This window comes from Anomaloglossus baeobatrachus, chromosome 1 (assembly GCF_048569485.1).
Source record: "Anomaloglossus baeobatrachus isolate aAnoBae1 chromosome 1, aAnoBae1.hap1, whole genome shotgun sequence".
NCBI lineage: Eukaryota > Metazoa > Chordata > Amphibia > Anura > Aromobatidae > Anomaloglossus > Anomaloglossus baeobatrachus.
In genome coordinates, this window is record NC_134353.1 from 710,441,089 (window position 1) to 710,585,267 (window position 144,179).

The 144,179-nt window shown below is 47.1% G+C and overlaps 2 protein-coding genes across 3 annotated transcripts; one reads left to right on the plus strand and one right to left on the minus strand.

The window, feature by feature from the left end:
• The first annotated feature begins 2,146 nt into the window (after positions 1-2,146).
• On the plus strand, positions 2,147-42,452 carry SMARCB1 (SWI/SNF related BAF chromatin remodeling complex subunit B1). Of its 2 annotated transcripts, XM_075321512.1 has the most exons (9): positions 2,147-2,296; positions 3,762-3,882; positions 5,912-6,041; positions 7,958-8,095; positions 14,622-14,749; positions 22,774-22,940; positions 23,329-23,519; positions 39,570-39,701; positions 41,969-42,452. In XM_075321512.1, the coding sequence occupies exons 1-9, from the start codon at positions 2,207-2,209 to the stop codon at positions 42,006-42,008; spliced, it is 1,137 nt and encodes a 378-aa protein (XP_075177627.1). In that variant the 5' UTR covers positions 2,147-2,206; the 3' UTR covers positions 42,009-42,452. The 2 variants fall into 2 exon arrangements, with proteins under 2 accessions (XP_075177627.1, XP_075177618.1); XM_075321503.1 differs by having other exon boundaries at positions 39,570-42,452.
• On the minus strand, positions 42,253-110,161 carry DERL3 (derlin 3). Its single transcript, XM_075321523.1, has 7 exons — positions 110,011-110,161; positions 109,822-109,887; positions 45,766-45,839; positions 45,535-45,628; positions 43,903-44,098; positions 43,729-43,819; positions 42,253-42,870 (listed from the first exon to the last, which is right to left on the minus strand). The coding sequence occupies exons 1-7, from the start codon at positions 110,104-110,106 to the stop codon at positions 42,768-42,770; spliced, it is 720 nt and encodes a 239-aa protein (XP_075177638.1). The 5' UTR covers positions 110,107-110,161; the 3' UTR covers positions 42,253-42,767.
• Between the last annotated feature and the right edge of the window lie 34,018 nt (positions 110,162-144,179).

The window sequence follows — 144,179 nt, forward strand, 5'->3', positions numbered from 1 at the left end:
TTGCGAGACTATGGACTAAAAATATGAAACAGGACAACCCAATAAAGCTCTAGGTACCGGCCAAATGTTCATTCCTGACTAATGTTAGCACATTGCACCAATGGTGGAATTGGCCAGGTTAATTTCTGAATGCTTGAGACAGTCCCAGAGAATTCAGACACCGCCTAACTGTCCCTCACCATATCGCCGTACTTACCTATCCACATCGATTCTTACTGTATCTCCCTATTTGCCTATCCACATTGAACGTTCAATTTTCTTGGTATGTTTTCCTTCTCTTGATTGTCTTACTTAATTAAGTGGTATTCATGTGGTGTCATAAGCACCATTCACTATTACTGGAGATAACATAGCTTCATTTATGCTATAGCACATACTTACGGGTTAACCCTGTTTTTTTTATATCACATATGTGACAACACAAACTTATGGCATTATGTTATTATATATCTTACCTCTGGGACAATATTGTAAATCCGTTTCTCTTTTGTTATACTTAGTATCTATGTCCCCGATGAAGGCTCTTGTCTGAGCCGAAACATTGGACAATCTCTTGTGAACACTGTTTGCGTTCACTGTTTCCTGAATAAAGATACAAGCATTTCAAAAGTCTACTACTCGTCTTTTTCACTTTAGTGTGCTGAAGTTTTACATTTTTTTGCTATTTAATTTTTTTTACTTCTGAGCACCTATCCAGCGGCTTAGCTGAGCCTAACCTTTCTCTGCTTCACTGTCACTGTGGCCAGGCTATTCCGCTTTCCTCCGGTCCATTTCGTCCTGCACGGCCAGGTCAGTCCGCTTTCCTCCGCCCTGCAAGGCTGAACCGGTCCGCTTGCCTCCTCCTTGTGTGGCAAAGGCTGGTCCGCTTGCTTACGTCCGATATGACCAGGCCGGTCCACTTGCCTACGGCCAGTCTAGACCACTTACCTCCGCCCTGTGTGGCAATGGCTGGTTCGCTTACCTCCGTCTTATGTGGCCGGGCAGGGCCGCTCGCCTCTGCCTCGCGAGTTCAGTTACCTTACCTCCACCCCGTGTGGAAAAGGCTGGTCTGCTTACCTCCGCCCCATGCGGCCGGGCCGGTCCACTTGCCTCCGCCCCGTGTGGCAATGGCTGGTCCGCTTACCTCCGTCCCATGTGGCCGGGTCGGTCCGCTTACCTCCACCCAGTATAACTATGAAGTAAGGTGATTCCCTGCAGGGTATATAATAAAAAACAAACACGCGGCGCCAATCTCAGCGCGTTATCAAAGCGGCTCTCTGGTGCCCTTTTTTTTACTGACGTTTTATGCACTCACATTTTGCCACAAAACTTCAGGCATATATGACTTTTCCAAAGTCTCCTTATCCGGGTCTGCTGCTTGCCTTGAATTGATCCTGTGTATGGTCCTGGCTCGGATTACCACAGGTGAAAAAGTTAAAAATGAAGTAAACCAATTCTGTAGTGGCCGCGCTCACCGTAGTAATGATTTTAAAAACTCTTGTCCTCAAATGGAATTTATTACTCAAACATACGGAAATAAAAAACGGATACAACGCGTTTCGGCGGGAACAACCGCCTTCCTCAGGTATCTGAGGAAGGCGGTTGTTCCTGCCGAAACGCGTTGTATCCGTTTTTTATTTCCGTATGTTTGAGTAATAAATTCCATTTGAGGACAAGAGTTTTTAAAATCATTACTACGGGGAGCGCGGCCACTACAGAATTGGTTTACTTCATTTTTAACTCCACCCAGTATAGCCAGGCCAACCCTGCACATGGGTAATATTATGACTTTAGTATTGGGAAACAGCCCATACAACTAACAACTTTCCAATGCTGCAAAACACAAACTGAACTGCACAAAGCTATAAAGTTTCACATATAAACGTAGTCGTTTGTATACAGGTATTAAAAACGGACTAAGGAAAACTAAATAAATTATTAAATGAATTAAAGAAATGAACCTTCGTTACAGCAAGCCTCACAACTATCTGTGTGCGCATGCGCGAGCAACAGACTATCGGATACCGAATCGAAGTGCTCCTGTGTGTAGAGCGAGGCCGCTCTACCACGCATGCGCCTTGTCAGCTTCTACGCAAACGGCGTCAACTTGTTTTACGTACAGCTAGCTTTGCGCATGTCCAATGACAGTTATTGCTGCGCATGGTCACTGTGAAGTTGATGTACTGCGCATGCTCGGAGAGCCGGGCCCGGCGCAGGAGACGGCAAGATGATCATGGCGCTGAGTAAAACGTTCGGCCAAAAGCCGGTGAAATTTCAGCTAGAAGAAGACGGGGAATTTTACATGATCGGCTCCGAGGTAGCGCACTGAAAAGCACGGGGTCAGAGCCTTAACATACAGCGGAACTAAGCGGCTCAGACCCGGGTCTCAGACAAAGGAGGAGGAGGGAGGGGAGCGCAGACAATGGGAACATGTGGATTATTCCGGGGTTACCTGACCCCAACTGACCTCCGCTGGTCATGTGCATCCGGGAGATGGCTGGGATGTGGGGGAGGGGGATTACCTCCCCAATACTGCTGTGTGGAGGGGATCACCTCCCCAATACTGCTGTGTGGAGGGGATTACCTCCCCAATACTGCTGTGTGGAGGGGATTACCTCCCCAATACTGCTGTGTGGAGGGGATTACCTCCCCAATACTGCTGTGTGGAGGGGATCACCTCCCCAATACTGCTGTGTGGAGGGGGATCACCTCCCCAATACTGCTGTGTGGAGGGGGGGGATTACCTCCCCAATACTGCTGTGTGTAGGGGGGGGGATTACCTCCCCAATACTGCTGTGTGTAGGGGGGGGGATTACCTCCCCAATACTGCTGTGTGTAGGGGGGGGGATTACCTCCCCAATACTGCTGTGTGGAGGGGGATCACCTCCCCAATACTGCTGTGTGGAGGGGGATCACCTCCCCAATACTGCTGTGTGGAGGGGGGGGATTACCTCCCCAATACTGCTGTGTGTAGGGGGGGGGATTACCTCCCCAATACTGCTGTGTGTAGGGGGGGGGATTACCTCCCCAATACTGCTGTGTGTAGGGGGGGGGATTACCTCCCCAATACTGCTGTGTGTAGGGGGGGGGATTACCTCCCCAATACTGCTGTGTGTAGGGGGGGGGATTACCTCCCCAATACTGCTGTGTGTAGGGGGGGGGATTACCTCCCCAATACTGCTGTGTGTAGGGGGGGGGATTACCTCCCCAATACTGCTGTGTGTAGGGGGGGGGATTACCTCCCCAATACTGCTGTGTGTAGGGGGGGGGATTACCTCCCCAATACTGCTGTGTGGAGGGGGGGATTACCTCCCCAATACTGCTGTGTGTAGGGGGGGGGATTACCTCCCCAATACTGCTGTGTGGAGGGGGGGGATTACCTCCCCAATACTGCTGTGTGTAGGGGGGGGGGATTACCTCCCCAATACTGCTGTGTGTAGGGGGGGGGGGGGATTACCTCCCCAATACTGCTGTGTGTAGGGGGGGGGGAATTACCTCCCCAATACTGCTGTGTGTAGGGGGGGGGGGGGGATTACCTCCCCAATACTGCTGTGTGTAGGGGGGGGGGGGGGATTACCTCCCCAATACTGCTGTGTGGAGGGGGGGGATTACCTCCCCAATACTGCTGTGGAGGGGGGGAGGATTTCCTCCCCAATACTGCTGTGTAGGGGGGGGGATTACCTCCCCAATACTGCTTTGGGGGGTGATATTAGCTCTCCGTTACTTTTTTTTATGGTCTCCGGTGCTGAATATCTGGTTTTCATGGTTGTCTTTGTTTGCAGGTGGGGAACTACCTGCGCATGTTTAGGGGTTCACTGTACAAGAGGTACCCCTCCCTCTGGAGACGCCTGGCCACAGTGGAAGAAAGGAAGAAGATTGTCGCCTCATCACACGGGAAGAAGTGTAAGTGTTGCCTTCATGATGTGCCTCTTGCGTTACCTGAGTGTCACAATCTAGCGTGATGAGGTATAAAATATAACTTCTAATGGATACCTAAAATATTCAAAAGTGCACAGTAACAATAAAGTGCAAGTGCCAAATAAACCGTGTTACATGACGGGTATAAAAGGTTAGATCTCACCCAGTCATGGAGTGGTAACCAAATTCACAGCAGATGAGCGGGCCAGAAGCAAAGGAAAATGTTTTGGGGGATTAAGAAAGGAACCCTCTCTTGCCCCATTTATTGCGTGTACCCCTAACAAGGGCAGCACCCAAGTATGGTATGATGCCCTCAAACCAAATAGGCTCTCCTGACACTTTTCCTCCTTAGGCCATCGGGCGTAATACTGGTACGCTGACCACATTGTTCCCTTGTCCCTGCTAATGGATCTTCACAGTGTGTAATGCAGGAGTCCTGATCATATACTAAAGTATCTACCGTCTTTTCTGGATTGTAAGATGCACTTTTTCCACCCCAAAACTGGGGGTAAAATGGGGGTGCGTCTTACAAAACTGATATGGCTTACCAGGGTGGTGGTGGTGGAGCAGAGTCATAGGAGACAGGGTCACAGGACATGCTCAGGGGTGTCGTGGCGGGCACCCTTGATCGGCAGGGGGGATGCGAGTGTGTCACAGGACAGGTCATCTCGGCGGCAGGTGCATTGAGCTGACCGTGTGCTCCATTGAATCACCCGCATTTGACAGGATGAACTTCAAGAAAATGGCCGTGGAGGTGGTGCGTGCGCAGATTGACACGATGGACTTTAATAAAATAGGCATGGAGTCATATCTGCACACACGACACTTCCATGCCCATATTCTTGAAATCCATCTCGTCAACCGCGGGCGATTTAATGGAGCCTGCAGTCAGCACAAGGCACCTGCCGCAGAGTCACCCCGTCCTGTGACATCCCCGCAGCCTGACCGCAGATCATTGGCACCTGCTGTGACACCCCCAAGCACGTCCTGTTACCCTGCCTCCTATGACCTCGCTCCACAACCATTGCTCCAGTAAGCCATATCCGGGGGATTCAATGGCACCCGCCGCTACACCCCCAAGCCAACATTATCTCCGACCCTACTTAGCTACAACACCACCACCTCTGACCCCACAGCATCACCTACCCCTCCTCCTGTGACCTTCCTGAGTCGCTCCACCACCACCGCTCTCCATGTGGGGGCATTAGGATTAAGACGCACTAGGATTATAAGGTGGAATCTCATTTTGGGGTGCGTCTTATAATTCGGTGCGTTTTTTAAAACGAAAAAATACTGTAATTTATATTTTTTTAAATATTTTCTGGAGAAATATTGGTGGTGGTCTTATGCTCTGGACTTTTTCTCCCATCCCACCTCCCATTCTTAGCATGTTAGCATGCACAGCTGCTCCATAGGATAGTGTTTGCAATTAAAGGGGTTGTCCGATTGGTCTAAGAATAAAGTCTACACTCAATATATGTGACTACAGACTGCCAAGTCGTGAGTATGTGACGTACACACTGTCATGATTCCCCTGTATTCCCTGTTTGGTGGGCAAGGGTCTCAACCCATTTATGTAAATTGAATACTTGGTCATGTGCCAACTAGTCTTTCTTGACTTCTCTGAGCTTAAGTCTAGTCGGCACGTGACTGCAAGTATGCCAGTTACTCACAAATATTGTGAAAGTGCCCACACACAGGGAACACAGTGGAGTAATGACTGGCATCGCACACCATCACTGCTTGGCAGGCTGCAGTCATATAGATTGACTGCAGACTTTTCTTCTGAGGCCAGATCTCCCCATTAAGGAGTGTGGCCTCTAGTATGGCACCATTATTGCCTGTCATCCAGTTCTACAAGCTGTAAAATAAATGTTGTGTGTCAATGAATTCACAGAAAACGACACTAAGTTCCAGTCAGCAGTGTTGGGGAGTCGAGTCCGCCGGCTGATATATATAGTGAGTTTGGTATAACCTGTTCTGTATTTTTTTTTTTTTCCCCTTTTTCCTGAAGATCACGGGTACACAACATTAGCCACCAGTGTCACTCTATTGAAGGCTTCAGAAGTTGAAGAGATCCTTGATGGGAATGATGAAAAATACAAAGCTGTTTCCATTAGCACAGAGCCTCCGACGTATCTCAGGTAAGCCTGATTCTAGCTTTGGTGTATTTAATGGTTCTTGTGTTGCGTCCGACCTGGATTCAGTGATGATTACAAAATGGCAAATTTCAGACAAAACCTTTAACAAGCTTTGATGAATATTAAGGGTCCATAATGGAGCAGGTATTCCTGGGCTCAAATGTTCTAAGGATCTGAACCTGGGTCACTATCGAATTCTGTGCTGTTCTGAAATACCAGTTACCAGAGATGGCCAGGTGTAGACCAGAAGTACCGTCATGCTTGGTGCTGGTTGGCATTCAAAGCATATTTTGGTCATGAAGAGGAGACTTGTCCACTTCTGATCATGTCCCTTTCTGTTCTCTTGGCATTAATGGTACTAATTGTTCTCGTCTGGACATCCACTGTATACCTTGAGGCCGGCCCATAAATAAAGCCTGCTTTACACCTTACAATTAAGCATACGATATTGTATGCGATGTGACACATCCCCCCCCATCGTATGTGGGACACGTTCAATTTGTTGACTGTGTCGCACAAACGATTTTTTTCCCGTCACACGTACTTATGGAAATACGCCCTCAATGTGGGCGGCGAACATCCACTTCCTGGAGTGGGAGGGACGTTCGGCGTCACAGCGACGTCATGCGGCAGCTGGCCAATTGAAGCGGAGGGGCGGAGATGAGCGGGACGTAAACATCCCGCCCAACTCCTTCCTTCCGCATAGCCGGTGGGAGCCGCGGGACGCAGGTAAGATCTGTTCATCGTTCTTGGGGTGTCACACACTGCGATGTGTGCTGCACAAATTTAGCAAATGAACGACGTGCATGCGATGAACAGTTTTACGTTCAATCGCACGTAGCTGTCACACACTACAACAACACTAACGATGCCGGATGTGCGTCACTTACGACGTGACCCCGCCGACACATCGTTAGATATGTTGTAGCGTGTAAAGCCCGCTTAAATGTAGTATTATGGCGTCTTTAGTGCTTGCATGAGCTGGTAGTTTTTGAGCAATGTTTCTTAGACATGGTTTGTACGTACCGTATTTTTTGGATTATAAGACTCACTTTTCCTCCCACAAGTTTGGGAGGAAAATGAGCGGCGCGTCTTATAAATCAATTGCATCTACTGGGAGGTGATGGTGAAGGGTAGCAGGAGTGTTGGAGCTTGTGGGGCACTGTGCTGGGAGCGGTGAGGCAGGGGCATCCTGAAGATGTCAGTGGTGCGGGTTTCAAATAATGGCTCCCGGAGTTGGCGCGTGTGCAGTTGGAGCTCTCGGTTCAAGATCTCATCAGCGCTCACGCCTCCTCCAATCAATTGATCTCCCAGCAGCGGACTTAAGGAAAATGGCACCCGGATGTGGTGTGTGCACATATGAGATCTGTTTGTCATTGAGCCGATAGCGCAATCTGTGTACGTGCCGATTCCGGGCTCCATTTCTTTGAAGTCTGTCCCGCCGACAGTTTCTGGAAGTTGCCTACCTCTTATCTGGGACATCCGCCGGCCACACCGCCCGCAGCATCACCCTGCTCCACCACTGCCTCTATCTCCTGGGACCCAGCTCCACCACCGCTGCCACCAACTCTTTCTTTCTTAATTTGGCGTGCATCTTATATTCCGGTGCATCTTGTAAACCGAAAGATACGGTATATCAGGGCTGTGTAGACTCTGTTCAGACTCTCCATTTGTAGCTTCCCTGGTATATTCTGTCACATTTGCCAGAAGGAAATCACTTGCTGTTCTTCATATTGCAGCACACCCCCAACAGACCCCAGTGTATATGAATGGGGTTGGTTGGACACCATTCGTAATAGCAGAGACTTGATCAGATCCTGCGCTGTTATTATTAAATATGGACACAGCGTTATTTGCTTTTCTTCTGGTGTTCCCATTAGTTTTGGGAGTAACTAAGAACTTTTATATTGTTATTTTAGGGAACAAAAGGCAAAAAGAAACAGCCAGTGGGTGCCAACACTGCCAAACAGCTCCCACCACCTGGACGCTGTGCCCTGTTCTACTACTATCAATAGAAACCGCTTAGGCCGTGACAAGAAGAGGACCTTCCCGCTGTGGTGAGATGTGCCTGCATGTTGTATGGCTATGTATCCATCATGTGAATCTTGTATCTTGCTTCTCCATTTATTAGTAAGGTAAGCTGGATCGTAGCTTTGGTGGAATTATAGAACTGTAGTCACACTGCCCTTCATTAGTAACGTTCTCTGACACTAAAGTCATGTCAGTGCCACTCAGCAATGCATGTGCCCATTAGCTTTATATGACCATAGTCTTTTTATGTTGATTGGCCATATTACATAGTCAGATATTTCATGTTTTGGTCTTTCTTTTTCGCTCCTAATTGGGAGACCCAGACAGTGGGTGTATAGCTACTGCCTCTGGAGGCCGCACAAAGAACTACACTTAAAAGTGTAAGGCCCCTCCCCTTCTGGCTATACACCCTCCCGTAGGAGTACGGATTCCTCAGTTTTAGCTTTGTGCGCAGGAGGTCAGACACGCACGCATAGCTCCATTGTTTTTAGTCAGCAGCAGCTGCTGACTATGTCGGATGGAAGAAAAGAGGGCCCATACAGGGCTCCCAGCATGCTCTCTTCTCACCCCACTGTATGTCGGAGGTGTTTGTAAGGTTGAGGTACCCATTGCGGGTACGGCGGCAGGAGCCCACATGCTGATTCCTTCCCCATCCCTTTTTACAGGGCTCTGGGTGAAGTGGGATTTACTGGTCTCCAGGCACTGAGACCGTGCTCCATCTACAGCCCCTGGAGAAGATGCTGGATGGAGCGGAGTACATCAGGGACATGGCCCTGCTTCCTCAAGGTACTCTGTGTCCCCGTGCATTTGGCGCTCACACCGCAGCATGCTGGGTGTTGTAGTGCGCCGGGGGACATCAGCGCTACGGCGCTTGTGCCATGGCCTCATTCAGCTTCGCTGAAGCAGGCACACTTCTGGGAATCGGTCGCGCCGGCCGCTGGGACTGCGGCGCGGCTGGCACTTGTGGTGCGCCGGGGACTTCAGCGCGGCCCGCGCTTTTACGGCGGCCGCGCTGATAACTCGAGTCCCCGGCTTTTGCGGCCTGCTTCCGTTCGTTCCCGCCCCCAGACCTGCCAGTCAGGAGAGGGGCGGGACGCTGGCCACTTCTGGGAATCGGTCACGCCGGCCGCTGGGACTGCGGCGCGGCTGGCACTTGTGGTGCGCCGGGGACTTCAGCGCGGCCCGCGCTTTTACGGCGGCCGCGCTGATAACTCGAGTCCCCGGCTTTTGCGGCCTGCTTCCGTTCGTTCCCGCCCCCAGACCTGCCAGTCAGGAGAGGGGCGGGACGCTGGCCAGTGCATCAGCGCCGAGGGCTGGAGTCGTTTTTACATACTCCAGCCCTCACAATCGGCACAGAGGGGACACTGTTTCCCGCACTTTTGTTTGGGAACTCCCACGGACCGCCCCTCTCCACAGACGCCGGCAGCCATTCCTGCTGACACGCTGAGCTGCAGAGGGGAGCCGGGGAGACCCAGACAAGGAATTCTGCGCCTCTTACCCGCTATTCAGCGGGCGGTAAGCAGCCCTCAGGGCTCACCCCCTCTTGTGCCAGTAGTATTCTTAGTATTTTGTTTATACAAATACTTGGTATTACATAGCGCTGGTCGCCCTTTGGCTATAGACTCTCTCACATTGCAGAGAGCCAGCAGCATGTCGTCCGTAAAACGCAAGGGTGCCAAGGCACAGACATTATATGCTTCCTGCACCGCATGTGGGACTTTTCTACCGGCAGGCTCCACGGACCCCCATTGTGTGCAGTGCTCGGCCCCTGCGGCGCTTGCACAGTCGGGACCTCTGCTGGAAGTGACCCAGGGTGTACCACCTGTGAATGCTGTCCAGGTGACAGGAACTGAGTTTGCAGCTTTTGCTGACAGAATGTCTCTCACTATGTCACAAATTCTTGACACATTGCGAGCTAGGCCTGTACTTCAGGCCACGGACACTGTGCAATCATTGCCCCCTGGTCCCCCTCAGCTCCAAGCTCCGGGACGGGCATATACACCTCAGGGTGAAGACTCTGACTCGGACGATGGCCCCGGGCAGCCTAAGCGGGCTCGCTATGACGGGCCTTCACATTCATCTCAATGGTCAGGATCCCAGCGAGATGAATCTATGGGTGATGAGGCGGACGTAACTGATCAGGATTCTGATCCTGGGACCGCTCTCAATCTAGATACACCAGATGGTGACGCCATAGTTAATGATCTTATATTTAACATCAATAAGATGTTAAATATTTCCCCACCAGCTCCTCTTGTAGAGGAGTCAGCTTCGCAGCACGAGAGAATCCATTTCAGATACCCTAAGCGTACATTAAGCACTTTTCTGGACCACGCTGACTTTAGAGACGCAATCCAGAAACCCCACGCTTATCCTGAAAGGCGTTTTCCTAAACGGCTTAAAGATACACGCTACCCTTTTCCCCCTGAGGTGGTCAAGGGTTGGACCCAGTGTCCAAAAGTGGATCCTCCAATTTCCAGGCTTGCAGCTAGATCCTTGGTTGCAGTTGAAGATGGAGCGGCACTTAAAGATGCCACTGACAGGCAGATGGAGCTCTGGCTGAAATCCATCTATGAAGCGATTGGAGCGTCATTAGCGCCTTCTTTTGCGGCCGTATGGGCACTCCAAGCTATCTCAGCCGGGCTTGCGCGAGTCGACTCAGTCACACGTGCATTTGCCCCGCAGGTAGCACCATTGACCTCGCAAATGGCGGCATTCGCGTCGTACGCGATTAATGCTGTTCTTGACGCTACAAGCCGCACGGCAGTGGCGTCAGCCAACTCCGTTGTTTTGCGTAGGGCCCTGTGGTTGAGACATTGGAAAGCAGATTCTCATTCCAAGAAGTGCTTAACCAATTTGCCTTTTTCTCGTGACCGATTGTTTGGAGAGCGTTTGGATGAAATCATCAAACACTCCAAGGGTAAGGACTCATCCTTACCGCAACACAGACAAAACAAACCCCAACAGAGGAAGGGTCAGTCTGGTTATCGGTCCTTTCGAGGACCGGGCAGGTCCCAATTCGCCTCGTCAAAAAAGACTCAAAAAGACCAGAGACGCTCAGATTCTTGGAGGTCTCAGTCACGCCCAAAAAGGACAGCCGGAGGAACCGTTGCCAAGACGGCGTCCTCCTGACTTGCGGTCTCCGATTCCCACACCCGCGGTCGGTGGGAGGCTTTCCCACTTTGGCGACATTTGGCTGTCACGCGTCAAAGACCGTTGGGTGAGGGATATTCTGTCTCACGGGTACAGGATAGAGTTCAGTTCTCGTCCGCCAACTCGTTTCTTCAGAACTTCTCCACCACCAGACCGAGCCGATGCTCTGTTGCAGGCGGTGGCCGCTCTAAAGGCGGAAGGAGTGGTGACCTCCGTCCCTCTTCAGGAACAAGGTCACGGTTTTTACTCCAATCTGTTTGTGGTCCCAAAAAAGGACGGATCGTATCGACCCGTCCTGGATCTAAAGTTGCTCAACAGACACGTAAAAGTCAGGAGGTTCCGGATGGAATCCCTACGCTCCGTCATAGCCTCAATGTCTCAAGGAGATTTTCTAGCATCAATAGATATCAAAGATGCGTATCTCCACGTGCCGATTGCACCAGAGCATCAGCGTTTCCTACGCTTCGTCATACACGACGAACACCTACAGTTCGTAGCGTTACCTTTCGGTCTGGCAACAGCCCCCCGGGTCTTCACCAAAGTCATGGCAGCAGTAGTAGCTGTTCTGCACTCGCAGGGTCACTCGGTCATCCCGTATCTAGACGACCTGCTTATAAAGGCACCCTCTCAAGAGGCATGCCAACACAGTCTGAAGGTGGCACTAGACACTCTCCAGAGTTTCGGGTGGATTATCAACTTTCCAAAGTCTCATCTAACCCCGACCCAATCTCTGACTTATCTTGGCATGGAGTTTCATACTCTCTCAGCGATAGTGAGGCTTCCACTGGACAAGCAGTGCTCGCTACGGACTGGAGTGCAATCTCTCCTTCAGAGCCAGTCGCACTCACTGAGGCGCCTCATGCATTTCCTAGGAAAGATGGTAGCAGCAATGGAGGCAGTCCCGTTCGCGCAGTTTCATCTGCGCCCTCTACAATGGGACATTCTACGCCAATGGGATGGGAAATCGACGTCCCTCGACAGGACTGTCTCCCTCTCTCAGACTGCCAAGGACTCTCTGCGTTGGTGGCTTCTCCCCACCTCATTGTCACAGGGAAAGTCGTTCCTTCCCCCGTCCTGGGCAGTGGTCACGACGGATGCGAGCCTATCAGGGTGGGGAGCGGTGTTTCTCCACCACAGGGCTCAGGGGACGTGGACTCAGGAAGAGTCCACCCTGCAGATCAATGTTCTGGAAATCAGAGCAATCTATCTTGCCCTGCGAGCCTTCCAACAATGGCTGGAAGGCAAGCAGATTCGGATTCAGTCGGACAATTCCACGGCGGTGGCGTACATCAACCACCAAGGGGGAACACGCAGTCGCCAAGCTTTTCAAGAAGTCCAGCGGATTTTGACGTGGGTGGAAAGCAGAGCGTCCACCATATCCGCAGTTCACATCCCAGGCGTGGAAAACTGGGAAGCAGACTTTCTCAGTCGCCAGGGCATGGACGCAGGAGAATGGTCCCTTCACCCGGACGTGTTTCAGCAGATCTGTTGCCGCTGGGGGACGCCGGACGTCGATCTGATGGCGTCACGGCACAACAACAAGGTCCCAGTTTTCATGGCACGGTCTCACGATCACCGAGCGCTGGCGGCAGACGCCTTGGTTCAGGATTGGTCGCAATTCCGACTCCCCTATGTGTTCCCACCTCTAGCATTGTTACCCAGAGTTCTCCGGAAAATCAAGTCCGACTGCCATCGAGCCATACTCGTCGCTCCAGATTGGCCAAGAAGGTCGTGGTACCCGGATCTGTGGCATCTCACGGTAGGCCAACCGTGGACACTACCAAACCGTCCAGATTTGCTGTCTCAAGGGCCGTTTTTCCATCTGAATTCTGCGGCCCTGAACCTGACTGTGTGGCCATTGAGTCCTGGATCCTAGCGGCCTCAGGTTTATCTCACGAAGTTGTTGCCACAATGAGACAGGCTAGAAAACCATCCTCAGCTAAGATCTATCACAGGACGTGGAAGATATTCTTAGCGTGGTGCTTGGCTCAAGGGTTTTCTCCCTGGCCATTTGCATTGCCAATTTTTCTTTCCTTCCTGCAGTCTGGGTTGGAAAAAGGTTTGTCGCTTAGCTCGCTTAAGGGTCAAGTCTCCGCGCTATCCGTATTCTTTCAGAAGCGCTTGGCACGGCTTTCTAAAGTACGCACGTTTCTCCAAGGAGTTTGTCATATCGTTCCTCCTTACAGACGGCCATTGGAACCCTGGGATCTGAACAAGGTTCTCATTGCTCTCCAGAAGCCGCCTTTCGAGCCTTTGAAAGAGGTTCCCCTTTCTCGGCTTTCACAAAAGGTAGTTTTTCTTGTGGCGGTCACGTCTCTTCGAAGAGTGTCCGAGCTAGCGGCGTTATCTTGCAAATCTCCCTTCCTGGTGTTTCACCAAGACAAGGTAGTACTGCGTCCAATTCCAGAGTTTTCTCCCAAGGTGGTTTCTTCCTTTCATCTCAATCAGGATATCACTTTGCCATCTTTGTGTCCGCATCCAGTTCACCAATTTGAAAAGGGTTTACATCTGTTGGACCTGGTGAGAGCACTCAGGATTTACATTTCTCGCACGGCGTCTCTACGCCGTTCTGATGCGCTCTTTGTCCTAGTCGCTGGTCAGCATAAGGGATCGCAAGCTTCCAAATCCACCCTGGCGCGGTGGATCAAGGAACCAATTCTTCACACATACCGTTCTGCTGGGCTTCCGATTCCATCTGGACTGAAGGCCCATTCTACCAGAGCCGTGGGTGCGTCCTGGGCATTGCGGCATCAGGCTACGGCTCAGCAAGTGTGCCAGGCGGCTACCTGGTCGAGTCTGCACACGTTTACCAAACACTATCAAGTGCATACCTACGCTTCGGCAGATGCCAGCCTAGGTAGACAGGTCCTTCAGGCGGCGGTGGCCCACCTGTAGGAAGAGGCTGTCTGACAGCCCGTTCATGTGGTATCTTTTTACCCACCCAGGGACTGCTTTTGGACGTCCCACTGTCTGGGTCTCCCAATTAGGAGCGAAAAAGAAGAAGGGAATTTTGTTTACTTACCGTAAATTCCTTTTCTTCTAGCTCCAATTGGGAGACCCAGCACCCGCCCTATTTGTTCTTAGGGTTTCGTTTTTCGGGTGCACATGTTGTTCATGTTGTTTCTTAAGTTCTCCGATCTTGTTATCGGATTGAATTTGTTTTTGAAACTGTTATTGGCTTTCCTCCTTCTTGCTTTGGTACTAAAACTGAGGAATCCGTACTCCTACGGGAGGGTGTATAGCCAGAAGGGGAGGGGCCTTACACTTTTAAGTGTAGTTCTTTGTGCGGCCTCCAGAGGCAGTAGCTATACACCCACTGTCTGGGTCTCCCAATTGGAGCTAGAAGAAAAGGAATTTACGGTAAGTAAACAAAATTCCCTTCTTTCCCTCCATTCGTAGTTTTGATGACCATGATCCAGCAGTGATTCACGAGAACGCGTCTCAGCCAGAGGTGCTGGTCCCTATCCGGCTGGACATGGAGATCGATGGGCAGAAGTTGCGCGATGCTTTTACATGGAACATGAATGGTACTTTTGACTTCAGATTGAGGTTTTTTGTCATTTGTGATCATTGGTTTGTAAAGTGACTTTACTAGTAGCTATGTTGGTAATCCACCAATCCACCACAGGAAGACATCTCATGGTTTTGTCATTTCTGTAAGATAATTTCAGAATTTCACCACCTACATGCAATAAAATAAATGTGCATAATCTATCATTAAGCTAGTGGTATTGGTGGTGGTCAGATTGATTAATATATGTGCCAGTCCCTAGAACTATGGGCTTTGGAGAGTTTCAGAACATAATGCCTATTGGACTCTCATTACTAAGGTTTGATTGGGACAGAAGTGCACAATACCGACAGAATTAAGAGAGGGTGGGAGTGATAGTAGTGCGTTTTTCAGGAAAAAAAAAAAGCCAGTCTGGCACCTAAATATGTTGGTGTGAATAAAAACCTTGATGTTATACCATAGAGGATTCTTCATTCCCCCAAGCGCAACCCAGGTACCATGATATCTATTAAAGTGTATTGGGCTTCTATTAGCAATACTTTCATTTAGGAGTAATACTTTTAGGCAATGAACTCCCTCTCTACCACTCACCAGGTTTTTGCCATCTAATCTGAGAGCCGCATCATTTATAGACAGAGATCCTGATTCCAGTGATGTATCACTTTTTTTGGCTGCTTACTATAGTTTTGATACAATCACTGTTTTATCAGAAGGTGATTATCAGTAGAGGACTAGTTTTGTGCCATGTAGTCCCGAGGCTCTGTGTAACATTGCCCCATCACTTAATTGGCAGATTTCTTGACTATTAACAGTGTACACAGAAACTGTCAGTGTTGTGTGAGGGGCTATACAGAGTTCAGCATCCAGAAAACTGTTGGATCTGCAGCAAATAAATCAGTAATATTACCAAAACTGCAGCAAGTAGCTCAGTAAGTGACATATCTCTGGAATCTGGGTCTCTGACCCTTCATCATTCAGCTCTCAGGATGCCAAGTGACGGATTCCCTTTAAAGACGTTTTCTAGGTCTATTCTTAACTAGGCAAAATTCTGTACTTCTAGTTGTGGTTGTGCTTGGTATTGTGGCTCACACCGCTCTGCCCAATTCAAGAGAAAGGGAATGAATGATAATACCTGGCACTGCCGCTTCCAAAAGTGGTTGCCCGCAATCAACACAACCCCTTTTAGTCATCTGATTGCTGGCCGCACCAGTCTTTACATATCCGTAAATCTGTTATTCATAGCCTATATGGACAGGCAATCAATATTCCTAGATAAGGACTACAAAGGTAAAGAGAACCTGTCACCGGACTTGGCAACTATAAGCTGCGACCACCACCAGTAAGCCCTTATATACAGTATTTCAGAATACTGTATACAAGTGCCCAGGCCGCTGTGTAGAACGTAAAAGACACTTTTATAATACTCGTCTAAGGGGTGGTCTGGTCTGATGGGCGCCTCCTCTCTGCTGTGATCTCCGTACTCCTTCTACCCAGCCCAGTGAGGATGATGTCTGTCATCCACACAAGCCAACATTGAGATCCTACACAGGCGCACTTTGATCTGGGGGCAGATCAAAGTACTGTAATGCCAGGCACGAGGAAAGGTTAAAAACCGTCCGTCCACACATGCGTAATAAAATACTTGGATCTGCGCTCAGCAGAGCAGGTCAAAGTGTAATGCCGGCTAGTGTGGATGACGTAGGACGTGTCATGCACACAGGCCTCAAAAGAAGGACGGTGATCGCCGCAGAGAAGAGCCGCCGGGCTGGAGAGCAGCGACACCCATCGGACCGGACCGCCCCTTAGGTATTATAAGTGTTATTTTCTTTTTCGCTCTATTGGGAGACCCAGACAATTGGGTGTATAGGCTATGCCTCCGGAGGCCGCACAAAGTACTACACTTAAAAGTGTTAGGCCCCTCCCCTTCTGCCAATACACCCCCCGTGCTCCCACGGGCTGCTCAGTTTTTTGCTTTGTGCGAAGGAGGTCAGACACGCACAGCACAGCTCCACAGATTAGTCAGCAGCAGCTGCTGACTAGGTCGGATGGAAGAAAAGTGGGCCCATATAGGGCCCCTAGCATGCTCCCTTCTCACCCCACTTTTGTCGCCGGTGTTGTTAAGGTTGAGGTATCCATTGCGGGTACGGCGGCTGGAGCCCACATGCTGCTTTCCTTCCCCATCCCCCTTAGGGCTCTGGGTGAAGTGGGATCTTATCGGTCTCCAGGCACTGAGACCGGGCTTCATCCACAACTCCTGTGGAGCCTGATGGATAGGAGCCGATACCGTTCAGGGACATGGCCCTGCATCTTAAAGGTACTCTGTATCCCTATTGGGAACGCGCACGGCATCACCTCAGCTTTGCTGGGTGTGCTAGTGCATCGGGGACCGCGGCGCTGACCGGGTCTATATGTGCCATTACACACTCAGCGTCGCTGAGTGTGTTTATATGTAAGGGCTACCGCACTGACCGCCGTTGCCACGGGACACTGCGGCGCGGCTGGGACTTGTAGTTCGCCGGGGACTTTCACGCGACCGCGCTTTTACGGCGGCCGCGTTTATTACTACAGTCCCCGGCTTCATTGCGGCCTAGTTTCCCTTTTTTTCTCCCGCCCTCAGCCCTGACAGGCAGGGGAAGGGCGGGACGCTGCACGGAGCGAGCAGCAATGAGGGCTGGAGTATGATTTACATGCTCCACTCCCCTCACTGTGCACAGTATGAGCGCCCGTTTCGCGCTCTTTCTAGGCCATGCCCACAGCTTCCTCAGCTCGTCAGGACGCCGCAGCCATTCCTGTCAGCTCCACCGACGCTGCAGAGAGGGACATATTCATGGGAGACCCAGACACGGTCTCTGGTGGCCTCACAACCGCTTAGGCGGCTGGTAAACAGCACATGTGGTGCTAGCCCCATGGTGCTGTATTGTTTGTGTACTGTATATAATTTACACTGTATGAGCACAGTTCTTTCTGGCTATATACCCTATTGTGTTACTCAGGGAAAACTATAGCATGGCGCCCATAAAAGGCAGGGGTGCCAAAACACAGGCTTATGTTGCCTGCGCCGCATGTAAGACCCAGCTACAGGCAGGTTCCACTGACCCTCATTGTGTACAGTGTTCGACCCCTGTGACACTTCCTCAGCCGGATCCTCTGCTAAGAGGGGCCCAGGGGGAGCCACCTGTTGACACTGTCCAGGTGACGGGGACTGAGTTTGCAGCCTTTAAGGATCAACTCTCTGAGACTATGGCTAAGATACTAGAAGCCTTGCAGTCCAGACCGGTATCTCAGCAAAGGGACTCTGTTGAATCATTGTTCCCTGACCCCCCTCAGTTGGACCAACAATGTCCTCACGGGGTATCTCATACATCCCAGACGGAGGGTTCGGACTTAGAACCTAGCCCCAGATCGTCTAAGCGAGCCCGCTTAGAATTTCCCTCGACATCATATTGTTTAGGGTCTCAGCGGGGGGATTCTCTGGTTGATGATGCGGAAACAGTTGATCAGGATTCTGATCCTGGGAGCGCTCTCAATCTTAATTCTCCAGACGGGGACGCCATAGTGAATGATCTTATTGCATCCATTCATCAGTTGCTGGATATTCTTCCCTCAGCCCCTCCGGCGGAGGAGTCTGTTTCTCAGCAGGAGAAATTTCGCTTCAGGTTCCCCAAGCGTACACAGAGTATGTTTCTAGACCACTCTGATTTCAGAGAGGCAATCCAGAATCACCATGCTTGTCCGGATAAGCGTTTCTCTAAGCGCCTTAAGGATACACGTTATCCTTTTCCCCCGGAAGTGGTTAAAGGTTGGATTCAATGTCCCAAAGTGGATCCTCCAATCTCCAGACTGGCGGCTAGATCCATACTTGCAGTGGAAGATGGGGCCTCGCTTAAAGATGCCACTGACAGGCAGATGGAGCTCTGGATGAAATCCATCTATGAAGCTATCGGAGCTTCTTTTGCCCCAGCATTCGCAGCCGTATGGGCGCTACAAGCTATATCAGCAGGTCAAGCGAAAATTGAAGCGGCCGCGCCAATTACCTCCCAGACCTCGGCAATTGCGTCTTACGCTATGAATGCTGTCCTGGACTCTGTGAGCCGTACGGCAGTTGCGACCGCCAATTCGGTAGTAGTCCGCAGGGCCTTGTGGCTACGGGAGTGGAAGGCAGATTCCGCTTCCAAAAAAGCGTTTAACCGGTTTGCCAATTTCTGGCGACAGGCTCTTTGGCGAGCGCCTGGATGAAATCATCAAACAATCCAAGGGAAAGGATACATCCTTACCCCAGCCCAAGCAGAACCTCTCCCAACAGAGGAGAGGGCAGTCGAGGTTTCGGTCCTTTCGGGGCGCGGGCAGGTCCCAATTCTCCTCGTCCAAAAGGTCTCAGAAAGAACAAAGGAACTCTGATGCATGGCGGTCTAAGTCACGTCCTAAAAAGGCCATTGGGAGCACCGCTAACAAAGCGGCTGCCTCATGACTTCTACCTCCTCTAGTAGCATCCTCGGTCGGTGGCAGGCTCTCCCGCTTTTGCGACACCTGGCTGCCACAAATAAAAGACCGCTGGGTGAGAGACATTCGGTCTCACGGTTACAAGATAGAGTTCATCTCTCGTCCCCCGACTCGATTCTTCAGGTCTTCTCCGCCTCCCGAGAGAGCCGAGGCTCTTCTGCAGGCGCTGGGCACTCTGAAGGCAGAAGGAGTGGTGGTCCCTGTTCCTCTTCATCAACAGGGCCACGGTTTTTACTCCAACTAGTTTGTGGTCCCAAAGAAGGACGGGTCTTTCCGTCCTGTCCTAGACCTGAAACTTCTCAACAAACACGTAAAGACCAGGCGGTTCTGGATGGAATCCCTTCGCTCCGTCATCGCCTCAATGTCCCAAGGAGATTTCCTTGCATCGATCGATATCAAAGATGCTTATCTCCACGTTCCGATTGCCCCAGAGCACCAGCGCTTCTTGCGCTTCGCCATAGGAAACGAACACCTGCAGTTCGTGGCACTGCCATTCGGCCTGGCAACAGCCCCGCGGGTTTTCACCAAGGTTATGGCTACTGTAGTAGCGGTCCTCCATTCTCGGGGTCACTCGGTGATCCCGTACTTGGACGATCTGTTGATCAAGGCACCCTCTCTAGAGGCATGCCAACACAGCCTCGACGCTACCCTGGAGACTCTCCAGAGTTTCGGGTGGATCATCAATTTTCCAAAGTCAAATCTGACACCGGCCCAATCGCTCACATACCTTGGCATGGAGTTTCATACCCTCTCAGCGATAGTGAAGCTTCCGCTGATCAAGCAGCGGTCACTACAGACAGGGGTACAATCTCTCCTTCAAGGCCAGTCACACCCCTTGAGGCGCCTCATGCACTTCCTGGGGAAGATGGTGGCAGCAATGGAAGCAGTCCCTTTCGCGCAGTTTCACCTGCGTCCTCTTCAATGGGACATCCTACGCAAATGGGACAGGAAGCCGACGTCCCTCGACAGGACCGTCTCCCTCTCTCAGGCGACCAAAGCTTCCCTTCGGTGGTGGCTTCTTCCCACTTCATTGTTGAAGGGGAAATCCTTCCTACCCCCATCCTGGGAAGTAGTCACGACGGACGCAAGTCTGTCAGGGTGGGGAGCGGTTTTTTCTCCACCACAGGACTCAGGGTACGTGGACCCGGCAAGAGTCCTCGCTTCAGATCAATGTTCTGGAAATTCGGGCAGTGTATCTTGCCCTGAAAGCGTTCCAGCAGTGGCTGGAAGGCAAGCAGATCCGAATTCAGTCGGACAATTCTACAGCGGTGGCATACATCAACCACCAAGGCGGCACACGCAGTCGACAAGCCTTCCAGGAAGTCCGGCGGATTTTGATGTGGGTGGAAGCCACGGCCTCCACCATATCCGCAGTTCACATCCCAGGCGTGGAAAACTGGGAAGCAAATTATCTCAGTCGCCAGGGCATGGACGCAGGGGAATGGTCCCTTCACCCGGACGTGTTTCAGGAGATCTGTTGCCGCTGGGGGGTGCCGGACGTCGACCTAATGGCGTCCCGGCACAACAACAAGGTACCAACGTTCATGGCACGGTCTCAAGATCCCAGAGCTCTGGCGGCAGACGCCTTAGTTCAGGATTGGTCGCAGTTTCAGCTCCCTTATGTGTTTCCTCCGCTGGCACTGTTGCCCAGAGTGTTACGCAAGATCAGGGCCGACTGCCGCCGCGCCATCCTCGTCGCTCCAGACTGGCCGAGGAGGTCGTGGTACCCGGATCTGTGGCATCTCACGGTCGGCCAACCGTGGGCACTACCAGACCGACCAGACTTGCTGTCTCAAGGGCCGTTTTTCCATCTGAATTCTGCGGCCCTCAACCTGACTGTGTGGCCATTGAGTCCTGGATCCTAGCGTCTTCAGGGTTATCTCAAGAAGTCATTGCCACTATGAGACAGGCTAGGAAACCAACGTCCGCCAAGATTTATCACAGGACGTGGAAAATTTTCCTGTCGTGGTGCTCTGCTCAGGGTTTTTCTCCCTGGCCATTTGCATTACCTACTTTTCTGTCCTTCCTTCAATCTGGACGGGAAAAGGGTTTGTCGCTCGGTTCCCTTAAGGGACAAGTTTCAGCGCTCTGTGTTTTTCCAGAAGCGCCTAGCTAGACTTCCACAGGTACGCACGTTCCTGCAGGGTGTTTGTCACATCGTTCCACCTTACAAGCGGCCGTTAGAACCCTGGGATCTAAACAGGGTGCTGATGGTTCTTCAGAAACCACCATTCGAGCCAATGAGAGATATTTCTCTCTCACGCCTTTCGCAGAAAGTGGTTTTTCTAGTAGCAGTCACTTCACTTCGGAGAGTGTCTGAGCTAGCAGCGTTGTCGTGCAAAGCCCCTTTTCTGGTTTTTCACCAGGACAAGGTGGTTCTACGTCCGGTTCCGGAGTTTCTCCCTAAGGTGGTATCCCCCTTTCATCTCAATCAGGATATTTCCTTACCCTCTATTTATCCTCATCCAGTTCACCAAGGTGAAAAGGATTTGCATTTGTTAGATCTGGTGAGAGCACTCAGACTCTACATTTCTCGTACGGCGCCCCTGCGCCGCTCGGATGCACTCTTTGTCCTTGTCGCTGGCCAGCGTAAAGGGTCACAGGCTTCCAAATCAACCCTGGCTCGGTGGATCAAGAAGCCAATTATCGAAGCTTACCGTTCGGCTGGGCTTCCGGTTCCCTCAGGGCTGAAGGCCCATTCTACCAGAGCCGTGGGAGCGTCCTGGGCTTTGAGGCACCAGGCTGCGGCTCAACAGGTGTGTCAGGCAGCTACCTGGTCGAGCCTGCACACTTTCATGAAGCACTATCAGGTGCATACCTATGCTGCGGTGGATGCCAGCCTAGGTGGACGAGTCCTTCAGGCGGCGGTTGCCCACCTGTAGGAAAGGGCCGTTTTACGGCTCTCTTACGAGGTATTATTTTACCCACCCAGGGACTGCTTTTGGACGTCCCAATTGTCTGGGTCTCCCAATAGAGCGAAAAAGAAGAAGGGAATTTTGTTTACTTACCGTAAATTCCTTTTCTTCTAGCTCTAATTGGGAGACCCAGCACCCGCCCCTGTTTTTTTGTGTACACATGTTGTTCATGTTGAATGGTTTCAGTTCTCCGAGTTTCCTTCGGATTGAAGTTAAACCAGTTTATAATTATTTTTTCCTCCTTCTTGCTTTTGCACCAAAACTGAGCAGCCCGTGGGAGCACGGGGGGTGTATTGGCAGAAGGGGAGGGGCCTAACACTTAAGTGTAGTACTTTGTGCGGCCTCCGGAGGCATAGCCTATACACCCAATTGTCTGGGTCTCCCAATTAGAGCTAGAAGAAAAGGAATTTACGGTAAGTAAACAAAATTCCCTTCTTTGCCCTGGGCTCTTATATAAAGTATTCTGGAATGCTATATATAAGAGCTTCGTAGTGGTGGCTGCAGCTCATAGTCTCCAAATCTGGTGACAGGTTCCCTTTAAAGCAATAAATGTTACATTTATGCTGTGATGTTATGCTTTGGATTATTTAGGGATTGCCATTTTTTTTCCTCTTTTCATCTACAGAGAAGTTAATGACCCCAGAAATGTTTGCAGAGATTCTCTGTGACGACCTAGACCTCAACCCTCTTGCCTTTGTCCCAGCTATTGCTTCAGCTATCCGCCAACAAATCGAGTCTTATCCTACTGACAGCATTTTGGAAGACCAGTCTGACCAGAGAGTCATCATTAAGGTACTGAGAAAGCAATTGTTCTTCATAAGCTCGTAACAATGGCTTCTGTGCGTTTTCAGCTGACCCCATTGCATGTCGCCGCAGTGTGCTGCATGGTCTTCTTATAGTGTAGTCATATGCCTGCAGGTTGTTTGCCTTTTTTTTTTCAGACAGTTTGATAATCCATGGACATTTTGTGCTGTTCTCTCATCTGATTTCATACCTGGATGATGTTTTTGCATGGCTCTTCTGGAATCTGAGTATTTTCCTAACATCCCAAAAAAAGGCTGGCCGCGTGCGTTCCGAATCTGCATAACGTCTCTGTGTCGAGACTGTTGCTATGTTGGTGAATGAACGATAGAGGCCTCACTTTGTGGTTTGCGGTTTTTCTCCTTGTGCTCTTTCTCAGCTAAATATCCACGTTGGGAACATTTCCTTGGTTGACCAGTTTGAGTGGGACATGTCCGAAAAAGAGAACTCTCCAGAGAAGTTTGCACTGAAGTTATGTTCCGAGCTTGGTTTGGGTGGCGAGTTCGTTACCACTATCGCATACAGCATCCGTGGGCAGCTCAGTTGGCATCAGAAGACTTATGCTTTCAGGTAGGATATGCTATGTGCACAAATGCAAAAGCAAATCTTAAAAAGGGACATTTATATCCTTTTTATTCACTTGAGTGCAAGAAGGCAACAACTGGTTGTCCGAAACATCATTTTACTTTTTGGTTACGCCACAAACATAAATTGTATACACTGTACGTGATAAATGTCTGGTCACCAGAATGCAGGTCTCGGGCTGTGTGCCCACGATCAGGGTTCACAGCGTTTTGGATGTAGCATGTTTTCGCTGCGTCCAAAACGCTGCGTTGTACAGTACAAGCATAGTGGATAGGATTTCTAGAAATCCCATGCCCACTGTGCGTGTGTGGCCCGCAGTGGAAACTGACCTGGGGTGCAGCTTTCAGAGTTGCAGCATGTCAATTCTTTGCTATGGAGTTGCAAGCGTCCTCCGTAGAGAGAACACAAGTGAGAAACCACAGCAGCCCGAACCCCGATCGTGGGCATGGGCACCTGTGGATGAGAGTCGCAACCCTGACCGTGGGCACGTACCGTTAATCGTCCTGCTTAACAATGGTGAGTAGCAACCTGAATAGGGGAGGTGGTCACATATATGAATTCCGGCACTATTCATTGTCTTTGGGGATCATAGAAACAGCCAAGCGCTGTAATAGTCTGTCAATAAACCTCAAATGGGGTGGCAGCAGGCATTATTGACTGCCGATCCAGTCTTTGTCACTGTGGTTGCATAGTGTGGAAGAACAAAGGGGCATAGGACCCCCTCATTCTAGTAGCCTAGCATTTCAGTGGTGAGCGTACTAGAAATTTACACCCATTCCACCCATCCTGCGACATAACCTTTTTAGTATCAATGCAAAACAGTAGTACTTTACTTTTTCATAGTCAAAAAATGTTTATTTTACACAGATTTTTGTTTTTTTAAAGGGAATCGATCAGCAGGTTTTTGCTATGTAATCTGAGAGCACCAAGATGTAGTGGGAGAGAGCTACTTACTGGGCTGTGCTTTGCTTTTTCAAAATTGTTTAAAAGAACTGCGAGTCCTCAGTGGTTGATACTTTTTAATGCATAACTGAAAAGATGGTAATAATTGCAAGCTTTCCGGACTACTCGGGTCTCTTCTTCAGGCTCAATATAACACAAAATCTGAAGAGTCACATACTTATACACAACAGGACATTAGAATGGGGCAGTAAATAAAACAAGTTATGTGAAGCAGAACTATCACTATGGCAAGAGGACAAACTGTTGTAACCATAAATATTGCTGCAGTTCAGTGTGAAAGTTAATTGTCCTCTGATTAGGGTCTGGTCCAGGGCTGTGATGCCCCCGGATAATCTGAGGAGCACATCTCTTAATTGATGTAAAAAGACATGCATCCATGAGACACATTCATTCCTGCTCTGAATGTGTCAAAGGTCATCATAAGTTTATGCTTTTTCAATGCCATCAGTGTGTTATCACCAGGACGAGCTGTCTTGTGCCTGCTAGTCCAACCACATCATTAACATTGTATATGGACAATGGACAGGAAGCTGCTAATCATTCTACACAGAAAGCTATGGTGTGGTGAGGTTAAAGATTGGGTGGCCACTACTTTTACATTGATGGCCTTTCCTTAGGATAGGTCATTAATGTCTGATCAGCTGAGGTCTGACACCCAGCACCCTTGGTAATTGGCTGCACTGTCAATTGATGGTGGCTGTGGCCGAGCGGATACGCAGCAGTAGATAGGATTAACAATGACCCCAATAACTCACATTGTAGTTACTTTTGTGGCAGCAGTTAGTAAGCATATATGCACTTTTTTTTATTTTTATTTTTTTTTTATAGGAGTTTCCCAGAGCAGGTCCTTTTCAAATAAAGCCTGAAAATCACTCAAAAATGTTTGAACGCATCAAATCCCTTTTGCTGTTCAGGTTTTTGAGTATCTATTTTGCTTCAGGTTATGAAAAATCACCCGGTGAGATACAGTCCTAGTCGGGTAATGTCGGACTATGTTCTAAACTAGACACGGCGCAGTCAGAGGGCTGAAAAAACTCTTCCATAATACTTTATGTAATGGAAAAACGTCTCAAAGTTTCCCAAAGTAGTGTTTTCTGACGCAGTTCCTACTAGAAAATTGTTTGGTTTTGACGACTAAAAAATAAACCTGTGGGCATACGCTAAAGCTTTGTGCGCACGCGGCTTCTTGGTTCAGTTTATGACCCTAAACTGCATGTACGATCTTCCCCAGCAAAGTCTGAGAAATCCGAAAGGCTGTGCGCATGTTGCTTCTTTTTTTGCCTGCCGTTTTGGTGGAAAAGAAGGGAATTTTGTTTACTTACCGTAAATTCCTTTTCTTCTAGCTCCAATTGGGAGACCCAGACAATTGGGTGTATAGCTTCTGCCTCCGGAGGCCACACAAAGTATTACACTTAAAAGTGTAAAGCCCCTCCCCTTCTGCCTATACACCCCCCGTGCCTCACGGGCTCCTCAGTTTTGGTGCAAAAGAAAGAAGGAGGAAAAGTTTTATAAATTGGTTTAAAGTAAATTCAATCCGAAGAAATTTCGGAGAACTGAAACCATTCAACATGAACAACATGTGTACACAAAGAACAACAGCCCGAAGAGAACAGGGGCGGATGCTGGGTCTCCCAATTGGAGCTAGAAGAAAAGGAATTTACGGTAAGTAAACAAAATTCCCTTCTTCTTTGTCGCTCCATTGGGAGACCCAGACAATTGGGACGTCCAAAAGCAGTCCCTGGGTGGGTAAAGTAAAACCTCGTAATAGAGCCGTAAGACGGCCCCTTCCTACAGGTGGGCAACCGCCGCCTGAAGGACTCGCCTACCTAGGCTGGCATCTGCCGAAGCATAGGTATGCACCTGATAGTGTTTCGTGAAAGTGTGCAGGCTCGACCAGGTAGCTGCCTGACACACCTGCTGAGCCGTAGCCTGGTGCCGCAAAGCCCAGGACGCACCCACGGCTCTGGTAGAATGGGCCCTCAGCCCTGAGGGAACCGGAAGCCCAGAAGATCGGTAAGCTTCGAGAATTGGTTCCTTGATCCACCGAGCCAGGGTTGATTTGGAAGCCTGTGACCCTTTACGCTGGCCAGCGACAAGGACAAAGAGTGCATCCGAGCGGCGCAGGGGCGCCGTACGAGAAATGTAGAGTCTGAGTGCTCTCACCAGATCTAACAAGTGCAAATCCCTTTCACATTGGTGAACTGGATGAGGACAAAAAGAGGTGATTGAGATGAAAGGGGGATACCACCTTAGGGAGAAATTCCGGAACCGGACGCAGAACCACCTTGTCCTGGTGAAACACCAGGAAAGGGGCTTTGCATGACAGCGCTACTAGCTCAGACACTCTCCGAAGTGATGTGACTGCTACTAGGAAGGCCACTTTCTGCGAAAGGCGTGAGAGAGAAATATCCCTCATTGGCTCGAAAGGTGGTTTCTGAAGAGCCATCAGCACCCTGTTCAGATCCCAGGGTTCTAACGGCCGCTTGTAAGGAGGGACTATGTGACAAACCCCCTGCAGGAACGTGCGTACCTGTGGAAGTCTGGCTAGGCGCTTCTGAAAAAACACAGAGAGCGCTGAGACTTGTCCCTTAAGGGAGCCGAGCGACAAACCTTTTTCCAATCCGGATTGAAGGAAGGAAAGAAAAGTGGGCAAGGCAAATGGCCAGGGAGAAAAACCCTGATCAGAGCACCAAGATAAGAATATCCTCCACGTCCTGTGGTAGATCTTGGCGGACGTTGGTTTCCTAGCCTGCCTCATAGTGGCAATGACCTCTTGAGATAACCCTGAAGACGCTAGGATCCAGGACTCAATGGCCACACAGTCAGGTTGAGGGCCGCAGAATTCAGATGGAAAAACGGCCCTTGAGACAACAAGTCTGGTCGGTCTGGTAGTGCCCACGGTTGGCCCACCGTGAGATGCCACAGATCCGGGTACCACGACCTCCTCGGCCAGTCTGGAGCGACGAGGATGGCGCGGCGGCAGTCGGACCTGATCTTGCGTAACACTCTGGGCAACAGTGCCAGAGGAGGAAACACATAAGGGAGTTGAAACTGCGACCAATCCTGAACTAAGGCGTCTGCCGCCAGAGCTCTGTGATCTTGAGACCGTGCCATGAATGTCGGGACCTTGTTGTTGTGCCGGGACGCCATTAGGTCGACGTCCCGCATCCCCCAGCGGCAACAGATCTCCTGAAACACGTCCGGGTGAAGGGACCATTCCCCTGCGTCCATGCCCTGGCGACTGAGAAAGTCTGCTTCCCAGTTTTCTACGCCCGGGATGTGAACTGCGGATATGGTGGAGGCTGTGGCTTCCACCCATAGCAGAATCCGCCGGACTTCCTGGAAGGCTTGCCGACTGCGTGTTCCGCCTTGGTGGTTGATGTATGCCACCGCTGTGGAGTTGTCCGACTGAATTCGGATCTGCTTGCCTTCCAGCCACGGCTGGAACGCCTTTAGGGCAAGATACACTGCCCTTATCTCCAGAACATTGATCTGAAGGGAGGACTCTAGCTGAGTCCAAGTACCCTGAGCCCTGTGGTGGAGAAAGACCGCTCCCCACCCTGACAGGCTCGCGTCCGTCGTGACCACAGCCCAGGATGGGGGCAGGAAGGATTTCCCCTTCGACAGAGAAGTGGGAAGAAGCCACCACTGAAGGGAAGCCTTGGCTGCCCGAGAAAGGGAGACGTTCCTGTCGAGGGACGTCGACTTCCTGTCCCATTTGCGGAGAATGTCCCATTGAAGTGGACGCAGATGAAACTGCGCAAAAGGAACTGCCTCCATTGCTGCTACCATCTTCCCTAGGAAGTGCATGAGGCGCCTCAAGGGGTGTGACCGGCCTTGAAGGAGAGATTGCACCCCTGTCTGTAGTGAACGCTGTTTGTCCAGCGGAAGCTTCACTATCGCTGAGAGAGTATGAAACTCCATGCCAAGATATGTCAGTGATTGGGCCGGTGTCAGATTTGACTTTGGAAAATTGATGATCCACCCGAAACTCTGGAGAGTCTCCAGAGCAATGTTCAGGCTGTGTTGGCATGCCACTTGAGAGGGTGCCTTGACAAGCAGATCGTCTAAGTAAGGGATCACCGAGTGTCCCTGAGAGTGCAGAACTGCTACTACTGTTGCCATGACCTTGGTGAAGATCCGTGGGGCTGTCGCCAGGCCGAAAGGCAGTGCCACGAACTGAAGGTGTTCGTCCCCTATGGCGAAACGCAGGAAGCGCTGATGCTCTGGAGCAATCGGTACGTGGAGATAAGCATCTTTGATGTCGATTGATGCTAGGAAATCTCCTTGGGACATTGAGGCGATGACTGAGCGGAGCGATTCCATCCGGAACCGCCTGGTTTTTACGTGTTTGTTGAGCAGTTTTAGGTCCAGAACAGGACGGAAGGATCCGTCCTTTTTCGGCACCACGAACAAGTTGGAGTAAAAACCGTGACCCTGTTGCTGAAAGGGAACAGGGATCACCACTCCTTCTGCCTTCAGAGTGCACACCGCCTGAAGAAGAGCCTCGGCTCGCTCGGGGGGGCGGAGATGTTCTGAAGAATCGAGTCGGAGGACGAGAGCTGAACTCTATCCTGTAACCGTGAGACAGAATGTCTCTCACCCAACGGTCTTTTACCTGTGGCAGCCAGGCGTCGCAAAAGCGGGAAAGCCTGCCACCGACCGAGGATGCGGTATGAGGAGGCCGCTTTGGGAGCGGTTCCTCCGGCGGTCTTTTTAGGACGTGACTTAGACCGCCATGAATCGGAGTTCCTCTGATCCTTCTGAGGCCTTTTGGACGAGGAGAATTGAGACCTGCCCGCGGACCGAAACCTCGATTGTACCTTCCGTGGTTGAGGTCTGTTTGGTTTGGACTGGGGTAAGGATGAGTCCTTTCCCTTAGATTGTTTAATGATTTCATCCAATCGCTCACCAAACAGGCGGTCGCCAGAAAATGGCAAACCGGTTAAGAACTTTTTGGAAGCAGAGTCTGCCTTCCATTCACGTAGCCACATGGCCCTGCGGACTGCCACCGAATTGGCGGATGCTACCGCCGTACGGCTCGCAGAGTCCAGGACAGCATTAATGGCGTAGGACGCAAACGCCGACGCCTGAGAGGTTAAGGACACCACTTGCGGAGCAGACGTACGTGTGACTGCATTAATCTGCGCATGACAAGCTGAGATAGCTTGGAGTGCCCATACGGCTGCGAATGCTGGAGCAAAAGACGCGCCGATAGCTTCATAGATGGATTTCAACCATAGCTCCATCTGTCTGTCAGTGGCATCTTTGAGTGAAGCCCCATCTTCCACTGCAACTATGGATCTAGCCGCCAGTCTGGAGACTGGAGGATCCACCTTGGGACACTGAGCCCAGCCCTTGACAACGTCAGGGGGGAAGGGATAACGTGTATCCTTAAGGCGCTTGGAAAAACGCTTATCTGGACAAGCTCGGTGTTTCTGGACTGCCTCTCTGAAGTCAGAGTGATCCAGAAACGTACTCAATGTACGCTTGGGAAACCTGAAACGGAATTTCTCCTGCTGAGAAGCTGACTCCTCAATTGGAGGAGCTGGTGGAGAAATATCCAACACCTGATTGATGGTCGCTATAAGGTCATTCACTATGGCGTCACCTTCAGGTGTATCTAGGTTGAGAGCGGCCTCAGGATCAGAATCCTGATCTGCTACCTCCGCTTCATCATCCAGAGAGTCCTCCTGCTGAGACCCTGAACAGTGTGAAGAAGTCGAGGGAATTTCCCAGCGAGCCCGCTTAGGCGGCCTGGGACTGCGGTCCGTGTCAGAGACCTCACCCTGGGACCTATGAGTCACCCCAGGAGCACTTTGCTGCTCCAACTGAGGGGGGCCTGGGGTCAATGATTCAACAGTGCCCGGGGCCTGAGTCACCGGTCTGGACTGTAAGGCTTCTAGTATCTTAGCAGACCATTTATCCATACTCTCAGACAGTTTGTCAGCAAATACTGCAAACTCCGTCCCTGTCACCTGGACAGTGGTAGCAGGTGGTTCCACCTGGGCCACCAGTAGCAGAGGCTCCGGCTGAGCAAGTGCCACAGGGGCCGAGCATTGCACACAATGAGGGTCGGTGGAACCTGCCGGTAGTATAGCCGCACATGAGGTACAGGTTGCAAAGTAAGCCTGTGCTTTGGCACCCTTGCTTTTTGCGGACGACATGCTGTTGTCTCCTCTGAGTACAATCCAGGAGGGTATATAGCCAAAAATCAACAGTGCGACCGTACAGTGTAAATGTATAGCATATAAGCATATATATATATATATGTACACTTCGGCACTCAGTGGGGCCAGCACCACAGGTGCTGCTTACCGACCGCTCAAAGCGGTTGTGTGATCACCAGATTCCCTGCCTGGGCCTCCCAGAGCCGTGTTGTCTCTCCTCTCCAGCGTCAGAAGTGCTGACAGGAATGGCTGCCGGCGTTCTGTGGGGAGGAGGGGGCCGTGGGCGTGCCCTAGAAAGTGCGGGAATCTGATGCCCCACTGTGCTGAGTGAGGGGGGAGGAGGATACAAAGTATGCTCCAGCCCTCAGCACTGACGTCCAGTGCAGCGTCCCGCCCTTACCCCTGACTGGCAGGCCCGGGGGCGGGAATATGCGATACTAGGCCGCAAAAGCCGGGGACTAAAGTTATAAGCGCGGCCGGCAAATAAGCGCGGTCGGCGCGGTAGTCCCCGGCGCACTAACACACCCAGCAGTGCTGCAGTGTGTATGGCTCAAGCGCTCCATGCGCGGTCCCCCACGGGGACACAGAGTACCTCACAGTAGCAGGGCCTTGTCCCTGACGATACCCGGCTCCTGTCCAGCAGATTCCCCAGGGGCTGCGGAGGGAGCACGGTCCCAGTGCCTGGAGACCGATTAGGATCCCACTTCACCCAGAGCCCATTAAGGGATGGGGAAGGAAAACAGCATGTGGCTCCTGCCTATGTACCCGCAATGGGTACCTCAACCTTAACAACACCGCCGACCAGAGTGGGGTGAGAAGGGAGCATGCTGGGGGCCCTGTTATGGGCCCTCTTTTCTTCCATCCGACATAGTCAGCAGCTGCTGCTGACTAAGATGTGGAGCTATGCGTGGATGTCAGCCTCCTTCGCACAAAGCATAAAAACTGAGGAGCCCGTGAGGCACGGGGGGTGTATAGGCAGAAGGGGAGGGGCTTTACACTTTTAAGTGTAATACTTTGTGTGGCCTCCGGAGGCAGAAGCTATACACCCAATTGTCTGGGTCTCCCAATGGAGCGACAAAGAAAAAAGAAGCAGCATGTCACTGCTTTTCTGCATTTTTCACTGCATTTTGCCATTGACAGTGTTAAGAAAACGCCGCAAAAACGCATGCATTTTTTCAGCCAGAGAGTAAAACTGGCAAGGCATTGATTCTCCAGGTCCGTATGCGTATGCAGATACCAAACATGTAGATTTTTGTTTTTTTGTTGTTTTTTTTTTTAAGTGATGAAAAAAAAATTGAAAATTTGTTAGAGGAAAAAAGCTTCTTTAGTCTCTTTTCTGTGACCCGTAACATTTTTCGTATATTCACACACTGCAGTAAGTCAGCGCACCCTTCCACCTTGTATGGGGTACCTAGCAGTGGCCTGGGTCCTGGCCATGCAGCATTGAGAAAAGAAACCATAGGTATCCTGCGATGCAAACAAACCAGTGTTTTACACGTGAAAACCGCTTTAATAAATCAATGTAAAAATATCCAGACAGACTGTGGCATTTAGAATGGTGAATGTCCATAGGCCTCCCTTTCCAAGACCAACCTGTTTCGCCGACGTCTTATGGCTGTGCCTTAATCATAATAAGGCCTAAGCCACACGGCGAGAAAATCGGTGCGAGTGGAGTGCGATAAAACATCGCATTCCCCTCGGACCAATTCTAGCCTGTGTGTCAGCACACATGAGCGATTATTTTCTCAGCCCTAATCGGACCGAGAAAACAATCGTAGCATGCTGCGACTGTAATGCGAGACTCTCTTCTCTCGCACCCATTCAAGTGAATGGGGTGAGAGAAAAATCACACTGCACTCGCGGTACACCCGTACACTGCACTCGCGGTACACCCGTGTACTGCCAGTGCAGTGCGAGAATGGCAATAGCCGGCTATGGAGGAGAGAGGGAGATAAATCCCTCCCGCCCCTCCGCACAGCCAGCCCGCCCCCCGCAGCTGAGGTCTGCTCACATGATCGGACCTCAGATGCTGGGACCCTCGCATGACACTCTGCTCCTGCTGTGCTGCCGGCGTGAGCCGAGTCTCATGCGAGCATCGCAGTAGTGCCCCGTGTGTCCCCAGCATTACTGACACACTTAGAGCTTGTAGTTTTAGCCATGTAGCAGAGCTGAGAGAGCTGTGCCGTCCACACCAGGTCCTCAATAGAGATTGTATATTGACAGTGAGGTGTCAATCAGAGGGAGGGGCATGCTACACTGCTGTGCTCATGACATTGCAGTACAAGCTATGATAATCACTTTGTGATAGTCTTAAGTTTAAACAAAAGCAGACCCCCTGATAAGAGAGGCATAGTTGATTTTTTTTTTTTAACCCTTACAGCATGGTGTCCTCAGATTACTTAACGGGAATCTGTTAGCAGGTTTTTGCTAACAGCTGAGAGCGGATCTCCAATCCATCCATGGCTGTTAGTGGCATATAATGACTGATTAAATCAGCTGTCGTGTGCAAGGAAAAATGCGGGCTCAGCGTGCGAGCCCTCATCAAAGCAGTGACGCAACCTTTGACATACCATTATAAATTGATTAAAAAGCCATTGTTTTCGGCAACACGTCGTCCAGTGTAAACAGAACCTGCGCTACCAAGAACAATGGCAGATTATGCACTCCGAACGATCTGAGTATCAGTCTGCCAAACTAAACGGTCTATTAGGCCACGTGCACACGTTTAGTATTTGGTATATTTTACATCAGTATTTGTAGCCAAAACCAGGAGTGGAACAATGAGAGGATAAGCATAATATAAACACGTCATCACTTGTGTATTTATTACCCACTCCTGGTTTTGGCTACAAATACTGGGGTAAAAATTCACCAAATAGTCAGTGTGCACGTGGCCTCAAAGGATCGCTGGTCATGAAGTACAGTAAATTTGGTGGTGTAATTCATAAAAAGATTCTGGATGTTTGAAGTCGGCCTAAATCTAATCTGAAAACAGGCAGTCAGCAGTGTGGCAGATAATCCTTTTTGCTGATCGTGCACAATGTGTTTATTTTTGTAGCCTTCTTTCGGCACACGCGGGCTGTGTCCAGATGACGCCGGGTTTGTGGGTCTCCCATGTGTTTTACTGTCTGTTTGCATATTCGGCAGATGGGAAACACAATGTTTTATATGTCACTGTCAGCCAGGAATGCAGATCAAGCCTTTCTGTTATCACTAAGTCCACACAAAATACTTCTTCCTTGGGTCTTCTCCAGAAGAAATTAGTAATAAAATGTAACCCTATAATAACCGGTAGATTTTTCATACTTTTTTTTTTTCCTCTGGCGATTCGTGAAAGAGGCTTAACTTTTAACTCCTTAAATATTAATAAGTAATTTTTGAAGACAAGCTGTCGTTTTGAATTACCCCATTGATTTTACCATATTTTAATGGAAAAAAAGGAGGGGGGATTCGAACTGGGCTGAAACAGTGATAAAAACCATGAAGTTCTGCCATAGTATGAGTTTTCTTCATGGCACTCATTAAGGGTATGTGCGCACGTGTGCGTATTGCATGCACTTACGCTGCGTTCTGCACTGCAGCGTAACTGCATGTGTCCTGCGTCCCCTGCACAATCTATGGAGATTGTGCAGGAGCCGTGCGCACGTGGCATGTTAGAGCGCAGCGCTTCGGCTGCTGCCCGAATCGCTGCGTTCTAACAAGTGACATGTCACTTCTTTCGTGCGGTTTGCATGCTGTCTATAGGGAGAGGCAGCATGCAGAGCGCACGTTCTCTGCCGGCACCATGCGCTTCAGAACGGAGCTTTTCAGCTGCGCTCTGAAGCGCACCTTTTCGGTGCAGTGCAGAGCGCACATGTGCGCACATACCCTAAGGCTGCTTTCACACATCCGTTTTTTTGCTGAGCGGCACAATACGGCGCTTTGCAGAAAAAACGCAACCTTTTTTTTGCGTTTTTTCCGCATAGACTTGCATTAGCGCCGTATTGTGCCGCATGGCCTTGCTTTTCGTCCGTTTTTTGCCGGATGCGGCATATTTAGCCCATGAAAGCAGCCTAAGTAGTAAACCTGACCAGGTATCATGGGTCTTCAGGTCTGTACAAGGAAATACGGTTGCTGTTTTATGTTTTAGTGGTTAAAAATATTCAAACGTTTGGGAAAAATTACCGTAATTTTCGCTTTATAAGACGCACTTTTGTTCCCCTAAATTTTGGGGGAAAGTAGGGGGTGCGTCTTATAAACCGAATATACGGATTATATACTGCAGGGTCCAGGGGAGGTGGGGGCCGCTCTGGAGCAGTGCTGGGTGCTGCTGGGGGGGCTGGTAGAGGCTTGTGAAGCTGCGGGCGGCAGCGTTTGATCTCCTGCACCCGCTCATATAAGGCTGGTTTCACACTACGTCTTTTTAACATCCGTTGAAAACGTTTTTTTAGCGGAAGTACGGATCCAGTGCAAATGCGTTTTCATTTCAATGCATTTGCAATGGACTCGCGTCCACCTGCGTTTGCGTGCGTTATAGTGCGGATCCGGTGACTTGCAGTTTTTTAACATGTTTCAAAAACGCTACTTGTAGCGTTTTTGAGCTGCGTCAAAATACTGCAAGTCACCGGATCCGCACTATAACGCACGCGAACGCAGGTGAACGCTGGCGTGCTGATAGACAGGATCCTGCTTTTGTACTGAGCATGCCCAGAAAGTACTGAGCATGCCCAGAACCAGTCTCGCGTGATCTGTCTCTCTCTCCTCCTCCCTCCCTCACCCCCTCTCTCTCTATCTGTCTTTCCCCCTTCCTCCCTCCCTCTCCCCCACCTGAGAGCTGCGGACACTCGTAACCAAGGTAAATATCGCGTAACCACTTCTCTTAGTTACCCGATGTTTACGTTGGTTACGCGTGCAGGCAGCCCTGCTCCTAGCAGCTGCAGACACTCGTAACCAAGATAAATATCGGGTATCCAAGGCCGATGTTTACCTTGGTTACCAGCGTCTGCAGCTGTCAGAAGCCTCCTCCCAGTCTAGTTCCCCTCACTCCCGATCACATGACTCCAATGCCCGCCCCTAAACATCCAGTGCAGGATCCTGCAAAATAACATATGCGTTTGCATACGTTATTTGCTGTAAAAGCAGGATCCGTACTTCCGCTAAAAAAACGTTTTCAGCGGATGTTAAAAAGACGTAGTGTGAAACCAGCCTAATATGCACAGCCGCTGTCCATCACCATGGTGCTGAAACTGCACCGCGGCGATGGGCTGGGGGAGCTGCGCATATTATCTGCCTGTGCTTACCTTTGATCGCACATGCCCCCTCCCCCTGTGTTAGCTATGGCCCCCATGCTGCTGCCCATAGTAAAATATTAAACTCTTTACTCACCTCCTGCTGCTGTGATCATGCACGCAGAGATATCTCTCTGCTGTCCCGATCACATGACCAGCACTAGAACCAGGAAGTAGGAAGTGCAGGAGACAGGAGGAGCTCAACCCCGAGGAGGGAGACACGAGACAGGACAGTGCTGCAGAAGGTAAGGAAAGAGTTTATTTTACTAAAAGCAGCAGCAGGGGGCAGTGTGTGCCATCCGCAGGGGGCAGTGTGTGCCATCCGCAGGGGGCAGTGTGTGCCATCCGCAGGGGGCTATATTCAATATAAGGTGGCCATATCCAGATTAAGGGGGCTAATTTTAGGATGGGGGGCTATGAGGGACATATACTCTATATGATTTGTTAGACGGACACTGGCATTATAAGACGGACCCCATTTATTAAAAAAAATTCTCTATTCCTTCACCAAATTTGGGGGTGCGTCTTATAATCCGGTGCGTCTTATAAAGTGAAAAATACGGTATTTGTCTCATCATTTTCTTTACTTTTTCCATTAATTGACCCTTGTGAATGCTTGTTTTTTGCGCACCAAGCTGATATTTTTATTGACCCTATATGCGACTTACTCAGTTTTGTACAACATTCTGAGGCTCCGATCAAAAATATAAATAATATTTTTTTTATTTTTGATCTGGGCAAAGGAAGGGAGAAGAAATATATTATACTTGTTTTGTGGGTTTTTTTTTTTGTTTTTTTTTTTTAAATGTTTGGCCTTTATTTTTTGATCTTACTGGGGGGATTTCAACCTGCAATCATTCAATCTTTCTATATACTCCAGTGCTAGTGTATTTCTGGATATAGTAAACTTGACATTCTATGAAGCCCTGCCACGGGTGTTTGCAGAATATAGTGAATTCCATGTTCTTCTATGAAGCCCTGCCTCGGGTGATTGCAGAATATAGTGAATTCCATGTTCTTCTATGAAGCCCTACCTCGGGTGATTGCAGAATATAGTGAATGCCATGTTCTTCTATGAAGCCCTGCCTTGGGTGATTGCAGAATATAGTGAATTCCATGTTCTTCTATGAAGCCCTGCCTCGGGTGATTGCAGAATATAGGGAATTCCATGTTCTTCTATGAAGCCCTGCCTCGGGTGATTGCAGAATATAGTGAATTCCATGTTCTTCTATGAAGCCCTGCCTCGGGTGATTGCAGAATATAGTGAATTCCATGTTCTTCTATGAAGCCCTGCCTTGGGTGATTGCAGAATATAGTGAATTCCATGTTCTTATATGAAGCCCTGCCTTGGGTGATTGCAGAATATAGTGAATTCCATGTTCTTCTATGAAGCCCTGCCTCGGGTGATTGCAGAATATAGTGAATGCCATGTTCTTCTATGAAGCCCTGCCTCGGCTGATTGCAGAATATCGTGAATTCCATGTTCTTCCCTGCCTCACGTGCTCATTGGCAAACCAGCCATTGAAATGCTGCTTGTATTGACTTGACAGCGCTATTTAAATAGCCGAGTTGCCAAATCATTTAAATGGTTTAATAGCCACGATCGGAGCCTGCTAGTAGTTCCTGACCTCACTCCATATATCCCCTGAATCCGTATGATGTATATTTCCATTAAATGGCCGTTAAGTCAAGTTATATCTACTCTAAAAACAATATTGATGTTGTCTATTCCTGTAAAATAAATGAACATGTGACTGTGCTTCCCTCTTGCATAAGAACTCAGGCCAAAGGGATGAATTTGAAAGTTTGTGATTATGTAACCACATACTTTAACGGATTGTCCTGTTAGAGAAACTTTGTCCAGTGGACTGGATATGTCAGAAATAAGACTCAGTCAGTGTCACCTAGTTGAGTAGTGCGTCATTGGATGTATTATGATGAAGCGCTGCTCAGTCACAAGACTACTGCAACCAACCACGGTCCACAGTGGAACTGTGACATCACCTCTTCCCATGATGGCGCTAACCACAGGATGGCCTCCGCTGGGTCCAGGTGGGTGTCGTTGGGGTAGTATGAGGAGTTTGATTTTTTTTTTTTTTTTTTTTTATATTTTTATTTTTTTTTTTTAAATTTTAGAATATGCCCAGTCACCTGTGCAAATTGTTTTGTCTGGACGACCCCGTTAAGGTGTATTTACGCTGCACCATTATTGTGAGTGATCTTTGGAACACTTGTTTCCAGATAATCATAAGGTTGCTGATCACGAAGACGCTTGTTCATGGGGTGAAATGAACTTTGTCGGCTTAGGCTACTTTCACACATCCGGTTTTTGCTCTGCGGCACAATACGGCGCTCTGCAGAAAAACCGCAACCGTTTTTTTTGCATAGACTTACATTAGTGCCGTATTGTGCCGCATGGGCTTGTGTTCGGTCCGGTTTTTGCCGCATGCGGCAGATTTAGCCGATGCCGCGGCCGGATGGAACGTTGCCTGGCACGTTTTTTGCTCCGGCAAAAAAAAAAACGCATCGCTCCACATCCGGCCGCTGCGGCACATTTTTCAATGCATACCTATGGACGCCGGATGTGGCGCGATGTGGAAAAAAATGCATCCGGCCGCCGCATGCGGTTTCTTCCACTGCGCATGCTCAGTAGCGTGCCGCAACCGGAAAAAAACGGACAGGCAGCATGTAAACACTTATGCAAAGGATGCGGTGTTTTCGCCGCATCCGTTGCATAGGTTTCACAGCCGGATTGAGCCGCACTGCTCAAACCGGATGTGTGAAAGTAGCCTTAAAGAGCATCGTTCTCAGCAGCGCATTGTCCTGCATAAATAGTGTTGTTAACGACTACATGTTGTGCACACAGAACGATCTATTGGTGATTGATCCATGCGCCTTGTTAAAGAGATTGTGTCAGCACAGAATGACTGTTCAAACCAAGTACAGGCGCTCGGCACATCATCTTGGGGCCAAACGCTTAAATGCACCTTTTCCTATACTTGTCTTCCCTCAATCTACTCCTCCTCTATTTGATTGACAGCTCTGGCTTCATAGAACCAAAAGTTGGGAAGATCGATCGAAAACAAGCAGGTGGGACGGTGCACTTAAGTGATTAACCCTGCCATGATGCACTGAGCGCCTCTACTTGGTGGGAACAGTCATTCTGTGCTGACAGTCCGTTTAAATGTGTTTTTGCCTGTTTAAGCAGGCTATTAAACTGCTGTTGGCAAACATGTAGCTGTAATGCCACAGATCGGCTGGTGTACACTCAGCCTTAATTTGGAAACTATTATCTTTCATTATATTATGTGCTTCAAATGACATTCATCAATACACAATAGAAAGGAATATGCTACATCGATAGCCATGGTCATCATTTTTCGGATTTTGGTCTGGAAGTTGTTACCACAGAAAAACCTGCATACAATGTGTTCAATGTGATGAAAGCCCTCAGAAACTGGGTTTTCATAAATCAGACTATAGTTGGGTGTTTGTATAAAAAGAAAGACCTAGGATTCTTCTCACTTATTGTGCTGCGGTGTCATTACATATAATGGGTCCCTGAAGGAGGGCTCGCTGGCTTTAGGGATATGGAGTCTGCTGTCTTTTCACAGTTGTCTCCACTCTTATTTCAGTGAAAACCCCTTGCCAACAGTGGAGATCGCCATCCGAAATACAGGTGATGCAGACCAATGGTGTCCTCTACTGGAGACCCTTACAGATGCTGAAATGGAAAAGAAGATCCGTGACCAGGACAGGAACACCAGGTGCCACCGTCGTTTCATACGCTTTTCCTTCCGGGCTTCTCGCCGGGGTAGAATATAGACAACAATGTGGCACTTCCTCGGAGCGTCCACGAGGAAGACTTTTCAGCTTTTGCGCACCAGCCTATGAAGTGATGTGTGTCTATCTGTGTCTGTGCTGTCGTGCTTCAGCCAGTGGAGCTGCTCTTTTAATCATTATCGCACTTTGCAAGTGTTGTGTTGGTATTTCATATGACTTCAGCTGGTGGGATTGGACATTTCTCCCAGTGCTCGCCATTAGCTTAGTAGCACCATCTGTGCCCAAATTCCCTTAGAATCTGTTTAACCCCTAAACCTTGGTACTCTGCCCCCGAGGCCTAATGCACTTATAATTGATTTCCAACTTCAAGCATCTTTGTCTCACATTGAGATAGTCAATCGCCCACTTGCCTCATAACCTTTATTATTTTTTTTAACCTCCTGTAGCGGAACCTACAGTATATGGGATATTGCTGGTTCCTCTAACAAGAGCACATCTATATAACTAAGGAGTGCCCACAACAGAATCGTCCATGTTCTCTCGTATCTCGTATCTGTTGATCAGGCTTTAGTATTGATAGATTATACTTAAAACTGGTGCCAAAAATCTGCTTGTGAAATGTCGTTCTAGATATAGCTTTGCTGCTTGAAATGCTTAACCACAATCCTTTAACTTCTGCTGGTCCCTGTAGAGTATTGGTCTACTGGTGCATGCCGGGTTACTGGAACATGGATCGCCACTGGTTATATTCCACGTGGTGCCTTTATGAAGTACTTATGTGCAGTATTAAGACTAGTATTTTTTACTTTCAGTGTATCGCAGTGTAGTGACAGTATTAATGTCTTTTCTGGAAGGTGAGGTGCTATGGTTCAGATTGGATGGCTCACGCTGGTTGGAGAGCCTCTTTAGGCATAGGTCTGAATTACGGTACATGTGGACAGGCGAATTTATCTGAGGTTGAGTCTCCTGTTGAGGTTGATGATTAGAGAGCACAGACTGGTGGAATTCATAGTAGATATCACCATGAAGTCATCCATTGCTGTCCAATGGCTTATGGACGGTAACTCAGAGTTACATGATTAATCCACTTGTTGGTTTTCTGATCTCCTGGCACTTGTAAGCCCCTAATTTTTAGTTTAGTTACTAATTGAGGCTATTCGGATTCTTCTATAGTCACCAGCCCCGGTACTTATAGGCACAAGACTTTTTGTTCCTTATCCGCGTTTTTGTGCACTACATTCTTATATAAACTAGAAGACGTGCCTTTTATAGAGCGTGTATCTGCTCATGGTTGGTTGCCACCACCATTGTGGCTGTAAAATCTGTTAAGATGACGAGCGGTAGGACAAGCTCCATGAAAATAAGACAGAAGCCTGTGAATGTACTAACTTTTAATGTACTAACATTTGTCACTACATTGATGCCTTACCTGCCCCAGGCAAGGAGAGCTTCTCAGATTGGCACTTTATGTAGTAGAATAATAAGCAGGATCATGTGAAATTAATTTTAGGGGCTGCTATGCCCCATATTGTTACATACAGATGATTGCATCCATGCGAAAATATGTTCTGGCTCGTCTTGTCTTTTTTTTTTTTTTTTCCCTTAATTTTTCTTTAATTTTAGCACTTATTGTAATTTGTCATAGAGGTGAAATACGAAACCATATGAATGGGACTCAACTGTTGGAAAAGCCGCCGTTTTTAGAAATCTAAAATCATTATATAGTTATATCCAACAAAAGGCTTATTTTCCAGCCGCGATATAAACAACCGGCAAATATAATTTTTCATATAGTTTCTCCAGAATTAGTCTTGAGAGATTAGACATGTAATATCCATCAACTTGATCCAAACCAGAATGACCTTCGGAGTTTGGAACATTTGGCCACAGGCATGTAGACGTGTATACAATGGGCTCTGCAGTTGGCATTTCAAGGTTTGACTTGGTGCCATCATATTTTATGCACAGCTTTTTTTTTTTTTTTTTTTTATATTACTTAAGAGCCTGATTCTTGGCAACAAAGCTCATTAAGAAATAAAGGATCATCTCAGGATTTGGTTTTCTGTTGGTCTGATAGTGTACCTGGATGAGTATTAAGGTATTTGCGGTACAGGATGTTTTTCAAGTGGCCAGTGTGAAACCAAACCCCTCCTTCCCGTGAACATAGCCTGATCCTCTGCCTTAGTGTTAAGAATACACCTACAACCTCCTTAACATTTACCTTGCCCCTCTTCTCTTTTCCTCCCTATAGGCGTATGAGACGTCTTGCCAACACTGCACCGGCCTGGTAAACAGTCCCCTCCCGACGAAACTCGCGGTTCACATCCTGGAGATGGAACCTCGCCCCATAAATAAACAAAAAGTAACCATTAAAAAAAAAAAAGAAAAAGTAAAAAAAGAAAAAAATATATATAAGTTTAAAGAATTGTGGAGGAGAGGAGGGTAACCTTAGCACCTCTTGAGCCCAAATCAGAAGGTGCAGGGAACCCACACATTCCACTTTGAAAGCAGCTGGGTGCTGCCTAGTTTGACTCCCTCAGCCTTTCCTTCCATGTACAGAGTGTGAAGCTTTAGTGCTACCTGACTACCGGAAGACCTGAGACAGATGTCCCAAGCCCTCCTTTATACCTGTGTACGTGACATGTAAAGCTATTTTGTGTTCTATTTTTAATTTGTATAGGTGCGTCATGCACTTGTAGAGAACTTTTTAAATAAACATAATGCTCGATATTTTCCATTGAGGGTTTTGCCTTTTTCTTTGTCTCTCCTCTTCCCCTACCTATATATATGATATATATGCCTATCGGGCAAATCTGTTCTGGTTAAAATCTCAAGTGTGTGTATATGTATATATTATAATACTTTTTTCCTTTTGTCAATGTTTGATTAAGAATATAATGTATTTTGTCTGTTTTGGAAAAATTTCTTCTGAAATTATAATTGCTGATCTTGCTTGTCCTTTAAAGCTGATTGTCATATGCACAAGTCCATAGATTAGAAAAATCATTTATTTTCAGATATGCAGGAAATTTAGGTTTAATACTGTTACGTCAGTCCACATGAGGCCGCTGGCCATCGACCCATTGATTCACAATATCTTCCGGTAAAGGGTTGTAATTGGGGTCCATTTGTGGCTCATCAAATATCTGCTTCCTGCAGAAGACACACATACCGTGAAGAGTTACTGGTGGTAGTAAATAATTCAGAAGGTAATGGTGTCACCTCCCTTATGAAATCCTGCTCTACGATTTAGGACTTTGTTTTTTTTTGTAAAATGCACTTATTGAACACATTCTTGTTTCGATGCCACTTATTGTTTTTATACAGAGGAATACTCAGTACAAGAGGCTATGATCTAAAGGGGCTCTGCACTACATTTGTAAAGTTTACAGGGGGTAAAATTCTTTATAAAGAAATAAACACGCAGTAATTGCCAATTCAATAATCCCCCAACACCACCACTCCAATGGTCACTGATAGATCGCAAATGATGTGATGATTACTCAACCACCACCAATCACTTCACTTCAGGGGATGGGTGGTCTGGGCAGCATCACTTCCAGTCCTTGAGAGCAAAGCTGGGATGGGGTGGATTGCAGTGGTAAGTATTGTTTGTCCTTTTTATTATAAGGATCACTACCTTTTGGTAACTCTGAAACATGTTTTTTTTTTTTTGTGTCTACCTTTGTCTATTGTCATTAATTTTCTATTAACTCAACTCCTGCTAACATTGTATATTAGCCAACTGGTGAAGTGAGAACTAGTAATGAGCGAGCACTACCATGCTCGGTACTCAAAATGAGCAGGCCGGATGGGCTCAATTCGAGTATAATGCATGTCAATGGGAAACTCAAGCACTTTTCTGGAAGATCTTTCAGAAAAATGCTCTAGTTTCCCAGTATTTTCCTTTATGCTCGGTACTTGAGTCGAGCCGGTGCGAACGTGGTTACAAGTACCGAGCATAGTAGTTATCGCTCATCACCGGTGAGGACCCATTGTCTTCATACTCACAGAATTTCTGGAGTAACTAAGAGCTTTTTTCCTCCTGGTTGGTTTGGGAAAACATCCTCAAGAAAGTAATAAATGTGCCCAGCTGCAATACCTAAAACAGAAAAAAAACATTTTATATACAACCTAAAATATGGCCACTTCTGAACGCATGTAAAAAGAGGACCTATATCTTACCTAGTGCATCTACAAGGATGGAATCTCCACCTAGTAGTGAGAAAATCAAAAGCACCCAGGGCAGGTAAGGGGCCCTAACTGTAACAAGGCCAAGAATATTGATCCGAACGGAAGGATTTTTGCGGCACCAAACGTATACCAACATCAGAGTAAAAGCCTGGCCAAAGAAGGTGAGATCGACAAAAAGACCGAATAACTGTTTCTTGTTAAGGACATGACTGGAAAATGTTGACTTAATTCTATAAAGAAATGACCGGTTGCTGGACTAATATATACATTTATTTTTATAGCTACGGTATTGATGACACCTGAAGAAAATGTATAGGTTAATAAGGCCCAAAAGACTCCAGAGGAATCGAAAGTTGACATGAAGCTGAATAATGAAGAGCAGCCTAGGAAGAGTTACATGCGTAGGGCATTTATTCTCTGCCCCACAGAATACTATATAGAAGTAAAGGAGCATTAGAAAAAAAAAATATATCCCACAACAAAGTTTTATTATCTGACCACAGGATAGGTGAGAAATGTATGATCATGAAGGTCCCCAACCAATGCTAGAGGCGTTTGAATGGAGTAATGGTCACTACAAAAGTCTATAGCACTGACTCATGGCTAAGTACAGCAATGGGCTTGTGATCAATGGGGTCAGATCCACAAAGAATCTACATTCATCAGCTATCTGTGGATAGGTAATAGAGGTAAGCGAATCGATTCACAGCACTCCAGTCCGTCAGCCAGGTCCCTGACCGGAGTGACCGATCTGTGACCGCAGAACAGGAGGTATGCGCATCTCCTGGCTCTCTTCCTGGCTATGCAGGCCGTATAATCATGAGAGCTGGGAGGTAGAGTTTCACAGGCCTACATTCCAGAAGTCACAGATTACTGACCTTGGCCGTGGTTAAGTCCTGGAAATCGATTCTCCCGTCTCAGTGATAAATGTATGGAATAGAGCACATTTCCCAAAGGAGCATTGTGGATTAAAGTCTCCTCACCACTGGCATGCTGGAATGGTGTCTCAGTCTCCGCAAGGAGAATAGATTCCCCTTTAGACCCCAGCTTAGCCTCTCATACAGCCAGATCAGATCTCATACTTTGCACTGATGAGGGATAACTGTGTGTGCAAATTGAGGTTCTGACCTGGCAGAAACCCTAAGTCATATGAAGACTTGTTAAAGGGTCACTTTTGACTATTAGGATTGCTACTTCCAATAGGTGGCGCTAGAGTTCATCTTCTTCCTCACTGAAAAGACAATTGCAATTCGGTACCCTTTTTAGTTATATCTTTAGGTTTTCTAGCCAAATACTAGTAATTCCAAGGATACAGCCAATTTATGATAATTGGTTGACTTATACACATTGGCATTGATTTGGTTTGTTGTGATAAATGTATTAGAAACTTATTTTCTGGAAATGTAGAAGATGATAAATAATAATAATTTACCTCAATCAATCCAATCTAAATAAAAATGGCTTTTCTTCCCGTCTTTCTACTAAACCAATACTTGAAGCACCATATGGATCTATGAGTATTGAAGTTTTCTTATTTCTCATTTACTAATACATAGACATTTTTGGATAGGAAACTTTAAAAACGCTGAATATCTGCATCAATTTAAAACAACGAAAGGATACTGTAATGGTGAGTCCTCCAAAGAGAAACATAAATACAAAATCTGCTGTGCGCCCCCTAAAGGACGTTTCTTCCAACATTTTGCAATATCTGTACCTGGATAGAAGAAATATCTGTAAAGGAAACTAACATCCAAAATAAACATGTATTTCACTCAGTGTCTTTTATATTGTTACATAAAGGCAGCGACTAGTATATATTTAGAGGGTAAGTCCTTTTTACTGTGAGGATACGTAAAAATCATATTGAAAAGAAAACTGAAACCCAGGTGTCCAAAGTATAGGAAATTGGTTACTAGTCTCCAAATCTGTGAAAATAAAGCAAAATATTAATGTAATTTTCAAAGATGTAAAAAAAACATTATTAAAGGAAATCTGTCACCAAGTTTTTGCCATCTAATCTGAGAGCAGCATAATGTAGGGGCAGAGACCCTGATTCCAGCGATGTGCCACTTACTGAGCTGCTTAGTGTAGTTTTGATAAAATCACATTTTTATCAGCAGACGATTGCCACTAAAGGACTAGTAAATCTGATGCCATCCAAAAGTAGAAATAGTACCAGAACAAATCCCAAACATTTTTTCAATTTTATTCAATGCAAAGGGGCATAAAAATAAGAAGGTAGGCGGATTAAAAACAAAAAACTGATACACGACCGGTACAGAACGCGTATGTGGCCCTTAGTCTCAATCTTAGGTTGAGACTAAGAGCCACTTTGGGCCAGATACAAGACAGGTACAGGTAACGTGTATCAGTTTTTATTTATAATCCACCTTCTTTCTTGTTTTTATGACGTTTTGCATTGAATAAAATTTTTTTTTTTTTTTTACAGATTTGTGCTGGTACTATTTCTAATTTTGGATTGTCCATGGAGCTGCTCTGCACCATGCACTTTATCAGGTGAGCTGAAATGCTATTTTCCAAACCTGATGCCATGTATCCGCCATATTCATGAGTTTAGTCAAATTCTGGCCATTTTGCAGGGGGACAATCTCTGCTGGCATGCTGACTTACAGCTGGCTCCCTGCGGTAAGGCAGCGGGGAGCCAGTTGTCAATTAGCATGCCATTAGTAGAAACACCCCATCAAAAGAGAAGCTGCTGCTCTGTCAATGTGATGTTAGTCACCAGCAGTAGTGGTTCCTGTCTGTTCTAGACAAAGATCAGCGCCAGGCAGATAGTTCGCAACTACCTGCTTTTCTGAGTTCTTTGTCTCAAGTACAAAAATAAGTCCCTAATGCTCCCTTTAAGTGCCTGACCCTTGAAGATTTAGGGTATGGGCATACGCTGCGTTTTAGATTTGACAACAAAACTGCACCCTCTGGCAGACTTTGACAACTGTAAACACTGCGTTTTGAAAAGGAAAAAAAAGGCGGTAAAAATGCATGCGTTTTTGTCAATGCGTTTTTTTAAAGGAGAAACAAAAATTATAGGATATTTGATAGCTAGAATAGGTGGATAGATAGAAAATTAGAACAGAATAGCTTGTTGGCGGGATAGCTAGCTTGGCCACGTTTTTGGTTTTTTTTTGTTTGGTGGGGGTAAGAAAATAATATCCACCACAGGAACAGCAGCAGATGCAGGCTGCAACCCTCAGCTGACTGCTGTACCTTGGCTGGTTATGAAAAATAGAGGGGTCCCATGCTTTTTATTTATTTATTTTTTTTTTTAACTATTTGATATAATGAAAAAAAAACTGACGTGGGGTCCCCCCCTTTTTTCTAAAACCAACCAAGGTACAGCAGGCAACTGGGGGTTGATATTAATAGGGTGAGAAGGGCCATTGGTATTTGTCCCTTTCCAGCCTAACAATAGCAGCCCACAGCCACCCCAGAAGTGGCACATCCATAAGGTGCGCTAATTCTGGTGCTGGGCCCGGCTCTTCCCATCGCCCTGGTATAGTGGCAATCGGGGTAATAAGGATAGTTTAGTGATGGCGGGTGTCTGAGACACCCCCCCGCCCCCATCATCACTAATCTGTAAATGAAAGTAAATAAACACAAACTCCCAAAAAGTCCTTTATTTGAAATAAGACGAAAAAAAGCATCCTCTGTCACCACTTTATTAACCCCCCAAACACCTCTTGAGGTCCCGCGACGCATTCCCGCACTGCTACATCTGACGCTCACAGTGAATGCCATAGAACAAGACTGCCAGCTGTGAGCTCCACGCAGCAACTGAAGAGTCACGCTATCAGCGGTGATGTCACTAAGGTTAGCTGCAGCCACAGCTGAAGTCCTCCACCTGTGACAGCAAATTACCTGAGTGACTGAAGTGAGCCGCGCGATCAGTGGTGCCGTCACTCAGGTGATTTCCGGTCACAGGTGAGTCCTCCACCTGTGACCGCAAATCAGACCACGACTGAAGTGAGCTGCAGGTGGAGGACTCACCTGAGTGAGGTCACCGCTGATGGCACGGCTCACATCAGCTGCAGGGGTTGAGCTTCACATGCCATACTGCGTGACCCGCAGCTGTGACGTTAAGGGTTCACCAGAGTTCATTCTGATCGCGCGGCTCTGTCTACACTCATAGCTGGCAGTCATGCTCTGACACTCGCTGTGACAAGACAGAGATGTAGCAGAACTGAATTGCCGTGGAACCTTGTGTGGATTACTTCCGACCTGGAGGGGTGTTTGAGGGTTAATAAAGTGGTGAAAGAGGGGGCTTTTTATTTACATTAAAGCAATTTTTGGCTGTTTGTACGTTAACCCCTCATTACACTGATTGCCACCGCACCAGGGTAATTGGGAAGAGCCGGGTATAGTCCCGGGACTGTCGCATCTAATGGATGCGGCCATTCCGGGCAGCTGCTAGCTGATATTTTTAGCCTGGGGGCTCCCAATATAGTGGGCCTCCCCAGCCTAAGAATACCAGCCCTCAGTTGTGAGGGTAAAGCCTCACCTCGGATGGGTATCAAAAATGGGGGGAGGGGTCCGCACTCACGCCCTTTTTTTTTTTTTTTTTAATTTTATATTTTCCTTTAGTATATAAACCCGCCCACCAGCAGCTGTGATTGGTTGTAGTAATTTGTCACTCACAGCACCTAGATTCTGACTGCTACCTTGATGCAGTATCTTTAGTCCTGGAGTTCATCTATAGCTGTCCCCTGATGAACCCTGTGAAGCTAACAGGGATAAACGTGTCGGGACAATGTCTGATCATGAGGATCTGATGCACCTCTGCCAGATAAGTTATGCTATTATGTTGGCAAGCTATTAGCTATATGGAGTTTGAATTTTAATGTTTAATTTTCACGTTTGGTTCACATATTAGTGTAGTGTAGGGCAATATAGGGTGACTTTAGGGTCTCCCGTCGGTGAATGGGGACGCCACAACCCTAGGGCGTCATACCTTCCTTTGCTAGGTATTGTCAAAATTAGGGGTAAATTAGGGATAGCCTTCTCCCCCTCCCTCCCCCCTTTTCAGATTACTAATTCTGGTTTCTACCTGTTTTTTGCCCCTACACTATTAAGGTGAGTGTTGCACTTTATGGTAAATTTTTTACCTTTTAAATGATAATTTAAAGGTTATTTTTTTTATGGAAGTTTTTTTCTTCTGGTCTTGAAAGTATTTGAGTATGTATTTGTATTATTGTACTTTAAGTATTCAATTTGTAAAAGCCAAAGAGTAAACATTTCACCAAACGGCATAATTGAGAGAAGTGGAAGAGAAAGTCATCAGCATGTGACCGAAAGTATGAGTGGTCACATGACAACCGCCAGGTGAGTGAAACTGCAGGATCCAAGCAGTGTGTACAGTGGACACTGTTAGGATTTGCAATGCCTAATATTAAATTTAAAAATCTCTAAATGAAATCGGTCATCAGGTTTTTGCATGATGTAGAAGCTGAGACAATGATTCCAGCAATATGTTACTAAGGCCTGGTTCACATGAGGGTAGGAGTCAGACAAGTGAAATGCCAAAAAAATCTTGCATTGCACTCTGACCAATCCTAGTCAACGAGGCAAAGCAGATCTATCGTATTTTCTCATGCCGAATCAACATGAGAGAAAAATGGCAATGTATGTCTGCTGACACGCACTCTTACAAGTCTATGGGTGTGTGTGAAACATCGGATGCACTTGGATGTCATAATTAGTATAATCATATGTCAATGATACACTGAGAACCTGTCACCAAGGAAAAGTGATCAGTTTTTACTTTTTATTTTATTCTTGCTGCTTTCCTGAGTATTCTGTTTTTGTTTTATTTAAGTCCACAATGTCCTTCCAACAATATGGGCGTGCTAATTTTTACAGTGTTGAAAATCATAAAAAGAATCACGAAGTAATAAAATCCCCATATTGAATTCTCGGAGCAACGGGAATAAAAATAAGAATAAATACTGGGTGTTTTTAGTCTTGTGACAGGTGCCTTTCAGAGATTACTTGTGAGTATAGGTAACCGAAATTTGTTTCATTCCTACAGTTAGGAAATCTGTCCTTTTCTATCAAAAATAGTAATGGGTTCCAGCCAGGCTTTTCTCGCTGTATCGGATATTTACATTAATCGGGCAGACAACTAATAAGCATGGAATCCTCCTGACTATCCCTGGATTGTCGTGGAAGAGCCTGCCTTACTTATTAGGTGGTTGGCCAAATTTGTCAGGATTGGTTGAATCTAATGAGTATGGAGGCCTCCTGACTATCCCCGAGTGAGGTGGAAGAGGCTCTCCATACATATTAGGTGGTCAGCCAGATTTGTCAGGTTTTGGTTGAATTTAATTGATATGGGGCCTTTAGAGTACCCTACCCTTGGGCTCCTGCTCAGCCACACTAGATGCACATATGACATGTTTACCCATTGTCCAGTACAAAAGAATGAGAAGCAGAGTCCAGCTTGTTTCCCTTGCATCTCACATTGGGCTGCATTACAGTTTTGGATGGGAGACTGTTGGGTAAATATATTGTTGCATGAAACATATTTTCTGATCTGCCGTGAGCTATAGTGTTTTCTAGGAACATAATCACAGTCTATGGTTGTCCTAGTAGGTCAGCAAAGAGAAATGCTCTGAAAAATATTTGCAAAAATAAAAATTGTCTTTCAAACTTAAAATGGCTTTTATAATTGAAAATGCCAGTCAAGTAAAATTTTTGACCAAGACTGCAGACCATCTGTTGTGTATGGGTGTCTCATGATTTAATTTTGGGGAGAAGGATCAGGCATGATGATTTTCATTACCTAATCCTCAGATCCTTCCAGAAAATACCTGCATACTTGGCTAAATCAAGTGTGCATATATATGAGGGGGTCAGAACAGCTTTCTATTTAGAGCAAGGGTCTCTCTCTGTGTGGCCACAGCTATCTGCATCAACGACCTCAAGGTATAGCAGACAGTTGTAAACTGGACCTAATTAAGGAGGAGCCAAGAAAAGTCTAAAGCGTAGTGGCGCTGCGACTGCCTCGTTTGCTGGTTTCATTCTCCTGAGCATGTAGCTGCCTTCAACTTCTCTTAGCCTGTTACCACACAGTCTTATGCAGCACTGCATAGCCATTCTGCCTTTTTTGCTGCAAACTGCATGCTCCTCTACTCTGCGTATACACAGCACACACAGCTCCTCTCTGCTGTACAAACCAAACTTGTTCTTCACATTTTCCTTGAGAAATAGGTTTTTAGTGATAGGAAGATGGGTTATAACAATGGCCATTTTACCCACTTATGGTTACATGATTATTCCTGCTCAATTTGCCCGACTGTGTGGATGGCGCCGGAGGCATCATCCGTGTTAATCATCAAAGGACGGCGGTGATTCAGTTGTTTCCTGTCCTTTATTAGTTATATGGCTTCTACAATTTCTTCACACAAAATGTGGCTCACAACCATTTCATAGAATAGTAGCGTTGGAAGGGATCTCAAGGGCCAACGGTTCCAACTACCTGCGAGTGCAGGTTTTCCTAAATCATCCCAACTATGTTTATCCATTTGCTGCGTGAACATTTCCATTGATGGAGAGCTCACTACCTCCTGTTGTAGCCTATTCCACTCTTTTGACTGCCTTCACTGTCACAAAGTTTTTTTTCTAATGTCTAATCTGAATCTCCCTCCTTTTTACTTTCATTCCATTGCTTCTTGTGCTTCCTTGTACTAATAAGAATAGGCTAGTTCCTTCTGAACTGTGACTAACTTTCCGATATTTGTAGACCACTATTAACCCTTTAGTGACGGAGCTAATTTTCACCTTAATGACCAGACCAAATTTTGCAATTCTGACCAGTGTCACTTCATGAGGTTATAACTCTGGAACGCTTCAACGGATCCCGGTGATTCTGAGATTGTTTTTTCGTCACATATTGGACTTCATGTTAGTACCAAATTTAGGACAATATTTTTTGTGTTTATTTATGAAAAAAATTGAATATTGGCAAAAATTTTGAAAATTTAGCAATTTTCAACTTTTGAATTTTTATACCGTTAAACCAGAGATTTCTGTGACACAAAATAGTTAATAAATAACATTTCCCACATGTCTACTTTACATCAGCACAATTTTGGAAACAATTTTTTTTTTTTGTTAGGAAGTTAGAGGGGTTCAAAGTTTATCAGCAATTTCTCATTTTTACATCAAAATTTACAAAACCAGTTTTTTAGGGACCACATCACATTTGAAGTGACTTCAATAGGCCTAGATGACAGAAAATACCCAAAAGTGACACCATTCTAAAAACTGCACCCCCCAAAGTACTCAAAACCACATTCAAGAAGTTTATTAACCCTTCAGGTGCTTCACATGAACAAAAGCAATGTGGAATGAAAAAAAGCAAAAATTAAATTTTACCTAAAAATGTTGCTCTAACCCAAATTTATTCACTTTTAGAAGAAATAACACAACAAAATGGACCCCAAAACTTGTTCCCCACTTTCTTATGAGCACGCCGATACCCCACATGTGGTCAGAAACCTCTGTTTGGACAAATGGGAGGGCTCGGAACAGAAGGAGCAATATTTGAATTTTGGAAAGCAAATTTGGCTGAAATAGATTGCGGGCACCATGTTGCATTTACAGGTCCGCTAAGGTACCTAAACAGAAGAAATCCCTCACAAGTGACACCATTTTGGAAACTAGACCCCTCAAGGCTTCTATCTAGGGGTATAGTGAGCATTTTAGATCCACAGGTACTTCACAGATTTTGTTAACGTTACGTTGTCATATTGAAAATTTTAATAATTTTCTCAAAAATGTTGCTTTAGCATCAATTTTCTCACTTTTTCAAGAGGTAATTCCAAAAATTTGACCTCAAGGTTTGTTAACCACTTTTTTATGAGCGCGGTGATACCTCACATGTGGTCTGAAACCTTTGTTTGGACAAATGGGAGGGCTTGGAACGAAAGGAGCAATATTTGAATTTTAGAAAGGAAATTTGCCTGAAAAAGATTGCGGGCACCATGTCGCATTTGGAGGTCCCCTAAGGTACCTAAACAGCAGAAACCCCGCACAAGTGACCCCATTTTGGAAACTAGGCCCCTCAAGGAATTTATCTAGATGTTTGGTGAGTACCCTGAACCCTCAGGTGCTTCACAGAATTTTATAACGTTGAGCCATGAAAAAAAAAAAAAAAAATTTTACCACAAAATTGTTATTTCAACCAGGTAGCTTTTTTTTTTACAAGAGTAAAAGGAAAAAATTCAGCATAACATTTATTGTGCAATTTCTCCTGAGTTTGGCGATACCTTATATGTGGTGGAAATCAACTGTTTGGGCGCATGGCAGGGCTCGGAAGGGAAGGAGTGCCATTTGACTGCAAAATTGGCTGGAATCAATAGCGGACGCCAGGTTGCATTTGGAGAGCCCCTGAGGTGCCTAAACAGTGGCGGTCCCCCACAAGTGACTTCATTCTGGAAACAAGACACTTCAAGGCGTTTATCTAGGTGTATAGTGAGCAGTTTGAATCCACGAGTACTTCACAGAATTTGATAAGCTTAGGTTGCCATATTGAAAATTTTCATTTTTTTCACAAAACTGTTGCTTTAGCATCAAATTTCTCACTTTTTCAAGAGACAACAACAAACCGTGGACCCCACAGGTTGTTATCCAATGTCTTATGAGCACAGGGATACCCCACATGTGGCCAAAAACCTCTGTTTGGATAAATGGGAGGGCTTGGAATGGAGGGAGCACCATTTGAATTCTGGAAAAGTTGAAATAAATTGCGCGCACCATGTCACATTAGCAGGGCCCCTTGGGTACCTATACGTCAGAAAACCCCCACAAGTGACTCCATTTTGGAAACTGGATTTTATTCAGGAGTATAGTAAGCATTTTGAATCCACAGGTACTTCACAAAAATGTTGCTGTAGCAACAAATGTCTCACTTTTAGGCTATGTGGCCATGATCCAGCGACACGGCGTCTAGTACACAGTGTCAGCCTCCTGCAGAGATGTGAGTGTTGTCCACGGGAGAACGCAGCTGCCCATGCCCACGATTTGGGTTCAGGCTGCTGTGGAGCTCTATGCTACCTGCAGAGCACACTCATCTCCGCAGCATAAATTGACATGCTGAGGCGCGGGAAGCTGCGCCACAGGTCGATTTATGCTGCGGAGAAAAGAAGCACATTGGGCAAGCACATTGGGCATGAGATTTCTAAAAATCCTTCCACTGTTCTTCTACTGCACAACGCAGCGTTATGGACGCAGGGAAAACAATCTGCGCCCAAAACGCTGCAAATCCCGATTGTGGGCGCACAGCCTAAAATGCTACAATGGATGAATGGATAGATGTCAAACCAATATAACGTCCCACCCCCTGCATATTCTAAGCTGGCGCCCTTTAGTGCCTTTCATGTGGCACTAAAGGGTGCCTAGCCTTGTATTTAGCCCCCCCAAAAAATTAATAATTAAAATAAACGACGTGGGGTCCCCCCTATTTTTGATAGCCAGCTAGGGTAAAGCAGACAGCTGTAGCCTGCAAACCACAGCTGACAGCTTCACCTTGTCTGGTGATCAATTTGGAGGGCTCCCCAGGCGTTTTTTTTAAAAAAAAAAAAACCTGGGGTCCCCCCCAAATTAGATCACCAGCCAAGGTGAAGCGGACAGCTGGGGTCTGGTATTCTCAGGGTGGGAAGAGCCATGGTTATTGGACTCTTCCCAGCCTAAAAATAGCAGGCCGCAGCCGCCCCAGAAGTAGCGCATCCATTAGATGCGCCAATCCTGGCGCTTCGCCCCAGCTCATCCCGCGCCCTGGTGCGGTGGCAGACGGGGTAATATATGGGGTTGATACCAGCTGTAATGTCACCTGGCATCAAGCCCTGGGGTTAGTGATGTCACGGCATCTGAACAGATACCCGACATCACTAACCCAGTCAGTAATAGAAAAAAAAAAAGACAAAAAAATTATTTGAAAAAACACTCCCCGAAACATTCCTCTTTTACCAATTTATTGAAAATAAAGAAATTCCGGTCGCTGTAATCCATTTTGGAGGTCCCACGCCGGCTCTGGATCTTCTAGAATATGGGGGGCACGTTCAGGGAACGTATCCCCCATTTTCTGGAAGAGCAAGCTCTCCATGAGCAGTGTGGGTGCAGTAATCTGAGAATACTGCACTCACACTGCCCCGGTCCAACCTAGGGCAGAGTGACCTGCAGTAACCTCATTCCAGGATATGAGGGGCACGCTCACAGAACGTACCCCCCATTTTCTGGAACAGCAGTCTCTCCATGTGAGGAGTGTGACTGCAGATTACCGCACTCACCCTCCCCCGGTCCACAGTGGAGTAGCCTGTGCAGTTGCGACGTCAGCAGGGATCCAGCTGACAGCCGCTGTCTGCGCATGCGCCGCCAGCATTGAAGAAGGAGGCGGCGTGATCGCGGGACGGAGCGGCAGACCGGTAACGTATAACCGGGGGCTTGGGGGGGGGGGGTGACGGGGGGTGACCTAGTGGGACCTGGGGACACCTTTCTGCCGCATGTGACGTGTCACATGCGGCAGAAAGAGCAGAATGAATGCGGCCGCGCGCTGTGCGCCGCCATCTTCCGGAGGGGTGAGGGGGGGTGGTGGCTCTGGAGAACCGGAGGGGGCTCCGGTGACCAGAGGGCTCCAGTGGACCGGAGGAGGGGTCAGGGGGAGGACATTTCCCTCCGATCTGAAATGTTTGATCATTTCAGATCGGAGGGAAATGACTGCAGAGCCGGCGCCGGCGGCAGTTTTCTGTGCGCTTCGGTGCCATTTTGGATGTCCGGTGGGGGTAGGGGTGGGGGTGGGGGGACTCTCCGGTACCGGGGGCTTTGGGGGCACTAGGGGGTTAGATTTCTTTCTCATCTGACATGTTTGATCATGTCAGATGAAAAAGAAATCAGTTTTACCGGCCATTTCTTTTTTTTTCATGTGTTCGTCGGTATACAGTGTATACCGCCGATCACATGATCGGGGTTCAAAAAAAACACCCCGATTCATAATCTGGGGGGTCTCAGCTACCCCCGGTAGCTGAAACCCCCGAGATTTTCGGTCGCTGGGGGGCGCTACAGGGTTTTTTTCGGGCCGCCGCTTTAAAGCGGCGGAACAGAATAAGTACCCTGTTTTGCCGCCGCTTTAAGTCGTACGGCCGTCGTTATGAGGTTAAGTCTCCTCTTTTTGCAAACTAAACATCCCTAGTTCATTTAGCCGTTCTTCATATGACCTGGTTTGCAGACCTTCTACCATCTTGGTTGTTCTTCTCTGGACTTGCTCCAATATATGTCTTTTTTAAATTGGATTGCCCAGAACTGTACATAGTATTCCAGGTGGGGTCTGACCAGGGCAGAGTATAGGGGAACAATTGCTTCTCTTGATCAATGCTTGTCTTGAGACATCCCAAAATTTTGTTGGCCTTTTTAGTTGCAGCCCCCCATTGTTGGTTCATGGTTAATTCTGGTTTCTTTTATTATGCCCAAGTCCTTTTCCCCGATGCTATCACATAGTTCTGTTCCTCCCATACTATATCTGCTTTTTACATTTCTTTTACATTTGTCTCTGTTAAACACCATTCTGTTGTCCTCGTCCCATTGTTCGAGTGTGTCTAGATTCTTTTGAATATGGTCTCTTTCCTCTCTGGTATAGGCTACTCCTCCTATATTAGTATCATTAGTCCAGTCAAAATACGAAAAAAAAAACTTTACCCTGAACAATTTCCTAGAAAGCGTTTTATTGTTTTTTTAGGTAGTATTTCATGTAAGGAAAAACATACTAAAAGTTTGCCAAGATAGGGTTACCACAAAGGGTCCAAATGTGACATGAAAGAATATGGCCGCCAAAGCTGTAAAATGTTAAAGGCGACTCGCCTTTCAGTGTCTATCATATTTCTTTTACAATTACTATTATTATATTTATTATTTAATGATTGATTTATTTATTTAACGTCAAGGACGAGAAGAGATTGTGAAGATCTGGAGAAAATTGCAGATAAACTCGAGACCTTTTCACCTTTCTCTGATGAAGTGTCTCTTCGCAACATTATCACCGGTGTCAATGTAAATAAGGATGTGAATTTCCATAACCTGTTCACCATTGGCAGAGAAATAGTGGCAACAATGGAGGGTCAATCACTGTTTTCAGATAAGTACAAGCAAGTACAAGCGGTCAATGAAAGCCAAGTCCCTGGCATCCAGTTAGGCAATTGACGTTGCTAAAGACAAAACAGTAAACCCCGCTATTTTGTTCCAAAGGTTTCTTGTGGTGTCTCAAACTGATGATCTTTCCCTTGATGAGGTGATGGCCTATGAACTTTCACCATACCCACCATCCCTCTTTGAGGCAAAACATCTCTTACCCAAACCAAACAAAGCACAACTGATGGCTGCTATATAAGAACAGAGTTCAGATGACTTAGTACTCAAGGATGTACCAGAAGTGGAACATTATGTTCTTGCCGGAGGTTCTCTTCTCCGTCGACTGAAGTGGTCAGAAGGAAAGACATATTGTTCAATCGCTGAAGACTATGCATCTTTCACAGTAAAGCACTATGGTAAGGCTACGATAGTATTTGATGGTTACATTGGAGGACCAAACACTAAGGACATTACCCATCAGTGACGGTGAAAAAATCGAACAAGTAACAAAGTGAACATTGCTGAAGGAACGAAATTTGTCGGGAAAAAGGACTTCCTTTCGAATGTGGAGAACAAACAGTCTCTTATCAATCTCGTTTCACAGCGCATGAATGACAGAGGTTGCCATGTAATACAATCAGAGGGGGATGCAGATGTGGAGATTTGTTAAGACAGCAGTGTCAATGTCATCAAACAAAAGTACTAGTCTCATTGGCGAAGATACAGATCTTTTGGTGTTGTTACTTCATCACGCATCAACCAGCGATGACAACAAGCTTTATTTCTACTCTGATAAAGGGCGTCCTGCAACAGTATACGACATTAAGGTTATGAAGAAGTTTCTGGGAACCCATGTCTGCAGCAGTCTTCTGTTCCTGCATGCATTCACGGGTTGCGATACCACTTCCGCGGTTTTTGGAATTGGAAAAAAACTCGGTCTACACAAGGTTTTGAAGGGAGACTCTGTCTTAAAGGGAAGGTATCGTCAAAAAAAAAAAAAAAAATAACTGAAAAAAATGTAAAGTAATAATGTTTAAATGTTTTGTTTAAATATTATTATTTTTTTTTTAATTGTGCAAAATATAAAAAAAATTAAAAAGTTTGATATTTTCCACTGTTAAACACTAGGGGGAGCAGCTTCTGAAATCCTACAGAAAACCCACTGTAGAAAAAGCTCACATTACAACTGCAGTAAAAGTGGGCGGAGTCTGCTCTCCTGTGTGTGATATCACACCTCCCCCTCCTAATCTGAGTGTTTACAACAGATAACAGAATGACATGTAGGGACATAGTGCACAGCCATTTTGTTGGTGACCAGAAATGTCTAAAGTGTCACCAAGGACAGCAGGAGTATCACACAGGATAGGATTAGATACACGGCTCAGCAGATAGTATCACACAGGACATGAATAGATACAAGCCTCAGCAGACAGTATCACACAGGATAGGATTAGATACACAGCTGTGCAGACTGTATCACAGGAGAGGATTAGATACACAGCTGTGCAGACAGTATCACACAGGAGAGGATTAGATACACAGCTGTGCAGACAGTATCACACAGGATAGGATTAGATACGCAGCTGTGCAGACAGTATCACAGGATAGGATTAGATACACGGCTCAGCAGACAGTATCACACAGGATAGGATTAGATACTGTCTGCTGAGTTGCTGTATCATATAGGATAGGATTGGATACACAGCCCTGCAGACAGTATCACCGTTACACACACAGGCTGACAGGTGACAGGCGGAAGGGTGTTTTTGGAGACGGTAGCAGCGCCGAGGCACACAGGTAGCAGAGGCGCACACAGCAGCGGTGGCGGGGGGCAGAGCAGAGGGAGGGGGTGTCAATGCAGACGGTAACGGTGGGGGGGAGGGGCGGCGGTTTCAGCAGTAGCTGTGGCTGGGTAGAGCGAAGGGAGGGGGTGTCATTGGAGGCGGCGGGGGCAGAGCGGAGGGAGGGGGTGTCATTGGCGACGGTAACAGCGGGGGGAGGGTCCATACTCACACATCCCGGCGGTTGATAGGGGTTAAGTGGAGCAAACAGCATACGCTGTGAGCTCCACAATGATGGCGCCGATCTCCTCCCTCTGCTATGATCTGGACAGCCCAGGGCGCGCAACCAGGTCCAAGCAGACGCCCACTGTAACGTTAGCAAAGGGGTCGGATTCCGACCCCTGTTCTCTATGCACAGGGGCTGCCATAAAGGAATGAGTTACTGTCGTTACACACACAGCAAATCTAGCATGGCAGCCCCCAGTGCCTCCAGTAAAACTAGAATTAAATAAAAACTAAATAAGCTGCGATTTTCATTTTGTATTAGAAATACTTGATTTCATAATGACTATTTTCAATACAAAAATAAAAAAACGCGACACCTTCCCTTTAAATAGCTGTGCTAAAATGTTTTCCACACCTAAGAAAAACAGCTGAGATTGAAGACGCTGGGTGTAAAGCAATGGTGGCATTGTTTGGGGGCAAACCTGGTGACAATCTGTCTGCAATGAGGTATTCTACTCTTTGCAAAAAAAGTTGGTTCAGCCAAAATCTTTTGTTACACCTGAACGACTGCCACCGACCTCCTCTGCAACGAAGTATCATACCCTTCGGAGTTACCTCCAAGTGATGCTTTGGATGGACAATGGTGAGGCCATGGACACTACTGAATGGGAATGGGAATTGCAGAACAACAGTATAGTTCCAGTGATGATGGATACTTCACCTGTGCCAGTAACACTTCTGAAAATAATTCACTGCAATTGTTCTCGTGGTTGTAGTACACTTCGGTACACTTGCAAAAGACACGGACTTACCTGTTCACGGGTATGCAGACCATGTCAAGAAGGGCATTGTGACAATATGAGTGAGGAAGCAGTGTCTGATGATGAAAATAGTGATTATTGACCTGACCTGGTTATTCAGTGATGAAGTAGGTCTTAAAATGCACTGTGTATTAAAGGGGTGGTTCACCCACTTTTTTTATTTTCCCAATGAGTGTCACTTACCATTGTATGCATCTTCTCCATTGGCTTGTATTTCCAGTTCTGGCACTGAGCGGCGCTATCCTGCATGCTCAGTGCCTGTCACATGACCCCCTGGAGCTGTGGCCGCCAGCATCCTCTGACGTCCCGGCATTTCCGGGCTCTCAAACTAGACGGGTACGTCAGAGGATGCCGGCGCCACTCACACTGATTGACTGGGCTGTGGGCGGTGACTACCGCACGTCACAGCCCAGCATCGAGGGGAGGATCCGGAGAGCTTTAGTGTGGAGCGGTGAAGGCAGAGGGCGCGCTTACCATCCGTCAGCTGTGGGAGGTACGGGCTCCAGTGTGGAGTACATGGGGGGTTTCCTCCACTGAAATCCCCCCTGTCACGCAAGTATGTGATCACACTGTCCACCCGCCCGCTGTGCTCAGCTGTCAGGAGAGCGGGCGGTGTCGGCAGTGTGATCATATACTCCCACCAGCAGCACAAGTGACCGGACGCTGCATGGGACCAACCTGCTCCACTCTGTCACCTGCACAACAAGTCCCAGAGTGGAGACAGTGACATGCTCTGCTCTGACACAGTGTGCTGCATGTCACTATCTGTCTCCACTCTGGGACTTGTTGTGCAGGTGACCGGATGCTACATGTCACTAACTGTCTCCACTCTGGGACTTGTTGTGCAGGTGAGAGTGTATACAGTTGGTACTATGCAGCAGAAGTCACAGAGTGGAGCAAGTTAGTGACATGTATCATCCGGTCACCTGCACAACAAGTCCCAGAGTGGAGACAGATAGTGACATGTAGCATCCGGTCACCTGCACAACAAGTCCCAGAGTGGAGACAGTGACATGTAGCATCCGGTCACCTGCACAACAAGTCTCAGAGTGGAGACAGTGACATGCTCTGCTCTGACACATAGTGTGCTATATGTCACTATCGGTCTCCACTCTGGGACTTGTTGTGCAGGTGACCGGATGATACATGTCAATAACTGCCCCACTCTGAGACTTGTTCAGGTGAGAGTGTATACAGTTGGTACAATGCAGCAGAAGTCACAGAGTGGAGCAAGTTAGTGACATGTATCATCCAGTCACCTGCACAACAAGTCCCAGAGTGCATACAGTTAGTTACATGCAGCACACTATGTGTCAGAGCAGAGCATGTCACCAACTTGCTCTGCTCTGTCACCTGCGGTGCTGCATGTCACCAACTAAGGGTAAGTTCACACAGTGCGTTGTTCGCTGCGTTTTTGCTCAGAAAACTGCATGACTTTGCTTCCCCAGCAAAGTCTATGAGTTTTCATTTTTGCTGTCTGCACACAGCATTTTTTTCAGCTGCGTTTTTGTGGTGCCCACAAAAACGCAGCATGTCAATTATTTTTGTGTTTTTTCACTGCGTTTTACACCCATTGAGTTGAATGAGATGTTCAAAAACGCAATGAAAAACACAATTTGCAAATATAGCTGCGTTTTAGTGCGTTTCTATGACTAAAAACGCAGCTATAAACGCAAGGGGTGGGTAGTAAAGTGACGTGTACAGGAAGAGGATTCCTTCTGTCATTAAACACAGAAGCGTGAATCCTCCCGGTACCGTCACCACCACTTCCATCTCCCGTCCGGTGCCATGTCAGCTCCCGTGCGGCGCAATGTACGGGCGGGAGATGGAGTCAGCTGCTAAATCAAAAGTGAACAATAGAAAAAAAAATGTCATACTCACCTGTCTGCAGACTCCCGGTACCATGTCCGCTCCCAGCTCCTCTCCCAGGACCGCTGCTCCGGCTGTGTGCAGACTCTCCGGGCATGTCCGATGCCTGCAGGACCTGGCGCTGATCACCTGATGCGGTCACCTGACGCATCAGCTGATTGTAGTCTCGCGGTGACGCCATCTTTTTAGCGCCCGGCTGGCTATCAGCTGATGCCGTCAGAAGACTTCATCAGCTGATTACCGGCAGCGATCTGACGGGATCAGACTCCCGTCCGATCGCTCCAGGAGCTGTCGGTAATCAGCACATAAGTGAGTATTTTTTTTTTTTCACTGATGCATCAGCTGATTGTATAACCGGCTTTTATACAATCAGCTGCTGTGTAGTATGATTCATGTCCTTTAACCTGACATCATCTGATCGCTTTGCCTTCCAGCAAACAGATCAGATGATATTGGATCCGGATTGGATGGCACGGGACCCTTGACCCAGGATTACTGCGGAGGGGGGTTCTTTATTTCAATAAAGATGGAGTCACTAATTGTGTTGTGTTTTATTTCTAATAAAAATATTTCTTTGTCGCTCCATTGGGAGACCCAGACAATTGGGTGTATAGCTTCTGCCTCCGGAGGCCACACAAAGTTATTACACTTTAAAAAGTGTAACCCCTCCCCTCTGCTATACACCCTCCCGTGCATCACGGGCCCATCAGTTTTATGCTTTGTGTTGAAGGAGGCACACATTCACGCAAGCTCCACATTTTAGGCAGCAGCAGCTGCTGACTTTATCGGATGGAAGAAAAGAGGGCCCCTCACAGGGCCCCCGGCATGCTCCCTTCTCACCCCACTTTGGTCGGCGGTGCTGTTAAGGTTGAGGTACCCATTGCGGGTACAAAGGCTGGAGCCACATGCCGTTTTCCTTCCCCATCCCTTAGGGGCTCTGGGAGAAGTGGGATCCTAGCCGGTCACCAGGCACTGGGACCGGGCTCCCTCCGCAGCCCCTGTGGGAACCTGACGGACAGGAGACTGGATGTCATCAGGGACAGGCCCTGCTTCTTTGAGGTACTCTGTGTCCCCTTGGGGACGGCGCATAGAGCTCCTGTGGATCGGACACTGCAGCAGCTGCGCTGTGTTTGGGGCCGCCGGGACTACCGCGCCGACCGTGCCTGTTTGCCGGCCGTGCTTATAACTCGAGTCCCCGGCTTTTGCGGCCTAGTACCGCATATTCCCGCCCCCGGGCCTGCCAGTCAGGGGCAAGGGCGGGACGCTAGACTGAACGTCAGCGGTGAGGGCTGGAGCATACTTAGTATCCTCCTCCCCCCTCACTGAGCACCGTGGGGCACCAGATTCCCGCACTTTTTAAGGCATGCCCACGGCTTCCTCCTCCTCACAGAACGCTGGCAGCCATTATTATCATCGCTGCTGCCGGAGGAGAACTTCAGATAGAGCTCCATAACTCTGGGAGGCCCAGGCAGGGAATCTGGTGGACACACAACCGCTGAGCGCGGTCGGTAAGCCGCACCTGTTACAGGTGCTGGCCCCCCTGGGTGCCGCAGTGTATATATATATATATCCATATTGGGTATACATTTGCTCTGCTCGGCTGCAGTATTTGCTTAGCTATATACCCTCACTGTTTGCAAAGAGGAGATAACAGCATGTCGTCTGCAAAAAGCAAGGGTGCCAAGGCACAGGCTTATTTTGCAACTTGTACCTCTTGTGCGGCTATGTTACCTGCAGGTTCCACCTACCCTCATTGTGTGCAATGCTCGGCCTCTGTGACACTCACTCAGCCGGAGCCTCAGGCACTGGTGGGACCCTCGGCTCAGGTAGAACCACCGGCTGTTACTGTCCAGGTGGCAGGGACAGAGTTTGCAGTGTTGGCTGAGAAACTTTCTGACTCCCTTTCACAATCCATGGCTCAGTCTATGGACAAATGGTCTGCTAAGATACTTGAAGCTTTGCAGTCCAGACCGGTAACACAGGCCCCGGGCACTGTTGAATCATTGACCCCAGGCCCCCCTCGGTTAGAGCAGCAAACTGCTCCTGAGGTGACACATAGGTCCCACGGGGAGGACTCCGACTCGGACTGTAGTCACAGACCGTCTAAGCGGGCTCGCTGGGGACCTTCATCCACTTCATCACGCTGCTCAGGGTCTCAGCATGAGGACTCTCTGGAGGATGAGGCGGACGTTGCAGCTCAGGGCTCTGATCCGGACGGTGCTCTCAATCTTGATACACCTGAAGGAGACGCCATTGTAAATGACCTTATAGCGTCCATTAACCAGGTGCTAGAACTTCCTCCTCCAACTCCACCTGTTGAGGAGTCAGCTTCACAACAGGAGAAACACCAGTTTAGGTTTCCCAAACGTACAAGGAGTGCTTTGTTCGATCACTCTAACTTCAGGGATGCTGTCCGGAAGCACAGAGCATATCCGGACAAGCGCTTTGCTAAGCGCCTTAATGACACACGTTACCCCTTCCCACCTGATGTAGTTAAGGGTTGGGCTCAGTGTCCCAAGGTGGATCCTCCAGTCTCTAGGCTGGCGGCTAGATCCGTGGTATCAGTGGCAGATGGCTCATCGCTCAAAGATGCCACTGACAGGCAAATAGAGCTCCTGATGAAATCCATCTATGAAGCCATAGGTGCGTCTTTTGCTCCAGCATTTGCAGCCGTGTGGGCGCTCCAAGCTATCTCAGCTTGTTTGTCTGAGATTAAGGCGGTCACACGCACCGCTACTCCGCAGGTCGTTTCTTTGACTTCTCAGGCGTCGGCTTTTTCGTCCTACGCCATGAACGCGGTCCTCGACTCGGTGAGCCGTACAGCGGTAGCATCCGCCAATTCGGTGGCAGTCCGCAGGGCCATGTGGCTACGCGAATGGAAGGCAGACTCTGCTTCCAAGAAGTTCTTAACCGGTTTGCCATTTTCCGGCGACCGCTTGTTTGGCGAGCAATTGGACGAAATTATCAAGCAATCCAAGGGAAAGGACTCGTCCTTACCCCAGTCTAAACCGAACAGACCTCAGCAGCGAAAGATTCAATCGAGGTTTCGGTCCTTTCGGCCCTCAGCCAGGTCCCAATCCTCCACGTCCAACAGGTCACAGAAGGGCCAGAGCAACTCTTCGGCATGGCGGTCTAAGTCACGTCCTAAAAAGACCGCCGGAGGAGCCGCCCCCAAGGCGGCCTCCTCATGACTTTCGGTCTCCACAAACCGCATCCTCGGTCGGTGGCAGGCTCTTCCGCTTTTGCGACGCCTGGTGGCCACATGTCCAAGACCGATGAGTGAGAGACATTCTGTCTCACGGTTACAGGATAGAGCTCAGTTCTCGTCCTCCGACTCGTTTCTTCAGAACATCTCCGCCCCCCGAGCGAGCCGATGCACTTTTTCAGGCGGTAAACACTCTGAAGGCAGAAGGAGTGGTGATTCCCGTTCCACCTCAGGAACATGGTCACGGATTCTACTCCAACTTGTTCGTGGTGCCAAAAAAGGACGGATCATTCCGTCCCGTTCTAGACCTCAAGCTGCTCAACAAGCATGTGAGCACCAGAAGGTTTCGGATGGAATCTCTCCGCTCTGTCATCGCCTCGATGTCACAAGGAGACTTCCTAGCATCAGTCGACATCAAAGATGCTTATCTCCATGTGCCAATCGCTCCCGAGAATCACCGCTTCCTGCGTTTCACCATCGGGGACGAACACCTTCAGTTCGTGGCACTGCCTTTCGGCCTGGCGACAGCCCCACGGGTCTTCACCAAGGTCATGGCAGCAGTGGTGGCGGTCTTACACTCTCAGGGCCACTCGGTGATCCCTTACTTAGACGATCTTCTAGTCAAGGCACCCTCCAGGGTGGCATGCCAACACAGCCTGACCGTCACTCTGGAGACTCTCCAGAGGTTCGGGTGGATCATCAATTTCCCAAAGTCAAATTTGACACCGACCCAATCGCTGACTTACCTCGGGATGGAGTTTCATACCCTTTCAGCGATAGTGAAGCTCCCGCTGGACAAACAGCGTTCACTACAGACAGGGGTACAATCTCTTCTTCGGGGTCAGTCACACCCCTTGAGGCGCCTCATGCACTTGCTAGGGAAGATGGTGGCAGCAATGGAGGCAGTTCCTTTTGCACAGTTTCATCTGCGTCCACTTCAATGGGATATCCTCCGCAAATGGGACAAGAAGCCGACGTCCCTAGACAGGAACGTTTCGCTGTCACGGACAGCCAAGACCTCTCTTCAGTGGTGGCTTCTTCCCACTTCCTTGTCAAAAGGAAAATCCTTCTTGCCCCCATCCTGGGCTGTGGTCACGACGGACGCGAGTCTGTCAGGGTGGGGAGCGGTCTTCCTCCACCACAGGGCTCAGGGAACCTGGACTCCGACAGAGTCCTCCCTTCAGATCAACGTTCTGGAGATAAGGGCAGTGTATCTGGCCCTAAAGGCGTTCCAGCGGTGGCTGGAGGGACGGCAGATCCGAATACAGTCGGACAACGCCACGGCGGTTGCGTACATCAACCACCAGGGCGGCACTCGCAGTCTTCAAGCCTTCCGAGAAGTTCAGCGGATTCTGCTGTGGGTGGAAGCCACAGCCTCCACCATCTCCGCAGTTCACATCCCGGGCGTAGAAAACTGGGAAGCAGATTTTCTCAGTCGCCAGGGCATGGATGCAGGGGAATGGTCTCTTCACCCGGACGTGTTTCGGGAGATCTGTTGCCGCTGGGGAACGCCGGACGTCGATCTAATGGTGTCTCGGCACAACAACAAAGTCCCGGCATTCATGGCTCGGTCCAAGGATCACAGAGCTCTGGCGGCAGACGCGTTAGTTCAGGACTGGTCGCAGTTTCAACTGCCTTATGTATTTCCTCCTCTGGCACTGCTGCCCAGAGTATTACACAAGATCAGGTCCGACTGCAGTCGCGCCATCCTCGTCGCTCCAGACTGGCCGAGGAGATCGTGGTACCCGGATCTGTGGCACCTCACGGTGGGTCAACCGTGGGCACTCCCAGACCGACCAGACTTGCTGTCTCAAGGGCCATTTTTCCATCTGAATTCCGCAGCCCTCAACCTGACTGTGTGGCCATTGAGTCCTGGCTCCTAGCGTCATCAGGGTTATCTCAAGATGTCATTGCCACCATGAGACAGGCCAGGAAACCAACGTCCGCCAAGATCTACCACAGGACTTGGAGGATCTTCTTATCCTGGTGCTCTGATCAGGGTTTCACTCCCTGGCCGTTTGCCTTGCCCACTTTTCTTTCTTTCCTTCAATCCGGATTGGACAAGGGCTTGTCTCTCGGCTCTCTCAAGGGACAAGTATCGGCGCTTTCCGTGTTTTTTCAAAAGCGTCTAGCCAGGCTTCTGCAGGTCCGTACGTTCCTGCAGGGAGTTTGCCACATAGTCCCACCTTACAAGCGTCCGCTAGAACCCTGGGATCTTAACAGAGTGCTGACGGCTCTCCAGAAGCCACCTTTCGAGCCGATGCGGGATGTCTCTCTATCTCGCCTTTCGCAGAAGGTGGCCTTCCTAGTGGCAGTCACATCACTTCGGAGAGTGTCTGAGCTAGCAGCGCTGTCATGCAAAGCCCCCTTCCTGGTGTTTCACCAGGATAAGGTGGTTCTGCGTCCGGTCCCGGAATTTCTCCCTAAGGTGGTATCCCCGTTTCATCTCAATCAGGATATCGCCTTACCTTCTTTTTGCCCTCATCCAGTTCACCAATGTGAAAAGGATTTGCACTTGTTAGATCTTGTGAGAGCACTCAGGCTCTACATTTCACGCACGGCGCCCTTGCGCCGTTCTGATGCGCTCTTTGTCCTTGTCGCTGGACAGCGTAAGGGGTCGCAAGCTTCCAAGTCAACCTTGGCTAGGTGGATCAAGGAACCGATTCTTGAAGCCTACCGTTCGTCTGGGCTTCCGATTCCTTCAGGGCTGAAAGCCCATTCTACCAGAGCTGTAGGTGCGTCCTGGGCATTGCGGCACCAGGCTACGGCTCAGCAGGTGTGTCAGGCAGCTACCTGGTCGAGTCTGCACACTTTTACAAAACACTATCAGGTGCATGCCTATGCTTCGGCAGACGCCAGTCTAGGTAGGCAAGTCCTTTAGGCGGCAGTGGCCCACCTGTAAGAAGGGACCGTTGTTTCGGCTCTTTTTTATCGAGGTATTCTTTTACCCACCCAGGGATTGCTTTTGGACATCCCAATTGTCTGGGTCTCCCAATGGAGCGACAAAGAAGAAGGGAATTTTGTTTACTTACCGTAAATTCCTTTTCTTCTAGTTCCTATTGGGAGACCCAGCTCCCGCCCCTGTTCCCTTCGGGCTGTTGTTCTTTTGTGTACACATGTTGTTCATGTTCAATTGTTCTTTGGTTCATGGTTTCAGTTCTCCGAATATCCTTCGGATTGAATTTACCTTAGACCAATTTATAAGTTTCCTCCTTCCTGCTTTGGCACCAAAACTGATGGGCCCGTGATGCACGGGAGGGTGTATAGCAGAGGGGAGGGGTTACACTTTTTAAAGTGTAATAACTTTGTGTGGCCTCCGGAGGCAGAAGCTATACACCCAATTGTCTGGGTCTCCCAATAGGAGCTAGAAGAAAAGGAATTTACGGTAAGTAAACAAAATTCCCTTCTTTTCTGTGTTTTGTGTTTTTTTAATCTTTACTAGAAATTCATGGTGGCCATGTCTAATATTGGCGTGACTCCATGAATTTTGGGCTTAGGGCCAGCTTATAATTTACAGCTAGCCCTAACCCCATTATTACCCAGCGAGCCACCAGTCACCAGGGCAGCTGGAAGAGTTGGATACAGCGCCAGAAGATGGCGCTTCTATGAAAGCGCCATTTTCTGGGGTGGCTGCGGACTGCAATTCGCAGAGGGGGTGCTTGGGCACCCTGCACTGCGGATTCCAATCCCCAGCTGCCTAGTTGTACCTGGCTTGACTCAAAAATTCGGCGAAGCCCACGTCTTTTTTTTTTTTTTTAATTATTTCATGAAATTCATGAAATAGAAAAAAAAAAAAAAAAAGGGCTTCTCTATAATTTTAAAAAACAAACAAAACCGCTCACCACTGCAGAGACAAGCCTGAATATATCCTCCTGTTAGTCCCCTTTGGTCCGGCACGGATTACGGCAGCAAGCCGAGAAGATAATAGAAGAAAGCAGTGGAAAAATCCAGCTGGACTCCAAAGGGATAAATAAAAATGCTTCTTTATTTATATCAACTCGATTAAAAATATATATCCATTTCTCAAGTAAAGACACCGGCTTGTTCACACTGATGCATGGCAGATGTATACTACTACGCGTTTCGGCGGAACGCCTTCCTCAGGTCATAGTCAGTACAAGATTAAGAGGATATTTATAAATGTTTTTCCTGAGCAGCGAAGTAACTCACATGTTCTCAATAAATTAATTATATAGGGGAGTATACACTGCTCAGGTAAAATCACAAATTCACAAGAGGAAAGTACAAAAAGACCATGAAGTATTTATCTAACCTTAAATTACATAGGTATCCATCCAGATAAAATACAGAAAAAAATATATATATATCAATTAACATCTAGGTATGAAAATCTTATATATAGATAAATATACATATCTTTTTTTCTTTCTTTTTTTTCCCATAAATGGACATGAAAATCAATAGACACAATAAAACCCCACTTTATAGATGTAGATAATCACATTCGTTTGTCAAAACACATTATAGGAAGCAAGACATATAAAAAGGACACTGCCCACAGGTATAAGAAGAGAGAGAGAAAAAAAAAAAAAAAAAAAAAAAAAATTATAATGTCTCGCAGTTGTCAGCCGAGGCCTACCCGTATATGTAAGGCTCAAACAGAACACATATCAATATTAATGAGCGACAGAAATATCAGTGTTGAGATCTACAACAACAAATCAACCACGCTCATACAATGGAAGTGTAAAGTGCTGTTGTATTAGTCTCGCAGTTGTCAGCCAAAAAAAAAAAAAAAAAAAAAAAAAAGTTAAATTTCTCTCTTTTTTTCAAAAACCTCAATAGCATAAGATCAAATCATGTCTGCTATTTAATCCCTTTGGGAGGCGGGTATCCAACATAAAAATCCACCGACTTTCATGATTAAGTAGCTTTCTCCTATAGTCGCCTCCTCTCAATGGTTTAAAAACCTTCTCTATACCCTTGAATTTAAAAGCTGTCAAATTGCCCTTGTGGACTGTGGCAAAATGTCTAGATACCGCAGAGATACCAATGGTATTAGCGTTCACTGAATCGGACATGTGCTTGCGTATACGTTTTTTAAGTGGCCCCACTGTACAGCCTACGTACTGAATCTGGCATTGTACAAGGAGAAAGCTACTTAATCATGAAAGTCGGTGGATTTTTATGTTGGATACCCGCCTCCCAAAGGGATTAAATAGCAGACATGATTTGATCTTATGCTATTGAGGTTTTTGAAAAAAAGAGAGAAATTTAACTTTTTTTTTTTTTTTTTTGTGTTTTGACAAACGAATGTGATTATCTACATCTATAAAGTGGGGTTTTATTGTGTCTATTGATTTTCATGTCCATTTATGGGAAAAAAAAGAAAGAAAAAAAGATATGTATATTTATCTATATATAAGATTTTCATACCTAGATGTTAATTGATATATATATATTTTTTTCTGTATTTTATCTGGATGGATACCTATGTAATTTAAGGTTAGATAAATACTTCATGGTCTTTTTGTACTTTCCTCTTGTGAATTTGTGATTTTACCTGAGCAGTGTATACTCCCCTATATAATTAATTTAGTGAGAACATGTGAGTTACTTCGCTGCTCAGGAAAAACATTTATAAATATCCTCTTAATCTTGTACTGACTATGACCTGAGGAAGGCGTTCCGCCGAAACGCGTAGTAGTATACATCTGCCATGCATCAGTGTGAACAAGCCGGTGTCTTTACTTGAGAAATGGATATATATTTTTAATCGAGTTGATATAAATAAAGAAGCATTTTTATTTATCCCTTTGGAGTCCAGCTGGATTTTTCCACTGCTTTCTTCTCTATAATTTTGGTTCCCAGCTGGGTACAATTAGACAGCTGGGGGTTGGGGGCAGCCCGTAGCTGCCTGCTGTACCTGGCTAGCATACAAAAATATGGCGAAGCCCACGTCATTTTTTTAAAAAAGTTTTCAGGCAAAAACCTTTATAATAATAAAGAAAAAAAAAAAATGCTTCCCTGGATTTCTATTGCCAGTGAAAGTAACACCAAGCAGCGGGGGTTAGCAGCCAGTAGCTGCTTGGGTTACCCTTAGCAATAGAAAATGCAGCGGGAGCCCACAAACAATGTGTTTTTTTTATTTTTTTTTTATTTTAATGAATTTTTTAAAAAAAAATCGACATGGACTTCGCCCATCGAGCACCAGAGCATTTTACTGCTCAATTCATCCCAAGTAATCAGATGACTCCAGTGTCGGCCGATTACTTGTTCTGTGTCCCCCTGCATCCATTGCAGCGTGTACGGGCTGTGAGGTCAGCGGAGTTCAGTCCAGCACTGGAGTCAGCTGATCTGAACGCAGCTGAACTCCAGCCTGCACACGCTGCGATGGATGCAGGGGGACATAGAACAAGTAAGGTCTAAGCCACACGGCGAGAAACACAGTGCGAGTGGAGTGCGATAAAACATCGCATTCCACTCGGACCAATATTAGCCTGTGTATCAGCGCACATGAGCGATTATTTTCTCCGCCCTAATTGGACCGAGAAAACAATCGCAGCATGCTACAACTGTAATACAAGACTCTCTTTTATCCATTCAAGTGTATATGGTGAGAGAAAAATCGCACTGCACTTGCGGTACATCGGTGGACTACGGAGGAGAGAGGGAGAGAAATCCCTCCCACCACTCCTCAGTGCTGGCCCACCCCTCGAGTGCCGGACCGCCCCCCGCAGCTGAGGTCTGCTCGCACAGTCGGACCGCAGTCGCAGGGACACACGCATGACACTCAGCTCTGCTGTACTGAGCGTGAGCAGAGTGTAATGCGAGGGGATCGCAGTAATCCCCGTGTGGCCCCAGCCTGATCGGCCGACACGAGTCAGCTGATCTGAACTCCTGTACACACAGCCCGCACACACAGCCCACACACGGTCACATGTGATCGGCAGCAGGCAGCGACTGCTGTTAAGGCTACATTCACATGACCGTTCCGTTTTTGCGGGCCACAAAAAACGGTCCTTTTTTTTCACGGATGCATCCTAGTGGCATCCGTGTGACATCTGCGTGCCTTCCGTTTTTTTTTTGCGGACCGCAAAAAACGGAAGCAGCAAGAAAGATAAATAGATGAGTAGATATATAGATGGATAGATAGATATAGAGACAGAGGGATGAATGAATGAATGAATGAATAGAGGGCTGGATAGATAGATAAGAAAGACATATATAATGTCCTACCTGCCTGCATATTCTAAGCTGGCACCCTTTAGTGACTTTCATGTGGCACTAAGGTGCTTAGTCTTGTATTTAGCCAAAAAATAAATAAATAAAAAAAAATGACATGCGGTCCCCCTATCTTTTGTAGCCAGCTAGGGTAAAGCAAACGGCTGCAGCCTGCAAACCACAGCTGGCAGCTTCACCTTGGCTGGTAATCCAAAACAGAGGCCCCCCCACACTGTTATTTTAAATTAACTAAATAATTTAAAACAAAAAACACGGGGTCCCCCGAAATTGGATCACCAGCCAAGGTAAAGCGGACAGCTGTGGTCTGGTATTCTCAGACTAGGGAGGTTCACCGTTATTGGACACTCCCCAGCCTAAAAATAGCAGGCTGCAGCCGCCCCAGAAGTAGCGCACCCATTAGATGTGCCAGTCCTAGTGCTTCGCGCCAGCTCATCCCGTTGCCCTGGTGCGGTGGCAAACGGGGTAATATATGGGGTTAATACCACATGTGTAATGTCACCTGGCATCAAGCCCTGAAGTTAGTAATGTCAGGCGTGTATCAGATACCCGACATCACCAACCCAGGCAGTAATAAAAAAAAAAAAAATAGACAACAAACACATTTTTATTTGAAAAAACACTCCCCAACACATTCCCTCTTTCACCAATTTATTACAAAGAAAAACAAATCCAGGTCTGGTGTAATACAAGGGGGTCCCACGATGATCCATACCATAGTCAATGTCCCAGTCAATGAAGAACAGAATGTTCCCTATTTGCTGGGAGAGCCGTGCAGTGACCTGAGCTAACATCAATAGGTCAGCCCAGGTCACTGCAGGGCATGACGAGTGCTGCTATCAGGAGGTTAGCGAGGTATATTACCAGCGATGATCGCTGAACTCCTGACAGCAGCGCTGTCACCGAGTTCAATGACCGCCGCCTCCACAAAGTATCGCGAGCGGCCCGTGACGTCACCACTAGTCACAGTGTCGGGTCAACAGCGAGAGGTGATGTGACAAGCGGCGGGCATAGAAGGCAGTGACGACCGCTGACGTCAGGAGGGCAGGACTTCACCACCGTATATAATGAACTTACTAACCTCCTGACGGTAGTGCTTGTCATCCCCGCGGCTGTTGACACTGCAGTGCGGGCCGCTGCTGACACTGCTGAGCGGGCAGCCGCGGGGCTGGGGCTGGAGCGGGACACTGACTGCACGGGCACCCAACGGAAGTCACATGGAAGTGCTTCCGTGTTGCTTCCGGGAATTTTGCGGACCCATTGACTTGTATTGAGTCACGGTTCGTTATTACGGAACAGAATAGGATATGTTCCATAATAACGGAGCGGACATATGGCATCCGATGTGTTTTTTTTTGTAGGATCGGATGCACATGGAAGTGCTACCATGTACCATCCGATCCTACACAAAAGACATTGAAAAGATGCTCCTGTCCGTGGGGCCGCAAAAGAACAGGAACTGACCAGGACAAACGGAACGGTCATGTGAATAAGCCCACCTGCAGCCATTGCAGCGTGTGCGGGCTGTGAGATCAGGAGTCAGCTGACTCCAGCGCCGGCCGATAAAGTCCCGCTGCAGAAGGATCCGGTAAAATAACGGTTGCATGCGCTGCACATTTAATCCACAGGATCCGGTCATATGCGGTTTGCGGATGATACGGACGACACACAGACTAGGCAAGAGGGAAAAAAGCAATCTCATCACCCCGTCACTTTTTTTCCCCCAATTATTTTTTTCACATGTTGCGCCGGCTAATAATCATTTCTGTACGCACTCACACACACACTCACACTCACACACACTTTCTTCCCCTGGTTGTGTGCAGAGCTGGGAGCTGCTGCTGTCTCTGTGTGATTTCTCTCAGTGCATCCACACAGGGAAGAGGCAGGGAGGAGGCTTTGGGTGGAGAGGAGAGCTGAGGGGGGTGTGTTAGATAAGCTAAACACCGCCCTAGAGCCACAAAGAATTCTGGAACTTGTAGGAACTGAACACAGGAAGTCAGAGGAGATCAACCCCATCAGAGCTGGAGCCAGCAATGAGCATGTGCTCCTAGTGCACAATAAAAGATAATTTTGCTGAAAAAACATAATAGATGTGTTGAGGGGCACATATTAGCAAGATTTATCAGAAAAAAAAAAATAGTTTTGGTAACTGGACAACTTCTTTAATTCTATAATTTCTAGAAATGTACATGTATGTCATTGACCTCGCCTGTCCATGTAGTTAGTATAAAACTTTGTATAAAAATTGTTATATGAAATATATAGTATAAAAAATGCAAACTCTTCTGTAACCTACAGCTACAGCTTTGAAATAGGGAAATATTCGTTATTTTTAATGCAATGACTGTCATAGTCTTATGACGTCATAGTTAGGACCTTTGTGGTGATCAATTTTTGGAAAACCTTTAATATGTTGTTTCCCACATATAATAGTAATAAAAAAAATATCAAACGCTTTCTTGGAATTTGTTCCGGGTCAAACCGTATTTTGACTGGACTACATCTGCAAATTTTGAGTTCCCCAATAATTACATTGTCCAGATCATTTATGAAGATATTGAACCGTACTGGGCCCAGGACAGAGCCTTGCAGCACCCTCCTTTTGAGTTTCCTCCAGTTTAATGTGTAGCCATTTAGTATGCCAGATCAGTAACCCCCTTACGATCAAGGACGTTTTGGTCACCACCCTCCTGTTACCGCGGTAATCCCCGCACATGTCTGATTTTGATGACCAGACATGTGGCTAACAGGATTGGAGAGCCACCTGTCCCTTTAACCCCTTAAACTGCGCTGCCAAATTGTGACAGCGATTTAAAGGGTCGTGGCGGGGATCATGATCATGGGGCGCCAATGTGTTACCATGATAGTGCGGGCTCAGATGATGAACTTTGACACTGTCATAACTCCTTTCCTGTGAGGCGCTCACAAGAACACAGCATTTCTCCTGATCAGAGCTGAAGCATCACTCTGATCTGGAAAAGTGATTGGAGTGTACCATCATAAAGTCCCTTAGAGGGACCAGTAAAAATCAATTAAAAAAAAGGCTTTTTTTTTTTTTTTTAAAAAAAAAAAAAGTTCAAATCACCCACGTCTTTATACCATTTGAAAATAAAACATTTAAAAAAATAAAAAAAAGATACACATATTTGATATTGCTGTGTTCAAAGCCAGTTTTTAACCCATCTAATTGATTTTTTGTCGATTCTATACTTGATCATTTTTTCAATCTGGTTGTTATGTGATAATCGACAAAGATAGCAAGATTAAACACAAAATGCAGTTTATAAATGAAGGTCTTATTAATAAAGAGAAAAATAAATCCAAACCTACACGGTCCTGTGTGACAGAGTGATTGCCATACCCCCTTACAATTTAAATTAACTGTGCTTTATCATGTCTTTGGTAAGCTTCGTTCCCTAGCCACACCCAGGCCTGATTACAGCCACACCTGTTCTCAATCAAGAAATCACTGATATAGAACCTTCTTGACAAAGTGCAGTAGACCAAAAGATCCTCAAAGGCTAGACATCATGCCATGATCCAAAGAAATTCAGGAACAAATAAAGTAGTTGAAATTTATCAGTCTGAAAAAGGTTCTAAAGCCATTTTTAAAGCTTTGGGACTCCAGCGAACCACAGTAAGAACCATTATACACAAATGGCAAAAACATGGAACAGTGGTGAATCTTCCCAGGAGTGGCTGACCAACCAAAATTATCCTAAGGCTATGTGCGCACTTTGCGTTGAGATAGTTGCAGTTCTCAACGCATCCTCTGGCAGAAATGTTTTTTGTCAAATTTGGTTTTGACCACAAAAACGCTATAAATACGTCAGATGCGTTTTGAAGACAAATACACTGCTAAATAAAGTTTAAACATTCAAACACTGAAAAAAAGGGAAAAAATGATAACAAATATCATGATTAAAATCATACACAAAATAGCTGATTTTATTAAAATAACTATGCTAATATTTATGTATAAAATAACGTTAAATTATTAATTTTCATAAATGTAATTGTCGGACTGTGTGTGTGTGTGTGTGTGTGTAAAGGGACATATCATGCCATTAATATAATGTCAAAAACGCATTCATTTAATTTGTTAAAAAAGCATGGTTTCTGCATCAAAAAAGCATGGGAAATGCTAGGATTTTGATGTAGAATGCGTTTTGCAAATTCTCAACGCTGCAGTTGAAAACGCTGCAGAAACGCATGAAAAAACGCGAAGTGCGCACATAGCCTAAAAGCGCAGCAACGACTCATCAGAGGTCACAAATGATCCCACAACAACATTCAAAGAACTGCAGGCCTCATTTGCTTCAGTTAAGGTCAGCATCCATGATTCCATAACAAAGAGATTGGGCAGAGTTCCCAGATGAAAACCACTGCTGAGTAAAAAGAACATAAAGGCTCATCTCAGTTTTGCCAGAAAACATCTTGATGTTTTCCAAGACTTTTGGGAGAATCCTCAGTGGACTGACGAGACAAAGGTTGATTTTTTTTTTTTTGAAAGGTGTATATCCCATTAAATCTGGCATAGAAGTTACAAAGCATTTCATAAAAAGAACATCATACCATCAGTAAAATATAGTGGTGGTAGTGTGATGTTCTGGGGCCGTTATGCTGCTTCAGGACCTGGAAGACTCGCTGTGGTAATTGGAACCATGAATTCTGCTGTCTACCAAAAAATTCTGAAGGATAATGTGCGGCCATCTGTTCATGACCTCAAGCTGAAACACACTTGGGTTATACAGCAGACCAATGATCCAAAACAAGCCATCAAGTCCACTTCTAAATGGCTTAAGAAAACCAAAATTAAGACGTTGGCGTGTCCTAGTCAAAGTCCTGACCTTAACCCCTTCACGTCCGGCCAATTTTGTGCTTTTTTTTTCTCGACTTTCTTCTGAGAGACGTAACCTTTATTTTTCAGTCAATATGGTCATGCGAGGGCTCGTTTTTTGCAGAACGAGCTGTACTTTTAAATGAAACCATGAGTTTTATCATATAGTGTACTGGATAATGGCAAAAAAATTCCAAATGCAGAAAAATTGCAAAAAAAAGTGTGATTGCACTATTGTTTTTGAGATAGTGTATTCACTGTGGTCACTATATGGTAAAACTGATGTCAGTGTGATGCCTGCGGTTGGTGCGAGTTCGTAGACAACAAACATGAATAAGTTTACTTTTATCAAAGGGGTTGAAGAAAATCAGAGGTTTGTCCGAAAAAAGTGGCATACGTTTTGTGCCATTTTCTGTGACTCGTAGCGTTCTTACTTTTCAGATTCTATGGCTCAGTGATGGCTTAATTTTTAAGTCTCGAGCTGATGTTTTTAATGCTACCATTTTTGTGCAGATGCTACGTTTTTATCGCCTATTATTGCATTTTGTGCAAAATTTGTGGATACCAAAAAACGTAATTTCTCTAGTCCCTTCCACGACAGCATAGGAGGTTGTCTCTCCACGCCCTAATTGGGACAGGAAGTTCAAGAGGTTTAAAAGGACCCTCCCACCTCCCATAGCCAGTGTCTTTCCTGTCCCCATGGGGCATGGAGAGGTTTTTTCTTTCTCCTATGCTGTGGTGGCTGGTGAACTACAGTATAAGATTTTTTTTTTTTCCCCAACTTACTTGCAGCCGGACAGTATCGGTCGGGCCTTTTACCGCTCCTCCCTTGCTGTTCCCTCACGCTGTGGGGGACCGCTGCTCCAGCCTTCCGGAACCTCCTCTGGGGTGATGCAGGCTGTTGAGCTCCCCGGCCGGCGTCCTCCCTGAGCCGCCGGCCGCTTCCTGCATGCACGCTGCTGGAGCGATCCGGAAGTGCTACCGGAGGCGGGACTTCCGGTTTAGCGAACTTCCGGTTTGGGCACTTCCGGTCGCGGAGGCAGCGTGGCGGACACGCCGACACTGATCGGCCTGCCGGGACTAGATGCAGGAGGCGGGGAAAAGTTAGCTGTCACTGGGGGCAGGCCCTTCTGCATAAGGGCTCCTGTGAAGACGTCAGATTCATGGTAAGAGATTCGACCGTGCTCCCTGTCATGTCTTCCCCTGCAGCTGCATCTGCAGAGCCCAGTGTGCCCCCTACCACAGTAAGTACAGAGGGGGAGGGTACCTCAGGCATAGCTCTCAGGCAGATATTTATGAAATTCTGGTCTGTGTTTTCTAGGAGGACAAGGCCACTAAGAAACTTGACAAAACTGAAAAATCAGAAAAGTCTGAGAAGTCAGAAAAGTCAGATAAACCGGATAGACCTGACAGATATGAAAAGATCAAAAAATGTCCAGTCTGTATTAAGAAGCTCCCTACTGCCTGGGATAAGAAGCTTTGCCAACAATGTACGGACCAGATTATTAGGGCCGAACAACCGTCCCTGGTAGACGAGTTGCGGTCCATGATGAAACAGGAGATTCAGGCCTCACTAGCCTCCCTCCCTGCTCCTGGCCCCTTTTCTCCAAAAAAGAGGAAACTCCAGTCAGCCCCGTCTGATCATGAGGACGCTGATTCCGCCTCGGAGGGCCCTGATGATGGATTTCCCTCTGGGAGGTCTGACCAGTCCTTTCTCTTTCCCTCAGAGGATTTGGGGGATCTTATTGGGGCGGTTCGGAGTACTATGGGGTTAGAGGAAGTACAATCTCTTCCCTCTATCCAGGATGAGATGTTTGCTGGCCTAAAAACAGTCAAACAATTAGGGTTTCCGGTTCATGCTAATATTCTGGATATTGTCTCTCAGGAATGGGAATTTCCTGAGAGGCGGGTACGGAGTGACCCTAGACGCTGGTTTCCGCTAGAACCTTCTGAATTACATTGGGAGGTCCCAAAAGTAGATGTACAGGTGGCTAGGGTAGCTAAACAAACGGCGCTTCCATTTGAAGATACTTCCCAACTTAAGGATCAGCTGGATAGGAAGGTAGAGGGGCTAATGAAGCGATCCTGGGAGGCATCGTCTTCTTCCATTCAGGCTAATATTGCCTCCACTTGTGTATCCAGGTCCCTGCTTAGGTGGTTAGACCAGTTGGAGGCTCATATTTCCCAGGGTACCCCTAGGGAGGAGTTGCTGGAATCCCTTCCCTTACTTAGGAAGGCTACCAGTTTTTTGGCAGATGCCTCAGTGGAATCAGTCCGCCTGGCGGCCAGGACCTCGGTTCTATCTAACTCTGCCAGACATGCCCTCTGGCTCAAGGCCTGGAGTGGAGACTCAACCTCCAAAATGAGGCTTTGCTCCCTTCCATTTAAAGGGGATTTGGTGTTTGGGCCTGCCCTGGATGATATTTTGGACAAGGCAACTGATCGTAAGGCCTTACCCGATCCTAGACCCACCAAGAAGCTGTCCTTTCGTCCCTCGATGCCTCCAGCCTCCCAGCCCAGAGGGAAAGGGAAGGCGGGCCGGTGGAGTTATCCTAAGGGTAGAGGAAGAAACATCCTCATCCCTCCCCATCAGCAACGTCCCCAGCAGGACAAGCAGTGACTCAGCTCGGGTGGGGGGACGACTCTCGGCGTTTCTTCCCCAGTGGCGGTCCATAACCACCTGCCAATGGGTTCTGAAAATCGTCTCAGAGGGTCTCTTAATAGAATTCATCTCCCCCCCTCTTCTGGGTATCCGAGTCACAGCTCTGGCGTCACAGGTTTCACAGGCTCTGTTGTACACAAAGATTCTAGAGCTAATGCACTCGGGGGTCGTTTCCCCAGTCCCGAGTCAGGAAGAAGGGATAGGACACTACTCCCGCCTCTTCCTTGTCAAGAAACGATCGGGCGACGTCCGGATAATAATCAATTTAAAACGTCTCAACCGACAGGTCAGGTACCGGCGGTTCAAGATGGAGTCAATAAAATCAGCTATCCCCCTGATAGGTCTACACCACCAGATGGCCTCTATAGACTTGAAGGATGCCTACTTCCATGTGCCTGTCCATCCGGGTCACAGGCAATACCTCAGGTTTGCGATTCTGCACGGGGAGGTAGTGCTTCATTTCCAATTCAATGTACTCCCCTTCGGGATCTCCTCGGCTCCAAGGATCTTTTCAAAGATCATGGCAGAGGTGGTCGCCTTCATAAGATTGCAGGGTATCTGTCTCGTTCCATATCTGGACGACTTTCTTCTCATGGCTCCCTCTGCTCAGATCCTCCGGAGCCATGTGGCAAAGTCTTTAGAGATCCTTCAGTCTCTGGGATGGATTCCAAATCTCAAAAAATCACAGTTAACCCCCTCCTCCACTCGGCAGTTTCTCGGAGTGCTGCTGGACTCCGACAGACAGGCATCTTTTCTCCCAGAGGGCCACAGGGTAGCTCTGTTAGCCAAAATATCAAAGCTGTGCATGCAGGCTCGCCCGACGCTTCGAGCAGCAATGTCTGCTCTGGGTTCTATGACGTCTTGCATTCCCTCAGTCAGGTGGGCTCAGGCCCATTCTCGGTGTCTCCAGGATCATATCCTGGCGCATTGGGATAGACTCCCGTCTTCCCTAAACAGACGGTTTCGCCTCTCGGGGCCCGTCTCCTCATCCCTTCTCTGGTGGCTGTGGCCCAACAACCTACAGGTGGGGGTTGCCTGGACGCAGGCACCCCTGGTTACACTGACCACAGATGCCAGCCTGCGAGGATGGGGTGCAATGGTGGCAAACTCCCCATTTCAGGGGGTCTGGAGTCCTTATGTCAGCTCCCAATCCTCCAACTACCGGGAGCTCAGGGCAGTCAGGGAAGCCCTCCTTGTGGCTCAGGATCTCGTCCAGGACTCTCACGTCCTGGTATATTCAGACAATGTCACAACAGTGGCACATCTCCGCCATCAGGGCAGTACACGCTCAGGCTCCCTGAAGTCGGTGTCCTCCCGGATCTTTCAATGGGCGGAACAATCTCTGCTATCCCTTTCTGCGGTCCATCTGAAGGGCTCACTAAATCTTCAGGCAGATTTCCTGAGTCGTCGGGATGTTCATCCGGGGGAATGGAGTCTGGATCAGGCGGTGTTCTGCTCTCTGGTGGCAAGGTGGGGTGCTCCAGAGGTGGACCTCTTTGCTTCGGCAGGAAATCGCAAGGTCGCAACATATTTCTCCCTGAACCCCCGGGACAAGGCGTTAGGGGTAGACGCTTTCTGCCACAATTGGTCTTTTTGCCTCGCTTACGCGTTCCCCCCTCTTCCTCTTCTCGCAAGGGCCCTGAGGAAGATCAGAGACGAGGGGGTCCCAACTATACTGGTAGCCCCGCTGTGGCCTCGGAGGAGTTGGCACAGCCTGATCATGACTCTAGGGATAGACGGCCCAGTCCTCTTAGGTTCGGACCCCAGCTTACTGTCCCAGGGTCCGATTTTCCATCCGGCTCCACAGAAACTCAACTTGGCTGCCTGGCTTCTGAGGCCCGGGCACTGAAGGCCCAAGGGCTATCTGACAAAGTTGTGGCTACCCTACAGAAGAACCGTAAACCAGTGACTAATAGTATTTACAACAAAATCTGGAAGAGATTTTCCTCCTGGTGTGGTTCTCGGCCTCCTGACCCACTTCGGCCTAATATTGCGCAGATTCTAGACTTCCTCCAGAGTGGATTGGACTTAGGCCTTAGGCCTAGCACCCTGAAAGTTCAGGTATCAGCCCTCAGTGCAGTCTTTGACACGGCTCTGGCAGATCATCGTTGGATCCGTCGGTTCTTTGTGTCCGCTAGTAGACTCTGTCCACGTCAGAGGGTCCTGACGCCTCGCTGGGATCTCAATGTGGTCCTTACCGTACTATCTCAGTCACCATTTGAGCCACTGTCCTCTTGTAACATTCGTTCTCTTTCTCACAAGACTGCTTTTCTTGTGGCTATTACGTCTGCTCGCAGAGTCGGAGGACTTCAGGCTTTGTCTATTCGGGAACCTTACCTGACCGTCAGAGATGACAGCATTGTTTTTCAGCTGGACCCTTCCTTCAATCCCAAGGTGGTTTCGGATTTTCACCGTTCTCAGTCCATCATCCTGCCTTCCTTCTGTCAGAATCCTAGGACTCCGGGTGAGGAAGTGTTTCATTCTTTGGATGTCCGTCGGACAGTGTTGCACTACCTGGAGGTTACTGCTTCTTGGCGCCTTGATTCTAACCTGTTCATCCAGCCCTTTGGCCGCAATAAGGGCAGGAAGGTGGCTAAGAGTACCGTCGCCAACTGGATTGTGCGGGCAATTAGAGATGCCTACCTCGCTCAGCATCTCTCTCCGCCTACCGGATTCACGGCGCACTCCACCAGGGCTACCTCTGTCTCCTGGGCTGAACGGGCAGGGGCTTCCCCTGAGCAGATCTGCAAGGCGGCTACGTGGTCTTCCCTCCATACTTTCACGAAGCATTATCGTCTGGATCTGGATTCCAGCAGGGATTTGGCTTTTGGCAGGAAGGTCCTGCAGGCTGTGGTCCCCCCCTAGGTATCAATTCTTTGGTATTCCTCCTATGCTGTCGTGGAAGGGACTAGAGAAATAAGAATTATTCTTACCGTTAATTCGGTTTCTAGGACCTTCCACGACAGCAGGTAATTCCCTCCCCTTTTATATTCATATATTCATGGATATGTTGTACTTCTCAATTGCTATGGGTTCTTTGTAAGACACTGGCTATGGGAGGTGGGAGGGTCCTTTTAAACCTCTTGAACTTCCTGTCCCAATTAGGGCGTGGAGAGACAACCTCCTATGCTGTCGTGGAAGGTCCTAGAAACCGAATTAACGGTAAGAATAATTCTTATTTTGGTGTTTTGGAATTTTTTTTATGCTACGCTGTTCACCGATCAGATTAACTGATTTTATATTTTGGGCATTTCTGAACACAGTGATAGCAAATGTGTATATTTTTTATTTTTTTATCCATTTACTTTTCAGTAGGGCGAAAAGGGGGTAACTTGAACTTTTAGGTTTTTTTTTAGTTTTTTTAATGTTCCAAAACTTTTTTTTAACACTTTTTATTTTTTATTTTACTAGTCCCCCCAAGGGGAATATAAGGATCAGCAGTCTGATTGCTCATTCATTTCTCCTGATCAGAGCAGCATCGCTCAGATGGGAGAAATGATCATCTCTTATAACCGGCAGTACTTGGCTGCTGGTTAAAGGACCTAAGTCATGTGAGCTACAGGAGTCATGATCATGATCCTGTGCTACCATGACAACCACCGGATCTACGTGATCACGTCACGTGACTTCCGTATTGGAAGGTGAGTAAACGTCTACCGTTATCGCTGTTAATGTGGCGCTGTCACATCTTGACAGCTCCATTTAAGGGGTTAACAGGTACTGGTGGATAGCAATTCAACTCGTACTTGCCAAGAAGCAGCAGCAGGCGAGGATTAACGCTTTGACCACAGGGACGTAATATTACTGCCTGCGATCGTTAAGGGGTTAATCCGATTGAGATGCTGTTGCATGACCTTAAAAAGACTGTTCATGCTAGGAAACCCTTCAAATGTGGCTGAATTATAACAATTCTGCAAAGATGAGTGGGGCACAAGAACATTGTAAAAGACTCAATGCCAGTTATCGGAAACGCTTGATTGCAATTGTTGTTGATAAGGATGGCACAACCAGTTATTAGGTTTAGGGGGCAATCACTTTTTCACACAGGGCGCTGTATGTTTGAACCTTCATTTATAAACTCCATATTGTGTTGATTTGTGTTACCTTTGTCTAATGTTTAAATTTGTTTGGTGATCTGAAAAATTAAAGTGTCTAAACCATGCAAAAGAATAAGAAATCTGGAAGGGGGTAAACACTCTTTCACACCACGGTGTATACAGAGTGTGGCATTTTGTGAAGCCAGACTGTCTTTTAGGACAAATTATCTGACATTTGTTCTATAAATGCAAGGTCAAGAAAGTTATTTGCTTCTTATCACTAGCTGGTGAGCTCATCTTATAAAACATGTATGAAATCTAAACAATTCTTAGAGAAATAACTTCGTAATTATTAGAAGGCCAATTGGTTGGGGAATCCTCGCTGCAACACGTGACTATATCATTTGTACAAGAACTTTGGTGGCGAGGTGACATCAGGTTCCTTACAATTTGGCCTTTGATGACTTATCTTCCTGTCCCTTTCCCAAACTCCTCCAGGATGGAAGCAGCTGACCGAAGTATTTTGGTATTTCATTATCACTTTATACTTTATCTCTTGGGGTAAGGCCGAGAGCCGCCATGGCCAGGTGCTGTTGTGATATTCAGACTGCCTATTACACAATGCTTTGATTTAGCAGCGGGAGCAGATCTTTCACACACAAAATAAAATGATTGTTTAATAAGCACCTGCAGTTCTCAGCCTTACTTCTTACATGCTTATACTTTTATGCTGCAATACATTTTTTATGTATTTTATTCTTAAATTGTCTTGGAACATTGATTTGTTAATTAGGATGATTAAGGTGACCTCGGGATATAAATCTCCGCCCATCCATAGCTGGCTGATGGCAGCGTGATTGTGAAAGAAAATTGACCAATCTCCATCTCGCATCTGTTTTTTTTCTCATTCTATTTTCTCTCATCCCCCATTTCTCTTCGGTTTTTTTTTTACAGAAGCAAGGAGTCCGTCTTTTATGTTTCCTTTATCTCCTATGTCTTCTGTTTCTCATCTGAGTCTGAGCCACAAAAGGATGAGAATAGGACATGCTCTTAGGGGTACTTTGCACGCTGCGACATCGCAGGCCGATGCTGCGATGCCGAGCGCAATAGTACCCGCCCCCGTCGCAGCAGCGATATCCTTGTGATAGCTGCTGTAGCGAATATTATCGCTACGGCAGCTTCACATGGACTCACCTGTCCTGCGACCGTCGCTCTGGCCGGCGACCCGCCTCCTTATTAAGGGGGCGTGTCGTGCGGCGTCACTGCGACGTCACACGGCAGGCGGCCAATAGGAGCGGAGGGGCGGAGATGAGCGGGATGTAAACATCCCGCCCACCTCCTTCCTTCCGCATATCCTACGGATGCTGCAGTGACGCCGGTAGGAGATGTTCCTCGCTCCTGCGGCTTCACACACAGCGATGTGTGCTGCCGCAGGAGCAAGGAACAACATCGGACTGTCGCGTCAGCGTAATCATGGATTACGCCGACGCTGCACCGATGATACGATTACGACGCTTTTGCGCTCGTTAATCGTATCATCGAGCCTTTACACACTACGATGTCGCATGCGATGCCGAAAGTGCGTCATTTTCAATTTGACCCCACCGACATCGCACCTGCGATGTCGTAGTGTGCAAAGTAACCCTTAGTTTTGTACTGGATACATGGACCTGTTTATATAATGGATGTTTGTATGGATTTTTATGGATCCATGTGGTGTCCAGGAAAATAGACTGACAGCGCATGTTATGTATCCTTAGGGCTCACTCACACTGGTGTATAACTCGGACAAGTGCAATGTGAGAATAAAGCGATTGTATTCGGACCCATGTTATATAATGAGGCTGTGCAAATCCGCCTGCAATTTTTTTTTTTCTTTGCTGTATTTGAAATAAGGAAAAAAAAAAATCACTGAATACTGCAAGTGAATGCGGAAATCGGATGAGACTCATCTATTCAAGTCTATGGGTGTGAAAGATTGGATGCCACACGGATTATCCATATGTCATCCATCTTTTACGGACACATTACTATTCTGTAGCATATTACACTGTAAATGGTCCTGTAAATGAATAATCGCTGCCAAGAAAAAAACTGATTACCTACATATGTGGCACCCCTGAGGCTCAGTCGCCAAAGTGTATTGCATCTCACTTAAGGTGCAGCACTCATCCCGGGTAAGGAAGAGGTTAACCACTGGTGTTCAATTACACAACACACACAGTTCAGGTGCTTTCCCACTGGAACTGGGCTAGGGGTGGTCACCATAGCAACGGGACTGCTCCAGCACCAGTGAGTCATCAGGAAGGTGGGGGCAGCATGAGGGATGTGAGGAACACACAGACCTTTTACCTCAGAATAGTCTGAGACACAGAACAACATGGTCGCTGTGGAGAGTGCTTCAGAGCTTCCACAGTTTGGACCGGGCAGACTGGAAGGAGCAGGAGATGACCAGTGGAGGAGCTGGGTTACCGGTAGCTCCTGTGGGATGTAGGAGCAACACAGTTGCTGAGGGGAGAGCTTTGTTGCTCCCTTGGAACCGGCGCTGTTCAGGGTGCTGAGCCCTAGGGTGGTGCATACTTCAGGTTGCGCCACCAGAATCTGCCGGACAGGAGGATTTCATGTCTCTCTGGCCACCACAAGATCCCATAGCACGGTAGCAACATAGAGCCCGGAGTCGTGATCAAGGTCTAGCCCCAAGAGGACTAGCGCTACCTGCACACAGGACAGGAACTTTAACACTAAACAGGGGTCCCCAAGCACTTCAGGGCACGGGGATCCACACTAAAAAGCGCAAGAAGGAAGGGCCTACAAATTACCGCAGCGGTTTTGACTTACACGGGATCGGCTGGAGCCCATCACAGCAGAGATCGGTATCTCCAGGCAGCCCACGAAGTGTGAGTAAAACACCTTGAACTGCAACCCCTGTGTCAGCCCATCTTTGCCGGTGCCGGCGCCCCGCGCTTCGGCGCCAACGGCCACAACTACCCCCATCATCCTCCCTGGGGCCTAGCTTCACCTGCAGGAATCTGAACTATCCAAGCTGTGACGCCATCCACCCCAGAGGACTGCGACCGCAGCGGCGGCTAATCTTTGGCCTCATACCGCAGGTGGCGCCATGAGACAACTCCCAACATCCTCATCATCACCCGTCCTCATCCCATCTCCAATTTCCCCTATTGGTGTACACCTCGGGGCCACGAAACAGGGCAGGGCCACCCGTGACATCCCAGACCCGACATTACCGGCCCGATGATGAGTATTCAACCCTTTGCCCCGTGGGTGCTACACATATAGCACACGGACCGCACACAGATAACAAGTAAAAAAAAAATCCTACTTTTCTGGATGAAAATTGTATAGTTTTCTTTTTTTATACGCTAGTGTGAGTATACACTTAAAGGGAAGATATTGCCGTTTTTATTTTTGTATTAAAAATAGTGATTATGAAATCAAGTATTTCTAATGCAAAATGAAAATCGCAGCTTATTTAGTTTTTATTTAATTCTTATTTTACTGGAGGCACTGGGGGCTGCCATGCTGAATTTGCTGTGTGTGTAACGACAGTTACACGCTCCTTTATGGCAGCCCCTGTGCATAGAGAACAGTAGTCGGAATCCAACCCCATTCACTAACGTTACAGTGGGTGTCTGCTGTGACCTGGACGTGCCCCCTGGGCTGTCCAGGTCACAGCAGAGGGAGGAGACCAGCACCATTATTGTGGAGCTCACAGCGTGTGCTGTTTGCTCTACTTTACCCCTGTCAACCACCGGGATGTCTGAGTACGGGCCGCCTCCCCTCCTCTGCCCTCCCCTCGTTACCGTCTCCGATGACATCCCATCCCTCCGTTCTCCCCAGCCCCTGCTCTGCCCCCGCTACATAAGCCGCCCCTCCCCCCCCGCCGTTACTGTCTCCAATGACACCCCCTCCCTCCGTTCTCCCAAGCCCCCGCTCTGCCCGCAGCCCTGCATATCCCCCCCTCTCTGCCCGCTGCCGCAGCTCCCCCCACTCTGCCTGCGGCCATGCAGCTCCCCCCGCTCTGCCTGCGGCCCTGCAACTCCACCCGCTCTGCCCGCGGCCCTGCAGCTCCCCCCGCTCTGCCCCCCGCCGCCGCTGCTGTGTGTGTGTGTGTGGAACAAGGTCCCCATCAGGGGTGGTGTGTGTGTTTGTGTGTGTGGCACAACGTCCCCATCAGGGGTGATGTGTGTGTGTGTGTGTGTGTGGCACAAGGTCGCCATCAGGGGTGATGTGTGCGTGTGTGTGTGGCACAAGGTCCCCATCAGGGGTGATGTGTGTGTGGCACAAGGTCCCCATCAGAGGTGATATGTGTGTGTGTGGCACAAGGTCCCCATCAGGGGTGATGTGTGTGTTTGTGTGTGTGTGTGGCACAAGGTCACCATCAGGGGTGATGTGTGTGTGGCACAAGGTCCCCATCAGGGGTGATGTGTGTGTGGCACAAGGTCCCCATCAAGGGTGATGTGTGTTTGTGTGTGTGTGTGTGTGTGTGTGTGTGTGTGTGTGTGTGTGGCACAAGGTCCCCATCAGGGGTGATGTGTGTGTGGCACAAAGTCCCCATCAGGGGTGGTGTGTGTGTGTGTGTGTGTGTGTGTGTGTGTGTGTGTGTGTGTGTGTGTGTGTGCACACGCCACTGCATGTGAGTACCTGTGTGTGTACCGGTGATACTGCCTGCAGGGTTGTGTATCTAATCCTATCCTATGTGATACTGTCTGCATAGCTGTGCATCTAATCTCCTGTGTGATACTGTCTGCTGAGCCGTGTATCTAATCCTATCCTGTGTGATACTGTCTGCTGCCCTGTGTATCTAATCCTGTCGTGTGATACTGTCCGCTGAGCTTTGTATCTAATCCTGTCGTGTGATTGTGGCGCCCCAGGACCTGGTCGCCACAACAGCATTGCCCCTCCAAAGGGTTAATGCTGAGCCTGGAGGTAATTGGGGGGTCTATTGGCCAGTAAGTTTAACATCCAACGCAGTTCTCCCTCAGGCCAGCAGGGGGAGCTCTGAACCTGGAGTTCCAGGGAGCATTCCCTAAGTCTGGCCTGAGGGAGGAGTCAGTGGTCAGTCTGTAGAGAGAAGTCAGAGCAAGCAGACGCAGAGTAGTGCTGTCTTGTGGAACTGGGGCCTGGAGCTGGAGTAGCTTGGCCCAGTGAAGCAAGATTTGCAGAGAGGCACAGAAGAGACTCAGACATCGGAGTCTGTGGTTGCCAGGGTATAAAATCCTTCCCTGGTGGCCGAATCCGGAGGGCAGGAGAGCCGCAAGCCCCCTGGCCCAGAAGCAATCTGAAGGTACAGCTGCATCCCAAGGGCCCAGTGTGGACTCCTGCAGAGAAGCACCAGAGAGGGCCTGCGCAGCCTACCACACAGAAAAAGGGACGAACCACCGGTCCCAGCAGCAAGAGGGCCATTGCTAAATTCAGAGTGCAGGGTCCTATGGAAGAAAAGGAAAGATCAGGGAGCAGGCCTCATACTCAACTGGCCAAAGAGATCACCCCCAGGCACTTCCAGGCCGGCCGGATCATCTTTACCATCTGTGACGGTCTCCCTGGACTAAACTTCTGCCAAGTAAAAGAGGAGAAGGTAAAGAGACTGTTGTTTATGCCTGTTTCTTTCATTGCCTGTCGGCCCTGCACCGTATTATTCACACATCACACCATAGACTCTCACGAGCACCAACTGTGCCCCGGGCACCGCTCCACCTGTGGGGAGCAGTACCACCATTGCTGCCATTCCATCACCCCGGAGGCCTTACACAGCAGCGGCGGCTTAATAGCTGCATACCACAGGTGGCGTCACGAACACAAACTTTATTCACCTAGCCATATTTAATTGACACCCACCAGGGCCACGGAGTCGGGCCCCGCCACCACTGATGACCCCCGGACTAGTCCAGCCCGGCACCGGGTGTCCCACAGCCCTGGGGTGGGCGAGTCAACCTTGGCATCACGAACAGGATTTCGTGCCCGGTCCCACCGGGTACTGTGCGTGTGGCGCCCCAGGACCTGGTCGCCACAACAGCATTGCCCTCCCAAAGGGTTAATGCTGAGCCTGGAGGTAATTGGGAGATCTATTGGCCAGTAAGTGTAACAGCAACCGCAGTTCTCCCTCCGGCCAGCAGGGGGAGCTCTGAACCTGGAACTTCAGGGAGCATTCCTTAAGTCTGGCTGGAAGGAGGAAGTGGTAGTTAGTCTGGAGACAGGAGTGAAAGAGTGCAGACGCAGAGTAGTGCTGCCTTGTGAAACTGGGGCCTAGAGCTGGGATAGCTTGGCCCAGTGAAGCAAGGGGAGCAGAGAGGCACAGCAGAGACTCGGACATCGGAGTCTGTAGTTGCCAGGGCATAAAATCCATCCCTGGTAGCTGAATCCGGAGGGCAGGAGAGCTGCAAGCCCCCTGTCCCAGAAGCAATCTGAAGGTACAGCTGCATTCCAAGGGCCTGGTGTGGGCTCCAGCAGAGAAGCACCAGAGAGGGCCTGCGCAGTCTACCACACAGAAAAGGGGACGAACAACAAGTCCCAGCAGCAAGAGGGCAATTGCAAACCCAAAGTGCAGTGTCCTAAAACAGCAGAGAAAGATTAAGGAGTAGGCCTCATACTCAACTGGCCAAAGATCACCCCAGGCACTTCCAGGCCGGCCGGACCATCTTTACCATCTGTGACGGTCTCCCTGGACTAAGTTTCTGCCGAGTAAAAGAGGAGAAGGTAAAGAGACTACTGTTTGTGCCTGTTTCTTTCATTGCTTGTCGGCCCTGCACCGTGTTAGTCACACAGCACCATAGACTTCCACAAGCACCAACTGTGCCCCGGGCATTGCTCCACCTGTGGGGAGCAGTACTACCATAGCTGCTATATCATCATCCCGGAGGCCTCACACAGCAGCGGCGGCTTAATAGCCGCATACCACAGGTGGCGTCACGAACACAACCATTAACAAGCAAGCCACATATTCTACTGACACCCACCAGGGCCACGGAGCCGGGCCCAGCCACCACTGACTACCACCGGACTAGTCCGGCCCGGCACCGGGTGTCCCATAGCCCTGGGGTGGGCGAGTCAACTTTGACGTCCCATGGATGCGACAGAGGAGGATTCCGCCGACCCGAGGCAGAGACACAGACCGGTATGATTCAACAGGACAACCGATCTGCCGGCGCTGCAGCCAGGCGGGCCACATTGCACGACGCTGTCCTTTAAATGGGCTGAGCCTGGGGCCAGGAGCCAACCCCCAGGTGTAAGGAAGCCCGGCTCAAACCCCAGCCGCAGCAAGTATGTGGGAGGACGACCGGTCCTTCCCATTGTGCTGGATGGGATCCCTTTGAATGCCCTCCTGGATATGGGGTCCCAGGTAACAACCATCCCCCACAAACTGTACAAAAGATATTGGGCTGATTCAGACATTGACCATGGCCCAGATGATGATTTAACAATTGTGGCCAGTAATGGTCAGCCCTTACCTCAAATTGGGTATAAAGAAGTAACCATTAAAGTGGGGCGGGTAGAATTGCCATGTCAGGGGATGATAATTGTAGATATTGATCGCAAAGAATCTGACCCACTGCTAACCATTGGTACAAATGTGATAGAAAATTGTATTGCCGAAGTGATAATTTTGTTGCAACAGGCGTCTGAAACTGCCAGCTCCGGGCAGCAGCGTGCCCTACAGAGGGAGATCAGAGCCCTGATGAGGAGGCAGCAGGTAGAGCTGGCCGGAGGAGAAATTGGCAGTGTAAGGGTAAGTGACTCTCTCCCCATTGCAATACCCCCAAGAAGTGAAATGTTGATATGGTGTCGGGCAGCAATAGGCCTCAAGGGTCAGGATTACCATGCCTTGGTAGAACCGGTGTATTCAGACAGTAGGCCTGGAGTCCTGATAGCCAGAGGGGTAGCAGACGTCCGCAAGGGGAGAGTGCCCGTCCGTGTCTTGAATTGTGGGGAGGAGGAGGCCAAATTGCCCCGGTACGCCACTGTAGCAAAACTGTACACTGTCAGCAACAATACCATTAAAGCAGTGGAACCCATGATCCCGTCCGACCAGGCGGAAGACAATGGCTCCAAGGGGCAGCTGGAAGACTGGTGCCAAAAATTACATGTAGGCACCGACTCCACCCCCTCGCACCAAAAGCATGGGGTTTACCGGGTGGTACAGGAGTACGAGCGGGTCTTCAGCAAACACCCCCTAGATTTTGGGCAGGTGAAAGGGGTTAAACATCAAATCCCCACGGGTGATCATCATCCCATTAAAGAGAGATACCGCCCTGTACCCCCCGCACAGTATCAGTGTGCCAAGGAAATGTTACGAGAAATGAAGGAGGCTGGGGTTATCAGAGATAGTTGTAGCCCCTGGGCAGCTCCACTAGTTCTCGTAAAGAAAAAAGATGGTACAATGAGAATGTGTGTAGATTACAGGCAAATTAACCGCATTACACATAAAGATGCTTATCCACTGCCCAGAATAGAGGAGTCACTAACAGCCTTAAAGTCAGCTAACTATTTCTCCACCTTGGATCTCACCAGTGGGTATTGGCAGGTTCCCGTGGCAGAGGCGGACAAGGAGAAGACTGCATTCACGACACCAATGGGCCTCTGTGAGTTCAATTGTATGCCATTCGGGCTCTGCAACGCCCCAGGGACATTCCAAAGGTTGATGGAGTGCTGCTTGGGCCACCACAACTTTGAAACCGTGCTGTTGTACCTGGATGACGTCATAGTCTACTCCAAGACTTATGAGGACCACCTGAAGCACTTAGCAGAAGTGTTTGAGTCCTTGTCGAAATATGGCCTGAAGATCAAGCCGTCCAAATGTCACCTCTTGAAGCCAAAGGTACAGTACCTGGGTCATGTGGTCAGCGCAGAAGGTGTGGCACCTGATCCGGAGAAAGTCACTGTAATCAAGGACTGGCCAAGACCCACCACAGTGAAGGAGGTGCGGCAGTTCCTTGGACTGGTGGGCTACTACCGAAGGTTCATTGATGGTTTCACCAAGATAGCAGCGCCCCTTCAAGATCTCCTGGTGGGCCAGCCAAAGCAGGCTAAGAAGCAGAGCCCTCCATTTGAATGGAGCAGCCAACTAGAAACATCCTTTGTCCGGCTGAAAGGGGCTCTCATGGGAGAAGAAATTCTGGCCTACCCTGACTACAGCCAACCGTTTGTACTGTATACAGACGCCAGCAACGTGGGACTGGGAGCAGTTCTGTCCCAGGTACAGGGAGGCAGAGAGAGGGTGATAGCGTATGCCAGTAGGAAGCTTCGGCCCACAGAAAGGAATCCAGAAAACTACAGTTCCTTCAAGCTGGAGTTCCTCGCTATTGTTTGGGCAGTGACTGAACGCTTCAAGCACTATCTGGCATCGGCCAAGTTCACCATCTTCACGGACAACAATCCGTTGACACACCTGGCAACAGCCAAGTTAGGTGCGATGGAACAGCGATGGATGGCCCGGCTGTCTAACTTTGACTTTACCATCAAGTATCGGGCTGGCAAGAAGAATAACAATGCTGATGCGCTGTCCAGAATGCCTCACTTACCCGAGTCTGGAGAAGACCTGGATGAACTCGAAGAGATAGAGTTACCGGCTTTCCATCACCAAGGTGTTTCCCAGTGTGAGCATGCTGTGGGAGTGAAGCGCTCAAGCCAGCACGAGGTCTCGGTCAACCCCTTACTCCACCATAATTGGGAAGAAACACAGAACGGTGACCCGGCCGTGCGATTGGTCAAAGAGAAGCTAGCGCAAGCTGAGACCCATCTTGGCCCGGACGCCCCAGAGGAAGCCCAGCAGCTGTGGAAGGAGAGGGGACGGCTGTTCACCTACCAAGGCAAGCTCTGCAAGAGATATGTCAACTGGCGAACAAATGAACTTGTCTGGCAGATAGTGGTTCCGCAGAGGGATGCTCCAATGGTCCTAGCAGCGTATCATGATAACGCAGGACACTTCGGGTGGAAGAAGTTGGAGGCCCTACTCCGTGATCGGTTCTATTGGGTGCACATGAGAAAGATGATCGAGAAGTGGTGCCGAGACTGTGGCCCGTGTAACCTGAGGCGGAAGGATGATGCCAGCCAAAGGTCTCCCCTACAGCCAATTGTCACAAAGCAGCCCCTGGAGTTGGTGGCCCTGGACCACGTTAAGTTAACACCAAGCCGGTCAGGCTATGTGTACGCCCTCACCATTGTGGACCATCACTCTCGTTTCCTGGTAGTAGTGCCTGTGAAGGACCAGACAGCCAGAACAGCAGCTAGAGCGTTCCAGGCATCCTTTTGTCGACCTCACGGGTATCCGGAAAGGGTACTGACTGATCAAGGTCCTGCATTCGAGGCCGAAGTGTTCCAAGAGTTCTGTAACATGTACGGTTGTAAGAAAATCCGAACCACACCGTACCACCCCCAAACCAATGGACTGTGCGAGAAAATGAACCATGTGGTTATTGATATGCTGAAGACCCTACCGCTGGAGGAAAGGAACCAATGGCCGGAAAAGTTGCCCGATCTGGTAGACCTGTACAACCATATCCCAGTGAATTCGACCAACTGCAGCCCCGCTTACCTGATGCGAGCCAGACCTGGCAAGTTGCCTGTAGACTTTGAGATGGGGACTGTGTCGCCTGAGGCGGTTCAAGAAATAGAGGATTGGGATACAGAACGGCAGCAGCGGTACCGTAAGGTCCAGGAGTGCGTAGAGAGGAGCCTGTCTCAAGCAAGAACGAGACAAGAGCAGCATTACAACCAAACAGCCCCAGCAACTCCCTTAGCACCTGGAGAACAAGTCCTTAAGAAGAAGCGGAGGACGCATAAATTGGATGATCAGTGGGAAAACGAGCCCTACACCATTATCCCCTCCAACTTTGACAATAGTAAGGTATGCCTCATAAGCAAAGATGAAGGCAAGACCTATCAAGCAATTTCCCAAGACCGCCTGAAAGCGTGCCCTGAACGGTGCAGAATCCAAAGAGAAACGGAAGGAGTACAAGGAGGTCCCCAAAGTCAAGAGAAAGAAGGGGAGATGATTCAAACCATCCTTGGAAAGTTCCCCAAAACTTGGACCCGAATAAACAATGCCATAGTGGTACCAGTTTTGACGTTTCCGCAGTTGGTCGAGCCAGAAACAGAAAAGGTTCCGGATCCACCTAAAGAACCGTCCGCTCCAGCACGAGATGACACGCCAGCAGTGGAACAGGAGGATCAACCCCCTGTCAGTGGTGAACCTGTCATACCCTTGGCGACTCTTAGATCACAAAGGCAACCATCACGCTTACCTATTGGGGTTAGGCCCACCTGTAGTGCTGAGATAGAAGACGCACCACGTAGTCAGGGGCAAACACCAGAGCTACGCAGGTCCCAACGCAGCACTCGGGGACAACCCCCTCCAAGGTATAGAGAGTCAACTGTATAAGGGAAAAAGAAGGAGTATTTATTAGAATGTACATAGTTATGCAAAATGTCTGTAAGGTTGTGTACAAAATGTTATTCTTTTTCTTTGATTGCGAAAATGGACAATTGGGCCACTGGACTATGGGTGGCCAACACCTAAATTGTTCATAGTTAGCACCAGTGTGCTCAACACCCCTGAAGAAAAACCCGTCCGGCGTGCATAGAGTGGGGTCATCAATGCTCTGACGCACGCCCAGAGCCTACGTTGGGGGTTTGAACGCGGCGGGTCCCCCATGGAGCAGTGTAATGGACACCCGGCAGGGAGCCACACTGGACTCTTATAGTAATGTTTAAGGTTGTAACGTTAAAGTAATGCGCCTCCCATAATGGGATGAAATGTTTTAACATGTTATGTTTGTTTCTACAGTCCGGGAGTACTGAATTTAACTAAGGGGGAGTGTGGCGCCCCAGGACCTGGTCGCCACAACAGCATTGCCCTCCCAAAGGGTTAATGCTGAGCCTGGAGGTAATTGGGAGATCTATTGGCCAGTAAGTGTAACAGCAACCGCAGTTCTCCCTCCGGCCAGCAGGGGGAGCTCTGAACCTGGAACTTCAGGGAGCATTCCTTAAGTCTGGCTGGAAGGAGGAAGTGGTAGTTAGTCTGGAGACAGGAGTGAAAGAGTGCAGACGCAGAGTAGTGCTGCCTTGTGAAACTGGGGCCTAGAGCTGGGATAGCTTGGCCCAGTGAAGCAAGGGGAGCAGAGAGGCACAGCAGAGACTCGGACATCGGAGTCTGTAGTTGCCAGGGCATAAAATCCATCCCTGGTAGCTGAATCCGGAGGGCAGGAGAGCTGCAAGCCCCCTGTCCCAGAAGCAATCTGAAGGTACAGCTGCATTCCAAGGGCCTGGTGTGGGCTCCAGCAGAGAAGCACCAGAGAGGGCCTGCGCAGTCTACCACACAGAAAAGGGGACGAACAACAAGTCCCAGCAGCAAGAGGGCAATTGCAAACCCAAAGTGCAGTGTCCTAAAACAGCAGAGAAAGATTAAGGAGTAGGCCTCATACTCAACTGGCCAAAGATCACCCCAGGCACTTCCAGGCCGGCCGGACCATCTTTACCATCTGTGACGGTCTCCCTGGACTAAGTTTCTGCCGAGTAAAAGAGGAGAAGGTAAAGAGACTACTGTTTGTGCCTGTTTCTTTCATTGCTTGTCGGCCCTGCACCGTGTTAGTCACACAGCACCATAGACTTCCACAAGCACCAACTGTGCCCCGGGCATTGCTCCACCTGTGGGGAGCAGTACTACCATAGCTGCTATATCATCATCCCGGAGGCCTCACACAGCAGCGGCGGCTTAATAGCCGCATACCACAGGTGGCGTCACGAACACAACCATTAACAAGCAAGCCACATATTCTACTGACACCCACCAGGGCCACGGAGCCGGGCCCAGCCACCACTGACTACCACCGGACTAGTCCGGCCCGGCACCGGGTGTCCCATAGCCCTGGGGTGGGCGAGTCATGCGCCTGCAGAAACTGTGCCTAAAAGACTGTGTTACTGTTTGAAAACTGCCGCCGCCATTAGCCTCACTGAGCGCAGGAAGAAGGGGGGCGTGCCCGAAAAAGAGCACGAAGGGAGCGCGCCATCAGAGCGGAGGGTCGTTAACCCCGCGCTACCCGGAAGAGATTTTGAAAAGTGAACGGAGCCTGGTGAGGTTCACTAAGGGGGAGGAAGATGTCCGACACAGAGGGACAGCAGGTGGCTGTGGTAGCTCAAGACGCAGCAGCACCGGCCGATGTAATCCCAGTCGCCGTCGCCCCAGCCCCCGCTGTAGCGCCGGTAATGCCGATCACACTGCCGTACATCCCGGGAGCAGAATGGCTGCCGCAGTACTCCGGGGAGTCACATACCCTGAGCGACTTCAGAGAAAGGCTGCACAGCTTGTTCATAGTGTATCCGCTGACTGAGAGCCAGAAGGTGGGCATATTAATGGGGCAGCTAGCTGGCGCGGCCCAGCGTGAAGTGAAGTCCTGGCCTGATACAGATAAAGGGACAGCGACCCAGATACTGGCCAAGTTAAAGAGTACTTTTGACACCCGCACCGCAGCAGAAATAAAGATGAGATTCTTTGGGTGCAAACAACGGGCCACAGACAGCATAAGGGACTATGCCTTAAACTTGCAGGAGGCCCTGAGAGCAATTAAACAGGTGGACCCAGAGAGTGTACGTGAAGAAGACAAACTCCTAACTGAGGAGTTCATAGAGGGGCTCCTGTCAGACGCCCACAGGACCCAGCTGCGTATCATGGTCCTGCAGAACCCTGCTCTGGACTTTGCAAAGTTTAAGGACCAGGCCATCCGGGTACTGAGAGAATCTACACCGAGTGACCCAGTACCCCTCCGGCCTCTTGCTATCACGTACCCAGGGGTGGTGCCCGCAACACGAGCCGCTGCAGGGGCTGAGGTGCAGTCCCTGGATAAGGATCCCGCTGCAGAGCTCAGACAGCAGGTCCAGGAGCTGACCAAGACTGTAGCTGCCCTTGCCAGGACCGTGCAGTCTCTACAAGTGACCCCATCGCCTGCAAGAATCGAGTTGGCCTCCAGCCCAGATGACGTCCCATGGATGCGACAGAGGAGGATTCCGCCGACCCGAGGAAAAGACACAGACCGGTATGATTCAACTGGACAACCGATCTGCCGCCGCTGCAGCCAGGCGGGCCACATTGCAAGACACTGTCCTTTAAATAGGCCGAGCCTGGGGCCCGGAGCCAACCCTCAGGTGTAAGGAAGCCCGGCGCAACCCCCAGCCGCAGCAAGTATGTGGGAGGACGACCGGTCCTTCCTATTGTGCTGGATGGGATCCCGTTGAATGCCCTCCTGGATACGGGGTCCCAGGTAACAACCATCCCTTATAAATTGTACAAAAGATATTGGGCTGATTCAGACATTGACCATGGCCCAGATGATGATTTAACAATTGTGGCCAGTAATGGTCAGCCCTTGCCCCAAATTGGGTATAAGGAAGTAACCATTAAAGTGGGGCGGGTAGAATTGCCATGTCAGGGGATGATAATTGTAGATATTGATCGCAAAGAGTCTAACCCACTGCTAACCATTGGTACAAATGTGATGGAAAATTGTCTTGCCGAAGTGATAGTTTTGTTGCAGCAGGCGTCTGAAGGTGCCAGCTCCGGATAGCAGCGTGCCCTACAGAGGGAGATCAGAGCCCTGATGAGGAGGCAGCAGGTAGAGCTGGCCGGAGGAGAAATTGGCAGTGTAAGGGTAAGTGACTCTCTCCCCATTGCAATTCCCCCCAAAAGTGAAATGTTGATATGGTGTCGGGCAGCAATAGGCCTCAAGGGTCAAGATTACCAGGCCCTGGTGGAACCTGTGTATTCAGAAAGTAGGCCTGGTGTCCTGATAGCCAGAGGGGTAGCAGACGTCCGCAAGGGAAGAGTGCCCGTCAGCGTCCTGAATTGTGGGGAGGAGGAAGCCAAATTGCCCCAGTACGCCATTGTAGCAAAACTGTACACTGTCAGTAACAATACCATCAAAGCAGTGGAACCCTTGATCCCGTCTGACCAGGCGGAAGACAATGGCTCCAAGGGACAGCTGGAAGACTGGTGCCAAAAATTACATGTGGGCACCGACTCCATCCCCTCACACCAAAAGCATGGGGTTTACCGGGTGGTACAGGAGTACGAGAGGGTCTTCAGGAAACACCCCCTAGATTTTGGGCAGGTAAAAGGGGTTAAACATCAAATCCTCACGGGTGATCATCATCCCATTAAAGAGAGATACCGCCCTGTACCCCCAGCACAGTATCAGCATGCCAAAGAAATGTTACGGGAAATGAAGGAGGCTGGGGTTATCAGAGATAGTTGTAGCCCCTGGGCAGCTCCACTAGTGCTCGTAAAGAAAAAAGATGGTACAATGAGAATGTGCGTAGATTACAGACAAATTAACCGCATTACACATAAAGATGCTTATCCACTACCCAGAATAGAAGAGTCACTAACAGCCTTAAAATCAGCTAATTATTTCTCCACCCTGGATCTCACCAGTGGGTATTGGCAGGTTCCCGTGGCAGAGGTGGACAAGGAGAAGACTGCATTCACGACACCAATGTGCCTCTGCGAGTTCAACTGTATGCCATTCGGGCTCTGCAACGCCCCAGGGACATTCCAAAGGTTGATGGAGTGCTGCTTAGGCCATCACAACTTTTAAACCGTGCTGTTGTACCTGGATGACGTCATAGTCTACTCCAAGACTTATGAAGACCACCTGAGGCACTTAGCAGAAGTGTTTGAGTCCCTGTCGGAGTATGGCCTGAAGATAAAGCCGTCCAAATGTCACCTCTTGAAGCCAAAGGTACAGTACTTGGGTCATGTGGTCAGCGCAGAAGGTGTGGCACCTGATCCAGAGAAAGTCACAGTAATCAAGGACTGGCCGAGACCCACCACGGTAAAGGAGGTGCGGCAGTTCCTTGGGCTGGTGGGCTACTACCGAAGGTTCATTGATGGTTTCACCAAGATAGCAGCGCCTCTTCAAGATCTCCTGGTGGGCCAGCCAAAGAAGGCTAAGAAGCAAAGCCCTCCATTTGAATGGAACAGCCAAATAGAAACGTCTTTTGTCCGGCTGAAAGGGGCTCTCACGGGAGAAGAAATTCTGGCCTACCCTGACTACAGCCAGCCATTTGTACTGTACACAGACGCCAGCAATGTGGGCCTGGGAGCAGTTCTGTCCCAGGTGCAGGGAGGCAGAGACAAGGTGATAGCTTACGCCAGCAGGAAGCTTCGTCCCACAGAAAGGAATCCAGAAAACTACAGTTCCTTCAAGCTGGAGTTCCTCGCTATTGTTTGGGCAGTGACTGAACGCTTCAAGCACTATCTGGCGTCGGCCAAGTTCACCATCTTCACGGACAACAATCCGTTGACACATCTGGCAACAGCCAAGCTAGGTGCGTTGGAGCAGCGATGGATGGCCCAGTTGTCTAACTTTGACTTTACCATCAAGTACCAGGCTGGCAAGAAGAATAACAATGCTGATGCGCTGTCCAGAATGCCTCACTTACCCGAATCTGGAGAAGACCTGGATGAACTCGAAGAGATAGAGTTACCGGCTTTCCATCACCAAGGTGTTTCCCAGTGTGAGCATGCTGTAGGAGAGAAGCGCTCGAGCCAGCACGAGGTCTCGGTCAACCCATTACTCCACCATAATTGGGAAGAAACACAGAACGGTGACCCGGCCGTGCGATTGGTCAAAGAAAAGCTAGCACAAGCTGAGACCCATCTTGGCCCAGATGCTCCAGAAGAAGCCCAGCAGCTGTGGAAGGAGAGGGGACGACTGTTCACCTACCAAGGCAAGCTATGCAAGAGATATGTCAACTGGCGAACGAATGAACTCATCTGGCAGATAGTGGTCCCACAGAGGGATGCTCCAATGGTCCTAGCAGCTTACCATGATAAAGCAGGACACTTCGGGTGGAAGAAGTTGGAGACCCTACTCCATGATCGGTTCTACTGGGTGCACATGAGAAAGACAGTCGAGAAGTGGTGCCGAGACTGTGGTCCGTGTAACCTGAGGCGGAAAGATGGTGCCAGCCAGAGGTCTCCCCTACAGCCAATTGTGACGAAGCAGCCCCTAGAGTTGGTGGCTCTGGACCACGTGAAGTTGACACCGAGCCGGTCAGGCTATGTTTACGCCCTCACCATTGTGGACCATTACTCTCGTTTCCTGGTAGTAGTGCCTGTGAAAGACCAGACGGCCAGAACAGCAGCTCGAGCGTTTCAGGCATACTTTTGTCGACCTCACGGTTACCCTGAAAGGGTACTGACTGATCAAGGTCCTGCATTCGAGGCAGAAGTGTTCCAAGAGTTCTGTAACATGTACGGTTGTAAGAAAATCAGAACAACACCGTACCACCCCCAAACCAATGGATTGTGCGAGAAGATGAACCATGTGGTTATTGATATGCTCAAGACTCTACCGCTGGAAGAAAGAAACCAATGGCCAGAGAAGTTACCAGATCTGGTAGACCTGTATAACCATATCCCAGTAAATTCGACCAACTGCAGCCCTGCTTACCTGATGCGAGCAAGACCTGGCAAGTTACCTGTAGACTTGGAGATGGGAAAAGTGTCACCTGAAGCGGTTCAAGAGATAGAAGATTGGGATACAGAGCGACAACAGCAGTACCGCAGAGTTCAGGAATGCGTAGAAAAGAGCCTGTCCCAAGCAAGAACGAGACAAGAACAGAACTACAATCAAACGGCCCCAGCAACTCGCTTAGCACCTGGAGAACAGGTCCTCAAGAAAAAGCGGAGGGCACATAAGTTAGATGATCAGTGGGAGAATGAACCCTACACCATTATTCCCTCCAACTTTGACAATAGTAAGGTATGCCTCATAAGCAAGGATGAAGGCAAGACGTATCAAACAGTTTCTAGAGACCGCCTGAAAGCGTGCCCTGAGCGGTGCAAAATCCAAAAAGAAGAAACACAAGAAAGTCCCCAAATTCAAGAAAAGGAGGAAGGGATGATCCAAACAATCCTCGGAAAATTCCCCAAAACTTGGACCCGAATCAATAACGCCATAGTGGTACCAGTCTTGACGTTCCTGCAGTTGGTCGAGCCGGAGACAGAAGAGGTTCCAGATCCACCTAAGGAACTGTCCGTCCCAACACCAGATGACACGCCAGCAGTAGAACAGGAGAATCAACCCCCTGCCAGTGGTGAACCTGTCGTACCCTTGGTGAATCTGAGACCCCGTAGGCAACCATCACGCACACCTGTCAGGGTTAGGCCTACCAGTAACATGGAGGGGGCAGACACTCCAAGTAGTCAGGGACAAACCCCAGAGCTACGCCGGTCCCAACGTAGCACTCGGGGACAGCCCCCTCCAAGGTGTAGAACATAAAAAGTAAAATACCTAACAGAATGTATATAGTTAGTTGAAATGTCTTGTATAAAATGTTTTTTGTCTTAGGTGATTAAGTAAATGGACAATTGGGCCACTGGACTATGGGTGGCCAACACTCTAGCTGTACATAGTTAGCACCAGTGTGCTCAGCACCCCTGAAGAAAAACCCGTCCGGCGTGCATGGAGTGGGGTCATCAATGCTCTGACGCACGCCCAGAGCCTACGTTGGGGGTTTTATCGCGGCGGGTCCCCCATGGAGCAGTGTAATGGACACCCAGCAGGGAGCCACACTGGACTCTTATAGTATTGTTTAAGTTGTAACGTTTAAGTAATGTGCCTCCCATAATGGGATGAAATGTGCTAACATGTTATGTTTTGTTTTCTTCAGTCCGGGAGTACTGAGTTTAACTAAGGGGGAGTGTGGCGCCCCAGGACCTGGTCGTCACAACAGCATTGCCCCTCCAAAGGCTTAATGCTGAGCCTGGAGGTAATTGGGGGGTCTATTGGCCAGTAAGTTTACCATCCAACGCAGTTCTCCCTCAGGCCATCAGGGGGAGCTCTGAACCTGGAGTTCCAGGGAGCATTCCCTAAGTCTGGCCTGAGGGAGGAGTCAGTGGTCAGTCTGTAGAGAGAAGTCAGAGCAAGCAGACGCAGAGTAGTGCTGTCTTGTGGAACTGGGGCCTGGAGCTGGAGTAGCTTGGCCCAGTGAAGCAAGATTTGCAGAGAGGCACAGAAGAGACTCAGACATCGGAGTCTGTGGTTGCCAGGGAATCAAATCCTTCCCTGGTGGCCGAATCTGGAGGGCAGGAGAGCTGCAAGCCCCCTGGCCCAGAAGCAACTGAAGGTACAGCTGCATCCCAAGGGCCCGGTGTGGACTCCTGCAGAGAAGCACCAGAGAGGGCCTGCACAGCCTACCACACAGAAAAAGGGACGAACCACCGGTCCCAGCAGCAAGAGGGCCATTGCTAAATTCAGAGTGCAGGGTCCTATAGAAGAAAAGGAAAGATCAGGGAGCAGGCCTCATACTCAACTGGCCAAAGAGATCACCCCCAGCCACTTCCAGGCCGGCCGGATCATCTTTACCATCTGTGACGGTCTCCCTGGACTAAACTTCTGCCAAGTAAAAGAGGAGAAGGTAAAGAGACTGTTGTTTATGCCTGTTTCTTTCATTGCCTGTCGGCCCTGCACCGTATTATTCACACATCACACCATAGACTCTCACGAGCACCAACTGTGCCCCGGGCACCGCTCCACCTGTGGGGAGCAGTACCACCATTGCTGCCATTCCATCACCCCGGAGGCCTTACACAGCAGCAGCGGCTTAATAGCCGCATACCACAGGTGGCGTCATGAACACAAACTTTATTCATCTAGCCATATTTAATTGACACCCACCAGGGCCACGGAGTCGGGCCCCGCCACCACTGACAACCCCCGGACTAGTCCGGCCCGGCACCGGGTGTCCCACAGCCCTGGTGTGGGCGAGTCATGATACTGTCTGCTGAGCTGTGTATCTAATCTTATGTTGTGTGATACTGTCTGCTGAGCAGTCTATCTAATCCTATCCTGTGTGATACTGTCTGCAAGGCTGTGTATTTAATCCTCTCCTGTATGATACTGTCTGCAGGGCTGTGTATCTAATCCTATCCTGTGTGATACTGTCTGCAGGGCTGTGTATCTAATCCTATCGTGTGATACTGTCTGCTGAGCTGTGTATCTAATCCTGTCATGTGATACTGTCTGCTGATCTTTGTATCTAATCCTGTCGTGTGATACTGTCTGCTGAGCTGTGTATCTAATCTTATGTTGTGTGATACTGTCTGCTGAGCAGTCTATCTAATCCTATCCTGTGTGATACTGTCTGCCTGGCTGTGTATTTAATCCTCTCCTGTGTGATAATGTCTGCAGGGCTGTGTATCTAATCCTGTCCTGTGTGATACTGTCTGCTGAGCTGTGTATCTAATCCTGTCGTGTGATACTGTCTGCTGAGCTGTGTATCTAATCTTATGTTGTGTGATACTGTCTGCTGAGCAGTCTATCTAATCCTATCCTGTGTGATACTGTCTGCACGGCTGTGTATTTAATCTTCTTCTGTGTGATACTGTCTGCAGGGCTGTGTATCTAATCCTATCCTGCGTGATACTGTCTGCAGGGCTGTGTATCTAATCCTATCGTGTGATACTGTCTGCTCAGCTGTGTATCTAATCCTATCCTGTTTGATGTCTGCAAAGCTGTGTATCTAATCCTCTGCTGTGTGATATGGTCTACTGAGCTGTGTATCTAATCCTCTGCTGTGTGATACTCCTGCTGAGCTGTGTATCTAATCCTCTGCTGTGTGATATGGTCTGCTGAGCTGTGTATCTAATCCTATCCTGTGTGATACTGTCTGCAGAGCCGTGTATCTAATCCTATCCTGTGTGATACTGTCTGCTGTGTATCTAATCCTCTTCTGTGTGATACTGTCTGCAGAGCCGTGTATCTAATCCTATCTTGAGTGATACTGTCTGCTGAGCCGTGTATCTAATCCTCTATTGTGTGATACTGTCTGCTGACCTGTGCATCTAATCCTCTTCTGTGTGATACTGTCTGCAGGGCTGTGTTTCTAATCCTATCCTGTGTGATACTGTCTGCTGAGCCGTGTATCTAATCCTATCCTGGGTGATACTGTCTGCTGAGCCGTGTATCTAATCCTATATTGTGTGATACTGTCTGCTGAGCTCTGTATCTAATCCTGTCATGTGATACTGTCTGCTGAGCTTTGTATCTAATCCTGTCGTGTGATACTGTCTGCTGAGCTGTGTATCTAATCTTATGTTGTGTGATACTGTCTTCTGAGCAGTCTATCTAATCCTATCCTGTGTGATACTGTCTGCCCGGCTGTGTATTTAATCCTCTCCTGTGTGATACTGTCTGCAGGGCTGTGTATCTAATCCTATCCTGTGTGATACTGTCTGCAGGGCTGTGTATCTAATTCTATCGTGTGATACTGTCTGCTGAGCTGTGTATCTAATCCTGTCGTGTGATACTGTCTGCTGAGCTTTGTATTTAATCCTGTCGTGTGATACTGTCTGCTGAGCTGTGTATCTAATCTTATGTTGTGTGATACTGTCTGCTGAGCAGTCTATCTAATCCTATCCTGTGTGATACTGTCTGCACGGCTGTGTATTTAATCCTCTTCTGTGTGATACTGTCTGCAGGGCTGTGTATCTAATCCTATCCTGTGTGATACTGTCTGCTGAGCTATGTATCTAATCCTGTCGTGTGATACTGTCTGCTGAGCTGTGTATCTAATCTTATGTTGTGTGATACTGTCTGCTGAGCAGTCTATCTAATCCTATCCTGTGTGATACTGTCTGCACGGCTGTGTATTTAATCCTCTTCTGTGTGATACTGTCTGCAGGGCTGTGTATCTAATCCTATCCTGTGTGATACTGTCTGCAGGGCTGTGTATCTAATCCTATCGTGTGATACTGTCTGCTGAGCTGTGTATCTAATCCTATCCTGTTTGATGTCTGCAAAGCTGTGTATCTAATCCTCTGCTGTGTGATATGGTCTACTGAGCTGTGTATCTAATCCTCTGCTGTGTGACACTCCTGCTGAGCTGTGTATCTAATCCTCTGCTGTGTGATATGGTCTGCTGAGCTGTGTATCTAATCCTATCCTGTGTGATACTGTCTGCAGAGCCGTGTATCTAATCCTATCCTGTGTGATACTGTCTGCTGTGTATCTAATCCTCTTCTGTGTGATACTGTCTGCAGAGCCGTGTATCTAATCCTATCTTGGGTGATACTGTCTGCTGAGCCGTGTATCTAATCCTATATTGTGTGATACTGTCTGCTGACCTGTGTATCTAATCCTCTTCTGTGTGATACTGTCTGCAGGGCTGTGTTTCTAATCCTATCCTGTGTGATACTCCTGCTGTCCTTGGTGACCCTTCAAACATTTGTGGTCATCAACAAAATGGCTCTGCACTATGTCCCTACATGTCATTCTCTGTTATCTGTTGTGAACACTCAGATTGGGAGGGGGGAGACGTGCCATCACACACAGGAGAGCAGACTCTGCCCACTTTACTGCAGGCTGTAATGTGAGCTTTTTCTACAGTGGGTTTTCTGTAGGATTTCAGCAGCTGCTCCCCCTAGTGTTTAACAGTGGAAAATATCAAACTTTTTAATTTTTTTTTCATATTTTTCTCAATTAAAAACAAATAATAATATTTAAACAAAACATTAAAACATTATTACTTTACATTTTTTCAGTTATTGAAATTTTTTTTTGACGATACCTTTCCTTTAAGGCTGGAGTCACACTTGCGCGTATCTCGCGAGAGTCTCACATTGCATCACCTGGCATGGCCTGATGCTCTCTGGACAGGAGCGTCTCAGCTTCATACAAATACATGCAGCCGACCCGCTCCTGTCAGGAGAGTGTGCGGCCGTGCCGGATGATGCGATTCGAGACTCGTGCAAGTGTGACTCTGGCCTAAGAGTTTTGTACACTTACAGATTTCCTAATTCTGTTAAATCAGATGGTATAAAGGCCCCATTACACGCAGCAACATCGCTAACGAGATATCGCTAAGGTCACAGAATTCGTAAAGCACATCCGGCGCCGTTAGCGACGTCGTTGCGTGTGACACCAGCGACCGCTAACAATCCGAAATACTGCAAACATCGTTGATTGTTGACACATCGCTACGTGTGACACCCCGGGAACGACTAACAACAGCGTTTCTGCATCCTCCGGCAACGAGGTGGGAGTGACGTGCATGTGGCTGCTCTCCGCCCCTGCGCTTCTATTGGTGGCCCACTGTGTGACGTCGCTGTGACGCCGCACAAACCGCCCCCTTAAAAAAGAGTTTGTTCAGCGGCCACAGCGACATTGTTAGGAAGGTAAGTTGGTGTGACGCGTACCAGCGATATTGTTCGCCACAGGCAGTGATTTGCCCGTGACGCACAAACGACGGGGGCGGGTGCTACTGTTGCGTGTAAAGCGGCCTTTAGTTAAAGTTAGGATTTGATTGCCTCTTATGCCTGTTTTCTTGTCTAGTTTTATGTAATTTTCGCCTTTTTTTATTTGGACTCAATTCATTATTCTATTTTTGCCTTTTTAGAAGTCTATTTGATATGTGCTCACCTGCTGGTTTTTGTTTTGTTTTCTGCATTGTGAATAGTGATTCATCAATAGCTACTTTTTAAAAAGTAGCAAAATTTGACATAACTTTACTCCAGTACAAGGTTACCCCACCGTGTGTAGTTTTATGCATTTATTTACTTATTTATTTTTAAAAGTTGCATCTTTTTCAGCATTTTGAGAAAACAAATGCGACTTTTTAAACACTAAAAGTCACAGATATGGTTAATAACAGGAACAAAGCTCTTTTTTGACTTTGCGAAAACTTTCTAAATCACGTCAGCTAATACCTCAAGACAAAAAAAGAAAAGTGACTTAAAAAAAATGGAAATGATTAATCAGGGCCTTGGTGTGTAAATAACTATTATTAATTAATTTCCATCTGTTCAAACTGCCAGAAATCCGATATGGACAAAAGATTGTAAATGGCATCTGAAAGATCTGGAAAAACACTCCATCATAGAGAGTAGAAAGGTTTTAGGACAATCTCCGCAGATGAGGAAATAACAATGAGATTGTACCCCTGACAAAATATATATATATGAGTGTGTGTATGTGTGTGTGTGTGTATATATATATATATATATATATATATATATACATATATATATATATATATATATATATATATATACATATATATATATATATATATATATATATATATATATATATATTTATATATATATTTTTATATATATATATATATATATATATTATAAAGATATAAAAGCGGTGAGCTCTGGTGGCTGATTGGTCATCAATCTGCATGTATTGCCAGCTTAAACCCCCATACACTGTAGATAGCTGTTGGACGATCGATACGTTGGCCACTTGTTTATCCGGCTATCTCTCCTCACTGGTTACCTTACTCACCCAAGCATTTCTGTGTCCTCTATGAGAGCTGTAGACATTCTGGTGGTGGCTTATCTCTTAGGGGCCCTTTGCACACTACGACATCACAAGCCGATGCTTGCGATGCCGAGCGCGATAGTCCCCGCCCCCGTCACTGCTGCGATTTCATGGTGATAGCTGGCATAGTGAACATTATCGCTATGCCAGCTTCACATGCACTCACCTGCCCTGCGACGTTGCTCTAGCCGGCGACCCGCCTCCTTATTAAGGGGGCGGTTCGTGCGGCGTCATAGCGACGTCACACGACAGGCGGCCAATAGAAGCGGAGGGGCGGAGATGAGTGGGACGTAAACATCCCGCCCACCTCCTTCCTTCCGCATAGCTGGCGTGAGTCGCAGGACGCAGGTAGATGTTCCTCGCTTCTGCGGCTTCACACACAGCGATGTGTGATGCCGCTGGAACGAGGAACAACATCGTAACATCGGTCATTTGCAAATTATGGAAATGACAGACGCTACACCGATGATACGATTACGACGATTTTGCGCTCGTTAATTGTATCAAAAAGGCTTTACACACTACGATATCGCCTGCGACGCCGGATGTGCGTCACTTTCAATTTGACCCCACCGACATCGCACCTGCGGTGTTGTTTTGTGCAAAGTGCCCCTTACAGTGCAAAAGGATCGACAATCTGAACTCTGTCCGGGAAGTCAAGAGCCCTCATACAAATTAGAATTAGAGTAGAGCAGACCCATGGAAGTTCGGTTCGAAGGGCTCAGATGGATTTTTGACAAACTTCGGTTTAGGACCTGGACTTGACCTGAACTCAAGTCCAAGACCCAAACCGAACTTTATCAAAAATCAAGTCACTGATTGGGCAGTTTGGGTCTCTGCCCACATACAGCCAGCCATTAACAGATCACTTCTGGGTGAGGGTGGGTGGGCTTTTTCCATTTATTTATTTATTTTTTTTTGGGTGCACACTACATCTGATTTCGCTGTTGTTACCCCCAGTGTGAGTTGTTCAAACACTCCCAGTGGCTCAAACTGGGCCAGGCACTAAGCATACCCAAGCACAGAGATGCTTACGCGAGTGGTTTGCATGCGTAATGCACACTAACTCCAATCCTGAACTTCTCTTTTTTTTTTTTTATATAAAAGACTGTGTTCGGTACAGACAGTGAACCTCCGATTCGCTTATCTCTAATTAGAATGTCAGTCGAACCTGTTGATATTGGCCACTTTGTTGATATGGGCCACTTATTGGATAGCTTAGTTTGTGCCAGTATTCCACACTAAACCAAGTCCCCTCGGCTACGCCATACCACTTGTCAAGTGAGGAGCGAAACATTTATGGGAAAAATTGGTGAAAGGCATTTCTGTCATACGCCAATGTTTTGTGTAGCAAATTTAGCTAGTCTTTTGGCACATGAAGTTTAGTAAACATCCCCCAATGTGCATAGAAGCAACCTGTCCTTCCCCCGAGGTCTGTGTTTGATATCTTGGGTGTCTTAATAGTAACATAATGTGTACCTTTCTCCTCCCTTCGCTACAGAATATAGGGACATTTAACATAATTTTTTGTGAAACTGTGACATTTCATTTATTGAACATGCCTAAACCAAATGTCTTATTGTTTTGACAAATATGGAGTGACAGCATTGAATTGCCATTTTTGATAAATGTCGGCTTCAATATGCACGCTCCGCTGATCTTAGCATGCTTTTTTATGGGGGCTAGTGATAAGTGTTTGGCCACGGGCTGATTAATAGTAATGTACGAGTAATCAGAAACCAGTAGTCACCCTATATTCACTTCCAGCTGTTTTGTAGTCACTTACCTGCAGCCTTTTGAAGATAAGATCCGGATTAAAATAAATTTGCAGTGGGCTGACCAGATTAATTTGCTGCAGATGAGAAGGTACAAGGACTTAGGTCAGATACGAGACAATTTACAGATGACTACATTTGTGTCTCCTATCAATGCTCTGAAATCTCAGCTCTCGGGATGAACACAGGAGGGCACTTACCACGGCAGCGGTGGTGATGAAGCAGGCTATAGTGTAAGCTCTGGTTACGCTTGGGATGTGCCTATAGTTCCATGCACCCACACCATGCTGAGCCATATTGCTGCCCTTGTCTGGTGCCTACTGATAGTGTAGCAGCTGTTGGAGTCAGGTTCCCAGTGACAGTCACGCTCTTCCTCATCTTGTGCCAGGTTCTCCTCCCTCAGGGATAGTATGCGTGTCTTTACTTTAGCTGTCAGACAGGTATCTTCCTTTGTATCCTCTTGAGTAAGGAGAATCGATGAGACTCTGAACATACATATTTATCCAGTTCCAATCTTTCCAAAGACAACCTGCTCCTTGGTTTTTGGTAATTGATGAGGATTTCTGCTTCCCCTCAACAAATACACTGATACTTTATTCATATGTATTCAATAAGGAACTTTATAAGCCTTAGAAATGTAGTGGAAGAAATCTATGCAGACTAACAACTTCGCAGAATAATGACTTAGTTTCAGATGTCATAATCCTCAGCGTATTCTTTAGGCTAGTTTCACACTTGCGTTGGACAGGATCTGTAGCATTGCGTTGTGTGACGCATGCAACGGATGCGTTGCATATAGTGGCACAACGCATGCTACAGATCGTACAAAATAACGCAATCCGTTGTAGTTTTTTTTCCTTGACTTTACACATCTGAGCATGCGCAGTTGTGTAAAGACCGCTGCGTTAACGGAATCCGTCAAATGACGCAATCTAACGGAATCCGCCACCATAGGCGTCCATTATAAAAACAACGGACGCCTAACGGATTCCTGCAGGTTGCGTTTTTTTGACACTCCGCCAAGTGCAGAAAAACGCTACATGCAGCGTTCCATCCGCCCGACGCAGCATCAAAATAAGGACGCTGCGTCGTCCAGCGGATGCAACGCAGACACTTGCGTTAAAGTGCGTGGTCCATACAACTCTATGGAGAATAGCGCAGTCCGTTAACGGACTGCGCTATTCTCCATAGTGATGGAATGCGCTGAACGCAAGTGTGAAACTAGCCTTACTTGTGTGTCCTCTGCACAGAAGAGCTGCTGTTTTGTTGTATGGCTCTATATATCCACAACAGAAATGGTCACTAGAAGAAAATGGTAGCAGCACTAAGACCACGTGCACACTGAGTATTTGGTGAGTTTTTCACCTTAGGATTTGTAGCCAAAACCAGGAGTGGGTAATAAATGGAAAAATGGTGCACATATTTCTATTATACTTTTTCTTCTGCTTGTTTTACTCCTTGTTTTGTCTTACAAATACTGAGGTAAAAACCTTACCAAATACTCGTGTGTACATGGCCTTGAGGCTGCTGCCCCCTTGTTCTAATGATATTTCTGTTGCGGATGTGCAGTGGATCCAAATAGGGAGTAGCCCTTCTGTGTACATGGTCTAACCATGCCCTTCACACCAGTACTTGGCACAGTTCATATGAGCGTTCATCCACATGTGTGTGATTGTGCCCGTTACTACAGCCAAACAACACTCTCATCCCCATTCTCTTAAATAGATTGACTTGCAGAATACCTCTCACAGTGAGATTTGTGTGGACATTACTGTTTAGGGTACTGCAGTAAAACAACTTGTTGTAGAAAGACTCTGGCATGTCCACCATTAGGAGTATTCTGGAGGTGAGTTATAGCCTAATGTCCCCTAGTGTAAGATACAGCATAGGAGCCTTCTGTCCCTCATTATCCTGAAGTAATATTGTGACACGTATGTGGTTTAACATTGTGTTGCTGAAATATGCAAGGTCTTCACTGAAATAGACATTGTCTGGATGGGAGCAAGTGTTGTTCTAAAACCTCTATTTAATGCTCAACATTGATAGTGCCTTCCAAGATGTGTAATGTGCCCATGCTGTAGACATTAATTTAACCCTGATGCAGAGATGCAGGATTATAAACTGTGACTGATAACAAGCTGGATAGTCCCTCTTCTCTTGAGTCCACAGGACACGGCGTCTGTGATTTCTATGAAGAATTTTAAATATATTTCTCTGACCACAGAACAGTTTCCCATTTTGCCTCACTTTATAAGCTTTGGTCCAGAGAAAGCAGTAGTTTTTTTGGATTGTGTGCTTCTTTTTATGATCGAGCCTTATGCGGGCGTCACACGAGACGATCTATCGTGCGATATGTCGTCGGGGGTTATGATTTTCGTGACGCACATCCAGCATGGTTTATGACGACGTCCCGTGTGACACCTACGAGCGACGCAGAATGTTCACAAATCGTGTATCGTTGATACGACGCTCATTTTTAAAATGTCGTTTATTTTTTCTTTGCGCCAGTTGTTCATCGTACCCGAGGCAGCACACATCGCTCCGTGTGACACCCCGGGAACGATGAACACAGCTTACCTGCTCCCGCCGGCTATGCGGATGGAAGGACGAAGGACGTGGGCGGGATGTTTACATCCCGCTCATCTCCGCCCCTCCGCTTTTATTAGCCGTCCGCTGTGTGACGTCGCTGTGACGCCAAATGTCCCACCCCCTTCAGGAAGTGGATGTTTGCCGCCCACAGCTACGTCGCTCAGCAGGTAAGTACGTGTGACGGCGGTTTAACGACTTTGTGCGCCACGAGCAACTAATTGCCCGTGACGCACAAATGACGGGGGCGGGTACAAGCACTCGTGCAATCGCACGATAGATCGTGTGACGCCCGCATTAGTTTGTAATTGTAGATTGCATGGCAATGTGTGTTCACAGACAATGATTTTTGGAAGTGTTCCTGATCACAGACAGTGATTTTCATGACCGAATCATATCTGTTTTGAATTGAGTAGGGTCTGAGGGCCTATTGATCACGAACATCCAATAGCAATGACATCCTCAATAATTCGAACCTCACACTCCCGTATTCAAGACTTCTCATGAGCTGCGCCTATGCTTTGGAACACACTTCAAAGAACAATCCGATTAATTCCCAACATCCACACCTTTAAGCGGGCACTAAAAACGCATTTCTTTAGACTAGCCTATCACCTTACTGCCCTGATCTAATCTAGTCCCATTTTGCCCTTTTTACAATTGACTTCCAAAACTTGTCCCCTGTACCTTCTGATTCCATTCCTCTCCATGTAGTTTTTTTTACACTCTGTACCTGTATAAATTCTAGCTTGCGACCAGGCCACGCAGATGGTTTTGAATCCCCTATTAAATCGATGGCTGAACCATATATGACAAGCTTTCCCCCTCCCCCATTCACCTTTTGTACCTCCCCTATTTCCTCATAGATTGTAAGCTTACGAGCAGGGACCTTACTCCTCTTGGTATTTTAATTTTGTTATTTTGTATTGTCTCATATTGTCTGTACATGTCCCCTCTGAATTTTAAAGTGCTGCGGAATATGTTGGCGCTATAGAAATAAAAATGATTATTATTATTATTACTGACCGTCGGGCTTGTACCTTGTGTATATGAATTTATCCAGCATTTCTTAATCTTTGAAGATATTATGTTCTGTTGATGGTGGGATTTTCAAAGTCTTTGTAATTTTACATTCAGGATAATTTTTCTAAAATTTGTTCCCAGATTGGTGACCCCTTTGACCTTCTTTGCTTCTGAGACTCTGCCTCTCTAACATGCTCTTTTTTTATACACAGATTACTGTGACAGTTGAAATATTAACTCTCCAGCTTTTTTCATTAATGTCACTTACTTTTCCAGCCTTTTATTAACCCCTTCACGACCGGCCGATTTTTCGCTTTCCGTTTTTTTTTCGCCATTCTTTTTCTAAGAGACGTACCTTTTTTATTTTTCAGTCAATATGGTCATGTGAGGGCTCATTTTTTGTGGAACGAGCTGTACTTTTCAATGAAATCATAGGTTTTACCATATAGTGTACTGGAAAATGGCAAAAAAATTCCAAATGTAGAAAAATTGCAAAAAAAGTGCGATAGCACTATTGTTTTTGAGATATTTTATTCACTGTGTTCACTGTATGGTAAAACTGATTTGTGGGTGTGATGCCTCAGGACAGTGCGAGTTCGTAGACACCAAACATGTATAGGTTTACATTTATATAAAGGGTTAAAAAAAATTCGGAAGTTTGTCTGAAAAAAGTGGCGCACGTTTTACGCCATATTCCGTGACCCATAGCGTTCTAATTTTTTGGGATCTATGGCTCAGTGACGGCTTATTTTTTGTGCCTCGAGCTAACGTTTTTAACGGTAACATTTTTGCGCAGATGCTACATTTTGATCGCCTGTTATTGCATTTTGCGCAAAAGTTGTGGTGACAAAAAACCGTCATTTTGGCGTTTGGAATTTTTTTGCCACTACGCTGTTTACTGATCAGATTAATTGATTATATATTTTGATAGATCGGGCGTTTCTGAACGCAGCGATACCAAATATGTGTATATTTTTTATTTTTTTAACCCTTTAATTTTCAATGGGGCGAAAGTGGGGTGATTTGAACTTTTATGTTTTTGGTTTTTTTTTAAATTTTTTAAAACTTTTTTTTTTTATTTTACTAGTCCCCCTAGGGGGCTATTGCGATCAGCAATCCGATCGCTCTGCACTATCTGCTGATCACAGCTACACAGCTGTAAACAGCAGATACGTACACTTTCTGCTTCCCTTGCCTCCGTGGAAAGCGAAAGTGAAAGTAGTTCATGTCTAGCACAGGAGTCATCACATGACCCTGTGCTACCATGACAACCATCGGAAGTCACGTGATCATGTCACGTGACTTCCGGTATCGGGCGGTAAGTAAAACTTTACCGCGATCGCGTTTATAATGGCGCTGTCACATATTGACAGCGCCATTACAGGGGTTAAACGGGACGAGCAGATAACGATAATCGTTATCTGCTCGTGCCTAGCAGGCACACATCTCAGCTGTGAAAATCAGCTGAGATGTGCACCGATCGCAGAATGCTGCTGCCAGGAGACCGCGGACAGTAACGTTATGACCGCTAGGACGTAATTTTACGGCCCGCGGTCGTTAAGGGGTTAACTGTGTCTCAAATTTATTTTTAGTTGTGTTGCTGACATCAGTTTTTACATGAGTTACTTTATTTTAAATTAAATGAAAAAATGACTCGCTTTCAATATACCAGAATATCAACTGTTTCCAGAAAAACTACCAGATTTATAATTCCACAGTTTGGTTGGAAAACACTAATTGGGGCAGATCTTTCTATCCTATATGTCAATTTATTGACCTATAAGAAGTGTGATGCACTGTGGAACGATAATATACACAGCTGGAATCAAATGCGCAACTTTTTTTTCTTTTTCCAAAATTTAGTTTTTTGTTTAATTTTAAACATAGTACAATTACCAGAGTAATATATCAACATTTTTTTTATTATAGAGGAGAGAAAGAATAAATGGGAAAATAGGGTAGGAAAAAATGGGTAAGGAGTAGAGATGAGCGAACCCAAGGTTTGGTGTTCGTTGTTCGTACCAAACACAGACTTTACAAAAAAAAGAAAAGCAGAGTTCGGATGCTTTACGTATGGAAACCACTTGCGGGAGCATCGTTGTGCTACGGTACGCTCGGTGCTCAGCCCAGTGCACAATTGGAGTGTATCAATCAGGGCTGTGGAGTCAGAGTCGGCGTTCATTTTGGTGGAGTCGGTATAAAATGGACCAACTCCGACTCCTAAAATATATAATAAATTGGGGACAGTAGTGCAATGCAGAATGTGCTGAATATTTTTTCATAGAATTTTGGGAAAGTTCTGAAATGTCCTATAAATGGCTGTGTGGCGCCCCTGAGGCTTCCGTCGCCACAGGACATTGCACCCCATCCAGCGGTGTGATGCCCCATTCTGGGTGAGGAAAGGAGTGAACACCGGTCCCCTGGTAAATCTACACAACACCCATTGTTAGGTACACACTGGGACCAGGGACAGTGGCAGTAACCCTCCCATGCTGCATGCTGGGAGGGGCCGTAAGACCCATCCCTGCTCCTATAGGTTACAGCTTAGCAACTGGGGAGGTGGGAGGAGCCACCAGAGAGCAGTCAGAGAAAGGAAGGTCAAGTTTGAGTAGTCTGAGAGAGAGTGGGGAAGGAGGAGGAGGTCTGCAGGAGGCAGACGAGAAGGAGAGAAGGAAAGTCAGCTCTAGTCAGTCAGGAGCTGAGAAGAAGAAAGAGACGCTTCCTGGTGAAGATCCTGGGACTCAGAGGGTCCAGGTAACACCAAGCAGAGAAAAGAAGGGATTCCAGGGCCACGGATAGCTGTAGAGCTGTGGTGGCCTGTTCCACAGGAACATCGGTGGAGGGATCAAGCTGCAACAGGGGACGGTCCCTAGAAACCAGAGGAGTGCAAAATTATCTCCAAACAGTAAAAACCGAGGCCCAGGGAAAGTTGTAAACTCCCCGGGCCACAGCCCACCGCAGAACCTCTAGAAAGGGGACAATCATCCGACAGGTGACCCCCCAGCCTGGAGGCTGTAGTGGAGGCCGAGCAGGTTCATCCTAAAAGAGCTAGGCTTAGGAAGACAGCGGAAGACAGAGACACCTTAGAGAGAAGGGTACCGGTTTTCACTCCAGGAATCACCCAGAAATGGCGGAGGTCCCTGACAGTGGGTTCCAGTCGTCTGAGGGCACCAGTGTGCGCATACCAGGATGTGTGAGTAAACAACTTGAAACTGCACCCTTGGAGTTGCCTCTGTTATTCCGTCTGCTTAGATTTCCACTACACCATAGACTCTCACAAGCACCAACTGTGCCCCGGGGCACCGCTCCACCTGTGGGGAGCAGTACCACCATTGCTGCCACTTCATCACCCCGGAGGCCTTACACAGCAGCGGCGGCTTAATAGCCGCAAACCACAGGTGGCGTCATGAACACAAACTTTATTCAAACCCCAAATCACCAGCCATATTTAAACTGACACCCACCAGGGCCACGGAGCCGGGCCCCGCCACCACTGATGACCCCCGGACTAGTCCGGCCCGGCATCGGGTGTCCCATAGCCCTGGGGTGGGCGAATCAGCTGTTCTAATCCTGATCTAAGGCTACATTCCCACACAGCGCTTTTGCGGCGTTTTTTTTGAGGATGTTTTTCAGCTGCAAAACCAGATCAGCTTTTTAAAAAAAAAAGTATCAACTGAAAGGTTTTTGAGCTCATAAATAATGCTTTCAATAGCAAAAGCAGATTTGAAAAACGCCACAAACTGACATGCTCATTCTTTGTGAGGATCTGTTTTTGAGCCCAAAAATGGATCCTTACAAAATGATGTGTCTGAATGTCATATCTTAAAACCCATTGACTTTGCTGGGATGCCCAGAGTCACTGCATTTCACTGCAAAAAACGGATCTGCAAAAACGCTGTGTCTGAATGTATGTAGCCTGAGGATCTAGGCTTGTCTTAGCTGAGATAAGTCTGTGCTGCACTTGAGCACCAGTGAAGCTCCTCCTCTACAGGCAAGGGTAAAAAGTAACCACACTCAGAAAGAAGGAAGGCTGCACTCATCTCAGAATTACTAGAGTGAACAGGATAACAAGATTAAGGTAATTACTTCTTAAAGCATTATTAAACTTTCAATAAACTGCAGAAATCAATAGTCCAGTATATTGTATGTTCTCTGTTTGCTTGATGCTTGTTTGTTTTTTCTTTGAGCTCATGTACTTTTGGGAGGATAGCTTCTATAAAATATACACCGTGTGCAGAATTATTAGGCAAGTTGTATTTTAGAGGATTTTTTTTATTATTGATCAGCAACTATGTTCTCAATCAACCCAAAAGACTCATAATTATCAAAGTTTAATATTTTTGGAAGTTGGAGTGGTTTTTTTTTTTAGATTTGGCTATCTTAGGAGGATATCTTTTTGTGCAGGTAACTTTTACTGTGAAGAATTATTAGGCAACTTAATAAAAACCAAATATATTCCCATCTCACTTGTTTATTTTCACCAGGTAAAACAATATAACTGCACAAAATTTAGAAATATACATTTCTGACATGCAAAAACAAAACCCCAAAAAATTAGTGGCCAATATAGCCACCTTTCTTCATGATGATACTCAACAGCCTACCATCCATAGATTCTGTCAGTGCCTTGATCTGTTTACGATCAACATTGCGTGCAGAAGCCACCACAGCCTCCCGGACACTGTTCCGAGAGGTGTACTGTTTTCCCTCCCTGTAGAGCTCACATTTTATGAGGTACCACAGGTTCTCTATGCGGTTCAGATCAGGTGAACAAGGGGGCCATGTCATTAATTTTTTATCTTTTAGACCAGGGGTGGGGGCCATTTGGAAATTTCTACCAACCTTCGGGGGCCGCACAAAATTATCAATGTTTAAATGACCCTGCTATATTTGGTGAAACAATTAATTAACTCACCCCTACTATGATGGCCGGAGAGGCTTCTCTTTAGTGCGGCTGTGATGTTCGGTGATACTAATAATGTTTCTTCTCACAACTGGTTTTTCAGGTTTGTCTCCGTCTGGAGCATAGTCAACTCTTTGTGATAATAAGATTGCCATAAACCAAAAACATCAACTCCTAAAATTTAATTTATTAGAAAAATATCGCTTAAAAAATACTCAGAGATACAGAGTATAATAACTCTTATATATACACATAAACAGTCATGTAGTAGTGTCAAAGTGAGTGGAAGGTCAGAAAAACGCACCACACCTGCTGGTGAGGGAAGGGGGACTAATTGTATTGAAATGAGTGAGCCTATAGTGACAAGACTCTTCATATATGATACATAGCCTGTAAAAATGGAGGGTAACAGGGGGAATATCTCTCCCTCTCTGGCAACTGCCTACCAGCGGAGGTGCACCTTAAGTTGTTGGGTGCCCCCCGCTCCACGTCGGCTGTCCCTAAGCTTTCCCTCTAACCTGCAAGTCGCATAGAGACCCACCACCAAAGCAATAAAAGTGCAAAAACTAGTCAAAAAGTCATTATGAGATCTTAATAGCCCATAAGACTAATGATAATACAAATTTGGGAATCAGTATGTGGTATTACCAAAAATATCAATATAAAAGTAGCCAATACTAGATGATGCATAGATACACATATATCATGATGTATAGAAAAAATGAACTTATGATCCCAGCAAGGGACTTATCTGCTGGGGTCACTACTGGCAGTCCAAATTCCTGATTACTGCTGACAATCCAACATCCCGACGCGTTTCCCCCCTGAAGAGTTATTTTCAGGGGTTCATCAGGGGAGACCAAGGATTTTCACCATATCCGAATACATCAGAGATTGTTATAGGATAATATCTAGACAAAGGGAGATCACATTCCCAAATTAAGACATGAAATCACATCTCAAACTACACAGTTCATTCTCCATAAGGCAATACATCAGCCATAAATACCTTAATGTCTTTAGCTTCCTGATTAATAACAGGTCGGCATCAATCGCCTGCGATGGAGGCAGATCATGTGAGTGGTAATCCCAACAATAGTGTTCCAGGTACAATGACCATGGTAACCTGAGGCCAAAAGCGGTGCCGCCAGCTCAATGATGTATTTTATATAAGAGCCAGCAGCCACCTAGGAGGAACTTCCTGTCCTCCCGACTACTACCGGAAATGGCCGCAGTATAGTACAAACCACGCGGCGGGACCGGAAGTGACAGAAGATGGCGTGTGACGTCACTTCCGCTCCCGCGCGGGCAGACCGGAAGTGACGTCGGAGTCATCCAACGCAACATCCGCTCCAGCATGGAGCAGTACGGCCAACCGGAAGTGACATCTGCCGATCAGACGTCACCTCCATTCCTGTACAAACATGACAGTGAGTGTTAGAAACCTGTATATAGATGCATAAATACACTATGCTGTAATGTGGCTAATAACATAAATTTAATAAATAGCCATCCAAGAAACAACAATGATGGCCAGATAAACCATGCCTCTTAGGTGACCATAGTAATATGAATAATAAGTAGGGATTACACTAGTACTCAATATGTCGTACTGTGGCCAAAAAATATCGGCATAAAGCATCGCCAACAATTTGTTATGAAGAAAGGAGAATGTGCAGAGACTAATTCACAGCACAAAAAAGGTAACCTTAATGGAATAATTAAACCAAAAAGAAACTAAACTCAAACCTGGCTATATAGATTAATAGATGCCTCTCAGGAGAAGCGCAGACTGAAGCGACCAAAAACCCAATTGCTAAGAAACTATGAGGAATATATAAAAATGTATTAATCGAAAAATAGATGGTCAAAAAGGCGTGCTAGGAAACAAAGCACCTATATGAAGCTAAAATAGCTCAATACCTCATTGAGGCCCTTCGGATGCACCGTGTCCAAAAGGAAGGTCCATCGGGCTTCCCTTTGAAGTATTTTATTGTCCCAATTACCCTTCCTGATTGGCATAGGGACTGCCTCAATGCCCTGGAACCGAATACTTTTGGGATCCCCTTGGTGACAGTTGTTAACATGTCTCGCTATAGGCGTATCACGTTTGTGCGCAATATCGCCCAAATGCTCTCCAATGCGGACGCGCAGTTGGCGTCTTGTCTTCCCTATGTAGCTAAGTGGACATGTACATGTGCACCTATAAACAAGACCCTCCGTTCGGCAGTTAATAAAGTCCCTGATGTAGAAAACCCTGCCCGATTCTAAATTGGTAAAGGTCTTGCTTTGGTCAATGTATACACAAAATTTGCAAGAGCCACATTTGAAAGTACCAAGTGGCTTTCTGTCAAGCCACGTACCCGGCAATTTTTCTGGCACAAAAAAACTATGTACCAGATGATCCTTGATCGTTTTGCCTCTCCTATACGTGACACTAGGATAAGGGGTGATAAAGTCACTTAAGTCAGGGTCAGATGTTAGTATTCCCCAATGTTTCCTCAGAATCTGCATGATCTTAATATTCTGGTCATCATACGACCCTATCAATCTGGTGGTTTGCTCCTGTTCACGTTTAGGCTTGGTAATCAGAAGTGTGGTCCTCCTTTGGTCCCGAGCAGATTCATACGCCGATCTGATAACTGAATCAGGGTAACCTCTATCCCTAAATTTATCCCCCAAACTTCCAGACTTATGATGGAAATCCTGTAAGGACGAGCAGTTCCTCCTCAGGCGGAGAAACTGCCCTTTAGGGATACCTCTACGTAGGGCAGTGGGATGGTGGCTTTCCCACCTAAGCAAACTATTAGTCGCTGTCGGTTTACGATAAATCGTAGTGCCTAGGGTACCATCCCTATTTTTTATAAGGAGGATATCCAGGAAGGGCAATCTGTCACCTCCCACCTCGCAGGTGAACTTAAGTCCGAGGTCATTATCATTGAGGTGTGATACAAAATCAAGAAAGGAATCCGCCCCACCCCTCCAGAGGACGAGGATGTCATCTATATAGCGTCCCCAGAATAATATCTGGGGATTCCAGGTGACATCCTCGTCCCCAAACACAACTACATCCTCCCACCAGCCCAGGTATATATTTGCATATGTGGGAGCACAAGGGCTCCCCATTGCAGTACCCCTGAGCTGGTGGTAAAATTTGTTATGAAAGATGAAGTAGTTGTGTGTAAGTATAAACATAAGGAGCCCAAGAATAAAGGCATTATGTTCCCTATACTGTATCCCCCTCATCTCCAAATAGTATCTCACAGCTCGCACTCCTGTCTCGTGTGGTATGCAGCTATAAAGCTGCTCGACGTCGATGGATGCTAAGATCGTGTCATCATCCACCTGTATACCGTCTAGTTTACTCAGGAGGTCAGACGTATCCCTAATAAAAGATGGCTGTGTATTGACAAAATTCCTAAGGACCCTGTCCAGATAGATACTGGGATTTTGCCCCATAGCATCAATACCTGATACTATGGGGCGACCCTTCAATGGGTCAAGGCCCTTATGGATTTTGGGGGTACAATAAAAGGTGGCAATCACAAATTCCTTAGGGACAAGAAAGTCCATCTCATCCTTAGAAATGAGGCCCCTCTCAAAACCTTCAGACACAATCTCAGACAGTGCAACCTTAAATTTAGAAGTCGGGTCTGCAGGCAGAACAGCATAGGTGTCTTTATCTGATAGTAACTGAAGACACAAGCAACGATATTTATCAGTGTCCAAAATAACAATATTGCCCCCTTTATCGGAGGGCTTAATCGTAATGGACTGATTTTCATTAAGTATTGATAAAGCTTCTCTTTCAATCGGTGCAAGGTTATCCCTAGTACTGTGAAAGCGTGGGTTAATCCTTCTAATTTCCTTAGTCACCAATGTAGAGAAGATGTCGATACTCGTGCATTCAGTGGGAGGTGGCATTTTCCTATTTTTAGGTCTCAAACTAGTGAATGGACCCCTACCCGTATTACTACTATCAGGTTCTGCCAGCCCAGCTAGCAGTCTAACATCAGGGAGGATATTGAGCGGTATCCCCAATCTGTGGCATTCATCAAGGTCATTGTGTCTAAAGTGTTTCCTCCAACGCAACTTCCTCAAAAATAATTCAATGTCTTTGACCCAGACAAACGCGTCAAAACGCGTCGTCGGGACAAAAGATAGTCCATAACTCAGAACTCTTTCTTCCATAGCCGATAGAGTATAACTAGAAAGATTGACAATTTGCTGCCCCTCTGCTCGACCCCTAATTACCATTTCTTTGGTTTTCTGTTGTATTTTTTCCGAATTGGATAGGGGTCCCTTGTGCCTAAAAAATTGTTCTGTTGTGCAGATGAAGATGAAGGCATTAAAGAGGCAGATGACTCCAAAAATGAGGCCTGTCCACCCCTTGAAGGGTCCTGATTCCCATAATGGGATCTGTCCCCTGAAGTCCCGCATCCTCTACTCCCACCCCGTCCGGTGGAGTAGGTACCCCCCCTGCCTCTTATAGGATTCCTCTCTCTGGGTCGACTCTCAGAGTCAGAGATATCAGAGGAAGAGATATCCTCCGCCCTCTCCGTAAGACTGAAAGCCCTCTTCTGTTTGAAATCCTCCAAATCCCGAATGAAATGCTTATGTTTCCGACTTTTCAGATTGAGTTGATATTTTTCAACTGCACCTTGTAGTGCTAATTCTTTAATCTGAAATTCAGAATCAGTCTTGAAATTAAGGGCTTCCTCTCTAAGGGTATTCAGAGACCTATTAGTATCCTCAAGTCTCTTTCTCTCCTCTTCCAGGAGAATGTTCATGAAACGGAGTGAAGAGGCTAATGACTCCTCTTCCCACCTTTTAAGAAGCAGGGTGGTTCTAACTCTTTCTGCCGGGATAAGTCTGATTCTCAGTCCTCTGGGCACTATACTATTTTTAATATAGTGCTCCAGGGACTGCACTTCCCACCAGCTTTTGGCGTTGTCTATGTAAGCCGATTGTAAATCTGAGAAAACAGTCCTGAGGTTTCTTTTAGTTGGGTCTGATATCTCGAGGTTTTTATCAGAAAAAACCTCCTCAGCGTCGCTGAGCCAATGGTTGCTGTTCGGAGCTCCTGAGAGGAAGCCAGCCATATCGTATTAAACCAAACACAATAAATATAGAAGTGTTCATGAACCATAAACCAAAAACATCAACTCCTAAAATTTAATTTATTAGAAAAATATCGCTTAAAAAATACTCAGAGATACAGAGTATAATAACTCTTATATATACACATAAACAGTCATGTAGTAGTGTCAAAGTGAGTGGAAGGTCAGAAAAACGCACCACACCTGCTGGTGAGGGAAGGGGGACTAATTGTATTGAAATGAGTGAGCCTATAGTGACAAGACTCTTCATATATGATACATAGCCTGTAAAAATGGAGGGTAACAGGGGGAATATCTCTCCCTCTCTGGCAACTGCCTACCAGCGGAGGTGCACCTTAAGTTGTTGGGTGCCCCCCGCTCCACGTCGGCTGTCCCTAAGCTTTCCCTCTAACCTGCAAGTCGCATAGAGACCCACCACCAAAGCAATAAAAGTGCAAAAACTAGTCAAAAAGTCATTATGAGATCTTAATAGCCCATAAGACTAATGATAATACAAATTTGGGAATCAGTATGTGGTATTACCAAAAATATCAATATAAAAGTAGCCAATACTAGATGATGCATAGATACACATATATCATGATGTATAGAAAAAATGAACTTATGATCCCAGCAAGGGACTTATCTGCTGGGGTCACTACTGGCAGTCCAAATTCCTGATTACTGCTGACAATCCAACATCCCGACGCGTTTCCCCCCTGAAGAGTTATTTTCAGGGGTTCATCAGGGGAGACCAAGGATTTTCACCATATCCGAATACATCAGAGATTGTTATAGGATAATATCTAGACAAAGGGAGATCACATTCCCAAATTAAGACATGAAATCACATCTCAAACTACACAGTTCATTCTCCATAAGGCAATACATCAGCCATAAATACCTTAATGTCTTTAGCTTCCTGATTAATAACAGGTCGGCATCAATCGCCTGCGATGGAGGCAGATCATGTGAGTGGTAATCCCAACAATAGTGTTCCAGGTACAATGACCATGGTAACCTGAGGCCAAAAGCGGTGCCGCCAGCTCAATGATGTATTTTATATAAGAGCCAGCAGCCACCTAGGAGGAACTTCCTGTCCTCCCGACTACTACCGGAAATGGCCGCAGTATAGTACAAACCACGCGGCGGGACCGGAACTGACAGAAGATGGCGTGTGACGTCACTTCCGCTCCCGCGCGGGCAGACCGGAAGTGACGTCGGAGTCATCCAACGCAACATCCGCTCCAGCATGGAGCAGTACGGCCAACCGGAAGTGACATCTGCCGATCAGACGTCACCTCCATTCCTGTACAAACATGACAGTGAGTGTTAGAAACCTGTATATAGATGCATAAATACACTATGCTGTAATGTGGCTAATAACATAAATTTAATAAATAGCCATCCAAGAAACAACAATGATGGCCAGATAAACCATGCCTCTTAGGTGACCATAGTAATATGAATAATAAGTAGGGATTACACTAGTACTCAATATGTCGTACTGTGGCCAAAAAATATCGGCATAAAGCATCGCCAACAATTATGAAGAAAGGAGAATGTGCAGAGACTAATTCACAGCACAAAAAGGTGATACTAATAATGTTTCTTCTCACAACTGGTTTTTCAGGTTTGTCTCCGTCTGGAGCATAGTCAACTCTTTGTGATAATAAGATTGGTAAATCATATACATCACATAACAGACACTGTATATACATCACAGGAGACGCTGAAGGATCATATATCGCATAGGAGACACTGGGACTGCTGTATATACATCACAGGCAACGCTGGGGGAATACACATTACATAGAAGACTCTAGGACTGCTGTATATAAATCACATAGGAGACGCTGAGACTACTGTATATACATCACAGGTGACACTGGGGGCACATACATTACACAAGGGGCTGATGCATATGCCCCCAGCATCTCCAATGTGTAAGTCACATGAGATGCAGGGGGCATACACATCCCTGGGGACACAGGGGGCATGCACATCACTGGAGACGCTGGGGGCATGCACATCATTCACTGGAGACGCTGGGGGCATGCAAGTCACAAGAGGGTCTGGGGGCATGCACATCACAAGAGGGTCTGGGGGCATGCACGTCACAAGAGGGTCTGGGGGCATGCACGTCACAACAGGGTCTGGGGGCATGCACATCACAACAGGGTCTGGGGGCATGCACATCACAAGAGGGGCTGGGGCAAAGACATCACTGGGGTGAGGCACAGACATCATGGGGGGGGCTGCGCACAGGACTGGGGATGGGCTGCTCACAGGACTGGGGGATGGGCTGCACACAGGACTGGGGGATAGGCTGCACACAGGGCTGGGGGATGGGCTGCACACAGGGCTGGGGGATGGGCTGCACATAGGACTGGGGGGGTGCACACAGGACATTGGGGGAGAGGGTTTAGAGACCTGGGGTATGGAGGCACAAAGCACTGGACAGGGCACATAGCAGGAGAGGGCCGGAGCTGGACTCACAGCAGCATCGCTCTCAAAGCACTGGAGTGCATGCGCCGTTCACACAGCATCAGAAGGAGAGGGCGGGCACTCAGCTCCTGAGGGCAGGGAGCGGCCACTCAGCTCCGGAGGGCAGGGGGCGGCCACTCAGCTCCGGAGGGCAGGGGGCGGCCACTCAGCTCCGGAGGGCAAAGGGCGGGCACAACTGCTGGAAGCTGTGAGGTAGCTTTGGGAGCCGCCCACAAAGTAAGTCCTGATCACGTTGGCACTGGACAACGTGAGAACACATTGGTGCGCACAAGCAGCAATGTGTGGATTTAAAGGGCCGGCGGCCTGCAAAACTGCGGCTACAGCACGAGCACTGCCTCCCCCGGGAATCTGCCCGGGGGCCACATAAAAGGTCATGGCGGGCCGCATGCGGGCCGGAGGTTCCTAACCCCTGTTTTAGACCTTTATTGGTCAGCCACGTTGTGGAGTAGTTGGATGCATGTGATGGAGCATTGTCTTGCATGAAAATCATGTTTTTCTTGAACGATACTGACTTCTTCCTGTATAACTGCTTGAAGAAGTTGTCTTCCAGAAACTGGCAGTAGGTCTGGGAGTTGAGCTTCACTCCATCCTGAACCCGAAAAGGTCCCACAAGTTCATCTTTGATGTTACCAGCCCATACCAGTACCCCACCTCCACCTTGCTGGCGTCTGAGTCAGAGTGGAGCTCTCTGCCCTTTACTGATCCAGCCTCTGGCCCATCCATCTGGCCCACCAAGAGTCACTCTCATTTCATCAATCCATAAAACTTTTGAAAAATCAGTCTTAAGATATTTCTTGATATTTATCTTATGTTTATTGTTCAAAGGTAGTAGCTTTTCAGCCTTTCTTACCTTGGCCATGTCCCTGAGTATGGCACACCTTGTGCTTTTAGATACTCCAGTAATGAATGTTGCAGCTCTGAAATATGGCCAAACTGGTGGCAAATGGCATCTTGGCAGCTTCACGCTTGATGTTCCTCAATTCATGGGCAGTTATTTTGCGCCTTTTTTGCCCAACACGCTTCTTGCGACCCTGTTGGCTATTTGCCATGAAATGCTTGATTGTTCGGTGATCACGCTTCAAAAGTTTGGTAATTTTAAGACTGCTGCATCCCTCTGCAAGACATCTTACAATTTTGGACTTTCCAGAGCCCGTCAAATCTCTCTTCTGACCCATTTTGCCAAAGGAAAGGAAGTTGCCTAATAATTAAGCACACCTTATATAGGGTGTTCATGTCATTACACCACACACCTCCTCATTACAGAGATGCACATCACCTGATTTACCTAATTGGTAGTTGGCTTTCAAGCCTATACAGCTTGGAGTAGGACAACATGTATAAAAATTATCATGTGAGCAAAATACTCATTTGCCTAATAATTCTGCACATAGTGTACATACAATATACAGGGAAAATACAGAAACAGGATTGATGAGGACTTAGGCGGGCTTTGCACACTACGACATCGCAGGTGCGATGTCGGTGGGGTCAAATTGAAAGTGACGCACATCTGGCATCGCATGCGACATCGCAGTGTGTAAAGCCTAGATGATACGATTAACGAGCGCAAAAGCGTCGTTATCGTATCATCGGTGCAGCGTCGGTGTAATCCATAATTACGCTGACGTGACGGTCCGATGCTGTTCCTCGTTCCTGCGGCAGCACACATCGCTGTGTGTGAAGTCGCAGGAGCGAGGAACATCTCCAACCGGCGTCACTGCGGCTTCCGTAGGATATGCGGAAGGAAGGAGGTGGGCGGGATGTTTACATCCTGCTCATCTCCGCCCCTCCGCTCCTATTGGCCGCCTGCCGTGTGACATCGCTGTGACGCCACACGACCCGCCCCCTTAATAAGGAGACGGGTCGCCGGCCAGAGCGACGGTCGCAGAGCAGGTGAGTGCATGTGAAGCCGGCGTAGCGATAATTTTCGCTACGCCAGCTTTCACAAGATATTGTACCTGCGACGGGGGCGGGGACTATCGCGTGCGACATCGCAGCATCGGCTTGCAATGTCGCAACGTGCAAAGCCCGCCTTATATGAGGACTTGTATAGGTATAGAAGCCAAAACATCAAGTTATTAGCTCTGTTATCAGGTTCTTTGTTCCTGGAGAATGATACACAACAAACTTACTTGCTCCTTCCCTCCTCCCCTCTTCATAGACTGAAGTAATCTGATGTGAAAAATTTAGTGAGCTGTACCTAAGAAAAGCCTGAGATTGGAAATTTAAAGTAAAGCTATCTAATGACATATTTTACAAACTTTAGATTTGTCATCTGTACTATTGATTTATGCAAAGTTTGTTTTATTTCTATCTAAAATTTAAAAAAGTTTGTTTAAAAGAACTGAGAGTCCTCAGTGGTTGATACCTTTTAATGGCTAACTGAAAAGATGGTAATAATAGCAAGCTTTCCAGACTGCTCAGGTCTCTTCATCAGGCATGGTATAACACAAAATCTGAAGAGTCACATATTTATCCCTGTTCTTGCTGGAATTATAATATAATTTTTTTTTTATAGGACAAAATTATTTTGAGTGAATTTATGATTACAAAATGTCTAAGAAGCTCCCTATGAAGTCAGCTGCATTTGAGCATTTCACAGTGACTCAAGATGAAAAATATTTTGTGTCAATGTATGACAAGTGACCAGATGAAAACAAATGCTGTGATGCCAAAATCAAATAAATAACACTGCTCCTACAAGAGCTTCCAATCTAAAAAGACATTTACAACGCTTCCACCCAGAAGTTTTCAAAGCTGTGACTGAGAAAGATAACAGCAGCACCAAGAAACCAGTGCCCAGCACTTTCTGCCAGACAAAGGTGGAGGAAAGAGCATCTCAAACATCATTAACAAGATATCTTGTAAGTTACAAAGTTACTGTAACAATGACAGTAGACATGTTTGAAAGACAGCTCATACAGCTTGTTGTGAAGGACGGTGTTCCATTATCATTATTTGCACGACCAGCTTTTACAGCTCTTAATAATGGAGAAATGGCCAGTAAACTTGGTGTCTCTCTAGAAAGAGAAAGTATTAAAACATTTAATGATTGAAGCAGCCCTTAAACAAAAGGAAGATCTTAAAAAGACTCTCAAAAGACGCTTCATGTTTCTTAAAATGTTTCTCCAGGCCTTAGTGGAAAACGTTCTGCAAGATTACGAACTCAAAAAAGAACAGGTTCTTGCTATTGTAACGGACAATGCTTCAAACGTGATAAGTACAATTAAACTGATGAATGAGAGTAATGAACAACAGCTAGAAGAAAATTTAGGATTCAGTATATTTGAGATGGAAGGCCTCAGTGCTGTTCATGTAAATGAGGAACAAACAGATATTACAACAGAAGAACAGCAAAATGATACTTTTAGAATTAGATTATCTTGTTGAAGCTGCTCCAAAACACTTTCATATTCATCACATGCGCTGTGTTGTGCACACGCTTTAGCTGGCAATAAGAGATGGTCTGCAAGAGGGACATGCTGGAAATCTGATTGGAAAAGTGAGGAAATTGGTTATTGCCGCCAGAACCCCTAAAATTGATTCCATCTTGAAGAGACGTGCTGGGAAAGGGGCAATTGTCGATCAAGCCACTCGGTGGGGCAGCACTTATTTAATGATTGAACAATTGCTTGAACTAAAACCGTTTCTTATAGGTATGGCGAACCCTCAGGTAACCCTAAATGAAGGTCAATGGACACAGGTGGCTGAATTGAAAGAATTGCTTAATCACCCATTTACAGTGACTAAAAAATTACAAGCTGAGGATTTAACTCCTGGCATTTTCATAAGAGAGTGGAAGAATTTGCTATTTTGCCTGTCTCAAAGAGGACGTTTAATCGTAGATGGCATTTCTGCTTCAATGAAATGGAGAGAGACACAGCTATTGGAAAATAAAATTCTTCTGGCAGCTGTTTATGTGGACTCAAGTCATCGTATACTGCTTGATGATCAACAGCTTACTAAAGGAAAAGAAGCTGCTCTGACTGAGGTAGCAGTTAGGATGAGTGGCCTACAGGACTGCCAGGTGCAAGAGGACTTGAGTCCTGACAGTGCTACTGCTGCCATATCTTCATCCTCATCAGATGAGGAGTTTAACTTTGACAAGTACTTGGACGTTTATTGGTCAGCCACATTGTGGAGTAGTTAGATGCATGTGATGGAGCATTGTCTTGCATGAAAATCATGTTTTTCTTGAACGATACTGACTTCTTCCTGTATAACCGCTTGAAGAAGTTGTCTTCCAGAAACTGGCAGTAGGTCTGGGAGTTGAGCTTCACTCCATCCTCAACCCGAAAAGGTCCCACAAGTTCATCTTTGATGTTACCAGCCCATACCAGTACCCCACCTCCACCTTGCTGGCGTCTGAGTCAGAGTGGATCACTCTGCCCTTTACTGATCCAGCCTCTGGCTCATCCATCTGGCCCACCAAGAGTCACTCTCATTTCATCAATCCATAAAACCTTTGAAAAATCAGTCAAGATATTTCTTGATATTTATCTTATGTTTCTTGTTCAAAGGTAGTAACTTTTCAGCCTTTCTTACCTTGGCCATGTCCCTGAGTATGGCACACCTTGTGCTTTTAGATACTCCAGTAATGAATGTTGCAGCTCTGAAATATGGCCAAACTGGTGGCAAATGGCATCTTGGCAGCTTCACGCTTGATGTTCCTCAATTCATGGGCAGTTATTTTGCGCCTTTTTTGCCCAACACGCTTCTTGCGACCCTGTTGGCTATTTGCCATGAAATGCTTGATTGTTTGGTGATCACGCTTCAAAAGTTTGGTAATTTTAAGACTGCTGGATCCCTCTGCAAGACCTCTCACAATTTTGGACTTTCCAGAGCCCGTCAAATCTCTCTTCTGACCCATTTTGCCAAAGGAAAGGAAGTTGCCTAATAATTAAGCACACCTTATATAGGGTGTTGCGGTCATTACACCACACCCCTCCTCATTACAGAGATGCACATCACCTGATTTACTTAATTGGTAGTTGGCTTTCAAGCCTATACAGCTTGGAGTAGGACAACATGTATAAAAAGTATCATGTGATCAAAATACTCATTTGCCTAATAATTCTGCACACAGTGTACATACAATATACAGGGAAAATACAGCAACAGGATTGATGAGGACTTATATGAGGACTTGTATAGGTATAGAAGCCAAAACATCAAGTTATTAACTCTTTTATCAGGTTCTTTGTTCCTGGAGAATGATACACAACAAACTTACTTGCTCCTTCCCTCCTCCCCTCTTCATAGACTGAAGCAATCTGATGTGAAAAATTTAGTGAGCTGTACCTAAGAAAAGCCTGAGATTGGAAATTTAAAGTAAAGCTATCCAATGACATATTTTACAAACTTTATATTTGTCATCTGCACTATTGATTTATGCAAAGTTTGTTTTATTTCTATCTAAAATTAAAAAAAGTTTGTTTAAAAGAACTGAGAGTCCTCAGTGGTTGATACCTTTTAATGGCTAACTGAAAAGATGGTAATAATAGCAAGCTTTCCAGACTGCTCAGGTCTCTTCATCAGGCATGGTATAACACAAAATCTGAAGAGTCACATATTTATCCCTGTTCTTGCTGGAATTATAATATAAATATTTTTTTTTATAGGACAAAATTATTTTGAGTGAATTTATGATTACAAAATGTCTAAGAAGCTCCCTATGAAGTCAGCTGCATTTGAGCATTTCACAGTGACTCAAGATGAAAAATATTTTGTGTCAATGTATGACAAGTGACCCAGATGAAAACAAATGCTGTGATGCCAAAATCAAATAAATAAAAATGCTCCTACAAGAGCTTCCAATCTAAAAAGACATTTACAACGCTTCCACCCAGAAGTTTTCAAAGCTGTGACTGAGAAAGATAACAGCAGCACCAAGAAACCAGTGCCCAGCACTTTCTGCCAGACAAAGGTGGAGGAAAGAGCATCTCAAACATCATTAACAAGATATCTTGTAAGTTACAAAGTTACTGTAACAATGACAGAAGACATGTTTGAAAGACAGCTCATACAGCTTGTTGTGAAGGATAGTGTTCCATTATCATTATTTGCACGACCAGCTTTTACAGCTCTTAATAATGGAGAAATGGCCAGTAAACTTGGTGTTTCTCTGGAAAGAGAAAGTATTAAAAAATTTAGTGATTGAAGCAGCCCTTAAACAAAAGGAAGATCTTAAAAAGACTCTCAAAAGAAGATTCATGTTTCTTAAAATGTTTCTCCAGGCCTTAGTGGAAAACGTTCTGCAAGATTACGAACTCAAAAAAGAACAGGTTCTTGCTATTGTAACGGACAATGCTTCAAACATGAAAAGTACAATTAAATTGATGAATGAGAGTAATGAACAACAGCTAGAAGAAAATTTAGGATTCAGTATGTTTGAGATGGAAGGCCACAGTGCTGTTCATGTAACTGAGGAACAAACAGATATTACAACAGAAGAACAGCAAAATGATACTTTTAGAATTAATTATCTTGTTGAAACTGCTCCAAAACACTTTCATATTCATCACATGCGCTGTGTTGTGCACACGCTTTAGCTGGCAATAAGAGATGGTCTGCAAGAGGGACATGCTGGAAATCTGATTGGAAAAGTGAGGAAATTGGTTATTGCCGCCAGAACCCCTAAAATTGATTCCATCTTGAAGAGACGTGCTGGGAAAGGGGCAATTGTCGATCAAGCCACTCGGTGGGGAAGCACTTATTTAATGATTGAACGATTGCTTGAACTAAAACCGTTTCTTATAGATATGGCGAACCCTCAGGTAACCCTAAATGAAGCTCAATGGACACAGGTGGCTGAATTGAAAGAATTGCTTAATCACCCATTTACAGTGACTAAAAAATTACAAGCTGAGGATTTAACTCCTGGCATTTTCATAAGAGAGTGGAAGAACTTGCTATTTTGCCTGTCTCAAAGAGGAGGTTTAATCGCAGATGGCATTTCTGCTTCAATGAAATGGAGAGAGACACAGCTATTGGAAAATAAAATTCTTCTGGCAGCTGTTTATGTGGACTCAAGTCATCGTATACTGGTTGATGATCAACAGCTTACTAAAGGAAAAGAAGCTGCTGACTGAGGTAGCAGTTAGGATGAGTGGCCTACAGGACTGCCAGGTGCAAGAGGACTTGAGTCCTGACAGTGCTACTGCTGCCATATCTTCATCCTCATCAGATGAGGAGTTTAACTTTGAGAAGTATTTGGATGAGATGGAGCAGCAAAGCGTTGCCGCAAGGAAAGAGATTTCACTCCGTCTCCTATAGCAGCAGATTGACCATATTTCAGCTACATTTTTCATTTGCTCTCAAAGAAATCTAAAAATGCAACCGTTCATCAAAACTGACTGCATGAGGCAGTTCCTTTATACCTGGAAATTGTTAGAGATGTTCCCCATGTGGTTACAGTTTTGCCTCCAACCCAAGTTACTGTAGAGAGGTTGTTCTCTAGCCTTAAATTCATTAGGTCAGATTTGAGGTCCTCTATGAAGGAGGATCTGATGGAGGCAATTCTATTTCTTAGAACAAATTCATAGACTGCACAAATGTTATGTAGTGTATTTTTGTTGAAAGCTGTTTTTTGTTTTGCCACTTACATAGTTTATTACATAGTGTATACAGTATATACACTATTATATATTTATATACACACATATATATATATATATATATATATATATATATATACACACACACACACAGTATATATAGATATAATCTATATTACATAGTGTATTACATATTTACGAGTTATTAGTTTTTTGTGTTATAAAGTTGTATTCCAATAAATATATTTTATATAAATATCTTGATTATTGTATCATAAAAATGATTAAATGTCTGATGTTCACATTGTACTACAATACATTTTTCACTTAAATATAAGCAATATATGTGGGAGTGGAGTCTGAGTCTGAGTCGGTGCAAGGGAATTTGAGGAGTCTGAGTCGCAGGTTTGGCTTACCGACTCCACAGCTCTGGTTTCAATGGCTCTCACTGGGGGTAACAACAGCGTGATCGGATGTAGTGTGCACAACTGCCCAATTAGTGACTTCAATTAAGGTTCAGGGCAAGTCTGGGGTCCAAACCAAACTTTATCTAAAGTCCTGCTGAAGCCTGTCAAACCAAACTTCCATGGGTTCGTTCATCTCTAGTAAAGAAGGAATTAAAATCGTAGGAAGGTAGTGAGGAAGCGAAAAGGACAAAAGAGATGTATAAGCAATTCTAATATTGATATTTTTTATAAATGCAGACCTTTTTCCCATTAACAGTTCAGCATGTTTACATGAAAAAAATGATAATTTTTAAAGTATTAAGCACCCAAAATTGTCATATAACTTAGGTCTCATTCCGATGTCTATTTTCTACTCGCAAGTGCTCTCCGTGGTTTTCACGGATAGCACGCCTAAATATAATAATGGAGTAATTTACATGTCCGTGATTTTCTGCGGACCGAGTAATGCATGCGATCCTTCTCTCTCCAAACATCATCTGTTGGGGAGACAATAGAAAGGGTCTATACCCCCCACCAGAGAGATGCATGAGCTCTATTCAACCTCACCTCGGTGGTGTCAGTAAAAGGGGGTCTTGTTGTCTGGCCCGGTACCAACACAACCTGATGCAGATGTGAACAGGCCCTAATCTATACATTGTTTATCTGAATGATATGAGGTAAATGACTTATTCTTATAATAAAAAAGTCTTTTTGGGGACACTGCACAGAGGATGGCACGGAGCCACCGTTCTCCATGTGAAGACTTCTGCAGGACTGGCCCGTAGCTCTACTTTAGAATGTGAATAACCTTTAGGGTCAATGTCTGGAACAATGAGTCAGTTTATGTTTAGCTGTGGCTAGCAATAAATTGTGAAGAGTAAATCCCACAAGGAGTGAAGCAGCAGCTGTAAGATACTGCTACCAGAAGCGATTTTTCTTTCCTTTAAAATGTCCATACCCCACTGACCTAATTTTACCCCGCTAATCAGTCATCAACCACAAGAATTAGAAGCTATGTTGCTAATGATAAGTCGGGGGCTGCGTCTTGTTTTCATCTTCAGCTCCTTTTTTTGTGCTTAATTTAGAAAATGTTTTTCTTTGGTCCCATAGCAGATATGCGTCATGGTTCTGGGGTTTACAACAAAAAAGGAACAAGGTCAAGTCTGCAACCCATTAAATGTACAGAACATATTTCCATCAGCTGCAGACTCGCTGTGTCCTCAATCTATAGTTCAGCAGGATACAAATGCTTTTGTAAATGGACTTCAAATCCTTTCTCTTTTCTGACTGAATATTTTGCTCTTTCATAAAGCTTTATTGAATAAAGTTATGACTTATTTATTGCAAAACAACAAATGCTATTGTCATGGCAGTGTGGGACGCAGAGTAAGGGGTGCTTCACACACAGCGAGCTCGCTGCCGAGATCGCTGCTGAGTCACGCTTTTTGTGACGCAGCAGTGACATCATTAGCGATCTCGCTGTGTGTGACAATGAGCAGCGATCTGGCCCCTGCTGCGAGATCGCTGCTCGTTACACACAGCCCTGGTTCGTTTTCTTCAAAGCCGCTCTCCTGCTGTGACACACAGATCGCTGTGTGTGACAGCAAGAGAGCGACAAATGAAGCGAGCAGGGAGCAGGAGCCGGCGTCTGACAGCTGAGGTAAGCTGTATCCAAGATAAACATCGGGTAACCAAGGTGGTTACCCGATATTTACCTTAGTTACCAGCCTCTGCAGCTCTCACGCTGCCTGTGCTGCCGGCTCCGGCTCTCTGCACATGTAGCTGCTGTACACATCGGGTTAATTAACCCGATGTGTACAGCAGCTAGGAGAGCAAGGAGCCAGCGCTCAGTGTGCGCGGCTCCCTGCTCTCTGCACATGTAGCTGCATTACACATCGGGTTAATTAACCCGATGTGTACTGTAGCTAGGAGAGCAAGGAGCCAGCACTCAGTGTGCGCGGCTCCCTGCTCCCTGCTCACACTGGTAACTAATGTAAACATCGGGTAACCATACCCGATGTTTACCTTAGTTACCAGTCTCCGCAGCTTCCAGACGGCGGCTCCGTGCAAGCGCAGCGTCGCTTACACGTCGCTGCTGGCTGGGGGCTGTTCACTGGTCGCTGGTGAGATCTGCCTGTTTGACAGCTCACCAGCGACCATGTAGCGATGCAGCAGCGATCCTGACCAGGTCAGATCGCTGGTCGGATCGCTGCTGCATCGCTAAGTGTGAAGGTACCCTAAGGGTTGTAAACTATCCAATCTCACCTAGAGAACTGAAAATCAGCAAAGCGAAGATTGATACTGGTATGCTTTTGTGCTTCTACTGCCACCTAGTGTTTATTGATGAGTACTGCTTTATTAGGAAACTGCTAAACTACGCTATCACCACTGGTGAACTACTGTATCATAACGACAGTGACTGAATCAGACCACATACACGGACAAATACTGCCACACCAGGACTAGACCACATATTACCACCACATAGTGACTGAATACCACATTTTGATACAGGTATAATATATCTTTGTACCGTGTTAGCCAGTAGAACTATCTCTACTGAATACCACATATAAGGGAGAAATATCACCACACCATGAGTGGACTAAATATCATCACCACACAATGACTGAATATTAGTACATATAAGGAAGAAATACCACATACCATGACAAGACCATATAATACCACCACATAATGACCAAATAATACCACATACAGAGACAAATACCTGTGTAAAAAAAATATCCAGCTCACCCAATCTGCAGAGAGGCCTCACCCGACCAGACGGTGCACAGATAATAAGGAAAGTAGCTTGGCATCCACAAAGTAATAGAAGGATATCCAGCAATCACATTCCGGTCATGATAAAAATCAATTTCTTTTATTTAATCAATATAAAAAATATATTCGTCCAAGAATTAAATCCATAGCGTTTTGAACGCTAAGTCCTTAATCACTCTCGTGGTCAAGGACATAGCATGTTCCAGCTTGATTTCGTGTACTGGATTTTTTAAAATGGATTTAATTATTGGATGAATATATTTTTTATATGGATTAAATAGAATAAAATTATTTTTATCACAAGCGGAATGTGATTGCTTGATATCCCTCTAACACTTTTTGGATGCTAAGAGACAATTACTAGTATACCATGAACAGACCACGTAGTGACTGAATAATACATTACGGATCATTAATAATACCCACAATACTAATAACACTAATATCACTAGTGACATTATACACAAAAGCTCTGTATATGTCTAGAGTACAGGTAATCCAGTGATCACCAGTGACTAGAGTTGAGCGAGTACCTAACTATTCGTACTCGCTATACTCATAATGAGTACTGTCTAATACTCACGTATTCATTCCAAATAGCGTGTGCAATGCAAGTCAATGGGAAAAAACTTGCAAAGTAACGAATAAACCGAATGCTGTACTATTCGTGCAAGAAGCAAGTAGTGCGGTATTCGGGTTACTCGTTACTTTGAAAGTTTTCCCAGTTGACTTGCATTCTACATGCTATTCGGAATGAAAACACGAGTATTAGACACTACTCGTTATGAGTATAGCGAGTACGAATAATTAGTGTATAAGAAGCCCCAATCAAGTTCCAAATAAATTCCAGCTGTCCTGCAGGCTTGACATTTGAAATGAAACTCTATGGCGGGAGACCCAGGAGAACCCCATTGCTGATGCAGAGACATAGCACCTAGACTGCAATTTACCAAAATGTATGTGGTTAAGCTAAAACCCATCTAGGAAAGAGTCTTATGGACAGAAGAGACCAAGATAGAGCTTTTTGGAAAAGCACATTATTCTGCGGTTTAATGAAAATTGAATGAGGCCTACAAAGAAAGAACAGTACCTACAGTCAAATTTGGTGGAGGTTCAAAGATGTTTTGTGGTTATTTTGCTGCCTCTGCCACTGTGTGCAATGACTGTGGGCAAGACATCATGAAATCTGAAGAATACCAAATGATTTTGGGTTACAATGTAGTGCCCAGTGTCAGAAAGCTGGGTATGATGCTCCAACACTACGTGTCTCTAGTTACACTAGTGGAGGAGAAGTATGATGTTAGAACACTAGCTGTCGCTAGATAAACTATTGGAGGAGTAGTCCAACAAGCCAAAGGTCAGGAGCCGGGAATTTGCATCAGTAACAAGGGAGAGAGCAGAGCTGAGCAGGATACAAGCTGGGGGTCTGGAAGACAGGTCAGGGGCAAAGTAAAAGAGCGGAGCCGAGGTTAGGATAGAAGCCGGGGTTCTGGGAGTCATGGAGTCAAGTCAGGGTCCGGGAAACAGGAGGAAAAGGGTTCTAGGAATGAGGTAGCGGGACAAGATCAAAAAGGTCACTTACGGGAGCCAGCAACAACTGCTGCAACACAGCAACTATCACTGGCGGCGTTCCAGGTAATGTAGCTCCAAAATAAAGCAGAGCAATAACCCGAAACAAGGCTCCAACGATCAGGCCCCTCTCACAGGGTCAGAGACCGGGAACAACTAGTCCACAGGAGAATAATAGAAAACCAAGCATCAACTCTGCAGGAGAGCAGAGCACAACCAATCAGAATCATGACACTGGGTTAACGTCCTAGATCATGGGTCCTTCAGTAGGTCAATGACCCCAAACATGCTTCAAGAAGCTCCCAGAAAGGGATGGAAATAAAGCTCTGGAGTGTTCTGAAGTGGCAGCAGTGAGTCTGGATCTAAATTCTATTGAACACCTGTGGAGAGATCTTAAAATTGCTGTTTGGAGAAGGCACCCTTCAAATATGAGAGACCTGCAGCAGTATGCAAAAGAAGAGTTGAAAGATGTAAGAAGCTTTTTGATGGTTGCAACAAAATATTAAATTGAGGGTGCCAACAATTTTGTCTGGCCCATTTTTTGAGTTGTGTTAAATCTTTTATCATATGTTTCTTGTTCAAAGGTGGTCGTTTTTCAGCCTTCACCTTGGCCATGAACCTGAGTATGGCACACCTTGTGCTTTTTGATACTCCAGTAACGTTGCAGCTCTGAAATATGGACAAACTGGTGGCAAATGGCATCTTGGCAGCTTCACACTTGATTTTCCTCAATTCATGGGCAGTTATTTTGCGCCTTTTTTGCCCAACACGCTTCTTGCGACCCTGTTGGCTATTTGCCATGAAACGCTTGATGGTTTTGTGATCATCACGCTTCAAATGTTTGGCAATTTCAAGACTGCTGCATCCCTCTGCAAGACATCTCACAATTTTGGACTTTTCAGAGCATGTCAAATCTCTCTTCTGACCCATTTTGCCAAAGGAAAGGAAGATGCCTAATAATTAAGCACACCTTATATAGGGTGTTGATGTCATTACACCACACCCCTCCTCATTACAGAGATGCACACCACCTGATTTACTTAATTGTTAGTTGTCTCTCAAGCCTATACAGCTTGGAGTAGGACAATATGTATAAAAAGTATCATGTGATCAAAATACTCATTTGCCTAATAATTCTGCACACAGTGTAGTATAAGTATACAGGTAATACAGTGACTTACTACTGATGCCTCTAACTGAAGTAATTTATATTCGCTTTTCCTCTTCATCCGGTGCAGACTGCTATCACTTTTTCCTGCCAGGAATCGAAAATATCACACAGTCATGTATAACTGATCACTTCTAAAACACATTATCACTTTTTTTATGACCTACACTTTGCCAGATGACGAAAAAAGTGACATAGAATCACCCTGCACAGTAACTGCATCTCCATTTTGTTCCACTCCATGGAAAATAAAACCTCAAAAGTAAAATATATGACAGCAGTAATAATGTCCCCTAATTGGCACCTACAATAATTATGTCCCTTAGAAAACAAAGCTCATATGCCGCCCATCCTGGTCCTCATATAATTCCCCATATTGGTCACCATATGATCTTCATCTTGGTCCCCATAAAAATCCCCCATCCTCGTCTTCATATAATCCCTCCTGTTGGTCCCCATATAATCTCCCATCCTGGTATTTATATAATCCGCCATCTTGGACCTCATATGTCATTCATCCTGGCTCCCAAATCCCATATAATCCCTCATCTTGGTCCCTATATGTCATCCCGCCTGGTCCCCATATATATAAAATTCTGAAATTAAAATAAAAAAAGATTTTTCTTACCTGTCCATGTCCAGCAAAATCCTCTTCTTGCTTCAGTGGTGGTGCAGACGGGCCAGCACATGACAGTGAAATCAGATGCCAGCCTCTGATAGGCTGGTGACGTGCACATTGACGTCAGCTGCTGGCCTCCTATAAGCCAGTGGCTATTTTAACTATTATGGTGCAGGAATGGTTTCCTGCATTGCGATATATTTCAATTGAATGTGTGTCTGAGGAAGTACACTCAGTTGAAGCAAGAGGGCCTCCAAAACTGGGATGGGGCGCTGCTTCTTACCTGTTCGGGGAATGGCTACAATTTTAACAATTGGTTCCCCTGAACCAAAGAGAACTGGTTGAATCCCACCCCCTTCCCTCCCACATACACATAGTATGATGGTCCCACAGGTCGCCTTCTACACAACTCCCATAGTGCCTCCATTACATTGTGGGTGTCCACAGTGCCACCACATACAATAAGATGCCCACACAGCTCCCACAGCGCTTGCATTACACAGTGTGGGTGCTCCACAGTGCCCCCACATACATTAAGATGCCCACACAGCTCCCACAGCGCTTGCATTGCACAGTGTGGAGGCTCCACAGTGCCCCCACATACATTAAGATGCCGACAGCGAATGTCCGTTTAGTGTCCCACACACAGTATGATGTCCCCTTACCCCTCAATACAATGCTTATCTACTCCTTCCCATTGGCAAATTGAAAAAAAATACTCATCCAGCTTTGTTCCCATGATGAGCTATGCCAACCTCCTCTCTGTGCAGCGTGTCGCCTGGTGCAGCCGCCGCTATATTGTAGTGATGTCATCACGCCTCTTGCTCTGAGCCTCAGGCAGCACTGCTGATTGCTGGAGCGGGAGCCTCAGAAGCCCCTCTCTGGTCCTGACAGACAGCTGGTTAGATTTCTTGTACATTTTGTGGTGCGGCATTGTGTTTTATCTATATCCATGCTTAAATGTATGAATTTCTGTACCAAGTTCAAGACTAACCATAGGCTGCCTCACATATTTTTGCTAGAAAATTCTCATTGTGGAAAACCCCTTTAACAAATTGATTATAGTTAGCATTTTTGAATCAAAATGTTATGTCAACTCATGATGGTATTAACCAGGGTCAGAGGTTGATGCCATTTTGTTATCTGTAGACTGTGAGCCCTCGCGGGCAGAGCCCTCTCGCCTCCTGTACCAGTCTGTGCCTTGTATTGTTCATGATTATTGTTCTTGTTTTATTATTTATACCCCTCTTTACATGTTAATCACCATGGAATAAATGGCGTATAATAATAAATAATAATAATGATAATAGTCGCCCCATTCTTCACTATGTAAAGTACAGCTCTGCTTATAAAGCACATTTTGCTAGTTATGTGCAGATTCCTTAGCATAGTTTTGCATATAAAGCAATTTAGTAATGTCTGGATCACCTCTAAGAGACAGATGGAAGACGTTAATTAAAGGTGTATCGTACTTTTTTTTTTCCACTGCTCTTCATTTAAAGCCATTAATTACAAAGCGTGCAGTATTACCATCTGAAGGGAATGGTCTTCTGAGAAGTCACATTTGTGCTGACTGGCGAATCTGTAGGAGTGCGCTGGATTCACAGTCCAAGAAGAAATCGTGTTTGCTAACTATGAAGTCAATGTAAATGGCTGAAAGGCAAACGTGTCATTTTCTCTGCATGTGTTTTACAATTAGGGGTGCCAGGGGATTGAAAATAATTAGGGTAATGGCTCTCTGCAGTTTCTCACGCCAGAGCTAAGATTAACAGCAATGCTATGCTGACCGGTCCATGATAAAGAGGATAATTTCATGTCTGTGATGATACGGGAGGGGCAACATTTAGGGAAAGGGTCTCCAAAACATAATCATTCTTGTAAACCATTAGGCGAGCATTCCCTGTGTGTCTGAACCAATGTGTACAAGCTGTACGGGTTTAGAGCGATGAGCTCATGTAAGAAGCTGCTGCGTTCAGACTCATTATGATTTCTCTTAGTCAGGCCTTTTCATATCAGAAGTCCTTTTATTATGTTTTATGAGAAAATGAAATTTACAGTGCCTATAACAATTTATACCAGAAACATTTATAGTGCATAAAGCCCGCTTTACACGCTACAATATATCTTACGATGTGTCGGCGGGGTCACGTCGTAAGTGACGCACATCCGGCATCGTAAGTACATTGCAGTGTGTGACAGGTACGTGCGATTGAACGTTAAAACGTTCATCGCATACACATCGTACCTTTCTCTAGAATTGCACGTCAGATTGTTCATCGTACCCGGGGTAGCACACATTGCAGTGTGTGACACCCCGAGAACGATGAACAGATTTTACCAGCGTCCTGCGGCTCCCGGCCAGCAATACGGAAGGAAGGAGGTGGGCGGGATGTTTATGTAGCGGGCGGAGGAAGGGACGCTGCGCTCACCCACTGCTCGGGTCCAGCTACTGCTGCTGCTGCTGCTCGGTGGTGGCTCGAGCGGTGGGCCGGATCCCGGGGACTCAAGCGGCGTTCCTCGCCCGTGAGTGAAAAGGGGAATGGTTTTGGGGATTTATTGTCCGTGACGCCACCCACGGTTGTGGTGAGGTTGTGACACCACCGCTGCTCTGGACGTGGATCTCGGGAGCGATGACTGGGAGCAGCTTGGATGTTGGTTCTCCCCTCCGTGGGCAGGGGGTTGGTTGTCCCGGGGCCCGGTGAAGGAGGTAGGGATGGATGGCAGGCAGGTTACGGGGCCTGGCGAGGTGCAGGGTCGCGGGGGCAGCGCTGTGCCGCACGACACGGTAGTACTCACTCAGCCAATCACGAAGACACAGTCCTTGGTAAAACACACGGCTGGATGGACGGGGCCCACTGACGGCTGCGGTGGTTCCTGCTCCCGGTAGGTTGATGGTGACTGCCTTTCCCTGCACCTGTGTAGCGTGTACGTTTCCAATGGGTTCCCACCGGTAACCCGCTCCCCAGCTTGGATGGGTGCTGAAGGAGCCCCTTTTGCCCGCAGGCTCTGGCCCTGGGAACTTTAGCCTTGGCGGTGACTGTGTTTCCCTTCACGGTTTGAGCTGTCGCCTTCTATCGGGACTTGACTGCTGGGAAACCCAGGAGGTTCCCTTCGCTAACGGATTTGACAAATTGGACGGCGACTCCTAGCCTTGTCGGGGTCCATAAGCCCCTGCCGGATGGTGCTGGCTTCTCTTTGCTCGCTGGTCCGGTACCGCCGGGCCATCGCCCATCCACGGTCCTTTCGGTTCGCTCCAATCGGCCTCTCCTGCAGACGGTCACCACCGTCTGCCAACCTTGCTGTACTGTCCGGGCCACACACCCGGACACGGTCAGTCTCCTCTGCTACTACTTTCCTCTCCAAAACTGATCTGGTCTCTCTACTTTTCCCGCCTCCAGGACTGTGAACTCCTCGGTGGGCGGGACCAACCACCTGGCCCACCCCCTGGTGTGGACATCAGCCCCTGGAGGAAGGCAACAAGGATTTTGTGTTTGGCTTTGGTGTGCCTAACCAGGGTGTGTTGGTGTTGTTCTGTGACGACCTGGCTTGTCCAGGGCGCCATATTTACGTCCCGCTTAGCTCCGCCCCTCCGCTTCTATTGGCCGGCTGCCGTGTGATGTCGCTGTGACGCCGAACGTCCCTCCCACGCCAGGAAGTGGACGTTCGGCACCCACAGCAAGGTCGTATGGACGGGTAAATACGTGTGACGGGGGTTACTCGTATGTGCGGCACGTTCAACAAATTGAACGTGCCACACATACGATGGGGGCGTTGCAAATCTCATACGAAATCGTATGGGAAATTGCAATGTGTAAAGACATGCAAATTGGACACAAAAGAATATGATTCCGATGAAAATCCCCATATGATAGTTTTCTGTCTTGAACACAGTCTGATGGAGGTACATTCACTCCCATGCAGATTCCAGGTTAAATTAATTTATTGGAACTTTAACATGTCACTATGGACATGAGAATATGTCAGATCGCTCCTTGTACTGGTGCATCCCCATCACAGGATATACAGTTGAAACCAGAAGTTTACATACATTATCTAAAAAGACACATCTCATGTTTGACTCACTATATGACATGAAATCAGAATAAAC

Coding starts and splice junctions, on each gene's coding strand:
- SMARCB1 (XM_075321503.1), top strand. CDS start 2,207: ATGATCATGGCGCTGAGTAAAACGTTCGGCCAAAAGCCGGTGAAATTT. Junction 2,297..3,761: donor TTTACATGATCGGCTCCGAG/GTAGCGCACTGA, acceptor CTTTGTTTGCAG/GTGGGGAACTACCTGCGCAT. Junction 6,042..7,957: donor GAGCCTCCGACGTATCTCAG/GTAAGCCTGATT, acceptor TTGTTATTTTAG/GGAACAAAAGGCAAAAAGAA.
- DERL3 (XM_075321523.1), bottom strand. CDS start 110,106: ATGGCTCAGCATGGTGTGGGTGCATGGAACTATAGGCACATCCCAAGC. Junction 109,888..110,010: donor TCATCACCACCGCTGCCGTG/GTAAGTGCCCTC, acceptor TCTCATCTGCAG/CAAATTAATCTGGTCAGCCC. Junction 45,629..45,765: donor CTTTTCAATATGATTTTTAC/GTATCCTCACAG, acceptor TCTTCTATCCAG/GTACAGATATTGCAAAATGT.